This window comes from Paramormyrops kingsleyae, chromosome 5 (assembly GCF_048594095.1).
Source record: "Paramormyrops kingsleyae isolate MSU_618 chromosome 5, PKINGS_0.4, whole genome shotgun sequence".
NCBI classification, from domain to species: Eukaryota; Metazoa; Chordata; class Actinopteri; order Osteoglossiformes; family Mormyridae; genus Paramormyrops; species Paramormyrops kingsleyae.
The window spans coordinates 27713887-27857099 of record NC_132801.1 but is presented as its reverse complement, the minus strand read 5'-3'; the positions used below and the strand labels follow the sequence as shown (position 1 = coordinate 27857099).

Sequence of the window (143213 nt, the reverse complement as noted above, 5' to 3'; positions counted from 1 at the left end):
GCTCACTAGTCATGCCACCACCTGATCTGGCCTGAAGCTGTGCCAAGTAGGAGCATAAATCGTTGGCCCCAAGGCAATTTGATTCAATTACAATTATTGAGGGAGCGTTTTGATGCATTGTAAATCTTTAATTTCTATCAATTCGATTAATGGATTATTTGAGTATTTGATTATTGCGATAGCCTAGATTTAAATCTTTTTTAACCTCAATGAAAAAAAAAATGACAAATTATCATGGGAACTTTAATTTTACTCTATTAATGGAATACAAAGAAAGCAGAATCTCTGAACATTAATTTTTATCATCATCATTAAATGGGGGGAGCACGGCAGTGTACAATTGCCAAAAGCCTAACTACTGAACTGTGCAGAAAAAAATCAAACACATTACAGGAAGTGCTACCCGATTTGGGGAGGGGGGGGTAATAAAATTATTTTTGACAAGTGGGCTGGTGTGTGGCTCAGTGGCCTAAGCCTTTGCTCCCCTTATCGGAAGGTCACTGGTTTGAGCCCAGGCCCAGCCCAACAGTTGTGTGCCCATGATGCCCCTCCCACTCCGTGGGTGCCCCTGCAGGTTGTTGCCCTTTGCTGCCAAGCTTACTCTCACCTACATATGTGTCATCGGGAGCAAGATGGAGTCGGTGAAAAGAGACTTTCTCCAGAGGGCTCAATGAAGTGTCGTTATGTTATACAAATGCATCACTTATCCTGTGGAAATATAAAAGATCGATCTGAGGGTCAGATTTAATAATAAATTACAAACTTCGTTAGGGCCAGTACTAGGGACCTCTTCTAAGCTTTGAATGAGCTGAGGAAATCCCACCACCTCAACTACAAAAAATGGCTGATTGTCCAGTGCAGTCATCTTCATCGTTTTAGTAATTGTGTCTTAAGCTGTGGTGCTGATAACTTTATTAATTGTGTCTGTGGTGCTGATAACTTTGAGTTTGATATCATTTAAATACCAACTGGTAGCATTGGACACATTGTCAGCATCTTGTTTTTAATGAATATTGGCTGATAGCAATAGGTTAACCAAGGTGTTGTGGATCTTCAAGGCTAAAATTACTTTTTACTTACTGTAGCTAGCTAGTTATCTACATCAGGGTCTTGACCATTGCTCCTATAGCTCACAAAATGAGCAAGTTTTTTGCACTATAAAACACAGGCATTTCCCAAAGGTATCAATCATCAAAGAGAGTTCCTGAAAAATGTGCAAAAATCATCAGGTAGCTCTTCCTTTATGACTATTAATAACCTTCCCCTGCCATACTACGTTTCGAAAGTTTGCTGCCAGTGCTGCTACTTTGGACGTCTGCTTGCAACATGTGAGCCTCCAACCTGGAAATAGGACCATCTTTATTTTTCCCCCAGAAATTGATCTTGATGTTACAGATTCATGATTACATTATATATAATCGATTCATGACGATGCATCGATGTATCTTTACACCCCTAGCGCCAAGTGATTCTTGTGTGTGATCTTGTCATCTCATTTCCGTTCATTTAGTGCTGTGAATTTATTTTTCCATTAAAATAAATGGTGATCTCGTCTTGTGAGCTTCTTTCCATGAATTCATAAGTAGGGGGGTTACCTGTGCTGAGATGAAAACATTCGGTCATCCTCAAGAGCTGAAAAAATGCTGGAGTGTAAAATCAATCAAAAAATATAATGAAATACTTAGATCGGCAATTTTTTTATAGGAAAAAGCATTTGCACAATATTGGTGAAGGTCCACCTGTTAATTAACTGTCAGCGAACTGAGCAAAGGATAAGGTGACCATCAAAAGTAGTTCCTCCTCTATGCCACATGTGCTATGATTAATCTCCCCCTGAATCTGCAGTCCAGAGCAACAATCACAAATGATACTGCAGCTAAAAGCTAGTAATCTCTACATTTGTGAGAAAAACAGGTGAGAGGAGGTAACATTTAGCATAAAAATCACAGCCAGTTATTGCCTGCACTTTCTATCACGGTCTAAAGTCAATGGTGTATCATTTCACTGTTATTTAAAGGGCGTGTCATCAGGATAGTAACATGTGCCTACAATGGTGTGTGCACAGCGCACAGATGCTGCATGCTAAATGCACGAAGATGCACGGCAGCTAACAAATGTGCAAAATATTAAAAATAAAAATATTAAAATTTGAAAGATCGGTAACACTTTGACATACAAATCATGAACAGATATGGTTGCTACTTGAGATAAAAGATGCATCACTGTTCATTAATGATGAACAAACAAGAGATCAGTATTTCACTTGTGTTATTCATTACTTGTTCTTTCAATAGTTACTTCAGTAGTTCAGTAAGATTAACAGATATGGTAACAAATATAGTAACTGCTTGGGACAAAAGATGTGTCATGATTCATTAATGATAAAAAAAAACATGAGATCACATGTGTTATTCATGATTTGTTCCTTAGTAGTTCCTTCAGTAGTTCCTTTAGTAGTTCCTTCAGTAGTTCTTCAGTAGTTTACAAAGGTTTGTAGAAATAGATATAGTAGCTGCTTGAGACAACACATGCATCACGATTCATTAATGATGCATTAACATGAGATTAGTATGTAACATTTAGTTTGTGTTAAATTTATACATAAGTAATAGCAGGCCTATAATATTATATGTGTGCCATCAAGTAAAGTGTTAACGAAAGATTATTTAAAGAAATATATGTCATAATGGTTAGTCATAACATTCATCAGAATTAGCTAATTAAAGTAATGACAAATGAAATTGGCTAATTATTACAGTGTCACCTTTGTATCTGTGGTTTCAGTTATCTGCAGTTTACTGCAAACTGAAAAAAAGTTTAAGGGCATTTTCAAACCTACAGTTTGATTTCTCAGGTCCCAATCAGTTCATGAGTTTGTAAACTTGTATCATTTTTCCCTTGATTTGGTTTGCTTCACACAGAGAAAAATCCAAGTGAAGCAACAATGCACCACTACAAACCACATCGGTCAGTTTGAGGTCTGATCGCGTATTATTATTATTATTATTATTATTATTATTATTCTATAATTCTACAGCTTGGAGAGCGTTGGTGGAATCCTGCCATTGCTGTAGGTGATTTGTTCATGCGCTTTCACTTCGCACCTGACTTCATCCGTTTCCTCTGCAAAGAAGCATTCTTTTCTACTACATGACAAATCCGCCATTATAATAGCAACCCGCCAGAGTGCAAGTGCCCCTGGTTCTTAAAGGGAATGGGAGGTGACACCCACAGCATGTTACGCCTCAAACACACCCATGACTAATTAGGAGACTACATAAAACCCGTTTGGACCATGCGCCTAGAGCAGTGACTAATTTTCTGGTGTTAAACTAGCAAAAGTGGGTTGGCCACATCCTAACACCCTAAAAGAATTTGCACCGTTCACTCCAGGCCATGCACTTCAAAATCATTAAAATATCAATCTTCTGATTGATATTTATTTTATTCTCCCTCCATCAGTGATCCAGCTAAAATATTCACACATTTCTGAAATGCTTGACTTGCAACCCATTTATGTATGATACAACAATCACTTATTCACCTCGAAACACAGTCCAAATACATTCCCCAATGTCAGAATTCAACAATTAACCTGGAAGTAAAGTAATTATATGCAGACCCTCTAGAACAGTTTCAAAAGGGTAATATAAAATGATTTATACCAGGGCTCCCCAGTTACAGTCCTGGAGGACTAGAATCCAGCACCATTTGCAGATTTCCCTGCTCAAACACATCTTAATCAGCTAATTACCAGGTAAACAGCTAATTATCAGGTTTAGTAAGTGTGTCTTAGCAGGGAAATCTGCAAACTGTGTTGCAAACTGGCCCTCCAGGACTGGAATTGGGGAATCCTGATTTATAGCATGAATCCGTATCATATTGCAGTGGCTCTGCAGAAGTACTGGCTTAAGAGTGCAGTCATCCTATAGGGAAAGTATTTTATTTATATGTTTTAAAGTAAAAAAAAAAAAATCACTAAATTCAAATATGTCGGTACATGATGTGCGGTATGGTGATTTTCCAAACTGCTATGATGTTTTATATAAACATGATGTCTTGTGAATGCTTTCATCTTAATAAAGCACCATGATAAGGAGCACACCTCCATTGTTTTCCGCTGTTGTGGTGGGCAAAAGCTGTCATGTAGGATAAAGGATAGTGCTGACAGATTAATGAAGACACCTTCTACAGCTAACAATTTCTAAAGGGGGCATTGTATGTAGTTCGGGCAAGATACCACATTGGAAGGCAAGGAGTTCAAAGCTATTTCTCTACTGAGAGTCATAGACCTGTGGCAATTGTAATTTCCATTTATAAATGTTTCATTTATAGATATATGTAGATGGCACATTGTGTCACAGTGAGTGAGACACAGGTGACACAGTGTCCTCACACCTCCAGCGCTGGTGATATGATTCTTTTGATTTTTGATTTTTTTACAGCTAAGGGCAGCAATTCTCATACTGTTGCCTCGTAATGTCAGGATACTGAGTAGATAACTGCCCCCTGCAGAGAGTGCAAGACCTCCCCAAAATGCTCAAGTTTTCCTGGATACTCCAGTGTTCTGCCAGAACTTCAATTGTTGCTCATATTAACGATTTACTGAGAATTGCCCTTGAGTAACTTGAATAACTCCCATCCAGGATGTATCCTATCCTATTATGCTGAAAAAAGCCCCGAATCAGTCAGAGCGTAAGTGGATCAGTATTTACTGACATTAGGAACACAATTAGTTCCTGCACTGGATAATGTTAAATAAATTTGTGAGAATGTGTATGGTTATGCTTGAATGGGAGAGGAACAATCAACGCAGCAAAGGGGAGTAAGTGGACCTGGATTTTGAGGAGGTGGGGGGCTGAGCTTGAATGACAGAATGAAAAGATAAAATGGGGAACACAAAACAAAGCCCCAAGGACACTGAGGAAGAGGGGAAAAAAAGAGGAGAAGCAGAAAGGAGAACACAAGCCACAGCAGGAAGTAATGGGACTGACCCACTTCCCTTACATCTGGGCTAACAGGGGCAGAATAACAGAAGCGAGACCAGAGGGATCATACGGGGGACATAGTCACACAAACCCGTATTGACAGCTCAGTCACCTACCGAACTGCCCTCAGAAGAGGTATTAAGGACAGACTATGTCCCCCTCTAACTTGAGGACAATTCAGGAATGAAACATGTTCAGATTGTAGTGTGTGGTTTGTGCATTGGAACTTAGTCATTACATGAGTACTTAGTCCAAACAGGGGGCAAAGTGCTTCCCCATGCAGTAATACTGGAGTGTGAGGATTTAATCATTTATTATTTACTATCAGAAAATTTCTTCTTGATTGTACTGCAGTTCGTCGGTAACCTGCAAACTTACTTCTAATATACAGCCTGGGAGGTAGCTCCCCTGCGATCTGCTGGGACAGGACCACCCCATCCCCCTATGTGAAAAGGTGAGACTTGAGTAGCAGACCTGTCTCAGCTAGAAATAAAATGGACTGAATTGGGAATCTCAATTCCCTCTACCCTGTCACACATGGGTGTGTGCTGTGAAAGACCACCAACTAATGCTGAAAATGGGGCAGCCAGTATCAACTGCAAAGAATACCATCAAAATAAACCATACAGGCAACCCAGGTAGAACATTCAAAGGCAGAACATTCGTAAAGGAAATGAAGCACCATGCAGCCAAAATGGGAGTAAGCAAAACCAACACAAACCAAATGGAACAGAGCTTGCAGATTTTTCCTTAGGCTCAGGAGATAAAGGAATCTGCAAGTATGGTTTTAGTTAAATCTAGTTTTCAATCTAGAATAAGACTTGCTTTTCATATGACATCGATAATGTGCATAGGGAACAAATTTCAATGTTAACTAACTTTCCTATTTTCAGCACAGAAGCTAATGGACCCACCAGGCTTTGTTACTTGCATGATGTGGTTCCTCACATCACCATATTCTGTAACTCCTTGAATATGTCTGTGTCTTACATTGCATCTAATTTCTCCAAAATTACCTGCGGGCAGTGCTCTGGGAGTAAACATAGTTCAAATCTAACAATAACTTTCACTGGGGTTTCTATGCTGTGTGAGATCAGTGTGTCCTGGAAAAGGGAAAACAGATCCGAGAATAACTGTTGCATGGATTTTACCAGGGGTAGTATAGCTAGTTCTGTCTTACAGAGTGATTTCAGATGGTTCCTGTGTTTTATGTTTGAGGATGCCACTCCTTATTAGAATGATGTAATACAAAAAAATGCATCCACAACATTAGTGGACTTTTCCTCAGTGTCATGGCCTGCTCGTCCGCTCCTTCCGTGTGCCACACCCCCTCGTTAACCTCGTGTGAAATCCCATTGTCATCAGCTGTTTCTTGTTATTTCCAATTAGTCTTGTGTATTTAAGTCCGCGTTCTAGTCTGTTTCCCCAGTCCAGTCACTGACGTTGTGTACCGTATTATAGCTGGTCTTGCCTTGTTCTCCGCTCCGAAATTCCCCTGCCCGCCCATCGGTCACGACACTCGGGGTACAAAATATGTTGTTTCATCCCCTTTGCTATATGATTTTTTCTTACTTTTGACCCAAAGCAAATACTGTCTAGAAGCTATCATCGTCAAATTGAACGTTTTCCATTTTGGGGGTTTGGTGGTCCTTCACATTGGTGTGAATGGCTATCCATCATTCCGTAAAGCATTTTTAGGATGCATTACACACATTTGATTCCTTAGTCTGTCTGAATGGATCTGATAGGGAAAAAATTGACATCAGTGTTTGTGGTCACTTGACTCAATCCTGAGATGGACTAGCGATGCTCCAATGGTGACATTAACAAATCAGCTCAGAAACAAAAATCTTAACGAATGTATTCTTTTAATTTTAACACACACTGAGACAAAAAAAAATACTTTTTTATTTTTTTCCTTTGAATAAAAGTTTACGCTAAGCCAGATAGCTATGTAAGAGAAAGGAATTTCTCCACTCAGCAAAATGTGGTTAACAATGAGACAATTATCATTAACTGTTTGTCAGTTGTTTTGTTTAAATGAGGTGGAAGTTTAAAGACAGATACTTAAGACGTGTGCAAGTATCATATGCAAAGTATAGTATGATAATACATAATTGTAAATATCTCAAAAAGTAAAAAAGATAGAACAGTAATTTCTGCATCACAAATGCAGCACTAAAGCAACAGATAGGTTTATTAGTCCATGCTGTGTTGTAAGGGGTGCATGACATCATCGTCTGGAAAAATAATTGCTACTTCTTAAAAATAAAAGCAGCACAAATCCTATTTTTTGTGGCACAAAACAGCACAAAAGTAGTACTAACCAAACAAAATAGATTTTTTATTTGGGTTGGTTGTAGGGGGGCAGCTTCACTACGGAGCCCCGGAAGGGACACAGAGGAAGAAAAAAAACATGCACTTTTGCCAGATCTCAGTTTCCCAGAACTTTTACTGAGATCCCGCAAAACCTTTTAAGAGATCTCGCAATACTTATCCAGTACCATTAATAACTGCACTGTGTCCCTTTAAAGTAGAGAAGATTTATTTATGGACTCATAAGTATAAACCTGTGATACAGACGTGTCCTGTAAAGTGTACTTTAAGCACCACTATGGAGGACAACTCATACTGTGTCAATGTTGCCACTTACATTGATGTAGCTAAAAACTGCGGTACAATAAGCTGCGGTATGCGTTGGACTAAAATCCGCTAATAATTAGGTCACAAGTCACAAATGTTGCGTGATTCACAAACAGACAGGAAGTGATCCATAAATCTGCAAAACATGTTTCACAGTTTTTGTGGATATGATCTTACGCAACACAAATTTAAAAAATACATATTGTGGATAATGAAATATTTGTGGATCATTGTATGTATTTGTGGGTTGTCTTTCATGGGCTACAAACAATACAGTAGGCCTACAATAAAAACTTACATAAAAGCAATGCCTGTGGTACACAGAGAATTTGGATGGATGAATGTTAATAAGATTTGCTTAATAAGAGTCCTTTGTGGATGTTTTGTGCTGAATTGTGCTGGAATTGAAGTTCATCCAGAGGCCATAAAAGAATATGCACATATTTCTTACAATGTTGATACAACTGGAGCTGCCTTTTATTGACAAGACGGACAAAAAAAGATGTAAGCATCAACAATTTTCAACCTGTACCTTTTATTATTATCTTTTTAAAATGTATTTATTTATTATTTTATTTATTTTTTAAGTATATTTTCTATTTTTTTATTACGTTTTTTTAAACTTGAATGTCATTTAAACTAGCTATAGCTACCATCTCAAAAACAAGCTAGTCTGTTGGTATTGGAGCCCAGACCAGTAGTTATACAGATGGTTATACAGTGGTTTCACTTGCCAGCCTCAGATATTACTCAACCATCCAGTATTAACTAAATGTCTGCTTGTCAAATCAAGGTAAGGACTCACATTTGAGTGTGAGACTGATACCTTTTTCCTACAATCCAGTTTTTTTCAAGTAGCTCTAGGAGAGGCTTACAAACAGAATTAATCAGATGAATAATAAACAGGCAGCTCTGTAGTAACTGGGTCATCTGCCTAGCTAGTTACTCATGAAGTTTCTTCCCAAAAATAAGTCTCACACTTTTAGACTGGTTTGCTTATGTCTACTAAGCAGGGCAGAAACTATTCTGCAATTAAAAAGTCAAATCAACAACCTGCACTTGCATCATTTCCAGCAACTGAATACCATGGAGTACCTAAGAAAATCCATCCATCCATCCATCCATCCAGGGGGTCAAAAATCTATCCCATGCAGCAGAGGACATAGGACTGAGTACAGCCTGCACGGGATGCCAGTCTGTCACAGGATACATACGCATACTCACATACACATCATCCTCTATGAGCAATTTGAAGACGCCAGTCAGTCCAAATGCATGTCTTTGGACAGTAGGAGGAAACTAGAGCCTGCAGAGGAAATCCACAGGACATGGGGAGAACATGCATCCACTGGAAAAAATAACTGCTTTTGTGACAATGAAATACACAGAATGTCCCATTTGTTAGCAAATTTTACTGGAATTAAAATATAAAGGGTTTACTTGTATCTGATTTCCTCCAATTATATAACCTGAATGGGTGCATGAAAAGTCACATTATGTCATACCACCTACAGAGTGATAGATTTTTTGTGTGAATCAGTGAGATTCACTGAAGTGCGTGGGACTCCCCAGCACACTGGCAGAAAGCACAGTATTATGCATACAATACGTAAACACGGTAACGCTGGCACAATTCACCATATTAGTCTGCAAATAAAGTAACCTGACCAGCCCCTTACAATGGAGCCAGGCTTTCAGTCTAATAAATGCTCATTAATTTCCTAAAATTCATTATAATAGGGTTTGGATCTTATGGTGGTATTCATCTCAGTTTAAAAGACACTGATGGTACCGACATAAAAATACATTAGGCTTAAAGATAGAATTTGAGTAATGTATGCTAGAGATTACACAACAGCTAGGGAGGATGTGTATCAAAAAGTAAAAGTGTTGCTTCAGTATTTCAAGAGTCTTCTCGAAATATGATCTGTCCAACTTAAGCACCATTGTGAGTAGTAGGTGCATTTCTGCATAGTAGGAAATTATTATTTTAAGTGGATCCAAAGTGCTTTGTCAAGACTGATGTTTCCAAGTCTTCTGTTCTACAATCAGTTCCATATATGAACAAATAACATTGCAGCAAGAAAATATTTTAATGTACAATGTCACTCTAAACTGAACTAAGTCAATTTCCAAATTTTTTAAATTTATTTTTATTTTACATCCTTAAATGACAGTGATAGGAACACAGTACTCTACAGTATATCACAGTCTATATTTTTGTGTAGTTTTAAATTTTAGTAAAAGAGAATCACTTTTACCCAAAGACAAATTATGACTTGAAAGGTCCATATTAAAAAATCAAATGACAAAGACCCACATTTGAAATAGGTTCCCACATCACAACAAAAGGAATCAGATTCTGTTTTTAATTCCAAAGTTTTATGAAAACATCGTCATTTCAGTTAACATTTTGTTCGCTGTTTATGCTGATATACACATGAGACGTTTAGAAGTAAGATTATTTTAAACTTAAGTGAAAAGGCTGAATTTTTATGCATTTACTAAGCACACTATAAAAATTCTTTCTTACTTCGACAGATGTTTTGTCTCAGCCGAATACACATGATTTATCAGGAAAAAGGCTCCTCACTTCCCAAAGTGTGAGTTAGAACTGTAATCTCCAGTGCAATCTCCACAGATCCACCACAGTGCTGCAATGCTGAATTGTGCATGTGTTGAGCTGAAGTCCTGCAGATAGCCATCCCATGTCCTCTGCTCAGTATCCGGACGCCAGGTTTCATCAGTAGACTGCAGAGATTTTCCATTTTGGAGAAGATTGTGGGCTTGGGAAACTGGAATGTACTCAGAATTACATGAATAGAAATACTCCATACAATGTCAGGATCATGAAAGTTTAAAAGATCCGGTGTCTTCAAATGCACCGCATTTATGGAAGCAGCTGCTTGGATCTAGTTTTGGTTCCTTTGTATCGTCTGAGATCAAAGTTGGGGGCTTTTGACAGTATTCGCAGAGTACTATCTTGAAAGTAGCTTCTGGGATATTCCCAAATAGGATGTAAAAGTGCTGGACGGAAGCACTTGTATTTTATTTTAAGTCTAATTAAAGTATTTGTAGACTTGTTGTATTTGGATTTTCCCTTTTAGAAGCAAAAATACTTTTTGACAAAAACAAAAAGTCTTGATAAAAGTTCTGAAATGATAGCAAATTATTTTCAAATCTTTTTTTAAATAAAACCTATTATACTTGTCATATGTTTGAGCTACACTTTTAAGGGAGCCATTTACATTATGAGATAAAATACCATCTTTGATCATTATATGGAAAATATTTGTAATCATTTTCTTCTTTCACTTGTGCAATTCAGTTAAATTTAATATTTAAATTACCTTTTTAATTTCATTGCAGTTGCATGAGAAATCACATGGCCAGGTATTCTCAATGGACAACCTAAACTATGGGCTGGACTTTGGGCTGGATCATAATTATTGTGCTGCTGGTCTTTAAACTTCTAGCCAATATTTGGACTTAAGGAAGCTATTCCAAACTGTGTTCCCAGAACTATACTTTTTGTATATTTTTTTGGATAAGAGAAGAGTTCCACCTTATATTTTTGGGCTATATTATTTTCCGGGACAGAAGGCTATGTTTGCCCCATCATACTCAACCTTTTATTACTGGCAAGTAAACAGTGGTCACATGATTTAGTGCCTCATTGGACATACTGATTTTTCTCCAGGCTGTTTTCTTCCAAATATTTTTGAAGAATCAGGAGGAAATTGAAAGGTATCTGAAATGTCCATCAAAGTTATCAAGGAAGCAGTTGCATAGAACACATTGGGAAAAGTTTTTTAATGCATACGGTCATTTTGGTGATTCAACAAATGGTAACACTTTACGTGAACTGTACCTTCATGGTAACACTTTCCATTGTCTGCACCTTCATATTGCCTTTATAATGCTTCTGTAGAACATTCAGTCCACCTTCATAATGCATTCATAGAACATTCATAAGCAGCATGTAAAAATACCTTAACATAGTAACATAACAGCTTTAATATTAATTAATAACAAACACTCAATGGTTATAACAAACATTATAATCATATGTTTGTTATTAAAGTGATAAGCAAAAACACCTATTTTTTCATTTGTTGCTCTTGCATGATTCTCCTTGTGTTTTAAAATATTCATTCTTAACACACTTATGTTGGTAACAGAATTAATAATCTTCATCGTGAAAAATATTAAAAACAAATGTCACAGCTGAGCGTTTCAGTAATAGGTTTCAGGCCTTGTGTCTGCTCTCTCCGTTATGTGAGAAACCTCTTCCCTGATGGAGTCCTCTCAAGGTTTGCTTGAGACATGCTCTACAATACAAATAGCCACTTTTCTAAGTGGAAGCACATCTCTGCCACCTAGAGAGCAAGAAGCAGCTGCTGGCCAAATCATTTATATAAAAGCTGGTACAAAATGTTGTCTTTTTGCTTTCAAAGTCAATTTTGCTTGTAGAACTTTAGAAAAGAGGTTTTGAGGTAGGAGGTATAGTGAGAATATGTTTTCATGCAGCTATTAAAAAATATGTGAACTCCTGCTGTAATGATTTCTTAAAAAGAGAGTGGTTGCATTCAGGTGTTCAAATTATTTCATGTTTGCATTTCAACTGCCATGCAGTATAAAAAGCCACACTTTGTGTTACCTGCTTTCCACACAATTCTGTTCAAGTGCAGTATACCTTGATCAAAGGAGATTTTACAGAGCCTCTGGAGAAGAGTTGTTGAAGCTAAAAATAGAGTGAAGGGTTACAAAAGGATTTCTAAAGACGTGGGCCTCCATCAGACCACAGTCAAGTAAATAGTCTACAAAAGAAAGCAATTCAGCACAGTTGCTACTCTTCCTAGTACTGGATGTCCTTCAGAGATCAGTGAAAGGGCATGCTGTATAATCTTCAAACAATTGACAAAGAACTATAGAGAGCTAAGGATCTGTAGGAATCTCTTGCACTTCATAACACCTGTATTCATGAGTCCACCATGAGAAAATTACTGAACAAGAGTGGTGTACATGGGTGATTAGCACAGAGGAACCTACTCTTGTCCACAAAACATTGTAACTCATTTGACGTTACTAAAGACCACAAAGTTCCACAGCACTACTAGGACAACATTCTCGACTTTTTGGTCAATGCTGTTATGTCAATGATGTTCAGAGAAAACCAAACTCTGCATAGAAACACCAAAACCCCATTTCACCTGTGGAGGGAGTGTAATGTGGCATGGGCACACTTAGCTGCCTCGGGGCTGGAACGCTTAAGTTGTATCAGGAATTTCTATGGTAGAAAGTCAGGATGTCTGTCTGTGATGTCAATCTCAAAAGAAGTTGGATCATGCTTCATGACAATGATTCAAAACATCACAGTAAACCAACAACAGAATAGCAAAGTTCATTATTTTTGAATGACCAAGTTAGTCCTGACCTCAATCCCACTAAATGCTGTGGGGTGATCTGAAGCAGGCCATTTAGGCCATTGGGAAAACATCCCAAAAATTTACAAGAACTGAAACCATTTTTTTACAGTGGAATGGTCCAGAATACCTCCTAGTCATTGTCTAAGAGTTACAGAAAACACAGCTACATAAAGCTTTTGGTTAAGTTTTGCTAATAAGAGGTTCCACTAGTTACTAAAAATAGGGCTTCACATGCTTTTTTAAGCCATGACCTTGATCATTTATACAATTTGTTTAATAAATATTCATCCACCCATCTTCCAACCACTTATCCCCAGGGAGCCTGAATCGTAACCCCAATCATAAACCTAACCCTAACCCTATCCTAGTCAGCACAAGGCTGGGCTACAACCTGGATGTGATGCAAGTTTATTAAAGATATTGCAGGGTGAAATGTTTTGTGCCTTGTTTCTTAATGTTACTTTTTTATTTATTTAGAAGAATATTAGGTAAATTCCACATCTTATGTAATGCCCAACGTAGAACTCAAATAAACCTGTGCCTAATTTCATCCACCCATCTTCCATAAACATTTATTTGGTACAGGGTCATGGTGCTTCTAAAGCATAACCAAGGAAGCACAGGGCACAGAGCAGAGGACATCCTGGCCGGGGTGCCAGTCCATCCTAAGCCACAAACTCACATTAAGGGCAATTTAGAGATGCTGATATTCACCTGCTGTTGGACTACAGGAGGAAACCAATGCAAACGAAAAAACTCCATACACACAGAACTGGGGGGGTGGAAATTGCCTTACAGGATGGGCAATCATCCTCTAGTCTTTGGGCTGCAGGCTGGAAACTCACACAACATAAGGGGAAACATGCAATTTGAGACACACAGAATGGAGGCTGAATTTGAACCCTGGACTCTGGAGGTATGAGGCGACAGTGCTGCCCACTGATGTACTGTAATAAAACTTTATGATATCAGTTTTGTGAAGAAACTCAAAAAACATGGATAGTTTTGAAAATGCTAAAGGACCAGAGGTACATGTAACTATAGAAACCATTGTAGACACAATTTAATTATAATTTTAATTTTACAAGGGACTTTGTGAAGAGCTTTGCTCTCATCTTCTCTGCAAGGGCAATAATAAAATGATTTCAGATGGTGATTATGCAGTCATTTCAAAAGATTCTGAATCATGACATTCAAACAGAAACTTTAAGCATCTTCTTTTGCTAAATCACGCCATACTTTGTCATAGCTTAATCAGTCCCTCATAAACATAAATGTGTAATTAAAACCCAGAGTGGTGTTATCACTATCTGTGAAAAATACTCCTTTAATTGTGCGTGCTGTTGAAAACCAAAGTCTTTAATATCCTTAAAAGACTGAAAAAACTTAAATGTCCAAATTATAACGGAACAAAAGATATGGGCGGTGGGACATGTGCGGCGATCTAGGAATGTGTGTTACTACAGGCGTTATCTATCACCTCAAGCCCTGCCATCCTCCTCTCTCCAGAGTAGGCAGTCTAACGTTAATTCCCTTAACAATTATTTCCTCTAAATCAGGAAACGAGAAGCAGTCTTTTTTTTTCAATAGGTAGACAGAGAGTCGTGCCTGAATAGGGATAGCAAATTAGCATTTTCTCTCTGCCTCCACAGCGCTGCACAGATGCAAGAGGCCAGGCTGTTATGTTATGTTTTTTTTGTGACTGTAATGTCTTATAAATGGAATAAAACAGGACCTTTAAGAAGAAGCTAACCTGCATGGCCCTGTTTCCCAGGGGTGGGGGGACGGGGGGGGGGGGGGGGTGGTGTTGGGATATATAACAGTGGAATTCAGTCACATGTGAAACAACCATTTTCTGATTTCACCCACAGTTAATATCTATTGGGATAAACATAGCTTTATAAAACTAGCCATGTATTTCCATTGAAGCATATGTAGAAGGAATAAAGTGGGTTACGCTCTTTGAAAATGTGGCCGACGAGCGAAGGACACAGCTAAGAATGTTTTTTTGTTAACCTGACTATTACTGGACCTCTGATGCAGTAAGTCTTCAGAATAACCAATTACTGCATGCACCTACGCTAAATAAAAAAACAGTTTTTAAAATGTTAACACTGGGATAAACTTGTGTTGATGTGTGCAAGGCAAGAGGCTGGCTGTGGGTGGAGAAAAGCAGTAGTTTTGCCATGTAAAAGATGTAACTTAGAGAATCTGTGAATCCTGCACAGCCTACAGAATATAATTTGTGATGACCTACATAAAATCAGATGGCCTTATTCCTCCTTTACTGTGTAAGACTGGGAGAATTGGGGAAGGAGGAAGAATCCAGGTGTGGAGTTTGATATGCATATCATCAAACACAATCCACAACACAATCCGGAACTAAATGGAACATAAAACAGCGATCCAGGGTCAAATCCTGGAAGAAGCAATAACTGAATCAAGGTGACTAGTACCTGGGGTGCGATCCATAAATTATTCTAGCAAGGGTCAAACAAGAAATGACTCAGACTCAAACTCAGAAATACTGTGACAAGACAAGCAGGATGTATATACTGAGGTAATTAACAACAAAAAAGACACACGTGAGAAACTGAATAATCCTGAGCAAATTAAGAGAAACAAGGAAAAGGTGTGTAATGGACTGTAACTATGGGGATCAGTATTCAGGCGAGGTGGACCTCTGCTGGTGGAGAGGGGAATCCCTGGGGGCATTATGAAGCTTTCTGCTACCTTAGATTACTAAGGTGGGACTTTAGCTGTTTCATACAAAGTCTTTCCCAGCAGTGTGAGTGAGGAACTGTGCTTGTCATGTTTTTGCACAATGGATGGCAGAGTTCAGCAAGGTTTAAACAAATACAGGATGTTACTCAAAAAGCAAAGAACCCAAAATGAGGAGAAGCCCATTAATAGAAATAAAAACCAAGATAAAAAACAAAACACTAAAACACTAGAACCTTTACCTTCTGTACACAACTCATCAATCCTACCACTCTTCCCACCAGAATTCACCACAGTGACCCAAATCCCAAAGAAGTCAGTTGCTTGTACTGGAGTCAGTTTTCTTAAATGAATGGCTTAAGGACATAGTGATCAATTGCCTCAAGAGATGCAGAAGATCACACTGACTGACCCTATGTTCCCACTATGCTACCAAAAGTATCCCATTCTACCTGCTCACATCCCCTTTAATGTCGGCTCCTCTAGGGCCACAAACAATACCTGAAGTGGCAGAAGGAAATGTAGCTATTACACAGCTTTCTGGGTAAAAATTAGGAGGCACATTTGACCCTGCCTCTGTATTCTCCCCAAGAAGTAAAGCAGGTAGCCATGATGGTCATGGTAGCCATGATGGTCATGCCCCTCTCCCGAAGACTTTGTAGGTGCCAACAATAGCGTAAGAACAACCTAAAAGCACACATCTTTGTCAACAGAGGTGTTGGTACAGCAATCGTGGGGACAGGCGGTGACAACATCAAGATAGCTCTGGATGTAAAGCAGTCACCATGCAACCAGGAGAAAGTAACATGACATGATAGTGACTTTGAGTGCAGGAATTGGTTGGAAGAATGTCAAGATAGCCTTTTTAGGAGCAGAGATTAGTGGAAAAACCAACAAGGCCCCCTTGTGCATGAGTAATATCATAGGGCTCAGTCCTGGAGTACATACCAGTGTCCAGAATGATGACCCCTAGAGAGCTGCCGTCATCCAGGCAGCAGGCAGGTTCTGGAAATCGGTATGAGCAGGTTCAGCTGCTGCCTGGACGGCCAAAGAGCAACAATCTGGCAGCTCAGCACCTGGCAGTCCACTGAGGAACAAGCTGGCAGCCATGATATTGTATCGGTTTCTGCCTCCAGGAGCCAAACTGGTGACAACAAATACATCTGGCAACAAAAACACTTGACATGGAAGTTGGCAACAGGAATTGTAGTAGCTAGGATTTCCTCCATTTTCAGACTTTGCCTGGGGAGAAGTTCTTGGATTCTTTTCTATTTTTAGCATTGCCGTTGGTTCTTTCGTCTAGTTTGGCTTTTGAGGCCATGTAGTTCCTTTATCAGGGATCACCTTCTATCACATCTACCCAGATGGCTTTGCAGCAGGTCCACCAGCCTCACCTCCTTTGTAACAAATGAAAAAAGAAAATCAAATAACATGAGGGACAGTGCAATCTTGAGTATTTGGGTGCCACAAAATAATCTGTTTAGCCTTTTAAATTCTAGTCTCTATGACTGTATTCTTGGCCTAGGTCAGTATAAATTTGAAAAACTCCAAGTGTACATTAGAAATAGTATTTTCAGTGATCAAAAACAGATTGAGTCCATACTTTTTAATGTCTTTTAGTGTCTTAGTTGTCTCTGTAAGATGTAACTGGTGTTTATTGTAGAAAGGCTTCTTCCTGCACCTATTTATGTGTCAAGAACAATATGGAGGCTCTAAATAGGCAACTAAATATATCAAGGTTAATACGGAAGAGATTAGCATCTCAAAGAAACTCAGAATTTCTAGTGGAAGGAAATCTCTTATTTAAAGCATTGTAAATACTCTTAAAAAATAATATTTTTTCTATTTAAAGAACAACATGAAATGTGTAATGAAGACCTTCTAATAAATATCTTAGACTCAGTATTTTAGCTTGTGTGTTTCTGAGCTGGGCTATATTTATGGAGATATTTTCAGAATCAGTTACAGAGACTGCCCTAATGTAGTTTATGGAAATAAGACAGAACTGATCTGAGTTTTGTTAAGTAGCCTTTGTTGAAGATGGTATTTTTCTGTTTCATTGAATCCCTTGGGCCCTTCTAACCAATGATAATTTTAGATGATTTTGGTGTATTGACTTGCGTATAGATCAAGACAACCTAACCAGATTACTTTAATATGATGGACCCAGAGCTATGCGGGAGAGACACACTTTCATAACAAATTCAACTTTGTTGATTTCAAACCATGTTAAACATATCTCAGAGTCGCATCTCTAGCCTGCATTGTAAATAAGTAGGCGTATTTATTTCAGAATTGGATTCAGATATATTTGAAGAAATGTGTGGCTCTTCTTCCCTGCTGTGCAGTTAAACAGTGTTATGAAATGTTGACTTCTTGATCTATGAGCTGATTATTAAATAATCTAGTATAAAACACCCCAAACACCGTTCACTTTCTTAATTAACATCAAAAACCGTTTTCAACTGTTTTTTTTTTTTTGCCCAGAGACAGAAGGGCTGTCCTTAATAATCCGTGCTGACTGGTCCCCGGTGCACGGGTCATGTTCGAGCCGCAGGCCACGACTGGAGCAGCAAAGCGTGAAATGAGCGATGGCACGGAGAGCTCTGGCAAGTTGTTCGTTTTTGTGGCAGTGGCATCTGGACACGAGCTGCATCCGTGTCCTGTCCATGCTTAGCGATAACATGAACCTGCTTGGCATCTTCAGGCCAAACCTCCCTTTCTGGCACCATTTGGACATTTTTACATTTCTGTACAACATTGTGTTCCAGAACTTGCTCTTTAAGTGCACTCACGTGAAATATCTGCATAGTATTATAATTGTTATTATGGATGCTTGCTCACTATTATCGATATTATTAAAATTGCTATTAGGGATCCAAGCAGGGTTAGATTTTTTTATTATTATTATTGTTCTTGAGCTGTAACATAGTGGTCCTGGATTAGGACTGGTGTGATGTTTTGATATGGTTGCATGGTTTTACGTATGTTATAAATGAATTCATGAATAGATAAATAGATAGACAGACAGAGAGAAAGTCCAAAGAATAACAGTTAATGCCTATTAAAGGTTATGGATCAGTAGCAGGGAAGAATGGGGTGGAGGGGTAAGACTGTGTTTGCACCTCAAAGACCATGAGATCATGGAGCTTAGATGTTTCACTCTTTGTAACCGATCGGGCATGTGTGTATATATAGACACAGAATATAAAGCACAGCTAAGTCCCTATTCCTGCTTGTGCCGTTAGTTATGATAAATATCAGTTGCCCTGTACACTCTACACAAGACGATCCCATGCAGACCTCCACTGTGTTATCAAGGTATTGAAGCTACATTGCTGTTGGTGTCACTGGAAGGTCACCCTCATTTTAAACTTATGTCTAGTTGCACTATATTCTCTTGGTGAAAAAAAAATCATGTTCGGTCTTGATTAATTCACTTGTAGCGACTTTTTTTTGCTTCTACATTCTAATTTGGCATTACCATTACCATTGCTTAATGGGAATTGAGTTCATTTAGTGAGCGTGCATGCCCTATAAAAATGTGGGTTGTGAGGTTTAATGTGCATGAAGTGCTAAACGACAGTTTGCCAGCTCTATGCGGGATCCGGAAATCCTGCCTAGAGAAAGGCAGTTTGGCTGAATACTGCAGCGTATTTCAACGCTAGATGAGATGCTGAGCTTTAGAGGCTGAGACGCCCTTGCTGTTCTTGTTAAATTTCAAGTTCTTCTCACGCCTCGCTTCTCTGGCGCGGGATCGTTCCATTTGCCCACAAGGTGGCCAGATGCTTTGCCATGCTTCCTGACCAGGAGGAAGGGCAGACGCTTGCAGCCGAGTCAACACCAGACACATCGCCAGCATTTCTGCGAGAAAATCTGATTAACTGGTTTCTGTCATGATGACTTAAAACACAGCCAGGGGCATTTTAAGGAAACACACGGTCAGAAATTTAGAGACACCCAACTGCATGTCTGTGGATCGAGGGAGGAGACTGGAGGACCCAGAAGAAACCATGTCACACAGGCGGAAGCATGCAAACACACACACAGAGCAGCGGAGGATTTTGAACCCCTTACCCTAAAGGGATGTCGTAACAGTGCTACCCACTGAGTCACGATGCCACCTCCAGTCTGTGAAAATAATACTGTAATACTAAATTAATAAAGGTTGAACCACATTAATGCATAAGAAAAATTATTATGCCTTTACTGGTTTGAACCTTTAGGAGAGATACTGGGTGTATATGCATCTTTTCCCAGTAAAGGAGCATGGGTGCCTATCATTCTCTTATATGAAAGTGACGCCATAAGATGCAGAAACAGTGACACAATGTTTATTGCTCTAAATCTGAGAAAATGCATGTAAACACAGCAGCTTTTGGAGTATTTTTTTAACTTGTAGCATTGATATAAAATCATATATGTATAATCTAAAATAAAAAAAACAGTCTCCTTTCTTAAGCATGCTAAGTTGATGTTGAACAGGGTATGATGCTGAAACGTTTGCAGCTTGTTTTTCAATAAACACCATTTGAGGTTAACTGCATTAGCAGCTATAGCACTGATACTGACAACATTTCATGCCCAAAAAGCTAACTTACATAAATGACTAAGTGATACTAAAAATAATGTTCACAGCTGCACAACATTAACCACAAGGTGAACAAGAAGAGAATGTGTGCTTTTTAATTACCTGTTACTAATGTTTTTAATTACTGTGTTTGTAATGTTTAATTTTTTCTTACTATTTAATGTGTGTTCTGTACACTCACCTACAGTATACAGCATACACTTCCCCACTACATAAAATACTGTATACCATCAGTGTAACGGTATGGGGAAATAAGGGCTTTAAATCAGATTCATATCATGTTTCAAGCAGGAAGCATTTTATACAGATCTGGTTGCTCCCTCCTTAAGCAAAATAAATATAAAAGTGACTCATTCATACGCTGATAATAACTCACTCTCGAAGCATCAACTTAAAAAAAAAAACTTAGTTCCATTTGCCCATTTCACTGTTACTATGGAAACGGCAATAGAAATGTCATAGGGATGACTAAGATTCTTTGACTTATGAATGGTATGATGAATACATCTGTTAATGATTACCTCAAAGGGGAACCATTCAGGAATACCAGGGTTTGGTGAGACAATTTCCCTTGAAGGGTATTTATTGTTTACATTATTGCAAGCTATTCTGTCTAGTCTGGTTGGCGAAATGGAATTATTCTGCTGGCCTACATTTATTTGCCTTCAGTTTGTATAAGTATAAGCAGGGTATCCGATAAGACAAACTGATGATGCATAACACAATTCAATTTTCTTTACGCTCTCTGTAACATGATATTGAGGAATCTCTAGTTATGCAGTCATACATGTTTACTAATACAGTTGGGTCAATGCAGAACATCAAACCTAAACCAACGAACCCGTTTCCTTCGGAAGATGGAGTTCTAATGACACCTGCTGGTCAGATTCTCTACTGCGCAGTGGAAAGTACTGCTTAGAAAAACTGAAAGTACCTTATTTACGCTTGTTAATTTAAGTTCCAGCTTCACTGGCGATTATTGCTGAGCAACACCAAAACTGTTGCTATGGTGATACCATCATTAAGAAAACCTGAAAAGCAATACGATTCGACTGTGTCTATAATCTGCAATAGTTCAAGCCTATAATTCTGCAATATGTCAAATTAATATAATTATCAGGGCTATTCTGATATAACAGAAAATGGTAATTAGTCTCTGTGTATATAGACACTATATAAAGAACATATAAGCGCGGTTAAGTCTCCATTCCTGCTAGAGTTGTCATATATCCCCCAGCCAAATTAGCATATGACTCACCAATGCGTGGGTTCGCTAAAACATTCAGCACGTCTGCAACACCGCGATGTATTTATCAGGCGCGCTATTGAAGCTTATTGATTTTCGATCTGTTTGTTTTAGGGCTGTTTCGATTAATTATCTAACTTTACCAGTATAAATATGTATCAATAAATACCGGTAAACAATGTTTAAAAATGCTGAAAAGGTCGGTATGGCTGCTTTTCTGTTGCTGGCACATAAAATAGAACATGATAAATGAACGCTAGAGCTGTTTGAAGTTGCCTTTCTAAATTTATTGCCGTGATACCTGAAAATAAGCAAGCTGTTTTACTAGCTTTAAGCTAGTGGTCTGGTCTTCATGAAGCAGTCGACTATAGATCTGAGAACATACTCACTGTCAAACAATAAGCACATGCCTCTCCACTGGATCAACAGAGCACACAGTAAACTGATAATTCATTTTGGTCGTCACACCAGAAAAACATAACATATGCATCTCTAATGTCATTGATCCAGTACATCATGGTCACAGGTAGCACAGGGCAAAAGGCAGGGGACGCCCTATATAGGATGCTAGTCCATCAATATACACACAGGATTACACACTATGGGCATGACACTACCCACCTAACTACGATTTTTCTTATTTATTAAATTTTTTTTGGTGAGTGGGTGGAAGACCGAGGACACGGAAAAGACCCACACAGATACACGGAGACTATTCAAACTCCGCATGCACCAAGCTGGGGGTGATTATCTCTGGAGGCGTGAAACCACCATGATTCCATGTTTAACTACAAGATTGCTGCAAACAAAATAAATTTTAAAAGCTCCGTGAAGAGGGACAGAAGACAACACCATCCTTCCATCTTTTAGGGGGGGTCCTGGAGCGTAACACAAACAGCATTGGACATTTGGCAGGGGGACACCTTGGACAGTTTGACAGCCCATTGCAGGGCACACGCAGAACACACAATGGACAATTTAGTGAGGAAAACCAGGCACAGGGAGAACATGCAAATTCCACACCCCAAAGCACGGGCAGAACTCACACCCCCGAATCTAGGGGAATGAGCTGAGCCACCGCGCCATGCTAGTAGCAAAGACCTCTGTAAAATATGAAGAAAATTATTTGTCAATGGAGATGCAATTCAATTAATTGACTCCAAAGAACACTGGATACCAGGTCAAGTGACATGATACTGGGCTACAGGCTAAAATAATTATAAATAAATTTGATATATTGAAATTTGTAAGTCTTATTACACGCAAGCTATTAACGTAAATGAAATTAATCCTTAACATCTTTTCTAGCAGTTGACAGTTTGATTTCCACTGATAAACATTATTGGGATTTATTTAGAATTTATGGAGTATAAGTTCACATTGACTGCATTAGCAAATAAAACAATTCCCACAGATACATACTCTTTAAAAAACTTACAGAACATTTTTACACGTTGTATATTTTAACAAGACCATTTTCTTTGAAAATCCACCTCATTGATTTAAAATAAGCAGGCAGGATGGTGAAAAATATGCAAAGATGTAGGCATAACAGTATTTCAGTTTCTAAGGGAAAAAATGTCACATTCGGGGATGTACACAAACAGGGGGTGTGCACAATCAGGGGATGTACACAATCAGGGGATGTACACAATCAGGCGATGTACACATACAACAATGCAAATGAGCTAGCAAATAAAACTGATGACGGCACTTCTAGCATTTCCGATAATTAGGGTTTTTCATCTGCAAAAAGGGATGAACTCTGCCATATATCAAGAGCTCATGCTTTTAATAGTTTTGGATGCTTAAGAATTTTTGTAGAAAGATCAATAGCAGAACTAGTACACAAGTCTGAAAGATGAACACAGTGTAGTTAAAAACATCTCTTTAATGCAATAATCATTACTGTACAATACCTATTTAATAGTTTGCGCTTTTTTAAAACAATATGTATCACAACATACAAGCACCTAAATGCATATGCACATTAGATAATATTGAACTACTAAATGCAAGATTTCTCTGATTTTGGATAAGGGGGAACAGTTGATTACATGACTTTAGTATGCTAAAAACAAAAGGAATCCAGTACATTAGCATCTGCAGTGTGCAACATATTTGCTGCATCATTCTGATAGCTCCGCTCTGACTAAACTAAGACAGCAGCTGCTTTTAAGATGAAATTTACTCGATACTGTTACATTACTGGAATTTTACAGGCCTCACAGATGCAATTAAGTTATGGGAAAAGAAGTTAGAAGGCTGTGTATTTAACAAAATCATCATAATCATAGACTGACTGCTAAATGAGTGCAAATTGTGATTGGCAAAAGTTAAAGCAAAAAATAATAATAATAATATTGCATTTAAATTGTTTCATTAAATGAGATACTGGTAAGGTCACTTCAGCCTTCATCCTGGAAATGTTAAACCAAGACAGTCTCACGAAGTGCTAATAGACATCCACTGAGTTTAAAACAAAGCCATTAATCAGCAATATTTGCTTGCTGTGTTAGTCTGAGTTATGGCAGTCAGTAGTGAATTCACTTATCTAAATGTGGCTGTTTGATGGCCCTCTTTTAACAAAGGAAGAAAAGACGTGTCGGGGATTAAGTGGCTTTTTATTTTAAGCAACACAGTTACGGGAGAATTTGTTCAGATCATTCGATTGCGTTTATGGGTGGGGGAGTCTGCAATAACGTCACTGCACTGGGCAGAGGTCCGCTTCCTGGTGCCCCCGCTGTCTAAGTGGAGGGCCATTTCCTCCGCTATGAAAGTGTTTAAGTCCACGTCGTGAAGTCCATTTCTTCTGCGGCTGGTACTGGAGCTGCTGCTGACGTGAGTGGGGGACCCCGGGGCACCAGAACGCACACTAATACTTGCCATTGCACCACTCAGACCTAAAAGATTTGGGGGGGGGGGGGCATTAGTCTTGCAGCCAACATACAGGAACCAAATTTAGCATTAAGTTTACAATTACATGTGATCAAAGATCTAATTTTGGAATGCACTGATCCTATTTATTCCTGTATTCCTAACATGACAGAAATTGTTAGTATAGGCCTCATAACCAGTGTGATAAAGATGGTCTGCCCTGAAGTGCATCAGATCACAATATAAGATTTCCATGCAAGATTTATGTGGTGACCTTGTATGATTCACAGAATAATTGGAGTTATGTTGCAATATAAAACTTCTATAAGTATTTTGGCAGAGACAATTATGTATAAGGATGTAACTGAAAAAAGTACATTAGCACTCGCATAATCCCTGTGTTAGATCAGTATCACTGTCAATTAAATTAATCTGGCTCTAATCAAAGTACTATAGAATGGAATTTGCACTTTGACAGAGAAAGTGGATGAATGGATTGACAAAAAAATACAAATTGGAAAAAATGGCTCAAATATCTTCCAAAATGCATAAATGACTTGTTTCATTCAGTTTTCTTTGATATTACATGGTAAAATATATTACAAATATTTAACATTTCCAGAGGTGACCGGTTGGAAGATTAATGGATGGATATTTAAGGTTTAATATTTTTTAATAAAGCTGTAATTGTTTTACTGTTATATGAACATCAAGCTGAAAGTACAATACATGTAACTACCTTGCAGTAAATATTGAATACGCTGCTCACTGGTAAACCTTTCCAGCTAACAAGATGGTGAGTCAATTCATTTTCACCCCGTAAATTGCACTGTTACTGCAATACATAGCCATGTAATGCGAGTACATGTACTGTCTGAAGTCTTCCAGCAAATAAGTCTCAAGAAAATGAACGTTAGCTATTGGTTCTACAACAATATTTCAGAAAGTAAGGGTAGCATACAGCTGACATTTTACTAGTGTGCTCTACCAGAATTACCACCATAAGGATCTGAGTTTTTAATTTGTGTGAGGCACACAGATATCTTCACAGAGCCATGGGACAGCTAATTAACCCAAATTAATACAGTATTACCACTCGCTGTCACACTTAAAATGCAGTGATAGGTACACATGATTTTTCCCAAAGAATGTGTGTAAATTCAAAAAAAGACCAAAATGTTCTAGTGTGAGTTGATATTCACTGAATCTTTGAATTTTATAGACAATGAAGCATTAAAACTTAAATTAAAATTTTACCTTCTTAGCCCCTGTTTTTAAAGCACACCTTTTTTGTACATGATTAATGCTCTACTAATTTTAATAATGCTAGCTAATGCTAAAAATGATCTGGTGGTGTTCAGATCTGCACTCCACCCCTCCCCGAGACAAACAGGAATATTCAATAATTTAATTTTACTTTTTTAATTGGGCGTGGGGGGGGGGGGGAGGCTAAATAATTAGCTTTGGGTTTACCCAACCACCAAGCCAAAGAGCAGAGACTAACTTCCACCTAATATTAATGTCAATAAAAATATATTTATTACTTGCCATACACCATCGGAAACCAAATGTAATTAATAATAAATAATATCTGGCAAAACGTAACGGCAGAAGCTTAAGATTTACCATGCAAGGCAATGGCTTCTCTGAAGGGCTGCAAGTCAGCCTCTACAGAAGAGCTACTTTCTGTGGATGCCGGTCGATTTGGTGGCACAATGTTCAGCTTCGGTGCCGTCCTAGAAGTCCTCGACGGAGGTGCTTTGCCACACAGGAAACCGATCAAGTCCTCCCTGCGAATTGTCCTCCGTCGCTTCTTAACCCATGCTAAAACATCCTTATTGCGCCGCTGGTATCCAATCTGGATTCCTAGATCGTAGCTCCTCTCATGTGCATCCATGCTTTCTGCAGAGAGGAGAACCAGGGAAAAAAACAAAACAAAAAAAAACACATATCAGCAAGTGCAGTGCATTTCAGAAATGCCCCGGAGACAGAAGTAAGATCATTAGATGAATTTAAGACTGACTTAAGAATGGAGGTCCAAAATTATTCCAAAGTCAGGAAAAGCATTCTAATCTTTGGCCTACAAGCATTTTGGATGACACTTAATATACTACAGTAGCCAGTGAGAGTGCAGTGGTAAAAGTATTACTACTTTGCAGAGTTTTTCATCAAATGGAAGTTGAACAGCTTTCTTTCAGCTCTGTACATAAAGGGTGCCATGGAATGTTAGCATTATTATTATTGTTGCTGCTGTGCTTCTTTCATTTGATGTGCAAGGCAATCAGAAATGCAATATTCAGTTAATAAGAGAATTTGGGTTCCCATTGGTAACCCAAACTGGGTCAGCTGCTTAAAATACTGTGGTAAACAATCAAACCCAAAGTGGGCCAATATTAATCTGCTGCCATTGCCATCAGAGACGCAGTCAACAGAGGCACATCAGAAGCAATTCCCAAGGATGCCTGCGTTTTTTAAAAAGTTGCACAGCCGGAAACATATTGTCTAAATGGAGAATTTTTTGGGGATAGTAGTGAATGCATTCAGGAGTTCTGAAAGTGGTAAGAGGGGGTTTGTTTGAGGCCATTGTTCCCAACTGAGGCACAATCAATTGCTGAGAGTAACGGGGGGAACCAGGGGCACTGCACATTGCATACTAAATAAAGGAGCACTCAACTTTAGTGTTGCCTTTAACCCAGAATTCACAAGAACCTGGGAACTATCAAATATGCAAACAAATCAGACAAAGACCGTGTGAATATTTTTTCCATATTAGGATATGTACAGTCTTACACGAGACATAAGATGGTAAAGAAAGATAGAAAACACACACCTAAACAACAATTTGCAACATCCAACAACATTCAAGTGTACTTCCATTACTAACCAATGGCATTAAGGCAGAGTAATATTATCTGGTCTACGCTAACTGGCTAGTTATTTAAGAAACAGGCACAGATAAAAAAAAAAAAAAGACAACTCAAGATGGCAGATAAATGCACACTTAAATAAGCAGACACACGCTGGAAATATGGTAACTGCAAATATCGGTATGTACCCAAATTGAAAAGCACAAGAGCAGAGGTTAAAGAGGATAAAGCTTGCTGCTTTCTGAGCCTATACCAGTTTCTTTTTCCAAATAATATGAAAAAAAAACAAACTCTAAACATTACTGCTGTTTCAGTGTAAAAAGACATGAGCACCTATTTACCCCAAACAGGTTGGGATCTAAATTGCAATATTAAAGAGAAAACAATTATAACCTACTCTTTAAACAAGATAATGGTCAGCCTTTTTTTTTTTTTTTTAAACAAATACGATAGTAAGCATTGTTCCATTTTCAGCTACAATAGCAATTCACCACACATAGAAATCCACAGTTAAGTATTAAAAGGATTTAGTTTTGCCAGGAAGAAATGGCTGAGAGAGACTGGGTGGCCAGGATGCACGGGGGAGGGGGTGTATGGAGTCTCCCACAGGTGGTGTGATAAGAAAAATACTATTAAACCAAGAAAGCAAACACTGTAAAATAAAAAAAGTCAGAATCTAGAGTGTGGCTTCCTTGTTTGGATCAGGGACTTCGGTGGGCTAATTAAGTGCCCCGGTTTAGCAACCTTTCATCATACTCTGCTCTCTGATCCCATCAGTGTCTGATACGCTATGATAACACTTCTCAGGAAGTCAAGTCTTTTTCTCATACTGAGCCCCTGCTTCATGGGGTATTCCATCTGTTTTACAGCCACTTATCCTGGACTGGGTCCCGGGAGTGCCTGAAGTCTCTCCCAGGCAGTGTAGGATACTCTGGATGGGACTGCAGGACACATACACACTCGCTATTTAGAGATGCCAATTAGCCTGACTGCATGTCACTGGGCTGCGGGAGGAAATCGGAGCACCCGCAGGAAACCCACACAATACAGGGGGAATAAGCAAAGGCTATAGAGGATGTGGGATTCAAACCCCCTACCAGCTGAGGCAACAGCACTACCACCGGTTTATGTAATCTGAGGGTTATAAATGGAGAAGGATCCTGATGCTTGATAAAGCCTCAGAATGCCAAGTATGAAGCACTCTGTCACTATTATACACAGAAGTCCCGATACGTTACTTTGCCCGCAATATTTCGACAAGGGTATATTTTCTGCAAATAATGATCTCTAGTGTTGCACTCAAACACACTACATCAAACCCAAAAGTGCTGCATCAAACCCAAGATATACTAGCTATGAAGTACATGCATGCATGATGGAAGATTTTCAGAGTTGCAGAAAGACAGACCTTTGTAGAGGTTGGTAACAGCTGTGGCGGCACTCTGGAAAGGTGTCCACAGAGAGAGACCCTGCTGCTGACACACCGGGTCTGAAAAAGGGAAAGACGGGGGGAGGACAACAGGCGTTATGTCAGAGATCACCATCAATTACATAAAGAGCCGTCTCACGCTCTCAGGCCACTTCCTGCAACATTTACATTAAAACTGAAAACAGTGATTACACTGTCAACAGTGATTACACCACTTACTTACTGCATTACACACTGCATCATCGAGAACACTTATAACAACCCCCCCCCCCTCCTCAAAAAAGAAACAAAAACCAACTGCTACCCATTTCAGATTCAGCCAGCCAAATATCTGCGCCATTTTGTTTAGCCGGCTTTACCATAAACTATACAGCATAAACATAATAACCGAAGCGTGATACTGTAAATGAAGCAGCCTTTTTTGCACACACATAACTAGATAATCCAAAGTACATGCAAGATATCGGTAGATCGCATGCAATTAATTTCACCGTTCTGATTTCCAAGGTTTAAAATGCAGTCACTGCAACAATAGGTAAAACGCCTTAATCACATATATGAAGTTCTATGATCCGAACGAGCCAGTAAGAAAAGCAGCGAGGTGTAGTCTATGCTGTTCAGTAAAAAGTACTGATCTGAACGATATTTTTAAATTTAAACTAAGGAACTCCTCCTAGGACTTCAGACTTCGCCATCTTGTTCCTTTCCCCTTGCACAACTAGGTATACCGTGCTAGACACCGGCTGCGAAGTTATTTGCTTAGACAGCACACAGTAATGCTCTTTACAAAACTTATGTTTACAGGCGTCTTGGTACTGTTATCCGTGAATGTACGTCCCTCTAGTCTTAACTGCGGGAAGCCATTCTTATATGCACATTAACCAATAAGTCTGCACGTCAGTGTGAGGAGTGTCGGTTAGTATCGGCTCTTATTCCGGGCTATGCGTTTACCCGGACCTTTGTAGAGCTGTGCGACCGCGGTGGCGGAGTTCTGGAAGAGATGCCATAGTTTCTGGTTGCTCTGATCAGCCTCCTCCTCGATCGGCTCCTCCTGCCCGGCCTCGGCCAAACACTGCCGCTCCCAATTCGAGAACCAATGTTCAGGGCCATGCTCCTGGATCTCCGCTTCCCCTTCCTCCTTCTTGTCCTCCATTACACTGGTTTAGCTTTTTTTTATTACCTACCAACGTTACTAGCTAAATAACTGTTCTGTAGATACTATTACACATTAAAAAACAACTTTGAGGACGAAAAGAATAATCACCGATGCATGATCTGCTGCAACTCCGATTTCTCAGTCACCGAACTTTTCCGGCAAATTCCAAAAAACAGTCTAACCCACAAGAGCCCTGAGAGCATATTGAAACGCTCCGCCTTTTCAGACAAGCACAATTGCGATTGGTCAGAGAATTATTCTAGGGCGTGTCAGTACTGTATCCGAGTTGTTTCATTGGATAGATGAGACGTATGTCATCACGTCACAAAAGGCCCTCCCTACAAATAACTGTGAAGTCAGCGCAGTGCCGCACAGGGCCTTTTGAAAAACACGTGACAGCTGTGATCTGATGACGTTGGCACCAAAGACACGCCACATGAAGATCGAAAACAAACCAGTCACGTGTACGACATTATCAACACGCTAGTTCGACCTAAAGAGTTTTCAAAACAAAAGACAGTGACGCAAATAATTGTAGAATTCGCCTTTAACATTAGGAGCACATATTTTCTCCATCTACAGCTGAAGTGTGTGCATGCAAAACAAAATAAATTCCCAACATTCGTATAAAACTATAAACCGTTTATTGCCGTAAACGACATTGCTATCCGACACTGAAACTTAACACGTTAAAGCACATGAAATAGCGTGTTAAATATATCTTTTTCTAACTTTACCATTTCCATGTTCAACCTTATCCGATTATTGTCAGCGTCGGACATTTTAAAGCTTTGTCAGCACATGATGTGTTTAAAATTGAAGCTTCAGTTATAACTTAAGCCTAGATCATGATGTTCATTTATGTCATTGGGGATCGAAGGTATAAATAACTCCTATTCTAATATTTAACCATACCTGTCAAGTTTTGGATTTGAAAATAAGGGAAATTTTCCGGCACCCACCGCGAGCCATCCCACCACCCTAACCAGCAAGCTCCAGTATCCCTTACATTTTCAGACAGGTGTACAAGAAATCTAAAATAACCACTTGTCATTTACATTTTATTTTCATTACACATTTTCTTTTAATTTATCATGTTCACTCATGAGGCTCTCTGGCATTCACTAATGACTTATTATACAGATTTGTTGCAGACTTTGTATCCTTGAAGTCGTCACAGAAGGTGAAAGTTACGTTTTTCCGCACACAGCATTGCCATTTTAACCTCCGCATTTATGACTTGGTTAATGTTGTAAATGACTTGCAGACTACTGCAGGTGGCAGTTCTCACGAGGCTACTGGCAGTTCATTTTGGAGAGGCAGAGGAATTTTTTAAAATGATATTATAATACGGGAGATTTACGGGAAAATACTAATACGGGAGGACGGCGGGAAAGAGGGGTAAAATATGGTAGTTTCCCGGCCAAAACGGGAGACTTGACATTTAACAGTATTTAACAGTTAAAATCAGAGTGCGTTACTTGGACATCACCTGAGGTACTTGATGCATTATATAGCCACAAGACAATGTATTATGTAGACCTTGATGATTACGTTTAAATCGTGTAGAGAGAAAAACGCCTTATATCCATTACTTTTAGCCTAGCATAGCTTTAGAAACGTCTCACTTAAAATGTATCGCATGCACCTACTGTACGCAACACAGGGATTAATGCAAGTGCTTTTACGGTAGGTAAGAGTAAATTACAGGTTGTTTAATTGCCGTCGCAGTAAAACACGGGCCTGGGGCTTATTTTCATACACTCTTGCAGGAGAGGAAACGTTGGTACCAAAAGTAAGTGCCAGACTTCTAAAAATTTGCGTATATCGCGATATGTGTCATACGTATCATAAAAACATTCGCACCATTCCCATGGGCTGATGGGATATGCTTGGCGGAATAATAAAGACGTTAGTTTAAAGTGCTGCTTGTGGATGAAGTTTTGTGCTAGACACTGTGAGTGACAGCAACACGAAACATTACATGTAGATTTAAAAAACGTATTATGATAAATTTGGCTAAGCAAACCCGATTTTCGTTCCATGAAAAAATGCAAGGTCCTTAAGTGAAACCTTTGACCAGTTTGTGACGGAACTAAAGCTCTTAGTAAAAGACTGAATAGCGACGTGATGGTCAGGGACACAGTCATTTTTGCAACAAACTCACCAAAAGCCCGTAAGCCACGTCTCTGACTTGACTTTGGAAAACGCGACATCGTTTGCTCACATGAGGTCTCACAGCAGCAGTTAAAAATGATGGTGAGCAGCGGGGGTTGTACAGCTGGCCAGGCCATCCATACTGTGAATAAACGCTGCGCCGGTGTTTTGAAAAATTTTCCTACCTAAAATATTTTCCTACGCGTAGCGGAAATTTATAACCATATCTGATATTTTGTCCTACCAGCATAAATATATGCTCTCTTTGGTGTTTAGGGTGGTAGGATATTATTATAGACATAAACACTCCATAAATATCTGCTCCCCTCTATGTGTAGGGTGGTAGGAGATTATTATACTGTAGATGTAAACATTCCATAAATATCTGCTCCTCTCCATGTTTAGGGTGGTAGGACATTATTATAGACATAAACACTCCATAAATGTCTGCTCCCCTCCATGTTTAGGGAGGTAGGACATTATTATAGACATAAACATAAATATCTGCTCCCTCTATGTTAGGGGTGGTAGGACATTATTATAGACATAAACACTCCATAAATATCTGCTCCCCTCCATGTTTAGGGTGGTAGGACATTAATATACATATAGTTATCGTTCATATTGTCATAGTTAAATAATATTCAAATGTCCATGTTCTTCCCTTTAGTGAATGTATCTCTGAGCATCCTAACCCATCCTTACTCATTAGACCTGCAGGTCCATTTCATATCTATAACATTTGGGAATGTGAATATTTCATATAAGATGACCACTGTGTAGAGCAGGGGTCTCAAACTCCAGTTCTGGAGGGCCGGAGCCCTACACAGTTTTTGGTTCACCCTCATTTAACACACCTGATTCAACTCCTTGTGCTAATTACCACACAGCTCTTGAGCTGAATCATTTGTGATGGAAGGGGGAAAGAACTAAGCTACACAGGGCTCCGGCCCTCCAGGACTGGAGTTTGAGACCCCTGGTGTGGAGTATAGAATACACTGCATATATATATATACACTGCTCAAAAAAATTAAAGGAACACTTTGAAAACACATCAGATATCAATGGGAAAAAAATCATGCTGGATACTGATATGGACTAGGTAATGTGTTAGGAATGAAAGGATGCTACATTGTTTGATGGAAATGAAAATTATCAACCTACAAAGGGCTGAATTCAAAGACACCCCAAAAATCAAAGTGAAAAAATGATGCGGCAGGCTAGTCCATTTTGCCGAAATTTCATTGCAGCAACTCAAAATCGTACTCAGTAGTTTGTATGGCCCCCATGTGCTTGTATGCATGCCTGACAATGTCGGGGCATCCTCCTAATGAGACGCCAGATGGTGTCCTGGGCAATCTCCTCCCAGTTCTGGACCAGGGCATCACTGAGCTCCTGGACGGTCTAAGGTGCAACCTGTCGCCGTCGGATGGACTGAAACATAATGTCCCAGAGGTGTTCTGTTGGATTTAGGTCAGGCGAGCATGGGGGCCAGTCAATGCTATTAGTTCCTTCATCCTCCAGGATCTGCCTGCATACTCTCGCCACATGAGGCCGGTCATTGTCGTGCACCAGGAGGAACCCAGGACCCACTGCACCAGCGTAGGGTCTGACAATGGGTCCATGGATTTCATCCCGGCAAATGCCAATCGAGGTCCACAGTGTCGGGCAGTGAGCACAGGGTTCACTAGAGGACGTCGGGCCCTCAAGCCACCCTCATGAAGTCTGTTTCTGATCGTTTGATCAGAGACATTCGCACCAGTAACCCATGATTCTTCAGAAAACTGGTATTTTCAGAAATGGTAACAGAAAGGATAATATATTCATGCATATTCCAATACAATGTGTCTTTGGATAAAATGGTCACTGGTCAGTGGTACAAGGAGGTGCTATCACGTACAGCGAATGCGAGGCTGTGACTGAAGCTTTACCCTTTATTTCCGCTGAGAGACGTGCCGCGTGACTCATTTCCCCGCGCGTACAAGTTATCTTAGGTCAGCGTTTACGGTTTGACTTCTGAGATTTAGATCGAGCTCTAGGTAATTTTTTTTTTCGAACTGGTTGGTTCGACTTTTAAGAAATTCGAGTTCTAATGAGTTCGAGAACTGAGGTACCACTGTGTGTGTGTATATATATATATATAAATATATATATATATATAAATAAATTATCCTTAAAAAAGAAGAGCAATAAATGCATCACACAGGTTTTACTAATTAAATTAATTATTTAATTAACTGGAATAATGTTTTTTTTGTCCGATCACAATGTGCCCACCTGCTTCATTAGTTACACAGCACCTGAAAACAGAGGAAATTTAATAATGTTACACAAAGCCGTACATACTTGTAATAGAGAAAATATAAAACACTTATAACCCATGATTCTTCAGAAAACTGGTATTTTCAGAAATGGTAACAGAAAGGATAATATATTCATGCATGTTCCAATACAATGTGTCTTTGGATAAAATGTAGTCTTTGCATAAAGAGAAGATTTTTTTTATCATTTACCTCCACCAGTAGTGAACAAGCTATGTCCATCCTATGTCCACTTCCTGCTTCTAGTAAATTCCATTTTTATTGATTGATACATTTTGTTTTCATTACGTTTCACATATAATATATCTATAGCCAGGGTCCAAGTGCAGTATTAGATTGTTAATGCAAACATTATGATCAGATCATTAGAAATACTGTTCACTTTTTTGTGAGTAAAAAAATCATTTATTTTTATTAACAGATAATAAGAATGCAATTTTACGTAACATGTTTCAGAATGAAAGATGAACAGTTATCACGATATCATGTATCACAGAGACATAAATCGTTTTGCAAACTATGGATACTGCAAACCCTGAGTTAATTTCGCACACAGCCAAGTTTTAAAGCAGCATGATGTTATGGTCCAGTCTAGGGTTGGAGCCTAACAGCGTGGGAGGGAAGGAGGGATTGGGAAGGACAAGACAACCAGGGGCTAGGAGAAGGGAACACGGGACACAAAGGGAGTCTTTTTATAGTTTTTTTTCTAGTTTTTCACAGACACTTTACAAAGCACCAAGTGTAACAGACTTCAGAAGTGACAGGGGCCAAAGAAACAAACAAAACAGATCTACCAAATGCAACCCCAATCTAAGATAATCCTAAGTGAAAACAAAAGGGTGGAAACGAAACAACAATACCTATGCCTAACTCCCTAACCAAACAAACAGTAATTCCCACGTTTACGAATAAACAAAAAGGCAATCACTCCTTACACACACCTAGTGATAGACAAACAAGCAAACACACAGCCAAAGCAAAGGTATCCGAGGGAATAGCAAAGAGGCAAAGTTGAAGTACAGGCAATAGATCCAAAACCAAGCAAGCAGTCAAAACCAGGGTGAAGGTACAAAAAGGGATGAGGTGAGAATCGAAAACCAGGAACAAAACAGTCATACACGAGAGCAATCACACAAAGGGAAGGGAGAGCGAGCTAACAGGCGAGAAGTGAGCAGCCGAAGTGACGAAGCAGCTGCCTCTTCTGCTGGCGAACTGGAAACTGCTCCGAAGGCGAGGGAGGCGGGGCCGGGTCCAGGAGGCAGAGTTGAAAGAGTGTCCGACGAAGGCGAGTGGGCAGGATGTCCGTAGACTTGCAGGACATCCTCCCGAAACTTACGGCACGTAACACTTACGTCACGTACCCAAAACTTACGGCACGTAACAATGAAAATCACGCGGTTGCTTTGCAGTCTTAGGCAAGAATGTATTCAAATTGCACTCTGACACATGCATATGGTAAGTCAAAAATGTATGATACTCAAACACACACACATATATATATATATTACTAAAAATGCAATAAAACTAACCTTGTTTCTTCGAAAAGCAGAGAACATGCAGTCGTTCACTCGAAAGCAGCAGATATTTCTGGGCGTGTGTTAAGTAGTGAACGAGCATGCGCAGTTAACTCGGGTAGGACATTTTCATGGGTAGGAAGGAATTTCAGAACACCGGGAAAATAGCAGGCCACTGAAAAATGCTAACAATGTTGCTAAGCAGCGCATGAAATGTGGGTCCTGTGAGAGAGTACACGGCAGTACAGAAGAATGCCCAGCACGTGGATGGCTATGCAACAAAATGCATGAAGTCAAATCACTGTTCCAAGGTGTGCAGTACCCAAATGCAACACCCGGTAAAACACAGAGAGCGAAAGGTACACTCTGTCGTGACTGAGCAGACAGAGGACAAAGGCCCCCCTGTCCTAGGCTTCAGAGCATGCCTAGACCTGAACATGGTCAAGTTGGTCCATGTTGTCAATGTGCAGCCAACAAAACCTGAGAGCATTTTGGACAAGTTCGCTGACGTGTTTAAAGGAATCGGGCTGTTCCCTTTTGAGTGCAATTTTTGCCTTAAACCCTCGGCAGTACCAGTGACATACCCACCCAGGCGCACTTCACAAGCACTCCGCAGCCGACTCAAAGATGAACTCGACAAGATGGAAAGGTCAGCTATCATCTGCAAGGTCTCCGAGCTAACAGACTGGATAAATGCACTAGTGATTGTAGAAAAGCCCAGGACAGGTAAGCATAGAATATGCCTCGACCCACACGATCTTAATAGGGACATCCAGCGTCCACCCTATCCGCTCTCAGTATTAGAAGACATCACAGCAAAATTAACAGGAGCGCAGTACTTCAGTGTACTGGATGCAAGGTCTGGATACTGGTTGAATAAATTGAGCCATGAGTCATCGATGTTAACAACCTTTAACACTGTCTTTGGGAGGTACTGTTTCCTTATGTTCCCATTTGGGGTAATATCAGGCCAAGATGAATTTCAGAGGCGCATTGAGAAAACATATGAAAGGCTCCAGGGTGTTTCTGCCATTGTTGACGACATTCTGGTGTATGGCCGCAGTAGGGAGGAGCACGATGCCAACCTGCAAGCATCAGAGAAAGAGGCATTAAGCTTAACCCGGAGAAATGCACCATCTGTGTGCAGGAATTGTGCTACTTCGGGCACAATCTGACAAAAGATGGCCTCAAACCCGACCCAAGAAAAGCAATGGTGATCAAGGAATTGGAGCCACCCCTCAGCAAGGCACAGCTCAAGACCTTCCTTGGGATGGTCACAAACCTTTCCAGATTTGCACTCAGGCTTACTGATGTGACTTCCCCACTTCGTCAGCTGCTGAAAGACAATACTGAGTTTGCGTGGGACCCCAACCATGACACTGCCTTCTAGCAGGTTAAAGACCTCATCACACAGGAGCCAGGTTGTATCCTCACCTACTTTGACCCTGCCAAGGAAGTGACACTCCAAGTTGATGCCTCCAAGAATGGCCTAGGAGCTGTGATACTGCGAGAGGAAAGACCAGTAGCATACGCCTCAAAAGCCCTAAACGAGACAGCAAAAATTAAACTTAAATTGAGAAAGAGCTCTATACAGTGCTCTTCAAATGCAAATGCTTCTATCAATATATTTATGGGTGACCCGTAACCATCAAATCGGACCACAAACCGCTAGAATCAATCCTGCAGAAACCCTTGGCAGCAGCTCCCCCCATCTACAGCATACAGTATGATACTGCAACTCCAAAGATATGACATCATTGTCAAGTATAGGCCCGGGAAGGACATCCCAGTCGTTGATACATTGTCCAGGAAATCAGTTGTATGCTGTGATTCACTTGGGTCAACTATTATCCTTGGCAGACAGAATATTGCTTACATCTATTAAAATGTATGTTATGCATTTCCCATTTCACAGACTAATATATATTGTATTAAAAAATTGCATTTATAGGTAACGTTAACTATTCTGAGGAGCTATCACCTGTTGTGCAACATTACTGGCTGTGGAATGACCAATCAAATGACAAATTAAAATGCAAAAAAAGACATTTCTGACATTTCTGAAATGTCAACAAACATACCCTCTGTAAGGTCTTTCTTCTATGCTATTGAGATGGAGCTCATATTGGCTCAGATAAAGATAAACAAGGGACAGCCAGCCAGAGGACATCCCCCAGATGGCTGCATCATGTACCTTGTTTTTTGGGGGTGTCCTTAGGATGTCCATAAGATGACACTGTTACTATGAAAAATAAATAAATTCTTCAAAAACAATTTATTATGGCAGCTTGCAGGAATGGCATTTAAATATATATGTTATATTTTAAATATTTAATTGTCCAGAACATAGGATATCTGTCACGTCCTAGTGGGTTAGGAGGCACAAAGAAACCCTAAAGGCATCCTCAGAGATGGGGAACCTGGACCCAGGGGCTTTGCTAGAGATTTTGGGCCCCATGAAAGCATATCATATTAGGCCCCCCAGTCCAAACCAATCCAGTTATTTTCCTAATTTTTTAGGGCCCCTGTCACTCAGGGGCCCTTGGAATCGTCCTAGCTTTCCTCCCCCTTACGGCGTCCCTGCCTGGACCTACCAGGAATTTGGAGCAACGGGTAAACAATGACAGATATGGGGAGCACAGGAAGGCAGGGCACATACTGTATATACACCAAGGACTAAAGACTGACTACAGACAGGTGCAAGACATTACCACAATAGGCTAGGGATAACCAGATACAGGTAAGTGTAATCATCATCATCATCAGTCATGGAGGGCTACAGGAGGGACAGTTGTGAATGATTATGGATATGGGATGTCCAGCAGGGGAGACCTCTGCTGGCCATACAGGAACAGGACAGGCAGGGGCGATTCTACGGACACTGGGGGCCCAAGGCAAAAAACTCCATGGAGCCCTCCAATGCACCTTCCCCTGACATGGTAACATTTATGGCTATTATTTTAGCAGGAAGTCAAAATTAATAATATCAACAAAGAGAATATAATGTACTATGTAATCGGCCCAGCTCAGGGGCCCCAGGTAATTCCCTGCCTGGCCTGTCCTGTCCCTACGCCTCCGAGGACAGGACTGAGGGAGACAGGACATAAAAATATCCTTCAGCTTTGACGTTTTTTGTAAAGAAAAAAAACTGTGTAAACTATGTGTTATATATGATTTTTATTGTAAAAAGAATTGCAATTTACTTTACATTTTTTATTTTGCATTTATTAAAATGCATAAAAATACAAAAATATAAATCTTGCTTTCTGAAACAGGTTCCAGGTGTCATTCTGAATCTTTCCCCAAGGTGGCAATAGTGATTGCAGTGGAAAGACTTTGGGTTGAGTGCTTTTAAAGTAAAATTTATATTTATCCCTTTGGCAAAGGATCATTGGCCTTAGTTCATAATTATGCTGGTTATTTGTACAAGTGTGATGTTCATTTCAAATGTAGCTGGAAAATCTATGCATATATCTGATTATATCAAAATATAAGTAGATGGATTTGCAGTCTGAAGTTTGCTGAGCCATATCACTAGTACTCTTGAACAGGGATTTATGGAATCCATAATGGGCTGGAAAATATTTCTTTAAACAGTTTTCTTCGTTAAACTTTAGCTTCCCCTTGCTAATATGTTTTAACAATAGGGTGATCATACGTTCTCTTTTTTTGGAACTTAAAAAGGAGTGAAATGTCAAAATCTCGATTTGTTTTATGCTAACATATGCTTTCTATGGCCAGAATACTTTCTGTGTGCACATTTTCGTTGTTTTGACACCTCTCTTTGCATACTGCCCCCATTGGCAAAGCAAAATACAGATGCTCCTCTACTTACGAACTTTCAACTTACGAACTTTCAGACGTACGAATGAAGTGGACTGTAAGTCCAAATTGTGTTAGTTGGGCTCCTGTTTCCTGTCCACTACATAATTTTTTTTCTGCGCACCAATTCCACCTAGTACAACTTCTGGCCGTTACTCCCTCAGCAGTAGCATGCGTACTCCCAGCATCCTAGTTCTTTATACTTGTGTATACCCTTAAAATTATGTTGAATAACAACTTACGAACATTTCAAGTTACAAACGGCCGTTCGGAACATAACTTGTTCATAAGTGGAGGAGCATCTGTATGGTCACACTATTAAACAATTGAGAGATAACACAAAATTGATTAATAATAATATTTTCCTACCCTTTCCCATTTTGAGCTCCATAAGGATTCAGGTTCAATTATTGAGTTAAAAATATATTCATACCCTTGACTCTGTGGAGAGTATGTTTGTCCTGAGTCATGCACATTTCCTCCCATAGCCAACATACATGCATTCAGGCTGGTTGGCATCTCTGATTAGTGTATGATTGTATATAGATGTGTTCCCTGCAATGGACTGACATCCCAGGCGTGTCTTTTCCTTATGTCCTATGCTGCCTGGATCAGCTCCATCCCATCCACCTCATTCCCAACCCAACTGAATAACCCATTAGAAGACAGATATATTTTGTTAGATGCATTTCTGTGATGTCCATTAGCTGTATTTTATTTTTCTTGTGCTACAGTAGGTCCAGTTAATCTGTCTATATTCCACTCACACATAGGATTCTATGTCACAATATTATTAGGCCAAATTCCTATCTCTACCCAGATCTGTTTTCTGAGTCTGATTCCTGCCATGAAATATTCTGCTGTACGGTGACTGCATTTCAGTACTCCACCCATTTTCTATTCATGTTTGATCATGTCGCTGTCTTTTCTGAAAGTATTTGTTATGAATCAGTTAACTGGTTTCAGCTTGGTGTCTGCTAGCATTCCTCATGTTTTTGTCCTTAACGGTATGCTTGTGCATATTTGTGGTGAAGCACATTTCACTTTGTTGGCCCAAGGCATCTGAGTGACATGAGTCTCCAGCAGAAACATGACAGCAACTAAGACTATATTCCCTATCCTATTTGTACTTACATTTTTAAAATATTAAGTGAATATTGTGACCACAACTCTATAGGGTTATTATCCTATATAGCATTGTTTCCCAAACTTGTCAAAGCAATATTAGGCATGAAATACCCCTTGCTGTTTTTGTTTGTTTATGAGTCCTAAGCTTCACTAAAATTACATTTGCAAATTTAGTCACCTAGTCTCTAAAGAAAATTCTTAATGCATTAAGAGAACAGTCAGCTTGGATTGCATGATCCATGGAAGAAATGCAGTGACAACAGATTCAAAAATGTGATACAAGTTTCAAAAGAATAATATGAGAAAAAAACAGACTGGGAAACCTGGAGCTGAAGATTTTACTTTAATTTTTTTAAAGTTTCCTTTTTTCTTAGTTACTGTCATTTAATTACCTTGGAGGCAACTGACTGAGAAAAATACAGTTACAACAAAAAACTTACAAGATTAGAAGAAGAATAATTATTCCTTGCTTTTTATCTAAATATCACATTTCTTAAAATATTAGCAAGTAGATTGTTGGATATGCACATAGTGATCACATGTATAAATATAAAAATAAAACTGCAAGTCTTGTTCTTGGATAGACTACTTGGCATAGTAAAGGTAGCGATAATATTGTGTAGCTTAAAAGGCAAAAAAAAGCCAGTGGACCAAGCCATTTTACAAGTAAGTGCATGATTTCTTGAACAAATGCATTTAAACAAACAAGTAATAAATACAGGGGACTTTCAAAAGGGCAGCAAGTGATAATGGTCACCAAAGGCTATCTTTGCACATCTAAAGAGCTGGTTTAGCAGCAAGACTTTTTGTTAACATGAAGAATCTGGTGACATGTTGGACAGCCGTGATACACATCTTTGAAGTATTTGACAAAAAAGGGGATCAAGCAGCAGCCAATCACCAATCTGGAATTCAGATTGAAAAGAAAGGTTTTTGTCCATATCAGGAGAGAGAGAAGTCTTCTGTTTAGTTGAATAAAGGATTAAAGATACCATCCTTACCCACACAGGATGAAGAGCAAGCACATAAGCCACGCAAAGGTACCAGTTTTGTAGCTGACGTCAGTTGTGACCTGCTGCTGACAGTAAGGGCAAGTAGTTCGTCCTGGTGAACGTCCCAGTTCAGTTTCATAGCTGACAAACTTTTGTAAAGTTGAAGAATTTGACTTGGCTAAAACACAGAGAAGGTTACCTCAGCTGGTTATCATTGTCCAGGTACACAATGATCACAGCATTTAACTTTGGGAATTCTGTATCAATAATAATAACCATACATGGAACTTCCAATATTAAGTTTAAGTTACTTAAGGTTGGTTTGTTATGCTTCTATCAAGAATTATTACTTGATTGGGGTTAAGAGCAAGTGAAAGTAGTTACATTGTACATGATAGTTCAATAAAGCAGTGACTTACCAGCCGTGGGGAAATGGGTTTTGTAAACAGATTGTGCTCTAGTTGTTGGGGGCGGTTTGAAAGGTGTATGCAGGTTGTACATCCTCACTTCATCTGCACTTATGTCCACTTGAAATACAAAAAAAGGTGAGGACCACACCCTAAAACTGGAATAGCTGACAGAGATTTCAAAACATCTCTCAATGTAGGGACAACACGTTAAAGGCCATTAAGAAAACAAACACTAGTTTGGTCTTGACCCACATAAATCTACAGATGAGACCTTTCGATGGATAAGTGCTTATCTATTTAATTTGATGGAACACAAAGCAAGAGACGATGATCAGAAAATAAATTCACACACACGTATAATGCTCTACCTGGTATAGTATACGGTGGAGGAAAGTCAGTTTCATCCCCAGTTTCTGAAAAGTCACTCATCTTCTAAAGAAAAAGAAAATGGATGATTTAACTGAATATAATTTTTAAACAAATGCTGATTTCAAAGCATATTTTCTTCATGAATCTGCTGCTCACTTCCAGGTCAAAGTTGCATATTTGCATGAAAAAAGATAAGGAATTAGATAGACTTCAGACAAGTTAAACAAGTTCTGACTATAAACACATTACCATCACTAGTACTTAAATATAGAACACGAGTTTTAAGGAAGGAAAACACTTTCAATAAATTCAGAGTGTACATTTACAGTATGGCCTTATTGCAAATATTCAGTAATATAAAATATAATGTATACACTTAATTTGTGAGAACCCATGCCTTCTCCCTCCATACCCATTCTCTTTATTTCCCATTTATATACCACACAAAAGAGAAGGTATGTGACCAGGTGAATATCAATAATTGGTAATTGACTCTTTGACTGTTGACATACATTCTTGATTAATCTGCTTCCACCATTCTAATATGCTTTTAAATAAAAGGTAAGAAATATTTCACTACTAATTACGGTACAAATACAGCTTACATGTACTCAATACTAAATATAAATGAAAGAGATCACAGTGGTTTGTCTCCGGTTTCTGTGGCGCTGAACCTGTAGCTCTGAAATATATGTTAAATAATGAATAGCATGCAGTCTTTTTGTAAATTTGTCTGTTATTTTTAGAAATATTACTTTTTTCAGTGAATGGACAGCCTTGTCAGATCCTGTGTCCCATTTGACCTTTTCACACACTTTGGTACATTTTAGTGATGCAACAACATTTAATAGCTTGCAAAGTGGCTGAGATTACTCACAGCTGCCCCCTTCTGCCTGGAAGCAGAACTGCATGTGAGGGCCACCTGTGAAAAGGATACCAGACAGCTAAGTGCCTCAGCTATTAGTCATCATTGTATCTGAAAGATTGCAATGCAACTGGTAGTCTCCCTAACACATATTTTAGATACTTACATAAAAAGAACTATAGTGCTGTAGTAATGCAAGGCATCAGTACTGTATTTCACACCAAAACTGCCATTTCTGAGATCACCATATTCATTGTTTCATAAGTGCACATTGAATGGGAATCTCATTTGAGAGGGCTGTCTGTCTGTGATAAATTTGATAACTTTGTATACATAAAATCAAACATTTCAATTTCATTCTCTCTCTCTCTTTCTCACACTCTCTCTCTCACACACACACACACACACACACAAATGATTGTACCTTTTGAGATATATGTACACTCATTTTCTAAGACCACTTGTCCTATTCAGGGTTGTGGGAGGATATACTGTATAACCGTCTGTGTCCTTATGCTACCTACTGCTAGAAGAGACAATACTAAAATATTATTTAAAAAAACAGCCAAAGCCTTCAGGTAATGATGCCCTACTAAGTCTAAGTTAATAACACATGTTTCAGGCTTGAAACTATTATTTATTTAAATTTGGAAACAATTGTTAATGATAATCCAATTAATGTAGCTATTTTAGATATTATAATGTATGCTTAGAAGATTATGAAACATAAAATAAATACTTAAAATGACAATATTCATAGCAACATCACTAAAATATATATAGAATGGCTAAATACTGGCTAGAAATGTAACTTAGCCAAAGTCTGTTTGTTTTAATAATCACAGGCTCTTACCAAAACTCAGTTAAAAAAGTTCTTACCTTGCCTGTCTGAAGTCACAATTCCACGGCATGTCAGTGCTCAGTGAACCACTGATATCATTCATTTTAGAACTCCGCCCCTTCACCCAAGTTCATCTGAATATCCGGTGGACATTTTTTGATTGTCAGATAATATTGCTTGAGACAACTAATACACCAGGGGCGGGGAACCTGTTCCATGGAGGGCTGGTGTGGGTGTGGGTTTTTGGGATGGCCTCTCAATCAGTCAATAACAGAGGGTTCCCAGGACTGGAGTTGAGAACCACTGCTTTATTATTGGCTGATTGAGAGGTCATCTCAAAAACCCGCACCGGCTCTCCGTGGATCAGGTTCCCTACCCCTGCAATACACCAAAATACACTAACAGGGCCAGAAGAGTTTTGGATAAGCCTTAATACAAATTTCAATTAGCAATCATGAAAATGTAATTCTATACGATGATGATTTGCATCCTTTTTCAGCACGGAGTGTTTATACCTCAGCTAACATCTCAGTGTGTCTCCATCCATTTTCTATGTACAGTGTCATCATCTGGTGATAGATTTGCTAATAAAAATGATTTATTTGAAAGATTCGTGTCATCAACCATTACGATTTCCTTTATGTTACACTAATGCACATTAAATTCAGCTTCTACAAATACAAAATTTCCATTTAGAATTCAAACTGTAACACTGAGTCTCAGCTATATGTCTTGAGATTTGACCCTCATGTCAGTCAGCATTACATTGATCCAAACCTGCCCACTTAACAGTAAATGTGAGGTACACCTCAGATGCCTCACTTCACACATTTTACATGAACATATTTTAAATAAAGTTCAGTTGCACTCATTCATACAAGATCATTTTATTCTTACCCAGCTTAGTCAATTGCAAAGCAAAGTCAATTAGCACTTGGTTAAAATAATTAACATTGAAATTGGCAAACATAATAATAGAAAGTTATATGTGCCTTTGAGTCAATTAATTTCAAAGACATTTAAGTCAATCATCCTTAAGGGGCAAAGACAGTGAAAGAAAATACTGTATGAAACTAATTTAAACCAAATTAATTATTTTTAAATTAGCGCATTTGAACGTTTCATTGTTACCGCAGTCTACAGTTATTATCATATGGGTATTACTAACATGTTTTGCACTTGTGGTTATTATGACACAAAGCAGGAAACAGGAAGCGAAGACTAGGGAGGAGATGATGGTATCAAGGGAGCTGAATTCTATCACACATCACTAAACTTATCTCTCTGTCGAAAAAAATGCATAGAATCTGTGGTGGAGCCGCCAAGCTGCATTTTTAGCAGGTCAACCTTTCATTCTGACACTTTCTGACACTTCAGTATGGGTTTTGAAGTCTTCAGGTCAGTTTTAAAAGATTGCACTCTTTTAGCATATTCAAGCTAAAGTTCCACTTTTACAGTTTCTTTTAGTTTTTGTTCTTCAATAAATTTGTCCCAATCTGTTTCTTCCTGCAAGAAAAAAAAGATTTGAAGATATTAGTACATGTAGCTTAAAAAGGTTATGGGCAAAAGGCAGGGAACAACCCAGGATATGTACACACACACACACACACACAAAGGTTTGTGATTATATCTTTGTGGAGACTCTCCATTTATTTCTAAGAGGAAAACACTAACCCCAACATGACGACCTTAACCCCTACCCAGTCCTATCCATAACCATAAGTAATCAAATAAAATACGAGACTTGTGGCATTTTTAGTTTTTTGATTGCATTCACAGATCTTTGTGCGGACCTGAAAAATGGTACCCACAACATCAAAATAACAGGTTTTTATTACATTGTGAGGAACATTGTCACAATGTAATGCAAACCTTATCTACACACACACAAGATTATTCACCTACCCTTGCCTTTACATCTTTGGCTAATTCTACTTGTCCCTCCACAAATGTAATAAATTCTTCCAAGGTCCTCTCTCCGGAATAGGGAATCACCTGTGCAATGTGTGACAGAAAATTAATATATTACTCTTTCGAAAATTCTTTTAATTTTAAATAAATCATTTGTAGCACCATATTATCCATTAATAAACAATAGGCACATCTCTATGGACTGTACCAACCTTCTCTGAATGGACAGCAGGGAAAAATTTGAAGGAAGGGTTACGCTCCAGGAAGATGATGTTGATGTCATTGGCTGTGGTATCTATTCTGGCGACGACCAGACTCTCATGATTCTCATACACCTTCCCAAGCTTTTCCCACAGAGGAAAAAAAGCTTGGCATTCTTTACACCAAGGAGTATCTGTACACATGCAGTGTATATGGACAAAAGAATAATGACAGAGATATCTCAATGTTAACATACAGACATTACCTTTTGAACTATTCTGTTCAATACTATACTAACATGCACTACTTTGTAGACCTGAAATCCTGTATGGGGTAGTAATTGGATGCAGGGCTGGAGAAGGGGTCTCACAGCCGGCTGGGGGTCCCCCTAGGTAACATTTGTCGACATGGGGAGGAGGTCTCTATAAATTGTTGTGAATTTTGTATGACTGTCTCTCGATATAATTTTGCTGGCTGGGGGGAGGGGAGGCCCAGGGGCAGATGCCTTCTGATGCCCAGCCTCTTCCAGTACTGGTTGGATGGATGAATATCTTTATAGAATTCGGGGGCAAATGTGTCATTATAATAATAATAACAGAAATAGGTGCAATAATATATCTTCTAGATTATGCAGTTCTATAATATACATGAAACCATAATTAGAATGGAGAAACAATAATCATATTAATCGGTCATACATACAAAACATTATGAACACATTCTTCTTCTCGTTGAAGGCAACCTTCTCAAAGTTCATGCCCACAAGTTCCTTAACAGGCTTCTTGTCCCAGTTTTTAGGAATTGGTTCACTTTGTAACTTGGCCTAAAGGTAATACAAGAAAAACGTTAAGAATTCCGAAAACAAATTCAACCAATTAAAGCAAAGGCTTGAGAAAAACCATAAAATACCTTTGCTTTCCCAGCCAAGTAGTGCAGGCAGTGGGCTCGTACATTTTCTGTAGTTATGTCCCCTGATTGCATTTGGTACTGTACGCTGTCCGTCATGTTCACTATTCTGACCATGGGGGTTTCTACGGCACGGACTCGGAAATACTCCAGCATGCGTCCGTTCCTGTGCTCGTTTGTATTCATCAACACGAATAAGACCTGGAAAAGTGGAGTATTTCACCTGGACAACTTAAAATCTCTATGTATCTATATAGATACATAGTGTGTGAAAACAGACATTGCTATTGATTACTTTTATTATTGCTATTATTACTTTTTAGAATTTTTTCGTTTTAATTTCACATGGTTTCCATTTTCACAGCTGCATATTTAATAATAATGCAATTTAAACCAGCAATCAATCAAACAAACAAATACCTTGCCCTTGAATTCAGCTGCAGTTCTTTCAAAAGCCATATAGATTTCTTCATAGTGTTCTTCACTTTTGTTTGCAAAAAGTATGGCATGGTTGTTGATCACGGAGTTCAGTATTCTTGCGGATGTCTTGCATTGACACCATCAAAAAGGGAATATAAAACCATATTCATATGTGAACAAAGTCTTGAAAAGTCATGCTTTGGTTTCTGTGATGGTTTGCGTGACATACATACCGTCCCATTAAATTCAGTCACTAGATCCATTTCATGCATTCTAATGAATTGCACAAGATCCTCCTTGGATGTGTGGCTGGAAATTTCATACTCTTCTGATTTTTTAGACTGGAGTAGAAACAAGGGTTTATTAAAAATAATATTAAATTATGAAAGTATTCAATCTAACACTAAAATTATACCAAATGTAAATATGTAAGACAAATCAGGGGGAGCCAGGAATATCCCCCCAGGAGGAATTTTCAGAAATTCCACATGACAACTAAACTACAAGAAAGTATTAACCGAAAGAACCACAGAATTATGTTCAGTATCATCCAATTACATGTAAAATCCATGCATGAATTGTACTGAAGCCCGAGAACCAATTCTTAAACACTATGACATACAAAACAAGAATAATATTTGCAATTTATTTTTACTACAACCAAAAAAAAAGTGCTTCGGGACACAGGACAGCTGCTTGAACTTACCTTTTTAAACAGTACAATTGTTTCCTTAACAATTTCATACTTAGCAAATATGTTTTTACTTTTGGTCACTCCAAAAGGCAGATCTGGGATATCAGTAGCAGCGTCATAAAACACCTCCACTGTCCCTTTATCAAGTTCCTGTCGTGATAAACAAGTCATACAGATGTAAACGGGTGTAAATGAGTTTGAAGCCATTTCTTGGTATGTAATGCAGCTTTAAGTAGAAAATGTACCTTGAAAAACCCGATTACCACCAGGTCATCGCCCAGAAGGAAAGTCTCTGCTTGCGTGGTGTTTTTGATCACCTCAGCACTGTGGCCTGTCCTCCTCTTTAGCCATGTAATAATATGATCAGCACTTCTTAAAACTGAGATGGGGGCAGGAGATGACAGGGTACTGCATTACAGCTGCCCATGTGACAATGGGAACTTTTGCGATGGTGAAGTGTGACGTTTTCCATTCATTTACCTGGGCAGATAATTGGATTTTGTTTGTCACCTGAGACATAAAATCTCAGGAATGGAGAGGCTGTCACGTTAAGCTCTTTGGCAAGCTCTTTCTCCTGCGAGACATCAACACTTCCTAAGCGTATTTTTGATGCCTCTGTCTTGAGTTGAGCTGCAGCCTTGGTGAACTCCATCATGAGGCGATGAAAATCTGGAGTGAGTGGAGCTTCTGAAAGGTACACAGGCATATTTCAGTAATGTACCTTACAGAATCTTCTTAATGACCACATTATAGGCCATGATACGTTTAGATATAGAAAGGGCCAGCAAACAGAAATTCCGTAATTTGCAATCTGTCCAGCAAGCTCAGCCCTATGACAACACATTGACATGCAGAAACACAAGTCATCATGTTTGTGAGGCATTTCAGTATAATTTTAAGAAAGCAGCAATTATCTGGCCAATCAGATAAGGATGTATCTAATTACCTTGGGCATATATTGCTGCCACCAATTAATCACTTCATAGCTGAATGTATGTGATATCAACACAGGTATCATTGATCCAGAATTTCCAGGCCCAGAATTTGCTGCTTGGGATCAATAAGGTATATATTTCTGTTGTATTTAAAATAATCAGTCTGTCCATCATTTTACACTTGAAATGTTGGGTTTCATTTGCCTTTTAGAACTGATGTATTTGCATTAAAAACAGTAACAGTTTTTGCACACCAAGGTTTTTACCACTCTTCCATTTGTTTCATAAACTGCAGATTTTTTATTCTTGTTATGCATTGGAAAGTTGAGTGTACAACTGTAACTGAAAATCCATCCATCCATCCATTTACTTCCACTTATCCGAGGTCGGGTCGCGGGGGCTGCAGTCTCAGCAGGGAAACCCAGACTTCCCTCTCCCCGGCCACTTCCTCCAGCTCCTCTGGGGGGATCCCGAGGCGTTCCCAGGCCAGCCGAGAGACATAGTCCCTCCAGTGTGTCCTGGGTCTTCCCTGGGGCCTCCTCCCAGTGGGACATGCCCGGAACACCTCACCAGGGAGGCGTCCAGGAGGCATCCTAAGCAGATGCCCGAGCCACCTCATCTGGCTCCTCTCAATGCGGAGGAGCAGTGGCTCTACTCTGAGTCTCTCCCGAATGACCGAGCTCCTCACCCTATCTCTAAGGGAGAGCCCAGCCACCCTGCAGAGGAAACCCATTTTGGCCGCTTGCACTCGCGATCTCGTTCTTTCGGTCACTACCCATAACTCATGACCATAGGTGAGGGTAGGAACGTAGATTGACCGGTAAATCGAGAGCTTTGCCTTTTGGCTCAGCTCCTTCTTCACCACGACAGACCGATGCAGCGCCCGCATCACTGCTGACGCCGCACCGATCCGCCTGTCGATCTCCCGCTCCATCCTTCCCTCACTCGTGAACAAGACCCCGAGATACTTAAACTCCTCCACTTGGGGAAGGACCTCCTCCCCGACCTGGAGAGAGCTCTCCACCCTTTTCCGGCTGAGGACCATGGTCTCGGATTTGGAGGTGCTGATTTTCATTCCAGCCGCTTCACACTCGGCTGCGAACTGTTCCAGTGAGAGCCGAAGGTCACGGTCTGATGAGGCTAACAGAACCACATCATCTGCAAAAAGCAGAGACCTAATCCTGAGGTCACCAATCCGGACACCCTCAACGCCCTGGCTGCACCTAGAAATTCTGTCCATAAAGGTTATGAACAGAATCGGTGATAAAGGGCAGCTCTGGCGGAGTCCAACCCTCACCGGGAATGAGTCCGACTTACTGCCGGCAATGCGGACCAAGCTCTGACACCGGTCGTACAGGGACCGAACAGCCCTTATAAGGCAGTCCGGCAGTCCGTACTCCCGGAGCACTCCACACAGGACTCCCCGAGAGACGCGGTCGAATGCCTTCTCCAAGTCCACAAAGCACATATAGACTGGTTGAGCAAACTCCCACGCACCCTCCAGGACCCTGCCGAGAGTATAGAGCTGGTCCACTATTCCACGGCCAGGACGAAAACCACACTGCTCCTCCTAAATCCGAGGTTCAGCTATCCGACGGACCCTCCTCTCCAGCACCCCCGAATAGACCTTACCAGGGAGGCTGAGGAGTGTGATCCCCCTATAGTTGGAACACACCCTCCGGTCTCCCTTCTTAAAGATGGGGACCACCACCCCGGTCTGCCAATCCAGAGGCACCGCCCCCGATGTCCACGCAATGTCGCAGATGCATGACAACCAAGACAGCCCCGCAACATCCAGAGCCTTGAGGAACTCCAGGCGGATCTCATCCACCCCCGGGGTCCGGCCACCAAGGAGCTTTTTAACCACCTCAGCAACTTCTGCCCCAGAGATAGGTAAGTCCACCCCCAAGTCCCCAGACTCTGCTTCCTCATTGGAAGGCGTGTCGGTGGGATTGAGGAGGTCTTCGAAGTATTCCTTCCACCAATCCACAATGTCCCGAGCTGAGGTCAGCAGCGCACCATCCCCACCATAAACAGTGTTGATGCTGCACCGCTTTCCCGCCCTGAAACGCCGGATGGTGGACCAGAATCTCCTCGTAGCCGTCCGGAAGTCATTCTCCATGGCCTCGCCAAACTCCTCCCATACCTGAGTTTTTGCCGCAGTGACCGCCGAAGCCGCGTTCCACTTAGCCTGCCGGTACTCATCAGCTGCTTCCGGAGTCCCACAGGCCAAAAAGGCCCGATAGGACTCCTTCTTCAGCTTGACGGCATCCCTCACCACCGGTGTCCACCAGCGGGTTCGGGGATTGCCGCCGCGACAAGCACCGACCACCTCACGGCCACAGCTCCGGTCAGCCGCCTCCACAATGGAGGCGCGGAACATGGCCCATTCGGACTCTATGTCCACCGCCTCCCCCGGAACATGGGAGAAGTTCTGCCGGAGGTAGGAGTTGAAACTCCCTCTGACAGGGGATTCCGCCAGACATTCCCAACAGACCCTCACTATACGCTTGGGCCTGCCAGGCCTGGCCGGCTTCCTCCCCCACCAGCGGAGCCAACCCACCACCAGGTAGTGATTAGTTGACAGCTCCGCCCCTCTCTTCACCCGAGTGTCCAAGACATGCGGCCGCAAGTCTGATGACACGACTACAAAGTCGATCATCGAACTGCGGCCTAGGGTGTCCTGGTGCCAAGTGCACATATGAACACCCTTATGCCTGAACATGGTGTTCATTATGGACAATCCGTGACGAGCACAGAAGTCCAACAACAGAAGACTACTCGGGTTCAAATCGGGGGGGGGCGTTCCTCCCAATCACGCCACTCCAGGTCTCACTGTCATTGAAGTCCCCCAGCAGAACAAGAGAGTCCCCGGGGGGAGCGCTCTCCAACACCTCTTCCAAGGACTCCAAAAAGGGTGGGTATTCTGAACTGCCGTTTGGCGCAAAAGCGCAAACAACAGTCAGGACCCGTCCCCCCACCCGAAGGCGAAGGGAGGCTACCCTCTCGTCTACTGCGGTAAACCCCAATGTACAGGCGCCCAGCCAGGGAGCAATAAGTATGCCCACCCCAGCTCGGCGCCTCTCCCCGTGAGCAACTCCAGAGTGGAAGAGGGTCCAACCCCCTTCGAGGAGACTGGTTCCAGAGCCCAAGCCGTGCGTCGAGGCGAGCCCAACTATATGTAGTCGGAACCTCGCAGCCTCGCGCACCAGCTCAGGCTCCTTCCCCACCAAAGAGGTGACATTCCATGTCCCTAGAGCTAGCTTCTGCAGCCGAGGATCGGACCACCAACGTCCCCGCCTTTGGCCACTGCCCAGCTCACAACGCACCCGACCCCTATGGCCCCTCCTACAGGTGGTGAGCCCATTGGAGGGTAACTGAAAATATTAGTCAAATAAAACAAGTTTTCTTTATAACATGGAAAGAGTATGTAACAGTTCATGACTGACATCCTATTGACTGGTTGTGTGGTGATGTACTGGTTGTCCTTGTAATGCACTAGTTAAGTGTTTCATTTCATGAAACAGAGCAGAATTTGATGTCCCTTGTAGAAAGAATGCCTTAAAATTTCTCTGTTGTTATAATTGTTATAGGAGGTTACTTTCATGAATTAAACATATGACATTTTCTTGCTAATAAAGGTACCCAAATGGTGAACATGCTGTAAATTTATTTATTATCCAAGAATATTGAGTGTATTTTTAGTAAATCTTAAGTCAGTAACATGCAAATATAGAAAATCTCATTGTGTGCAAAAACTTTTGACTGGTAGTGTATACCAACTGTGCTCATGTATCTGTTTCTAGATTTTCATTCATTAGAATAAATATTAACATAGTAGCATGCTAGCATTTATCTATGTTCTTCTGCCTGAGCTTATCAAATGTAAAATATAAATGGCCATACCTCCATTAATCATTTACTGAGTGTGCATTTTTAGTTTTTTTTATAGATATACATGTATAATGAAGCCATTTTATTGATCATACAATCACAAAAATTACGTCTGAAGACGTCTCTAAATTTTTTCTCATCCCCGGACTTTGTGCAAGTTCAAGAAACAATAACATTTACACAATGCATATGAAAAAGATAAGACTTAAGGATGTCCCATGTACTCACGGAAACTGACGAGCAATTGCTTATACTGTTTGAGTGCCTGGTCAAAGTTGCCTTTCTTCAGAATGAGAACGCCCTTTTCCTCATTTATGGGGCTTTTAGCAGTTCTTTTGGGTTTGGCATCTTCTGTCTGATTTTCAGAAGTGACACAGACTGCAGCCACAATGAGCAGGCAGGCATGTAGTGCCTTCATTGCAAGGGAAGATCAGGAAGGGAAAAGACCGAAGTTCTGAGTGGTGATCATTATAACGAGATGAAAGAACGTGTTCCTCTGTGATTGTTCAGTTACCACGTGGGAACGCCGAGGTTATAACTGATAACGGTGTGTACTTTGGTAATGGACTTGTTTTATCACTTAGGTGTTTGAACTGAACAAGGTGACTGTAGGTGACTTTAAGATTTTTAAAACATGTTCAGGGAGAACATTAACCAAGGTTTTTATATAGAGCAGAGCATTGTGTATGTGTGTGTGGCGGGGGGTTGTTATTGTCTTGCAAATAGCATAGAGCACAGACTTAAATATATTTTATTGGGATTTTATATGATAGACCAGCACAAAGTAGCACATAATTGTGAAGTGGAAAGAAAATGATACATCGTTCTCAAAATGTTTGACAAATTAAAAGCCTGAAAAGTGTGCCATGCATTTGTATTCAGTGCCCCTGAGTCAATACTTAGTAGAACCACCTTTCACTGCAATTACAGCTGCATGCAAGTCTTTTGGGGTATGTCTCTACCCGCTTTCCACATCTAGAGACTGCAATTTTTCCCTACTATTCTTTGGAAAATAGCTGAAGCTCAGGAAGATTGGTCAGGGAGCGTCTGTGAATGGCAATTTTTGCCACAGATTCTCAATGGGATTTAGGACTGGACTTTGACTGGACCATTCCAACACATGAATATGCTTTGATCGAAACAATTCCGTTGTAGCTCTGGCTGTATGTTTAGGGTCATTGTCCTGCTGGAAGGTGAACCTCCGCCCCAGTCTCAAGTCTTTTGCAGCCTCTAACAGGTTTTCTTCCCGGATTGCCATGTATTTAGCTCCATTCATCTTCCCATCAACTCTGACCAGCTTCCCTGTCCCTGCTGAAGAAAAGCCCAGTTCTTCAGCTATTTAGAAAACCTTAATTCGTCTGTCTGACAAAATTAAATCCTCAACTTTCTTGCATATTTCTGTGGAAGTTGCTTCCACAGGCCATCCAGAGTCAGGGTCATCTTCAATGGACTCTCTACCCCACTTAAGATGCTTGTACCAAAATTTTTCTTTGTAGGATGATGGGGCAGACTCACCATGAACTGCAGTTATGAGTTCATGGATCTCCTTTGGTTTTTTCCCTTCTTTTGTGAGAAATTTTATCACTGAACATTGCTCCAAATATAGCATTTTCTTACTTGATTTGCATGTCCGAACATTGTTTCAACACGCTTGCTACTTTCTTTCATACTCAGGTAGGTAAATTATTAAGCACCCCTCGTATGTTCTGCACCTGTCCATCTTCGTTAGTTCCAGTCATCAGTGTATTTTATTGGTTGTCTTTGTTTTGTTATTTAGTCAGTCATTGTATAAGGTGCCTGTGATAATGTTGCTCTGTTTGGTTTCCCTAGTCCTGCTCCATAGTTGTGTTGAATTATGGTTTCTTTAGTTTGTTAATCTGTGTTTTTTCCTGTTTTTGTTTTGACCCCTCTTGGTCTGTTTGTTTTGACATATTTTCCCCAGTGTGTTTAGTTATATTAAAGTTGCCCTGTGTATCATGACCTTAAGTCCTTGGCAAAAATGGAACTTTCAGTCTTGCCTGATTACCATAAAATTGTAAAAATACAATATGGTTGCGACAACTAAACGATCATGTTGATAATCATCAATAATAAAAATAGGTGGCAATCAGGCTACGTTCACACTGCCAACCACATCGTTAAATTCCCATTTTTTGCTCAGATCGGATTTGTCTCTCTTGATGGTTCACAGTCAGTGACCTGTATCTGACTGTAATGTGAATGCATCGGTCCTCCGAAACGTCACGCATGCGCAAATTGATACGTTTTTGCACGGGTAAAAAGCTGGTTGTAAAATTGGCACGTTGTGCGGCCATGACCGCTGCGCTGATTCAAGTCTTTTGCCTCTTTAAACTTTGATTTCAGGTTCTTTATTTTTCTTTGGCATTGTAGCCACGTTCGTGTCCGTGCTGTGCCATGTCTTTGGCAATTATTTCAAATACTACTCTATTACAATAGGTTCATTCCAGTTTAGCTTGAACAGATTCATTTCCCCAAATATCAATTAAATCCCCACCTTCTCCATCCTTCCACTGACTGTTATCGCAGCTCTCCTCCATTTTTACCTTCCTGCGCTGCTGGTGCAGGCTGATGTCAGCGCATGCGTATAAGCAAAAAGCCACATGAATTCCGATCTGAGCGTCACATTCAGGTCACATGGCCGCGAATCGGATACGTATCCGATTTAGTACCACATATGAAAGTGGCACAAATCCGATTTGAAAAGATCAGATTTGCGTGTCCACACAGCCCTGAAAAGATCAGATCTGTGTCACATTAAGGCAAAAAATCCGATTTGAGTCACTTCCGCATGGCAGTGTGAACGTAGCCTGAGTTTTATCATTGATTGCTTGCACTTCTTGCCTGTTTGATGTGTAAATTGCATATAATGACATATCCACTTAGCAGCAGGGCTGTGGAGTCGGAGTCGGAGACAATTTTGGGTACCTGGAGTCGGAGTCGGCAAAAAGTTAACCGACTCCGACCGACTCCTACTAAATTTAAATGGGAATTAAAAAAGTAAGTTGAAATGTCCCAATTCACAAACAGTCATAATGAACTACTTCTCTGCTGTAAGAATAAAGCCCAATGCATGCAGTGCATAATGTTACCACAAAACGAACATGTCAAGTAACCATGAAGCATGCTTTTCATTGACTGTATGCGTCACTATATGGGATGTAATGCACAGGTAAGGTGCGGCACCGCTTTCCATTGTGTCGTGTTCCACTGTTACAGGGAACTGTGAACCTAGCCTAAACCCCCCCATACATTTACAGATGCACTGCTGATTTTTCAGCCGTTCAATGAGTCATCACGCGTCAAACGCCTGAAAAATCATCTGGTGTGTTCTCAGCTCCGTCGGCTCCCCTTCGCTATGCGCTACCCTTTAAACCTTGTTTTCATTGTGTTTGTCTTTAATCTGGCATTATAGTAGAGTGTTGGCTTCCTAGCCAGTAGTTCTGTGGTGAAATGACATGTATGTTGCCTTCCTTTCCTTCAATAGATGTAGAAAATACATTAGCATAGTATATACATACAGAGGAGTCGGAGTCGGGGAGTCGGAGTCGGAAGATTTAGAAACAGGAGTCGGAGTCGGAGCATTTATCTACCGACTCCACAGCCCTGCTTAGCAGTGTTAACATTTGTGTGTCAGTACTGGTGTTCTCAGAAAACATGCTTATAGTTGCCTACAGGAATATGTTACCAAGTGGTTCTTTGCTTACGCTGATCACAATCTATGGTTCATCTTGGTTTATTCTTCCACGCCCATAAATCTATGCTAACTTGGTGTGGAAACTTCAGCTGGTGGTAATATCATAAAAAAATAATTTTCATCGCACCTGTCATGATCTGTCGCGTCTCCTAATCAGACCAGCAGAGGTCTACTAATTCTCCCCAGCTATATTTCATTGTTGATGTTCTCCTGATTGTTCTCCACCTTAATGTTTTAACCTTGTACACCTCTCTCTCATCAATAATAACTGTGTATAAATGTACCAGTTTTCATGTTGTTCCCCAGCTTGATCATTGTCATCATATGTAAGGTGTGCTGTATTCCCCAGATAAAGTTCTCCTCTATTCCAAAGCTGCTGCATCAGGGTCATATCTTGCCTGACCCAACACACGCAACAGAGTAACTGAGCTCTGTAAGTGACCCAGCAGCTTTTCCCATAAGCTGCTCAGACTTTACTTGTCCATCTGCTCCTTGGTGCCCGCACCTGGGTTCTTCTGAGGATTTTCATTGCTCCCTCACTCACCAATCCACTGAGCAACAGCGACTTGCATGAGGTGGAGGATACCTGGGACTCCCCCTGCCTGGAGTTACACTTAATCTGGTTCGGTAGCAGAAAGCCTGGGTCTTGTGGATCCGGAAAACTTCAAAGACCTACTGCCCGAACTGCTACTTCCAGAGTTTGACCCTTCCACTCCTTTAGAGAGGACCTCTACCAGGGTTCAGAGAAAGAGCTGGAGGAGAAGGGCAAGATGCCAGCACCAGGTAGTGTCTAACTTGCCTGTCGGCTTTCTGTGGCCAGTGCCTGCCGCTCCTCCCATCACCTCTCTGCTGCTTGCTACCGATCAGATAGATAGATGCCTGAAACTCCTCAACTGGCTCCTTTTGATGGCAAGGAGCAGCGGCTCTACTTTTAGCCCCTCTCGAATGTCTAAGCTTCTCACCCTATTTCTAAGACTGAGTCCAGACACCCTGTGTAGGAAACTCATTTCCCCTGCTTGTATCTGCTATCGCATTCTTTTGGTCAGCACCCAAAGCTCAACTGGTAATCGAAAGCTCGGGGATCATCCTGACTTCCTCCGTGACTCCTCCACCACCACCCCGGCATGGCAGATCCCGGCCAGGCCCCCACCTCTCGGTCTCTAGGAAAGGGAGGGGACATCCGCCATGCCCCCTGGCTAGCCTTCAGTCCCCCTGGCTACGGCTCGGTGGTCACCTGCGAGTCCTCCGGCTTCGGCTCGGTGGTCGCCTGCAGTCCCCCTGGCTTTGGCTCGGGGATCGCCTTCGGTTCCGCCTGCGGCACCTCGTCGGCTGGCTGCAGTCCCGCCTCCGACGCCTCGTTGGTTGCCTGCGGGTCCCCCTTCTCTGACTCATCAGTCGCCTATGCCTTAGCTGGCGGCAGCTGTGTCTTTGCCTGCTGCGGTTGCTGTTCCCTCTTCCCCTCTGCCAGTGTCCCCTTCATCTTTCTCCTCGCCCCCTTCAACGTTCCCTCCTGCTCCTCCCTTCCGCTCACTGGGGGTCCCTTCAGCTCAGGCCTCGCGGTCGCCTGCTGCCCCTGTGGCTTCCACCCCTCACCTGCTGGGGTACCCTCCAGCTCCCCGTTTACCCCCACCCTGTATTTCCTGGCCCTCTACCTTTGTGCCCCCTGTGTTTGCTCCCCGTCCCTCTGTGCCTTTGTTTCCTTCTGGTCCCTTTGTGCCTACTGTGGGTTTGTCCCCTGGTGTGGTCCCCTGGTCCCGCTTTTCATATTTTGGTGCCCCTGTGTGTGTCTGCATTCCCTGTCGTGTGTCGGCTGTTGTCTGAGTTGGTCTCCTTGTGTCTGTTTTGTGTGTCTGTGCTGTTCCCCGTATTTCGTTGATGTGTTTTGCTTTTGTTTCCCCAGGTTTCGTCGTGCCCCAGGTCTCGTTTCTCGCTCCCCTTAGGCACGCCCATAGTTCGCGCCTTTGGGGGGGGGGGGGGAGCAGTTCTGTCATGCCCTGTTCGTCCGATCGTCCTGTGTGCCATGCCCCCTCATCTACCCCGTGTGGATTCCCCATGTTCACCACCTGTTTCCTGTTGCTGTCATTAGTTCAATGTATTTAGTCCGCGTTTCAGTTTGTTTCCCCAGTCCGGTTATTAACCTTACGTGTGTTTTGGAGTGTGTTACCCCATGAATAAATCCCTTTTGTTAAGTATCACCGGCTTCCTTCGCCTGCTTCTCTGTGCCGATTGTGACAGGCAGCATATGGACTGATAGGGCTGCTATATTTTATGAATTTGAATGATGATTTAAGTGACCAAACTGAAAAAGGCCACGCAAGTGAATCTGAACTGGACTGACACCAAGATTCAGTCACCATACATACATACATACATAACCAGATTCTACGTTTTCACTTTTGTCATTTTTAATTCCATCTCCTCTTCCATCCTCATTTCAGTCATCTCTGACTGTGTTCATGGACTCTCCATCAAGGCTGAAGTGCATAATTTCTTGACCTGGGACCAAATTCTGTCAATGGGGCCCCAAAATGAGGATGACAGTCTCTCCTGCCCATTCCCCACCCTGCCCCCACCTCTTCCAGGCTGGGCCCAGGACAACTTTCCTGGGTCCCCCCCAGATGCTAGTCCTATTCTCCATCACCATCTTCAGTTGCATCGTTATTCCCTCCTCCACACGTGCCTTCAGCCCTGCTCCAATTTCATTCCAAATTCTTCTCACCCTTATACATCTAGTCTCAGTTCTACCTACAGCCCCCTTGGCCCAGCTGGCTACATGAAAATGTACAAGTGTATGCAGTACTCCAGTCACTACATGTACAACTGATACGCCTTGTCCCTGGTGGTTGACACTGGCTGCATTACAACTGTAAACATTAGAATAAGAGTACATGACTGCAACTCAAAGCTATAACAATAAGCAGGGCAAATAGGGAACTGCGCAGTTCTGCATCTGCATAGCGACAATGAAGATGTCCCTGCGACTAAAAGGCACAGACCATTAGAAAATGAGCCCCCTTTTCCAGATAATATCCTAAATCAGCTCAGCACTACTCCCGGGGTCTTGGAACTAGCTGTGAAGATGTCAACAGCCACATCTTCACAGATCTAACTGAAAACATTATAAATAGTTAGATCCTGTAGATAGATCCTGTATATATGAACTAAAGTTGGCCAGTGGCCATTATTTAAAAATGTAGAAAGAATAGCTTCCTTCCCTCACTCCAGAAGTTCACAGCTAGGCTGTTTTTACATGTGTACCTAAAGTTTCTAGGAAAATAAATACTCTATCTCAAGAAGATTTAAAGTTCATTTATTGGTCACGATTGTTATTTTAATGGAATTTTTCAATTCATATATGGTTTTCAATTACACTTTGTAGTGGATTAATCATGATTACTAAATACATTTTAATTGTGGAACACTGGATTAATTATAGTTACTTATTGCATTATAATTGTAGAATAGTGAGTTTCTTTAGACCAACACCAGTGTAGTGATCATATAAATGTGTGGAGTCTCCAATAGGACAGGCAGTTTAAAGCCGTTTGTGAACATGGAGGCTGGTGTGGCATTTTGGGCAGCTGTGATGAGCATCCTGACAGATGTCCATACAGAATGGGATCAGACAGCATCCAAACACGAAGCTGACAATTAAAAGATAGAAACAAACTTGACTGGAACACTCCTAGCAAGCAGACATATCTCAATAAAATGTTTGATATTTTTATTATTTACCCTGTATGCCTATATATCTGATTTCAGTGTTTTAAAAGTTTCAGTTATGCATTCATTGTTGCATGTGAATATCCAATCCTCATTCTTTCTCACCAAATATCACAGTCTGGTTTGTTAGACAATCAGAAACCAAGAAACCAAAACAAATGCAAATTAACCTGCTAATAATGTTTTACGTTTTGTTGATCTGAGGGTTAATCACACTATAGAAGTTCCAAATTCCAAGCAAAAAATGCAGATTTGTATAACTTACCCAAATAAGATGAGCGTTAAACATACCACCCATGTAAGAGCCCCAGGCTTATAAATCACATTAGTTGTGACTCTCTCCCTACAATTGGTGCAGGTTGTTAAGCAAGGTTCTGCACCCAGATTCCCACTGGATATGATAGGTTGCTGATCTGTGAAGGAAACAATAAATTTAAATAAAACATCGAATAATATCACCTGAAAAAATATATTTTTAAATAATATTAGGCAACTTACTGACAACGTATTGAGGCTGTTGGAATTGAGCCTGTTGAACTTGAACCTGTTGGAACTGAGGCTGCTGAACTTGAACTGGTTGGAACTGAGGCTGTTGGAATTGAACCTGGTTCATTTGAGGTTGAGGGAAGGCTTGAACCTGCGGCATATACCGAGGCTCGGAGAGGCTTTCAGATTTAGGCTTAGATTCTGGTTGACTCGGAACACAGGTTACATTTACAGAGATGTTTCCTGCGTTCTGTTGTGAAGCCACATGAGCATCTTTGGAAACAGCTGTACCAAGAAAAAGAGCATAAAAGGAATGAGAAGCTTAATATTTCCTGCATCCAATCAGGGCGGTGCGAGCATGGAGTCCCAGGAAGCACAGGGCCAGTGGTGGGCAGGATTCTGCTAATCCGCTAATTACCAAAGCTAACTTTTTCAATAGCAGATTAGAATTTCCTCTACTTTTGAAAACCGCTATTGGACCAGTTAGCTTCTGTTAAATTTAGTTTTGCTAACATTAAATTAGCTAATATTTTAACAGTCAAAAATGCTTGTAAATCCTAAAAGCATACATATTTGTTCCTGTCTGTTGTGAGCATGTCTGTAACACTCTCTCTAACATGCTGTTGGCTGACTAGGTATAAACTAGTGCTGCCAAACTATTCAAATTTTTAATCAGATTAATCACATGGTTGCTGTGAATTAATTTAGATTAATCACAATTAAATATCATTAACTTTTAATCTATATTAATCGCATTCCATTTTGCATGAGCAAACAGACTCAAGAGAAATATATATGCACTTAACATGTTTATTGAACATTTTGAACACGAGTCGGATGCATTCCATCTGCCACAGAAGTTCAATACCATGGACCCATATCAAATGGAAATGGAACACAGCAAAACTGCCTGAAATGGGTTGACAGAGACATTTCAGGGATTTTGAGTCATTGTGTGCTGCAGATGGGTTAATTGTGTTAAAAAATTTTTTAGCAGACTAATCATGATGATGGATTAATCCGCGTTAACCCGTTAATTTTGACAGCCCAAGTATAAACCAAAAATGTGTTTGGTAGTCGCAGTAGCAGCTGTCCCTCTGCAGTTTAGTTGACTTATGATGTTACAGTCATAAAGTCTGATTAATACTTCTGTGTCGAATAACCGTGTACCCTATGTCGTAGCCTGATGTGCACCTTCCCAAAAATGTAACTACACATTGCGGTGATGCAGACTGCAACACCTGTGATTGGACTGTTTTATACAGTTACCTCATGTTAAAATGTGTGCACCTGATACAACTTGGGATGAACTTAGGATGCATTGTTTCTAACATCTTTGCATTGGTAAAATCCAATTTATTAATATATAATTACAGTATTATGACTATATAACATATAAACAAAACACTTACTGATTTGCAGTACTACAGGAACTTATACATTAAGTAAAAATAGCACTTTTTATTTCATTTTTTGGCTGTCTGCTGACAACCAAATAAAATCAAGCTACTGTATGTGTACCATATTGAATTTTTTAGCATCCTATTAATTAGCATTGCATTTCAATCATATTGCATTAAATCACATTGTGTCAAATCGCACTGCTTCACAATTAGGGTGAACCACTGCACATGTATAAATGCTCGCAACAGTGTAGGCCATTCATAGGCTATATCGTAAGTTCTGTATAGGCTCGCAGCAATTGTTTAAATCAGCCTTAACAGTATCAGCGGCAGTGTATGTTATTGTAAGCAGATTTTCATCAGTTTACTGAGTCTAAAAGTTTACTGTAGATAAATGGTATGTAGATTGTTAACTGTAAGGTAATGTTTAATTTCATTTGTTCATTTAGTTATTTGTGTATACCTTGATCTTGATTTGATCCTGGCATGCTGTACTTTTTTGGAAAACTCTATGTCACTAGTGACACCTACTGGTGAATAGAGTGTTGGCAAAAATGGGGCTTCTGAGAAATGCAGCACAACCTTGAAAGTCGAAACTCATAACTCAACTTGGAAGTTGAATGGGTCTGTCGATTTTTTTTCGACTTGTACCTCAACCAAAATCTTGTAACTCGACTGTTCCTGTGAAAACTGGTTTGGGTTGAGGCCCGTTCAACTCTACCAATTCGTACCTTGAACGTGTTGGTCCGAATAAAATTTATTTAAATGATTATTTATGGAGAAATTTGACTTGGACCTTGAAGAAATCGCAACTGGACCAGCCTACTGGAACGAATTAAGTTTGTTTTCCAGGGTACTGCGCGTTGCTATCGGCAGAGAAAATTTAAACTGATTCAGAAAAAATTTTGGTCCTACAGATCTTTCAAACCACTGCTTCACATAAAGTTCTAGTGGTCAAATAGTGCTCCATGTGCACTGTCTTGGAGAAACATGCAAAAAGAGAATGCATGTACTATAAGTAAAGGCATGTCCAACAACCACTGATTTAATGCCACTGGGTTATTTAATTGTCTCATGTCATAAGCCTACAGTGACATTGACAACATAATTTTTTATTGTTCTTATAATTTTATACTTTTATAAAAATGATGGTGTGTCAAATATTTTTAAGAAAAACAATCTGTTCCACTATGCTCTGATGTTTATGTAAATAAGTGCTGTCTAGTGGTGGCCAAATGAAGCTTCATGAACCATTTCCTGTATTTTCTGGCACCAGGGGATGGTGATCAAAGTAAACCAAGAGCACCAACTAGTGGTGTCAGAAAATATAGCAAATGGTTCATGAAGCTTTATCTGGCCACCACTAGTGCTATCCAGTTATTAAGGCATAAGACTTAAAGGGCTTTACCATCTGCACAGAAATAAGATGACAAGAAGACAAAATTCCTCATGACTTTTCAGGATTGCCCTACTCACTCATGATCCTTCATACCTAAGCCTGGCCAAACTGGTAACATTCAATGTGAAAAACATGAAATATGCAGAAATCCACCCACAGGTGCTGTCCTGCCCGCCTCGAGCAGAACATCCATCCAGCCATGCCAAGTCAGTCCCTGTTCCATCTAATCTGAATACTATGCAAACCTGTAGCTCATTAAACTGGTTAATTAAACTGTGGTCTGTGAGTAAGCTCCCTACCTGCCTTTGCGTCACTGTAAATATTTTCAGAGCATTATTTCCAGATTTCCAGATTAGATTACATAGGAATTTAATCAGCTTTGTGAACATTTTGTTTTCATAGTTTAAATGCTTTAGTTTCTTTTTAACTTAAATGCCTTTTTTTCCTTTTTGTTAAATTTTACCTTTTCTCATGCCACATTTTCTCCCGGATTTGTAAAAACAGCCTAGCTGTGAACTTCTGGAGTGAGGGAAGGAAGCTATCCTTTCTGCATTTTTAAATAATGGCCACAGGCCAACTTTAGTTCATATATACAGGATCTATCTACAGGATCTAACTATTTATAATGTTTTCAGTTAGATCTGTGAAGATGTGGCTGTTGACATCTTCACAGCTAGTTCCAAGACCCCGGGAGTAGTGCTGAGCTGATTTAGGATATTATCTGGAAACGGGGGCTTATTTTCTAATGGTCTGTGCCTTTTAGTCGCAGGGACATCTTCATTGTCGCTATGCATTTTGTTTTTGGTTTTTTCCGAATGTGCTTGTATGTTTTTTTTTGGTAATAGTATTTGGCTGATACTGCCCACCAGAACAGCCACAGAAGAAAAATACAAACTATCTTCATTTGAATTTCAGTGCAGCCTCTTGACGTACCTGCTGCTGTGACGACTAACTCATGAGGATTTGTACAGTATCGGGAATGTTCACTTAGTCAGAGAGTCATAATGAAGACAGGGAAAGCTCATTAAACTGGTTAATTAAACTGTAGTCTGTGAGTAACCTCCCCACCTGTTTTTGTGTTACTGTAAATGGTTACATAGCATTATTTCCTGCTCCAGATTAGATAAGGAAGTTAACTGAACAATTTGTTTTCACAGTCTAAATTCTATTGTTTCTGTCCTTTCTGTTTAACTTAAATGCCTCTTTTATATTTTTGTAAAATTTCACTCTTTGTCATGCCACCTTTTCTTCCAGATTTGTATTATTCAATTTCCTTTGGCTTTGGTGTTTTCCCCAATGTGTATGCATGCTCTTTTTTTTGGTAATAGTATTTGGTTGATACTGCCTACCAGAACAAAATACAAACTATCTTTATTTGAATTTCAGTGCAGCCTCTTGACGTACCTGCTGCTGTGACGACTAACTCATGAGGATTTGTACAGTATCGGGAATGTTCACTTAGTCAGAGAGTCATAATGAAGACAGGGAAACGGCATAAAGCGTAACACAGCGCACCTGATTGCATGGCAGCTGGCTTTTCGTAAGGTGGTGGTGGTGGGAATGTGTTGGCAGGAATATCCATCTTCAGAGCTAAAAGTAAGAAGTTTTATTTAGAAAGGTCAAAAGGGAAGAACTTCAGCTGAGACATCATATTATTCAGTATAATCTTCATCACTCATAGGAGTATCTGGAATCTCATCATCCACGTTAAAATGAAAAAGCATTGTAGTAAGCAATAATAATTGATGATAAAAGATTATGGGAGACCTTTCCTAGCTTGAGTGATCTCCAAGCAGCATACATACAGGTTTTAGTACTGCGTACTCAATAGGCAAAATTACTAAAACAACCAAAAGTGACTATTTGCAGAAATATGTATCTAAAAACAGGAAAGAACATGACAGTCATAAATAATACCAAACTTAGTCATAACTAAGTCTAAGTAGATTTTGAGGTTTCCGGTAAAAATACAGTCAATAAGTGGAAAAAGAAATTCTAAAAATAAATGTATAGAGTAGATCATAACATGTTGATGTTTTAACAAAGTCAGATGCATTTCAGTTTAACAGTTCAGTTGTTTTATAATGTATAAAATGCTACTTTTTAGAATTTAAGTGCTAAATTTGAAATGTTCTGGCTACAGTAATGGCACAACTCTTACCTGGTAAGGAGGAGTGATAGACATGGAGTGACAAATGGAGAGACTGTTCTCCATTTGTCTGTAGAAATCTGAAGAAATCCAGCTAAACCACATAATAGAGATAATAACCTGATGATAATTTTACTTCCTTGTAGTTACAGTAAACAGGATTTGGCTAGATTTTCTTCAGCTGTCCAATTTTCCTGCAATTTCAGGTGAGCTGGATTAGCCTGGAGTACAGAACATGACATATAAAAAAACAAGTGTTTCTGAAACAGCAGTTAACATGTTTAGCAAGCATGTGCAGGTGGGGGTGGGGGGGGGGGTGGCTGGGGATGGCTTGGTTCCTCTATCGCGGGGGAGAGGGTGCAATCATGTGGCTGTATACACAACTCATCATGTGGCTGTAACCGACAACTGTACACATCATTAATGTCATGGTGGTCATGACATTCACGACTTACATCTCTGTGGCAAATAAATGAAGTTAGCTATGTGTAGTTGCTTGTGCAAGTATAAGAAGGCAACTGAATTGTTTCTGTAGTGTTGTCCCACAGACATATGTTGCACTAACCTAAAACAGTCAAAATAAATCACGCACTTGTTTGCTTGGGTAGTAGAAGGTAAGGAGCACGCGCTGATACAGCATATTGCCACAATCACCACACAACAAACCACCTCAGGGATGAGAACCCAAGTGCAGCCAGGCAATGCCTCAGCACCACACTAGTTCAAATGGCTAGAGTGTAAATCCTACCACCAACCTCCAAGTTTTCCTTGAAAGTTTTCCTATTTGCAGGGCTGGACATAGATTAACATCATACTCAGGACAAAGCAGCTGCATTATAATACTTTATAAATGCATTGCAACGCATTAGAAGGTATATATAATGCATTATGCTGACTGCTTTAAATGTTACCAAAATTTTCATTTTCATATACACACATATCGTCAAGTGTTTTTAGCCGTAAAGTACCTGTACATCCTCTCTTTTAACGTTCGGTTAAATCTCTCTACGACGGAAGCTTTAAGTTCACTACCCGTGGTGAAATGGGTGATTTTATGACTTTTTAAAAGTTTCTGAAAAGTCCGATTTAAAAACTCGTCACCGGCATCCGTCTTTAACTTTAAAACAGAATCAAAGGCCTCCGTTACAGCCACCCCCATCTTGTTTCTTAACGTACGCACGTAGGCCTTTTTGGAAAAAACATCAATCACCGTAAGGAGATTCTTTAACCCGTCGTTGTACGTCGCCAGCCCTTGCATGTTGCATAAATCGGCCTGCCACTGATACATGGCTCTCGGTACAAACACTCTGTTCCTGGGGAAATTCTTTTTAACCGGTTTATGTAAAGTATAACTGTCCTGCGTAGACAGCCACTCTCTGATATCATCGGTAGCCATTTTTTTCCCCATATCTTCCTCCACGGCTCTCTGCAGTCCGGAGGCACGCCCATATGACCCCGGGTGGCTTGGGTCATAGTATGTACTGTACGGCTCAAGACACGAGCTGTAGTCTTGGCAACAGACATGCTTTTCACACAATGAGTGGGGGGATAAGAGCAAAGATGCTGTGTTTTATCTTCGTGACCTTTGACCTGACCTGTCATTTTGACGAATTTGACCCTTTGATCTTTATGACCTTTGACCCGACCTGTCATTTTGACAAATTTGACCCCTTTGATCTTTGTGACCTTTGACCCGACCTGTCAGTTTGACGAAAGCGGCATGCCTTCTCTCTCTCTTCCATCCATCCATCCATCCATCCATTTTCTGCCACTAATCTTGGGTTGGGTCATGGGGGCAGCAGGGATAAGTTAAACCATTAAACAAATATTAAGGTGTGTGCCATTCTCATGAGCTTCAGAGGTAAAATGAACAATCTACACAATGAAATTGTAGAATTTCAGAATGTCTAAAAATTTATTTACAAAATTGTAGAAATCTGATATGTTACAGTAATGAGTTTGTGAGGATGACCCATATTTACTCCTCTCCTACATTTGGGGATTCAATTTATAAACATTATATAAACATTAATGTTTATACTTTGTAGTATTAGGTGTGATTAATTGCAATTAATTACAGAAAACTGATTGATTAGTTAATTTTTTACATGAATATAGCAGAATTGTTAGATCTAAAGCATTATCATATTAGAATGAGCTCGCTAAAAATATTTACCCGTGCACCTTAAATTTCTAGGACATTTAATACTCTAAATATCTCCATGAAGAAAACAGAAAATTCATTTGTTGTTCATGATTGGTATTAAAACAGAATTTCTTTTTCAGTTCATATATGATTTTCAGTTACACATTACACTGGATTAATTATGGTTTCTAATATAATTGTAGAATAGTGAGTTTCTCTAGATCAACACCATATGGTGATCATATAAACGCGTGGAGTATCTACAGTAATAGGACAGGCGGTTTAAAGCCGTTTGTGAACATGGAGGCTGGCGTGGCACTGTGGGCAGCTGTGATAAGCATCTTGGAAGGAGTCCATACAGAATGGGATCAGGCAGCATCCAAACACCAAGCTGACAAATAAAAGGTACAAACAAATTTGACTGCAACACTCATAGCAAGCAGACATATCACAATAAAATGTAATGTATATGATGTAAAGTTTCAGTGCTTTAAAAGTTTCAGCTATGTTTGCATTGTTGCATGTGAATGTGATATCCTAATATTCTTTTGCACCATATTTCAGTCAAAGTCTGGTTTGTTAGACAATCAGATATAACCAAGAAACCAAAACAAATACAAAATGACCTGTTAATAATGTTGAAAGCTTTGTTGTTCTGAGGTTTACCCTTGTGAAAAAATAGTGTACTAAAGTGTATTAACAGTGTGCTTTGATCACTAGAAGTGTAATAAAAATGCATTCCCTTTACGCATAATTTTTAAAATACACTGAAATCATACTTCTGTGTATTTTGCGTTTAAACACAAATAAGTACACAAGTACACAATGACTGTAATCAAATACACTTTAGTATATTTTTTAAAATTGTATTTTGGACCAATATACTTTAAGTGTACAATGGAGTACTTTCAGAAAGTATATTTTACATTTAAATGCACCCTACAATAAAAATACACTTTTGATAAGTATACTTATGTACACTTTAAAATGTTTAAGTGTATTTTAGCCTAACATATTTTATAATATTATTTAGAATTCTATCTTAAAATACTTTAACATGCCTAATTTTAAACACTAAACAGTTAGTTTTAGTGCTACCAAAAAGACTGACCATTGAAATTTTGATTATGCTTTTTATTTTATTACATGCAAATGGTGTCATGACCTGCTCGTCTGATCCTCGTGTGTGCCAAGCCCCCTCATTACCTATGCGTACTACCCCGATTGTGATCACCTGTTTCCTGTTATTTCGGTATGTGTATATTTGTGTATTTAGTCCGCATTTGAGTCCGTTTTCCCCAGATCCATCATTGATGTTCGTCGCCGTCTGCCCTGTCTTTCCCTAATAAAACCCTGTTTCCTGCATCCTCGCCTACCTGCCTCGTCCTTCCCCACTTCCTGCCTGTTCGCCGACCAGCGATCATAACAGAATGACGGATCTCCGAGAAGACACACCGCAGCAGACCGAGACCCAGCGCATCAGTCTGCTGCAAGAGGTGATATACTGGCTCAACCAGCCCGAGGTCCGGGAGGACCCCGTGGCAGTGGAGTTAGCCAGCTGGAGCAGGACTGTCCTTTAAAGACTGTCACTGCCCGGGAATTCGCACCTCATAACCGAGGTGCACAAAATTCTCCAGTGGCCAGTGCAGCGAATAACGGAGAGGAGAACTTCGCTGGTCACACTGCACCCCATGGAGGTTGCAGACCCGCTGTCCGTCCTTACACAGACGACGCAACCTACGTCTCTAGCTTCCGGCCGGAGGAAGAAAAGGAAGTGAAGGGAGAAGTGACCAGTGGAGGAGCCAACTGTCTTCCTGGGATCCGCCTCTCTGTTACCCACTACTCTCCTGGCCTGTGATTAGGGGGAATACCGGATCCCCCGGGACATCACCGCCGCGTCTCCCGTGAAGGTAGTAGAGGCCCGCCTAGCCACCGCAGAGCAGCCACCATTGGCGGCTTACCCCTATAGGGAGGCACGCCTAGCTTTTAAAGGGGCCAGGGTAGTGTGGGACGCTATCCCGCAGGTCCAGAGATCTCTTAAAGGGGCAACGTCTGCTCTGCCTGTATGTGCTGTTCTGCCTGCCCAGGTTGTGCTGGATGGGCCTGATCGGCTAGTCCCGGCCCTTGGAGGCCCCTGCCATGCCGCTGCCCGTTCTGTCTTCGCCCGCAGCCCACCTGCCTGCTGCTGCGTCGCCCGCAGCTTGTCTGCCTGACCTGCCTGTGCTTGACCTGCCTGTCCCGGTGGTTGCCGTGCCGCCCAGCGAGGCTCTGGTGGTTCCTGCGGCTGCCGCTACGCCCGAGCTCCCTGCTGCGGCTGCCGCTACAGCCGAGGTCATGGCGCCACCTGTCCTTGCTATACCCAAAGACTCGACGCCTGTTCTGCCTGTCCCGTCGACGCCTGTTCTGCCTGCGGCTGCTTCGCCCTGCGTAACTCCTGTTGCAGCGGCCTCATCGCCATCCTCGGAGGCCCCTGCTATGTCACCGCCCAGCATGGTCCCAGTCCCGGCGGCTGCAATACCGCCTTCCAAGGAGCCTGCCGCTCCGTCTGAGGCTACAGGGGCTCCAGTCCCAGCCACTGTGACGCCACCCTCCGAGGTTCCTGCTGCGACGCTGCCCGAGGTTGCTGCGCCTCCTCTGCTGCCACCCAAGGCCCCGGCAACACCCATGTTCTGCTCGAGGCCCTGGATCCAGAGACACCAGTGCCAGTGCCAGCAGCTGTGGCAAGACCCCCTGGGGTTCCAGCCCGGCCTGACCCTGAGGAACCTCACTTGCTCTTGCCTGTTTTGCCTGTTCTGCCCGTGCTTGTTTTGCCTGACCCGGTTAATGACCCAGCTCCGGCGCAGCGCCCCCTGCTGGTCCTGAGCCGGCAGTTCCTGCAGCGCCGCTCGAGGTGCCTGCTGCGGTTGCTGCTATGCTGCCCGAGGCCCCTGCTGGTCCCGAGTCGGCGGTTACTGCTGCGCCGCCCGAGGTCCCTGCTGCGCCTGCTGCACCGCCCAAGCTCACTGTTTCATCTACTAATGCAAGCTGACGTCTTTATAAGTTGAAATACTTACCATTGTCCTTCTGAGGCCGGTACAGTCAACGTTAGTTACGTTAACTAGCAAGATAAGCTAAGTTTTCTATTTAAATCAGGCTTATTTGGTGAGGTAAAATCGATCATGGTCATTTTCCAAGGAGATGAACTCCCTATGTTTTCATTCTCATTTTATCATGAATAAATTTTGCCTTTCTGAAATTATGGTGGTTTGTTATTAGGCCAATGTTAATGCATAAGAAGGTCTAACGTTATGCTCTGAAAAAACATTACTATAAGTGAAACCTATAGGGGCAATGTAAAAAAAAAAACTACCTAGCAAATAATAAGCCCTATTATTTGAATTTTAGTGGTATTGATTCTGCATTCCACAATTTCATATTTATGGATATTTTTAGAAGCTTCATCTGATAGCCCAGATACTGTTTTGTTAAACATAGATTGGATTTTATTCACAGACACATTAGGAGAAAAAGGAAAGATGGAGACATCAGACACTTTTTTTGATGGTAAAAGAAGAGTAAGTAGGAAATATTAGTGTTAAGAGCTAGAGAACATTACACCAAAAGTATAAGTGCAGTTTTGCAAACTGTTACTGTAATGTGTATGATGTGATGGTCAGCAGAAGGCAGGAGAGACACAGGAGCAGGCAGCAGGAAGATGGCAGGATGAGGACAGTGAGCAGGCAGCAGGGAGATGGCAGGATGAGGACAGTGTGCAGGCAGCAGGGAGATGGCAGGATGAGGACAGTGTGCAGGCAGCAGGGAGATGGCAGGATGAGGACAGTGTGCAGGCAGCAGGGAGATGGCAGGATGAGGACAGTGTGCAGGCAGCAGGGAGATGGCAGGATGAGGACAGTGAGCAGGCAGCAGGGAGATGGCAGGATGAGGACAGTGTGCAGGGAGATGGCAGGATGAGGACAGTGTGCAGGCAGCAGGGAGATGGCAGGATGAGGACAGTGTGCAGGCAGCAGGGAGATGGCAGGATCAGGACAGTGTGCAGGCAGCAGGAAGATGGCAGGATTAGGACAGTGTGCAGGCAGCAGGGAGATGGCAGGATCAGGACAGTGTACAGGCAGCAGGAAGATGGCAGGATGAGGACAGTGAGCAGGCAGCAGGAAGATGGCAGGATGAGGACAGTGAGCAGGCAGCAGGAAGATGGCAGGATGAGGACAGTGTGCAGGCAGCAGGGAGATGGCAGGATGAGGACAGTGTGCAGGCAGCAGGGAGATGGCAGGATGAGGACAGTGTGCAGGCAGCAGGGAGATGGCAGGATGAGGACAGTGAGCAGGCAGCAGGGAGATGGCAGGATGAGGACAGTGTGCAGGGAGATGGCAGGATGAGGACAGTGTGCAGGCAGCAGGGAGATGGCAGGATGAGGACAGTGTGCAGGCAGCAGGGAGATGGCAGGATGAGGACAGTGTGCAGGCAGCAGGGAGATGGCAGGATGAGGACAGTGTGCAGGCAGCAGGGAGATGGCAGGATGAGGACAGTGAGCAGGCAGCAGGAAGATGGCAGGATGAGGACAGTGAGCAGGCAGCAGGAAGATGGCAGGATGAGGACAGTGTGCAGGCAGCAGGGAGATGGCAGGATGAGGACAGTGAGCAGGCAGCAGGGAGATGGCAGGATGAGGACAGTGTGCAGGCAGCAGGAAGATGGCAGGATGAGGACAGTGTGCAGGCAGCAGGGAGATGGCAGGATGAGGACAGTGAGCAGGCAGCAGGGAGATGGCAGGATGAGGACAGTGTGCAGGCAGCAGGGAGATGGCAGGATGAGGACAGTGTGCAGGCAGCAGGGAGATGGCAGGATGAGGACAGTGAGCAGGCAGCAGGGAGATGGCAGGATGAGGACAGTGTGCAGGGAGATGGCAGGATGAGGACAGTGTGCAGGGAGATGGCAGGATGAGGACAGCGTGCAGGCAGCAGGGAGATGGCAGGATGAGGACAGTGTGCAGGCAGCAGGGAGATGGCAGGATGAGGACAGTGTGCAGGCAGCAGGGAGATGGCAGGATGAGGACAGTGTGCAGGCAGCAGGGAGATGGCAGGATGAGGACAGTGTGCAGGCAGCAGGGAGATGGCAGGATGAGGACAGTGTGCAGGCAGCAGGGAGATGGCAGGATGAGGACAGTGTGCAGGCAGCAGGGAGATGGCAGGATGAGGACAGTGAGCAGGCAGCAGGAAGATGGCAGGATGAGGACAGTGAGCAGGCAGCAGGGAGATGGCAGGATGAGGACAGTGTGCAGGCAGCAGGGAGATGGCAGGATGAGGACAGTGTGCAGGCAGCAGGGAGATGGCAGGATGAGGACAGTGTGCAGGCAGCAGGGAGATGGCAGGATGAGGACAGTGTGCAGGCAGCAGGGAGATGGCAGGATGAGGACAGTGTGCAGGCAGCAGGGAGATGGCAGGATGAGGACAGTGTGCAGGCAGCAGGGAGATGGCAGGATGAGGACAGTGTGCAGGCAGCAGGGAGATGGCAGGATGAGGACAGTGTGCAGGCAGCAGGGAGATGGCAGGATGAGGACAGTGTGCAGGCAGCAGGGAGATGGCAGGATGAGGACAGTGTGCAGGCAGCAGGGAGATGGCAGGATGAGGACAGTGTGCAGGCAGCAGGGAGATGGCAGGATGAGGACAGTGTGCAGGCAGCAGGGAGATGGCAGGATGAGGACAGTGTGCAGGCAGCAGGGAGATGGCAGGATGAGGACAGTGTGCAGGCAGCAGGGAGATGGCAGGATGAGGACAGTGTGCAGGCAGCAGGAAGATGGCAGGATGAGGACAGTGTGCAGGCAGCAGGGAGATGGCAGGATGAGGACAGTGTGCAGGCAGCAGGGAGATGGCAGGATGAGGACAGTGTGCAGGCAGCAGGGAGATGGCAGGATGAGGACAGTGTGCAGGCAGCAGGGAGATGGCAGGATGAGGACAGTGTGCAGGCAGCAGGGAGATGGCAGGATGAGGACAGTGTGCAGGCAGCAGGGAGATGGCAGGATGAGGACAGTGTGCAGGCAGCAGGGAGATGGCAGGATGAGGACAGTGAGCAGGCAGCAGGAAGATGGCAGGATGAGGACAGTGAGCAGGCAGCAGGAAGATGGCAGGATGAGGACAGTGTGCAGGCAGCAGGGAGATGGCAGGATGAGGACAGTGTGCAGGCAGCAGGGAGATGGCAGGATGAGGACAGTGTGCAGGCAGCAGGGAGATGGCAGGATGAGGACAGTGTGCAGGCAGCAGGGAGATGGCAGGATGAGGACAGTGTGCAGGCAGCAGGGAGATGGCAGGATGAGGACAGTGTGCAGGCAGCAGGGAGATGGCAGGATGAGGACAGTGTGCAGGCAGCAGGGAGATGGCAGGATGAGGACAGTGTGCAGGCAGCAGGGAGATGGCAGGATGAGGACAGTGTGCAGGCAGCAGGGAGATGGCAGGATGAGGACAGTGTGCAGGCAGCAGGGAGATGGCAGGATGAGGACAGTGTGCAGGCAGCAGGAAGATGGCAGGATGAGGACAGTGTGCAGGCAGCAGGGAGATGGCAGGATGAGGACAGTGTGCAGGCAGCAGGGAGATGGCAGGATGAGGACAGTGTGCAGGCAGCAGGGAGATGGCAGGATGAGGACAGTGTGCAGGCAGCAGGAAGATGGCAGGATGAGGACAGTGTGCAGGCAGCAGGGAGATGGCAGGATGAGGACAGTGTGCAGGCAGCAGGGAGATGGCAGGATGAGGACAGTGTGCAGGAAGCAGGGAGATGGCAGGATGAGGACAGTGTGCAGGCAGCAGGAAGATGGCAGGATCAGGACAGTGTGCAGGAAGCAGGGAGATGGCAGGATGAGGACAGTGTGCAGGCAGCAGGAAGATGGCAGGATGAGGACAGTGTGCAGGCAGCAGGGAGATGGCAGGATGAGGACAGTGTGCAGGCAGCAGGGAGATGGCAGGATGAGGACAGTGTGCAGGCAGCAGGGAGATGGCAGGATGAGGACAGTGAGCAGGCAGCAGGAAGATGGCAGGATGAGGACAGTGAGCAGGCAGCAGGAAGATGGCAGGATGAGGACAGTGTGCAGGCAGCAGGGAGATGGCAGGATGAGGACAGTGTGCAGGCAGCAGGAAGATGGCAGGATGAGGACAGTGTGCAGGCAGCAGGAAGATGGCAGGATGAGGACAGTGTGCAGGCAGCAGGGAGATGGCAGGATGAGGACAGTGAGCAGGCAGCAGGGAGATGGCAGGATGAGGACAGTGAGCAGGCAGCAGGGAGATGGCAGGATGAGGACAGTGTGCAGGCAGCAGGGAGATGGCAGGATGAGGACAGTGAGCAGGCAGCAGGGAGATGGCAGGATGAGGACAGTGTGCAGGCAGCAGGGAGATGGCAGGATGAGGACAGTGAGCAGGCAGCAGGGAGATGGCAGGATGAGGACAGTGTGCAGGCAGCAGGAAGATGGCAGGATGAGGACAGTGTGCAGGGAGATGGCAGGATGAGGACAGTGTGCAGGCAGCAGGGAGATGGCAGGATGAGGACAGTGTGCAGGCAGCAGGGAGATGGCAGGATGAGGACAGTGTGCAGGCAGCAGGGAGATGGCAGGATGAGGACAGTGTGCAGGCAGCAGGAAGATGGCAGGATGAGGACAGTGTGCAGGCAGCAGGGAGATGGCAGGATGAGGACAGTGAGCAGGCAGCAGGGAGATGGCAGGATGAGGACAGTGTGCAGGCAGCAGGAAGATGGCAGGATGAGGACAGTGTGCAGGGAGATGGCAGGATGAGGACAGTGTGCAGGCAGCAGGGAGATGGCAGGATGAGGACAGTGTGCAGGCAGCAGGGAGATGGCAGGATGAGGACAGTGTGCAGGCAGCAGGGAGATGGCAGGATGAGGACAGTGTGCAGGCAGCAGGGAGATGGCAGGATGAGGACAGTGTGCAGGCAGCAGGGAGATGGCAGGATGAGGACAGTGTGCAGGCAGCAGGGAGATGGCAGGATGAGGACAGTGTGCAGGCAGCAGGGAGATGGCAGGATGAGGACAGTGTGCAGGCAGCAGGGAGATGGCAGGATGAGGACAGTGTGCAGGCAGCAGGGAGATGGCAGGATGAGGACAGTGTGCAGGCAGCAGGGAGATGGCAGGATGAGGACAGTGTGCAGGCAGCAGGGAGATGGCAGGATGAGGACAGTGTGCAGGCAGCAGGGAGATGGCAGGATGAGGACAGTGTGCAGGCAGCAGGAAGATGGCAGGATGAGGACAGTGTGCAGGCAGCAGGGAGATGGCAGGATGAGGACAGTGTGCAGGCAGCAGGGAGATGGCAGGATGAGGACAGTGTGCAGGACCAAGAGATGAGTTAGAAATAGGGCTCTACTTTAAGATCTACTGTATCATCAAGACAGATATTAGCCTAATAGGCAAATATTTATTTCTGAAGGCTGTTGGAGCTGGGGGGACTGAGAGGGCAGGAATAACACCAGACTGCTGGACCAGACCAGGCTGTTGGTAAATGTATAGGCTTATGGTCATAGAAGTGTTATGAAGGCAGTACCCCCCAATTATGGAGGGGTAATTCACACTCTGGTTGTGGTGTGTCATCACTGATTACCTAATTGTAATATATTTCTAGAATATTCAAATTTAGTCAATAGCATTACTAAGTGGTTAAAAAGTGCTCAAAAGTAATGCACTTAAGATGTATTTTATTACAAATTGAAAATTTAAGTTGCATTAAGATAACTTTAATTATACATAAGTATACTTGAAGCACATTATTTTAGCAATGTAATATTTTTGTACTTATTACAATTTAACATATTTAAGTGAAAATGTGGTTCAACTAACTGAAATAAGGCAGCACTAAAGTACACATAATTGTGTGTATTGTATGTTTTTTTTCATTGTTATTAATTCTACTAAAATACAAATTGATATGTCCAAAAAAAGCTCACAGAAGTAGCACTTAATGTACTTTATGCTTAATTAATTATTTCTTAAGTGCTATTTAAATGTATTTAAATTGCAATAAGACATTCCAAAATAATACACTCAATAGACTTTGCGGAAAGTATATTTTTTGTGCTGTGTATTTTTTAAATATATACTTTAGTACATTTTTTTTCACAAGGGTAATCACACTATAGAAGTTCCATATACCAAGCTTTGATTCAAGCAAAAAATGCAAACTTGTATAACTTACCCAAATAGGATGAAGACTAAGCATATCACCCACGCAAAGGTCCCAGCCTTATAAACCACATTAGTTGTGACTCTCTCCCTACAATTGGTGCAGGTTGTTATGGCAGGTTCTGGACCCAGATTCCCACTGCATATGACAGGTTGCTGATCTGTAAAGGAAACAATAAATTTAAAAAATTCATTGAATAATATCACCTGAAAAAAATGTATTTTTAAATAATATTAAGCAACTTACTGACAACGTATTGAGGCTGTTGGAACTGAGCCTGTTGGACTTGAACCGGTTGGAACTGAGGCTGTTGGACTTGAACCGGTTGGAACTGAGGCTGTTGGACTTGAACCGGTTGGAACTGAGGCTGTTGGAATTGAACCGGTTGGAACTGAGGCTGTTGGACTTGAATCGGTTGGAACTGAGGCTGCTGGAATGGAACCTGCGCCATATACTGAGGCTCGGAGAGGCTTTCAGATTTAGGCTTAGATTCTTGTTGACTCGGAACACAGGTTACATTTACAGAGATGTTTCCTGCGTTCTGTTGTGAAGCCACATGAGCATCTTTGGAAACAGCTGTACCAAGAAAAAGAGCAGCATAAAAGGAATGAGAAGCTTAATATTTCCTGCATCCAATCATTTATCCAACAGGGCGGTGCGAGCATGGAGTCCCAGGAAGCACAGGGCCAGTGGTGGGCAGGATTCTGCTAATCCGCTAATTAGCAAAGCTAACTTTTTCATTTGCTGATTAGCATTTCCTCTACTTTTGAAAACCGTTACTGGAGCAATTAGCTTCTGCCAAATTTAGTTCCATTAACGGTAAATCAGCTAATATTTTAATAGTCAAAAACGAAATCCTAAAATGATACATATTTATTCCTGGCTCTTGCTGTCATGACCTGCTCGTTCGATCCTCGTGTGTGCCACGCCCACCTCGTTACCTCATGTTAATTCCCGATTGTCATCACCTGTTGCCTATTGTTTTCTGCCTATCCTGTGTATTTAGTCCACGTCTGAGTCAGTATTCCCCAGTCCGGTCATTGACGTTGTGTGCAGTTCTGCTTGTTTTTGTCCTGTCCACTCGAAATAAACCGTTTGCCTGAATCCCCGGCTCGGCTCGCTTGCTACAACACTTGCGAGCATGTCTGCAACACTCTCTCTAGCATGCTGTTGGCTGACTAGGTGTAAATACAAAATGTGCTTGGTTGACACAGTATACTGTAGTAGCCGTGCTTCTGCAGTTCAGTTGACTTATGATGTTATAGTCATAAAGCCTGATTTATACTTCTGTGTCGAATCGACACCATAGGTACGGCATAACCGTGTACCCTATGTCGTAGCCTGATGTGCAGCTTCCCAAAAATGTAACTACACATTACTGCGATGCAGGCTGCAATACCTGTGACTGGTATGTTTGAATTCGCTATGGTGCACTGGCATAAAAGTTTTATATGATTACCCTGATTATGAAGTGTGCACCACATACAGCTTAGAATGAACTCAGAATGCATCGCTTCTAACATCTTGCCATTTGTAAAATCCAATTTGTCAATATATAATTATAATATTATAATTTTTTAATATGTAAACTAAATGCTCACTATTTGCAGTACTAGAGGGGCAAATATATAAAGTAAAAATGGAACATTAATTTCTTGTTTGCTGTCTGCTCAGAACCAAATAAAATCAAATGACATGTATCATATTGAATTGCATGGCATCCTATTTTTTGCATTGGAACTTATTGCATTGAATCATATTGTATCAAATCACACTGTATCAAATCACACCACAATCGCAATAGGGGTAAACCAGTGCATAAGTATAAATGCTCACAACAGCAAAGGCCACTTGCATAGGCTACATCGTAAGTTCTGTATAGGCTCGCCACAGTAGTTTAAATCAGCCTTAACAGTATCAGCGGCAGTGTAAGTTATTGTAGGCATATTTTTGGCAGTTTACTGAGTCTAAAAGTTTACAGTAAATAATCTGTATGTGGATTGTTGAATGTAAAATAATGTTTATTTTCATCTGTTCATTAAATTATTTGTGTAAACCTTGATCATCATTTGATCTTGGCATGCTGTACTTTTTTGGAAAGCTCTATGTCTAAGCCACAAATCAAAATTTCAGCTCTCTAACCAAACTGAAATGAAATGTATATAATAAAACTTATTGGTCAGTGGTTTATCAGTTTAGTGTTATGAAATTTACCTGTGTTTGCAATGGGTGTGGCATAAGTAGGCAATTCTCCTAACTAATATGGGTATCTACATAAACTATATAGACAAAAGTACAGACGCTCCTCTACTTATGAATGAGATATGTTCCGAACGGCTGTTCGTAACTTGAAATGTTCGTAAGTCGTTATTCAACATAATTTTAAGGGTATGCGCAAATACAAAGAACTAGGATGCTGGGAGTCCGCACGCTACGCTGCTGCGCGGCGGGAGTAGCGGCCAGAAGTCGTACTAGGCGGAATTGGTGCGCAGTAAAAAAAATTGTTGCAGACAGGACACGGGAGCCCAAGGAACACTATTTGGACTTATAGTCCTCTTCGTTCGTATGTCTCAAGGTTCGTAACTTGAAAGTTTGTAAGTAGAGGAGCGTCTGTATTGGGACACCTGGCCATTATACTTACAGGAACCTTTATGTCATCCCATTCTAAATCCATAATCATCATTATGAAATTGGTCCCCCCTTTGTAGCTATAACAGCTGCCACTGTTCCACAAGATTGTGGAGTGTGTCTGTGGGAATTTTTGCCATTCATCCAGAAGAGTATTTGTGAGGTCAGGCACATCTCTTGACGTGAAGGCCTGACTTGTAATCTTTATTCTAGTGTATCCCAAAGGTGTTCAATTGGGTTGAGGTCAGGACTGTGTGGGCCAGGCAAGTTTTTCCACACCAAACTCATCTAACTTTAGTGATGACACAATAAAGCTTTGTGAAGCACCGATGCTTTCCAGTCAAATGATTCATTCCTCAAAGCCTCATTCATCACAGTGTTCACTAGTGACACCTACTGGTGAATGTAGTGATGGCAAAAATGGAGCTTCAGAGAAAGAAAGAAAATTGAAACAACCAAGTTGGTAACAATTTTGGTCCTATAAAGTTCTCAAATAATTGCTTCACTAAATCTCCTAGTGGCCAAATAGTGCTCAATGCGCAGTGTCTTGGAGAAACATGCAAAATCAGAGTGCATGTGCTATTAGTAAAGGCATATTCAATAAACACTGGACCTGTTGTCTAATTGTCTTGTGTCATAAGCCTACAGTGACATTGGATATTTTACATAATTTTTTGTTGTTATCATTTTATACTTTTCTAAAATGGTGGTTTGTCAAATATTTTTAATAAAGATAATCTGTTCAACTAAGCTCTGACTTTTGCATAAATAAGAGCTGTCCAGTTATTAAGGCATAAGACTGAAGGACTTCACCATCTACAGAGAAATAACATGACAAGAAGACAAAATTCCTCATGACTTTTCAGGATTGCCCTACTCACTCATGATCCTTCATACCTAAGCCTGGCCAAACTGGTAACATTCAATGTGAAAAACATGAAATATGCAGAAATCCACCCGCAGGTGCTGTCCTGCCCGCCTCGAGCAGAACATCCATCCAGCCATGCCCAGTCAGTCCCTGTTCCATCTAATCTGAATTCTAGGCAAACCTGTAGCTCATTAAACTGGTTAATTAAACTGTAGTCTGTGAGTAACCTCCCCACCTGTTTTTGTGTTACTGTAAATGGTTACATAGCATTATTTCCTGCTCCAGATTAGATAAGGAAGTTAACTGAACAATTTGTTTTCACAGTCTAAATTCTATTGTTTCTGTCCTTTCTGTTTAACTTAAATGCCTCTTTTATATTTTTGTAAAATTTCACTCTTTGTCATGCCACCTTTTCTTCCAGATTTGTATTATTCAATTTCCTTTGGCTTTGGTGTTTTCCCCAATGTGTATGCATGCTCTTTTTTTTGGTAATAGTATTTGGTTGATACTGCCTACCAGAACAAAATACAAACTATCTTTATTTGAATTTCAGTGCAGCCTCTTGACGTACCTGCTGCTGTGACGACTAACTCATGAGGATTTGTACAGTATCGGGAATGTTCACTTAGTCAGAGAGTCATAATGAAGACAGGGAAACAGCAGAAAGCATAACACAGCGTACCTGATTGCATGCCTGCTGGCTTTTCGTAAGGTGGTGGTGGTGGGAATGTATTGGCAGGAATATCCATCTTCAGAGCTAAAAGTAAGAAGTTTTATTTAGAAAGGTCAAAAGGGAAGAACTTCAGCTGAGACATCATATTATTCAGTATAATCTTCATCACTCATAGGAGTATCTGGAATCTCATCATCCACGTTAAAATGAAAAAGCATTGTAGTAAGCAATAATAATTGATGATAAAAGATTATGGGAGACCTTTCCTAGCTTGAGTGATCTCCAAAGTTTTAGTCCTGCGTACTCAATAGGCAAGTTACTAAAACAACCAAAAGTGACTATTTGCAGAAATATGTATCAAAAAACAGGGTAGAGTAGAAGTCTACGTTACAGTCATAAATAATACCAAACTTAGTCATAACTAAGTCTATGTAGATTTTGAAGTTCCTGGTAAAAATACATTCAATAATTGAAAAACAAAATTCTAAAAATAAATGTATAGATCATAACATGTTAATGTATTAACAAAGTCAGATGCATTTCAGTTTAACAGTTCAGTTGTTTTATAATAATGCTACTTTTTAGAATGTAAGTGCTAAATTTGAAATGTTATAGCTATAGTAATGACACAACTCTTACCTGTTAAGGAGGAGTGACAGACACAGAGTGATAAATTGAGAGACTGTTCACAAAACCCTGTTCTTGTCCATGCAAAAATCCAGCTGAACCACATTATATAGATAACAACCTGATGATAATTTTGCTTTCTTGTATCAACAGTAAACAGGATTTGCCCAGATTTTCTTCAGCTGTCTATTTCTTTTGCAATTTCAGGTATGCAGCATCAGCCTGGAAGGCAGAACATCACCTATTAAAAAATATATAGATCTGAATGGTTCTGAAACAGCAGTTAGCATGTTGGTGGTTTGGCACCTCTGCCCCTTTCTCCTGAACAGTGATGACACTAACGATTTTATTTAGGTAAGGTGATTTCGCCAGCTGGGGGTCCTCTCAGGGGAAGTGGGGGTGGGGTGTTCAGAAACATCATTTAATTATGCGGCAATGAAGTACAAAAGCACTAACCATGATAAGCTACTGTATGTAGGATTATAAAATATTAAATAAATGCCAGATTTGTTTCACTTTTTCTGTAGCATAACTCATGATGAATTGTACCTTTCAGATACCTCATCACATGCTTAGCTGTCAACCAGTGTTGTTCATTTGGTTCAGACATATACTGAGACAACTTACTCACCACCCAGCTTAGGTCAGGCCAAGTACATGTCATTACGTAAATCAGACTTCGTACGACCTCACGGTAAGTTTTGGCATCTACAGGGTCTGCACCACTTTCCAGTACCTTCATTATGTACTTTTTCTGACTCATTTTTACACTCCCATTATCCTGTTCAAAATTAATTCCAAGGAAATGTCTGTTTTTCGAGATCCTTCATCTTAAACTTTACAGCAAGTGTCTTCTTTATATCATTCAATAAATCATCATTGCTAGCAGCAATAAGTAAATCATCAACCCAAATTACAAGTATTGCTCTCTCATTCCCAATTTCTTTTGTATAGACACAATGGTCTGCAGGGTTTTGTGCAAAACCATTTTCAGTTAAGCAATCACTAAGCATTCTGTTCCAGTTTCTACCGGATTGTTTGAGACCATAAAGTGACTTGTTTAGTTTACAGACTAACTTTTCACCCATGTCAGATTTTACCTCAAATCCCTCTGGTTGTTCCACATATACATCACAATCAATAGGAGCATGCAAATATGCCGTCTTAACATCCATCTGGTGTAAATTAAGATCATATTGTGCTGCTAATTGCATCAGAACACGTATTGAGGTAAGACTGGCAGTTTGTGGCACATCACACATCCTATAACAATAGTCAATGCTAATTGATGCCTGATCATTAGACCTTGCATCAGTAACATACTCAGAGAGGTACTGTGGAGCCCTCCTATCCCTTTTGGGGTAGCGAGACTCAATTCCCTCAATCTGAGCTGTATCAGTCATATCCCTGCTATCAAAAGTACCCGGGGATGTACCTTCCCTTCCTTCTGCTTAGTTACAGTTACCGTCGGTCTAGATGACACATATATTTTCTCAAGAAAATTCTCATCAATCATCAATGGGTCTGTCTGAGTTTCCTTCTCACTTACATTCCTGGTGACAAACCTCACCAGTCTGTGTTTCAGAATTTTCTTTGTGTCAGGGTAGTAGACTAGATATGCAGGGCTGTTTTTGTCATAACCTACGAAAATTCCCTTATCGCATCTTGTGTCTAACTTCTTATCATGCTTGTATGCGTAACATACAGACCCAAATACTCTCATCCTAGACAAGTTGGGTTTCTTGCCTGTAAGCATGTAGTAGGGCGTTTGCCTTGTTCTGTTATTAAAGCATCTATTGCGTATCACTGCAGCTGTCATTATAGCATACGTCCACAACTCTTTTGGTAGATTACACTCAATTAACATGCATCTCGCCATGTCAAATAGTGTGCGCCAAATCCTCTCTGCTGTGCCATTTTGATGTGGCGAATACGGTGCAGAGAACTCATGTCTAATGCTATTCTTACTAAACAAAGACTGAAATTCCTGTGCCGTAAACTCAGTGCCATTATCAGACCTAATGCACTTCACATTACCATAAGGGGTTACATCGGCTAGAAATCTTTCTGCAGCTTTTGCTGTGTCACTCTTAGCTTTCAGGAAATATACAAACACTGTACCTGAATAGTCATCTGTAAAAGCAAGAGCATACTTAAATCCATCTTTTGCTATAGGGTCTATAGGACCGGCCAAATCAGTATGAATGAGCTCAAGTGCTGCTTTCGCACGAGCATCTGCTTCCCTGTTTCTGCTTTGCACAAATTTACCTTGAGTGCATACCTCACAACTCAGTTTAGACTTGTCAAATTTACCCTTAATCTGCATTCCCTCTACAACATCCTGCAACCTTGAAACATCATCATAATTGCAGTGACCTAGTATTTCGTACCAAGTTTGAATATCATAACAACTATTACAAAAATCACTGGTGTCATTACTTTCACTAACAGTGTCCAAGTAATACAGTCTATTATATTCTTTTATCTCAAACTTTGTACCACTTTCATGGATAAGTTCATCATGTCCCTGCTCGAACTTGATTGAAGCTCCGCTGGTTGTCGCTGCTTTTACCGAAAAGATGTCTTGTGGATATGTCGGGATGAACATGAACAGCGCGTCTCCCAGTGTAGCCTTCACTCGCTCTCCCTCGCGGTTCATCAGGTTCACCTCCGCGTCGCCTCTTTTGAGCGCAACACCGTTTGCCCTGGTGCCATCGGCCAATTCAATAAAGTGTTTCTCTGGCCGGAAAGTGTGATCAAACTTCTTGAACTTTCCGATGTCTGTTATAATGTGCGACGTTGCTCCGGTATCAACCATCAGGCCTCTGTGTTTCAGTACGCTTGGTTGGAGATGGCTGGCCATGAACGTATATACACTCACCTAAAGGATTATTAGGAACACCATACTAATATGGTGTTTGACCCCCTTTCGCCTTCAGAACTGCCTTAATTCTACGTGGCATTGATTCAACAAGGTGCTGAAAGCATTCTTTAGAAATCTTGGCCCATATTGATAGGATAGCATCTTGCAGTTGATGGAGATTTGTTGGATGCACATCCAGGGCACGAAGCTCCCGTTCCACCACATCCCAAAGATGCTCTATTGGGTTGAGATCTGGTGACTGTGGGGGGCATTTTAGTACAGTGAACTCATTGTCATGTTCAAGAAACCAATTTGAAATGATTCGAACTTTGTGACATGGTGCATTATCCTGCTGGAAGTAGCCATCAGAGGATGGGTACATGGTGGTCATAAAGGGATGGACATGGTCAGAAACAATGCTCAGGTAGGCCATGGCATTTAAACGATGGCCAATTGGCACTAAGGGGCCTAAAGTGTGCCAAGAAAACATCCCCCACACCATTACACCACCACCACCAGCCTGCACAGTGGTAACAAGGCATGATGGATCCATGTTCTCATTCTGTTTATGCCAAATTCTGACTCTACCATTTAAATGTCTCAACAGAAATCGAGACTCATCAGACCAGGCAACATTTTTCCAGTCTTCAACTGTCCAATTTTGGTGAGCTCGTGCAAATTGTAGCCTCTTTTTCCTATTTGTAGTGGAGATGAGTGGTACCCGGTGGGGTCTTCTGCTGTTGTAGCCCATCCGCCTCAAGGTTGTGCATGTTGTGGCTTCACAAATGCTTTGCTGCATACCTCGGTTGTAACGAGTGGTTATTTCAGTCAAAGTTGCTCTTCTATCAGCTTGAATCAGTCGGCCCATTCTCCTCTGACCTCTTGCATCAACAAGGCATTTTCGCCCACAGGACTGCCGCATACTGGATGTTTTTCCCTTTGCACACCATTCTTTGTAAACCCTAGAAATGGTTGTGCGTGAAAATCCCAATAATTGAGCAGATTGTGAAATACTCAGACCAGCCCGTCTGGCACCAACAACCATGCCACGCTCAAAATTGCTTAAATCACCTTTCTTTCCCATTCTGACATTCAGTTTGGAGTTCAGGAGATTGTCTTGACCAGGACCACACCCCTAAATCCATTGAAGCAACTGCCAAGTGATTGGTTGATTAGATAATTGCATTAATGAGAAATTGAACAGGTGTTCCTAATAATCCTTTAGGTGAGTGTATGTGCTCGCATTCAGCCTCATCAGCCACTTGTTTCACAATGTCCTTTCTCTTACGCCTGCAAAGTGCACCTGTGTGTGTCGAGCTTTTGCAGTGCCCGCACCATTGCTTTCTCTGTCGTTTGCTTGGACATGCCCTGGGCTTGTGTCCCTTCACTCCGCAGTTGTAACAGACAAAGTCGGGGCCTGTAGCGATCCCTCTCCCTCGAAAAGTAGCATTTGCTTTCATCACGTTATCATCCGAGCTGGCGCGATATTTCTCAGTGTCCTCAAAACTTCTCAGTTTTGTTTTAAATTCCGCGAATGTCAAATTCTCGTCGCCTTGTGTAACGTGGATAACGAATGGCTTAAACGACTCCAGCAAACCTTTCAGAATCATCGCAATCAAAAGTCCATCACTCGGTTTTTCTAAAGGCATTTCTAAGTGCTGTAATTGCCGTTTCAGCTCTAATAATATAATCCGTAATACTTTCATCAGTACTTTTCTGTAGAGAAGTTAACTCCGTGTACAGGCTAATCACTCTAGGTTTCCCTTTACCCGCGTAATAGTCTCTTAATATCTGAAGAGCTTTTCTTCCGTTATCCGTTGCATCTCTCATAACTAATGAGAGGCTTTTATCATCCAAGAACTGAATCATTTCTGCATATACCTCTTCATTTTTCTTTCTGTCGTTTTCATAATCGCCGTCCTCATCGTCTGAGGTGGGCTCACTCAGGATGGTATCCTTCAGCCCCAGCAAGCGCAGATGGCCTAAAAACTTTATCTCCCAAAGTTCATAATTTTTCTCATCTCCGTCAAAGCACAACCTACAGTATGCCACCTACTTCCTACATCTCGTGCCCTGGGCCCATAACCTGTTGGCGTAGCCATTTACTTTAGGCGTATGTAGGGATAGATCATTTATCACTTTATACGGAGGAAAAACACATTTCATACATTGGTTCTCCGTAAACCGGAAAAGGGGAGACTTCTTTATTGGTACAGGTGCATTTATACAAAAAGGTACGTTGTACGCATGAGATCACATACATTAACAATACTAAATATGAAATCTAAATATTAAATCCACGTAATACATCTAAATCCTAAAGGCATTTATATATAATGATAAAAAGGTTATAGCAATAATGAACTAAAAAAAATGGTGATAAAAGGTAAAAAAAAAAACACCAAACAATGTCAGGAAGATAAAATTTTATATAACATATGGTATGTTAACATATGGTAATTTTTGTATATAAAATAAATGGCCGACAGATTGCGGTTGTAAGTTATTTTTTGTTTTATAATGTCTTTCTGATTAAGACAAGTATTTTCAACTACCAGGTGTTTCTGTTTGGTGTTTTTTGCATGAATACTCCGGGGATCGATATTAAAGGGTTGAAAATACTTCACGGCAAAAAATATTGTAGACACTTCCATTTAAATGCATAGGAGCACTTTGGTTCTTGGACGGATTATCAAAATCTCTTTTTTTGTAACCCTTTTATTTATTTTTTATTTACCTTTATTTAACCAGGCAAGACAGATTAAGAACGGGTTTCTTATTTGCAACTGTGGCCTGACAAAAGGCAGAGCCTTTTGAAAGAAAATAAGAAAATTAAAAGAAACAGTAAATAAGTTACACATTTACAAATATGACATAAACAATAAATAAACAAGGAGCAGCAATAAATAAAAGCAGCTAGTCTAATGTAAATAACAACAGCACACGTTGTTAAAGTGAGTTGAGATCCGGGATTGGAATGCAGACTTTGGAATGAGAATGTTCAGTTTATCGTTTTCTGCAGATCATTCCAGTCTCTAGCAGCAGCATTCCGGAAAGACAACAGACCAAATGCAGAAGTAGCCTTAGGGACTGTCAGCAGAATTAGATTAGCAGAACGAGTGTTATACCCTGTGGAAGTACCCTATTACTGTAATTTTCACCCAGCAATTGGTTTACAACAAATACAGAAACTTTTTTGAAACCTTATTGTGATTTGATTACATTGATTACATTACATTGATTGATTGATTGATTACACTACATTGATTTGATTACATTGTTATCAAAAACTTTGTTTTACATCTTTGTTAATTAATTTCTTTTAAGAGTGTCCTACAGCAAAAATATTATCACCCGATGAAATAGCTTCAATGTAGTTGGGTACTTTTTCACTGTAGCTTGTAGTGCTGCTAACTACTATATTAAAACAGTAGCATGGCTGTAGCTTAGTTACTTTTAATCATAAGTAGCTTGTAAGCTACCATTTAAAAGTAGCTTCCCCAACACTGCTAAATTCCATCATCTGCAGCTCCTATCACAAGTGTAGGGAGACCCTAGGTTTGAATTCAGAAAGGGGGGGGGGGCTATGGTCCTTTTTTGCCTCAGGGCCCAGTATACAGTTGTTTCGCCACTGAAGTAATAGCGAACACTGCCTTTGGGGTTTTACTTCTTTCAGACAGTGAAACAAACGTGAAGTAAAACATTGACACTATAGGCACTATAGGACCCACCCTCATATTAAAAACATTTTTCTTGTCATAAAACTTTTATGACAAGAAAATATTAGAAATACTTAATGTTTCCAATATTTTGTCGCTTGTAGTGACACATTTTTTAGCCACAAAGGCTGAAACTATTGGTTTTGAAAAAGACATGTCAGGTCTGTCTTTAGTGCATTGACAGAAAGACTTTGAGAACCACTGGGCTAACACAAGGTAAAAGACAAGAAGAAACGAAACCACAAAAAGGATTTTCCAGTTAAGAACACCAACCGGTTTTTTTTTTGCCCCCAGCACTTGCATTGTTCAGGAATTGTACAAACATGAAACTTTTTGCTATAAGAAGCTAACGAAACCAGCCCGCCTGCATTTCTTTCACGCAATAACTATAGTCTTACTGCCATTTTTGCAAAACTCTTTTACAGAATGTAGTGGATATTTACAGCCTCTTGCAGACTATTCCTTCTGATAGGATGATTTTGAACTCTCTATCAGTACTGATGGAGGAAAGAGAGGAGCAGCATCCAGCGTTAAATAGGGATCAATAACGTCACAGCCCTTTTCCACTATACGAGCATTTCAAAGAGAATTATGTGAATTATGCACATACAATCGGCTAGTTCTTCAGGTGCTCATATTTTGGACATGGTACAGTTTAATGGTGTTATTTCTTTGTATGAAAAGGATGTGTTTTTAATTTCCTAAAATTATCAGACATCATTTCTACAGAGGAGGCATGGTGGATCAGTGGCCCAGTGGTTAGTGCTGTTGTCTCTCACCTTTGGTGCCAGGGTTCCGTGTGTGGAGTTTGCATGCTCTCTCTGCGTCATCATGGGCTTTCCTCCAGGTACTCTGGTTTTCCCCATACAGTCCAAGTACAGTACCTGCTGAGGCTCATTGGAGTTACTAAATTGCCCATAGGTGTGGGTGTGCCCTGTAAGGGGTTGATGCCCAATCCTGAGTATTCCTTGCCTTGTAATTGTGTCCAGGATGGGCTCTGTGATCCCGAATAGGACAAGTGGTTACAGAAGATGGATGCACTATTTTTCATACAGATCAACAGTTTGAATGACTCAGGTCACATGTCAGCGGGTGAGTCAGACATTAGCTTTAGTGGTCAGTGTTGTGGTTGCCAATGCAGGTGATGTTGTGTCAGTGCAGTTGTCCATTCTGTTCTATCAACCGTGTCCATCAACGTTATGTAGTAACCAAAACACCCCATTTTTACTCGCTTATGCATCCCAGTCTCCCTACACCCATGCTTGGATGTGCTGTGACATATTCACGTAAAATTTTATTAAAAGTTCAATACGAGAGAAGCTTAATTTTAAGGATCTGAGTTGGCACCATGTGGTGTGATGAGTGTTAGAAGGCTCAGGAATGGGTCGTGGCTTAAGGAAGCAGTGGGGTTTGTTCTCTCACATGAGTTTCGACATGGACCATGAATGTCAGTGGAGTTACCGTACATTTACTTGTAACGTCAGTAAGTGATTGTCATGCCTTTTTGACTGTATGTCTGGTGTGTACAACTTGAATGTTGAGCTGAATATTTGAGTATTTCACAAACTAGCTGCTTTCTTTGTGGAGGAATCCTTGTAGAAAACAGGAAATGGCAGTTCTGTTTACTAAACTGCAGCCCTCTGAGACACCAATGGCACACTAGGACTGCATTCCGTAATGTGAACCTGATTTTACTTTGAGTCGGTAGTATAAAATATTCAGGTGTTTCCCTCTTGAAGTTTCACGTAACGCAGCATATCACATTAATCAGCTTCCTTTGAGAGCTTGCCCAGCAGTCCTAAGATCTCAGCATTAACTACTGAGCAACTGATCCACTGACCAGCGTTGAGTGATTTAGGCAACTCCTGTGCATTTTTGCTGCACGGATGATAGGTGTGATTCAGACACATGGTTTAGGTAGCCATGTTTTAGGCAGCTATGTTTTAGGCAGCCATGTTTTTTTACCGTTTTATTTGTCAAACAAGTTTCGCATTTCACTTGTGTTTACTATTACATGGATGTCTTTTACTGTTCATTTCTCCAGAGCAATTGGAAGGTCACTTTATACTTTTAAATCATTTTTTGTGGAAAATGGAATTATGATTTTTATCTTTGGTTATACTACCTAAGTTAATAAAAAGTGTTTCTTTCTAATTAATACTTAAAAAAATATTTATAGTCCTTTTGTAACATATTCCAGTGTTGTATTTAAGTACATCCTCTATTAAGCCAAATTAAGACCTCAGGTGGACTGATGAAAGTGGTCTACACTTTGGACCTCAAGGATTGGGGGTCTGGAGTATATGAAGGAAAAATGGAATGTTCCTGTGGCACCGTTGCAGTGTTTGCACACTTGCCATCAGTGAACAGAGTCCACTGTATTTTCTGTAAATATTATTTTTTATGCATGCATGATTCTTTCAAAAATTATTGATTACATATGCTTAGGGTGGCCTGGAACTTCACAACTGCTACAGTGTTCCACTCTAACAAGCATAACATTGTAACTCTATTTTCGTATAAATTTATGTATTTTCTATTCATATATTTGAACATTGAAGTTCTGTATCATTTGAGAAATATTTACAATTTTTACATGGAAAATGAATGGCATATTTTGTTTTTCAGTACGAAACTTTAATATTGAACATCATTTTCTTTCCCATTTTCAGCAAATATATCTGCATTTCAGATTTAAAGAGAAAAAGCTCTTCAGGTTAAAATCACAATTCATCCTTAGTTGTCTCATTATCTTGTTTGAGATCTACCACCGTTGACTCCTCAGATACCTAAAGTAAAGTTAATTAATTAATTTTGCTTAAATATAAACATTTCAGTGTATCAATAACAAACATAGTCAAACAAACTTTACTTTATGAGTCATCTTAATGTTTTTCTAACTTTAAAATGTATATCATTTTATATAACGCAAGATACCCACATATTAGAAACGTATATAATAACAGTTTACAATTAGGGGTCGATATTCACAACCATTAAATGTTTTTATTTATTAAATTTACCTTTTCTTCATCTTCTACATCTTCTTCATCTATTTCTTCATCCGACTCTTCGGGGAGCTGTCCTCCATGCTCCAAGAATCTTGAAAATGTTTCTAAATCTCTATTTCCATTATAATCAACAATCTGTAAAAAGGGTTTCAACAACAATCAACAGCTTTGTATGAATTGCTACAAATAGGAACTTGTCATGCTGCTGTAGTAGAATGATTTGTATGATTGCTTATCAGCCATAATACATACTTTTCTCTCTGATCCAGCCGGAAAGTACTTGATTGTAGGAAATCCAGAGACATCAAAAGAATCCACTTCATTAGCAGTGGAGTCCATCTTAGCAATTATTATGCTCTCATGGTCTTTATATTTCTCACCCAGTTTTTGCCAGATTGGTTCCAGTTCTTTACAGTGTCCACACCAAGGAGCATCTTTCACAGGACAGGGGAAAAAATTATATATACACACACATACACACACACACACATACACACACACATATACTACATAACTAGTTGCATTTTGCTAACCTACACAGCATAGTGATGTCTCTATTTACACACGACAGAGCTGAGCTTACAGAATTCAATGAAGACATTCTTGGTTTCATCAAAGGCCACTCTTTCAAAGTTTTTGCCTACTACTACTTTGACAGGATTTTTATCCCAGTCCTCAGGAATCTCCTGGCTCATCATGTGAGGCTTGAAAAAAAACACAATTATATGAATTAATTATGATATGGAACTTCATACAATTATTCATAATATTATTCTTGCATTTCCATACAGATGTTATACATGACATTTGACCAATCAATAAAAAGGGGGGTTAGCAATTGTGGGTTAGCAGCTGGTTGTCTCCAGCAGATCTGCCAATGTTCATGGCTGGAGAACTTGCCAAAATCCATCAGTTACCTTAACTGTTCCATCCAGCACACCCTGACAGAAAGCATGAAGGTGCTCTGCTGTAAGGCCCTTTCCATCCAGTGCATACTTCTTCAATGTGTCTGTGTTAATGAGTCGAAATGTGGGGGCGTCATCCTCTGTCAAGCCAAAGTACTTCAACACATGCGAGAAGCCTGCATTCACATCGATTACAACGAACAGAATCTGAAAAAAGGAAAAAAAAGATGTTTTGGTGCCCCCTGCTACAAATGTAAGAATTCCATAAATTACATGAGTTGTCAATAATTGCTGTTTACCTTCCCTTTGAAATCCAGTGCCCCCCCCCGAAATGTGTTCAGGATCTGAACATGTGACTCCTCAGTTGAATTCATGAACAGCAGGATGTGGTTATGTATCTTTGAGCCAAAGATCTTGTCTGCATTCTGAAGATAGGAGAGTATTTTGAATTGCATATTTTTTATTAAGTAAAATGAAAACATCCCCATTAATGTACATACCTCCTCACTAAACTCAATGACAAGTTCCAAACTGTTGTTCATGATGAAAGTAGTCAACTCATTTTTCTCCAGCTTTTTTGAAATCTCAAACTCTACGCGTCCTTCATCAAACTGAAATATAGAGGGATGTTAGCATTGCAAGTCACTAACCAGTGATGTATTAACGCTTTGCACATGAGATCTGCTTCTGTACCTGCTTAAAAAGCACAACAGCTGTGTTTGCCACGCTGTATTTCTTGAAAACCTCAGGAAGTGTCGTTATTCCAAATGTCACATCTGTTATTTCCATTGCAGTTTCATAAAAGACCTTGACATCATCATTACTGAGATGCTGTGGACATAATACATAATTAGTAAAGGAGCAAAATTGGCCTTAATTGTAATATATTTATATAATATATACTTAGAAACCAAAAATCTAAGATTGTCAGGATCCATCCATGTCTTGTCCCATTTTGTCTGTCATTTCCCTGCTTGGCCAATGAGTGTCGCTGGTCATTCCCGTTCTTTTCCCTGTGTTCCCATAGGTTTACCCCTCATAGTGATATAGTCCTCACAGTTCCCCTTGTTCCCGGGGCCACTGCATGGCTGAATGGGCTGAGCATGTGGCTGCGAATGCATCCCAAACTGACGTGAGTATTTGTTGGACATTTTGAGTATTTGTGCCCCAGGACTTGTTTTTGTAAACCACGTTCGTGTTCCTTGTGTTTCTGGACTTGTCTATTGTTGCCTTTAGTGTCTTTGTTTCTGGTTAACTCTAGCTGTGCCCAGTTTGTATTTATGTCCTGCTTGTCCTGTATATGTCTCTACTGCATTCTTAGTATCTCCTGGTGTTCGAATCCCTAGTGCGTATTATGATTGTTCATGACCCTCACCTGTCCCTTGCTTAGATCTCGTCCTCGGTGTATATTAGTGCCTCCCCATGCCCTGTTCCTCTGTCTGCTATTGTATATGTTTGACTGTCCTTGCCTGTGTTCTCAGTTTCAACCACAGAGTACAGTAGTCTGGACAGAATTTACGCATAGACAATAAATAGAAGAGGCTACAGTATTTCGTGTTTTACTTGGGCAAAGTCAAGTAGAAAGAAATCAATACTATGGGAAAAGTATTGGTGAAGTTATGCAATTTTTGCCTGTAAATGAACTTTCATTTTGGGGACATCATGATGTGAGACAGAAAAATGTGGACGATTTATCAGTTCTTTTTTTTTCAATACACCTTATGTAAGGATTCTAACCTTGCAGACACTGTTAAAATCATTCAACAAAATGCAAAGCACATGTCCAGAGACATACAGAATGAAATTATTGACACATTAGCAAATTTGTTAAACCAAATTATAGCCATGGAAAAAATTAAGAGAGCACAGGACAATTTCTTGTTTCTCTCATTTCTCTATTTATGGGTGTGTGTGAATATGATTGTAGGGTTCTGCATGTGCCAGCATGCTCTGCAAGTAATTGTAAATAGCCCCTTTTATGTATTTGTTATTGTAAATACTCATGTTGTATTTCCCTATTGTTGCGTGTGTGTTTTGCGTGAACCCTGTACGATCCTCACGTGTCTCCAGTGTTGTACAAATTACCCACCGTATGTGTACCAGTGTCCTGCATCTTACCTCCCTGTTTTCCCTACTATGTTTGGATTTGACGCTTGTTGAGTGCCTGTTATAGTCCTGTTAAGGACTGCAATTAAAGAGCGTGTTCTTCCCAGCCAGCAAGTATCCTTCTCCTTCACTGCTCCTGCAATGAGTTGGTCTGCCCGGCCCTATATATTGCAGACTGTAGTTTGATTCTTTCCTGTTTCTCATTAATGAAGGGCTTCTTCCTTGCTTTATGGGACCTCAGTCCTGGTTCTAGGAGCCTGATACAAACTGTCCTAGCAGTGCACTTCACACCTGCACTTAATGTTCCCCATTCCTTTTGATGATCACTTGATGTCATCCTATGATTCATGAGAAACTGTCGGATAAGTTGACGGTCATCTCTGGCATTAGAAAGTTGCTTCCGCCCTTTATCTGGCTGGTTTCTGGTCATTCCCAGTATCTCCTTCTTCACCTTATTCTTGTGTACTGCTGTCTTAGAAATTTTGAACCTGGAAGCAACCTGCTGCTCAGCAAAACCAGGATTGAACCGGGATTCAAAAATGCAGATTTGTTTAAAAATATAGACTCATGTAGGTTTTGCATTAAGTGTGATGGAACAAGAGAGAGAACAGGTACAATGTGGAAATTCTTTTTGCTATTATTATATGTAACTGGTGTTTCCATGGCATCACGAGGGAGTTCCTTCACAGCACTGTCCAGAATTTTCACTTCTTTTCATTGCTCAGTGCTACATAGCTGAAATACTAATTTAGAATGTAATAGTAATATTTTATTAAGCTCCATAGGGAGATTCTTTTATATGCTTTGCCCCATGTTGTTCACTATAGGGGTAAGAGCAAGCTTGGGGGGGGGTCATAGTGAAGGGGTAGTCACCTTGGAATGCCCAGGGAACTAATGATTAAGGGCCTTGGTCATGGGCCTATAGGAATGTGAGGCTGGACTCAAACCAACAACCTTCTGATCACAGACACAGAGGTTCAGCCCGCTGAGCCACACACTGTGCCCCAGTTTAGTCATTTTAGCTAATGAGAAAGCAATAACTTTAGCCTTGGACATGGATAAATTCGTTGTTGCATTTGCCAAAGGAAACAGGAGACTGATGATTTTCCCCACTTTGCACTGGAAATAGCAAACATGTCTATAGTTGTAATATGTGTGAATTACTTTTTTAATGTTTGTTTGATTTCGATTCCATGTGCAATTTGGAAATTATATATATATTTTATATGTCACTACTTTACTTGTGAAACAGACGCAAGCTAGTTAGCTAGCAGCCAGATGCCCTGTGGTACTGAAAATATATTGTTTCACGAAAATTATCCAGGGAATGATTCTGTTGAAGAAGCTGAATGAAAACCGTTCAAAGAACTGAGTTTTTGTGTAATTGGTTTGTGTTACCAGGCACATGCAATTTTTAACAGACACATTTGTTGTGTCTTCTAAAATTATTTTGAGAATTATTCTGTTCAAGAAGCTTATTTTAAAAAACAGTTAAAATGTTCTATAACAACTCTGTTTCTATATAACTGATTTATTTTGTTAATAGACATGTTTTATTTCCACTGATAAAACAAAAATGAATAAAGTGTAGTATTCATGTCTGGTGTTTTATTACATATCTTTGATAACCTTGTGTCACCTCCTAGCCTTTGACTGATTGACTGTTAGGTGTACATAGTCAATATTACTTGAGAAAAATAAGACCAACTCAAACTTTCAAATGCCCTAATTGGCCGTATATTCTAGAACGGCCCCTGATCTTCTGTGATTGAATTGAAGTTTTATCATATACATATGATAAATATACATAGACAGGCAACAAAAATGTGACAAAGGAATGAATGAAATTTAGTTCTTAATGAATGCGGCAGTCCTAATTTGAGAGGTTTTATGTTGTGTAGTTCTTCTAAAGACGTAAACCGGGATTCTTGTTCGGATGTACTTACTGTGAAAAAGCCAATGACGACCACACTGTGTGCATCAATGAGCTCCTGAGCATCCTGTTCTGTCCCTAGAAAGGTAGCCGCAGGGCCGGCTCGCCTCTTCAACCACTGAACGATACCTTTGGCATTCCTTTTCCCTGGAATGATATAAAAATAAGTATTGCATGTCAAATGTGGAACTGAGAAGTAAAATCATTCTCAATGAACAACTGAATGTGGAGATGCCCTGTAGTAAAAGCAGTACCTGTGAAAGCCTATGCAGTGCCTTAGGTCGGCTTCGAACCCGGCACAACCCCCTTCCAAGACAGTGCAATTGACTTGCTATGTCAGCACCCCCTCAGAAGGTGGTGCTTTAGGCAGTTGCCTTTGTCGCCTGGGTTGATCGGCACAGTTTAAAGGTGCCTACATTGTTACACTTCATTACTACTAATGTACATTAACAAGAATGTATTACATACTTTACTTTGCAAAGTAATGTGACTGATATATCATTCTACATAAGGCGATTTTCAGTACACGACACACATTGGATCCTTGCATGCAATATTTTAAATGATACATTTATGATTATGATTGTATTTCTCAGTATAGTATTGAAAATGGGAGTTGGCCACCTCGATGTAATATAGTTAGTTAATATGTCTAAAACTCTCTGCTTAACAATCATCATAGCACTGATGAGGAACCCACAATTTGGTTAAAAAGTGTAGAAAATGTCATTGACCAAAAGGGAATACCAGTAAAGTCCGTGGCATTTTCCCGTTTTCCATCTTCGAAGAGTTTCAGTATGGGGAAACTGTCGACTCCAAACTCCGCGGCCAGCTCCTTCTCCTCCGTGGCATCCACCTTGGCCAGTCGAATCTCGCTTGTCTCATTCTTCAGGATTCCAGCTGCTTGGGAATATTCCGGCTCCAAAGCACGGCAGTGACTGCACCACGGGGCGTCTTAAGGAATCAGAAAAGTGAAGCTTCAGCAAAAGCAAAATCACCACAGCGCTAAAAGCCAAGCTGTTGGGCACCAAAGCTTGTAATCTAAATGTAGCCAGGTAAAAAAAATCACCTAATGTATTAAATAATACACTATGCTATTAGTTCTGGATAAAATTCTCTGCTATGCAAAACATGTTTATCAATATTAATTATATAACTGTGTTTATATGAAACTAATAATAAGAAATATGGCGCCTAGGATGCCATAACACAAAAGAGCTTGTGAAAAAAGAAGAAATACCTCTGGTGGCATTCCATGACATTAGTTATTTACACTAGTTTTAATATATCACTATTTTTCTTATGAAACAGATGCCGGTTAGTTTGTTAGCAGCCAGATACCTTGTGATACTGAAATGTTTTTAATATAAATGAATCAACAGACTTTGCTTTATGCTGCTCTGGGGGAGGAGTGTTCAGTAGAATCTCACATAGGGCACCAGAACAGCCAGGGTCAGCCCTGGTTCCCAGAGTCTATAACTCTTACAGTAGCTTCAGCGAGGCCAGAACGTCCCCCCCCCAATACTTTATTGCCCCTGTGGTAAAATTGTCTTTACGTCTCCATCAACTTGCTCTTTGCTGTTTGCTGTTTACAATGGGCAGCTACCCAGGGAGCTGGGGGTTACAGGCCTTGCTCAAGGACCCACAGACATGCTGAGGCTGGGTTTGAACTAGCACCCTTATGATTACAGGCACACAGGGTTAGCCCACTGAGCCACACACTGCCTTTGAGTCTTTGAAGTTTGAGTCTGCCGCAGTGACATTGCTTTTTCAAATACAGATGGCGTTGCTCATGAGAACATTTGCATCTGTTCTCCTTTCGAAGGTCACTTACATTGTATACCAGATAAAATAGTCAGATTCCACCTGTTTTAAGCGTGCACTTTAAAATGTATTTTTAAATATCATTACTAATATTATGTATAAGCAAATAAAATTATAACTGTAAAGTTCAGTTTGGGTATTGTAGTGCATGTTGTAATAAAAGGTATAAAATATTAACTTGTTTCATACTGCTATATAATAAATCAGCAAATACAAAACCTTTTACAGACAAAGATATGCAAATTTGCTCTGTTAAATCTTTGAAATATCATGACTTTATACTTACAGAATTCAACAAGGAGATATTTGTTTTCACTGAGTGCTCTTGCAAAATTATTTACATGAAGGACCATCACATCCTTGTCCTCCAGAATGTCATGCGTCTTTTCTTTGTTCTCTTCCTCTGTGTGTTTTGGTGAGTCTTCCTCTGTGCCGTGTGCCTCGTCAGCGTTGGTGCTGGCTGTTGAGCTCAAAGCCAGGCAGAGGAGAAGCCACTGCGACTTCATGGTGCCAGATGTAAAGCCGAGTGACACGCTGATGAGGAGGTGGTCACATTGTTTGTGACCAGTCACTCAGCTCTCCGCGTGTTCAGTTTCTACTGGTTTCCACAGGCTTTATCTTCTTTAATCATTTTCTATACTATGTCCAGTTCTCTTATATAATTACTAAAGAACTTATGTCTCACTCTGCAAAAATATATTACTACATGTATGCATCTTCAGATATTTTAATATAGTTTTAATACATTTACTTTAAATATAGTGTACTTTGTGTCCCCGTGCTGGATAGAACATGGGAAGGTTGATAGACAGATTGTTTTTTTTTTTTTTAGAGCAATAATATAGTTACAGAATAAATGTTTGTGACTTTGGTTATCGTGTTTTTCTTTATTTTTTCATCTGTAGTAGGGGTATATTATAAATCATTGTTACTACTCAAGTAGCATGTTACACTTCTTGTAATATGAAGATATTCAATATGGTGTACTGAGTAATAGTCTTACTATTATTTTTATTATTATTATTATTATTATTAATTGCTTAGAGAACATATTATTTCCACTGATCAGTTTTAGAAAAAAAATCTTCTCAAATTAATGCAAATTGAAAGTAGGTGGGTAACTTTTATAGTCGAAGCAGAAGAACTAAAATTAAATTCTGTTTACGTGACTTATGTTACGTGGTATTGTACCAGCAACAATGATCTCTCTGTAGGTAAGACATGAGTCGAAACTAGTACATATATTTGTACCTTGTCGTCCATAATCCCAGTTATAGACAAAAAGCTTATTTCTCGCGAGTTTGACTATGAATAGGGCATTTTGTAACTTGACGATAAAGAAAAGCAAGTTATACTAAGCAATGTAGAATTTTATTGTTCTGGAATATAGTTGATGGGGAAATACAACTGTTTATCAGAACCATGTCAGATGGAAATAATGCAATGGAGGTTTAATAAGGGCTCCTCACTACAAATAGAGGATAGGAGAAAAGAACAGAGGTTACAAATTAGATTGAAGAAGGACGGTTACCTGTCTCACTCAAGTAGAAATCGTCAAAAGAGACCAGTCATCCCAGAGTGGCAAATTACATATTCCAGCAGATTTTTTTAATCCATAAATGTTGTGTGATTCATTAGCACACACGTGCTTATTAAAACAATATAGCGAGTAGCTTCACGGTAAAAACTTTCCTAAATCCAACAGGTGGGAGTAGAGAGTCGTAATCGTTTTAGTTTAAACATTTTACGGTTTTTACACAATATTTGGATTTTCTTGGACGTTTTTGCTGTTTGTCCTTTTATATGCTTTATAAGCTTATAGCTGGTATGCCATTGTTAATTATTACACTAAATTTCATTTTAGACTAAGTACTGTACGTTGATTATATACACTATGGACAAAAGTATTGGGACACACCTCTTTAATCGTTGGATTTGGACCCAAATCAAGCACCTAGCCATGCAGTCTGGTTTACAAACATTTGTGAAAGAATGGGTCATTCAGAAGAGCTCAGTGAGGTCAAAGCACTGGATGCCACCTTTGCAAGCTAAATATTCCATATTTATCTGTAAGTGGTATAATTGCAAAGTAAAAGCATTTAGGAAGAACAGAAACTCCACAACACATAAAGTAACAGAGCGAGTTCCCTGAGTGCTGAGGTACATTGTGTGTAAAAGGTGCCAGTGCTCTGTTGACTCAGGAACTGCAGAGTTCCAAACTTCCTCTGGCATTATCCCAAGCACAAAAACTGTACACTGGGAGCTTCATGGAATGGGCTTCCATGACCGAGCAGCTGCATGCAAGCCTTGCATAACCAAGCAAAATGCCAAGTGTTGGATGGAGTAGTGTAAAGCACACCGCAACTGCACTCTGGAGCAGTGGAGATGTGCTCTGTGGAGTGATGAATCACGCTTCTCTGTCTGGCTGTCTGATGGATGAGTTTGGGTTTGGCAGATGCCAGGAGAACATTACCTGTCTGACTAGAAATTGTTCCAACTGTAAAGTTTGGTGGAAGCTGTTTTTCAGGAATTGAGCTAGGCCCCTTAGTTCCAGTGAAGGTTTCAGCCTACCAAGACAATTTGGACAATTCTATGCTTCCAACTTTGGGGGAAGGGTTTGGGGAAGACCCTTTTCTGTTCCAGCACGACTGTGCCCATAGTGCAAAAGACATGGTTGGGTAAGTTTGGTGTGGAAGTGCTTGACTGGCCTGCACAGAGCCCTGATCTCAACCCCATTGAACACCTTTGGGGTGAACTAGAATGGAGATTGCAAACTAGGCCTTCACATCCAATATCAGTGCCTGGCCTCACAAATATTCTTCAGGATAAATGGGCAAAAATTCCCACAATCACTCCAAAATCTTGTGGAAAACCTTTCCAGACAAGTGGCAGCTGTTAGGATCAACTCCATATTGATGTCCCAATACTTTTGTCCATATAGTGCAGTTAGATGTCCTGTCCTTTAAAACAAAGCTTTGTAAATAGTAACAGTGGATCTTTCATCCCTAGTTTAAACAACACAGAAAAATGTGTTCGTACAAACAGCAGGTCATTGATACAATTGACAAAACACAGGCTGCTATTTGCAGAAATTGCTGAGCTGCCCAGTTTCTGTGGTGTTTAACATGGAAAGGGGTGTTAACACTCCAGTATATCCTGTATATGACAAATTAGAAGCTCTTCTGAGAGGCTCTCCTGATCCACTCACTGGACCAGGAGTAACATGAGACACACCCCCTTAATGTCAGGGCTGAAACTAACAGCATGTGTTTTTTTTTTGTTTCACTTACTCTGTAACAGAGGAATGCTTTTCATTAAATAGTATTTTAAAGTTTTCAGTCTAGTTCTTCTGACTTCTCTGGGCAGCATGTCCACCTTATGACAAGAGTGTTAGATACAGCATAAAGAAAGGATTTTCAGTTTTCAAGAGAAGGAACATCATGTTCATCATGTTCTTCATAAGTGTTCCAACACCTCAATGCTTTTTGTCCTACCTGATGAACTTTTATGAAAACAAAAGTGACTCAGATTCATTATAAAGGAAAATATTTTATGTTATGTACCCAATATGTAATATTAGCGTGCCATGTTGAGATTAAAGCTGATAGCATAACTGTGCTCAAGACATTCATGAAAAAGAAGACAGAATTTCCATTTCCATTAACATGCTATGGGGATGCATCCTGTGTGTACATTATCAATATCTGTGTTTGCCTTATTCTGTCAGGCCCAACGTAAATAGCCGGTTATAAAATCAAGTGATGTCAGAGGACCTCTCTCTCCCTTCCTCAAAATGGGAGGATACGCCCAATTTCAGGCTTTTAAATGGGAAGCACTGGCATAATGCCCCCATCCTGCCTCGGTGCTCAGTCAACAGACTCGTGTTTGTTCAGCTAATCATGAATTATCATCCTCTTTCCTATGTAGTCTTTCGTCTCCTCAGTGGAGTTTGGCTTGGTTGTTTACCTGTTCCTTGTGGGGACCCTCTCTCCATCTTCTCAGTCGAAAGTTTATTTTATTGTCTCTTTAAATAAACACATTTTCTTCCTGTTTCTGTCCAGGTGGTTCCCCTACCTTGTGCCCTATGCTTATCGAGACCCACCCTTTGACGAGTGGTTATGGAAGGAGAGTTAAGGATGGATGGACAGAATGCATTTTATCTTGTGTTGCTATGGTTTTGTTGCAGAACTTCAAAGAGAAGTGCTTTTAATTAACAACAGCGACTGAAAATAATTTTTGCTTTATTTTAGAAAGTAACAGCAAAAAACCCATACATAAATAAGAAGAAGGCATTTTTCCTACACATTTTCATACCACAGTCATTAATCTGAAATGTAAAATCAAAAGAATACAGACCATATGTGTTGTATTATATTTGGTTAAAGCTGTTCTTCTGCAGCAGCATACATGGGGAATATGGTGGCTTTATAGTTTGTAGTATAAAAATTCAATTTTTAAAAATTTGTTAAAAATTAATTCATGAGTCAGAAAAAATCAATAATTGTCCTTTTTCTGTAACACAGATATATTTTCATCATCTTTATGTTCCATTCTTGCACTTGACGTGTGTCAACATTTAAGTGGATTTCCTTGAAGATCAAGAAGGTGGGAGTCAGCTGTACTAACCCCCGACTCTCTTCTGGCTCTGACATGCTGAGCACTGACCCTGCCTCACAGCTCCTGGCTGCACTCTGTGGTCCAGTTGGCCAAGAGATCACTGAAGTCTGGTGTGCAGGAGCTACTAAGCATACAAGGGGGGTGACTGGGATTGGGTTCTCTCCAGAAACTGGGTGGTAAGCGCCGCTTGCACATGGGTAAAATCTGCCCCGTGCTGTTATCAGCTCTTTGCTCCCAGCCCTGGTCACACAGCTGTCCGGGATCCACGTACCTCCGAAGGCCGTAGTCAAAAAGCTCAGCCAGCGGCCCCAGATGCTGAATGTTCTCCTGGCTGCACAGTGCTTCCAGGACTTGCCCTTTACTCTCTACAGGCATGGACGTGCTGTGGGACCCTATATTATCTTCCCGCTGTACCTCATGGACTGCAGAATCTCCCAGGCCACTCTGGGCTATCTTAACAAGGTCTGCATAGTAACGCTCACGACCACATTTTCCCAGGAATGCTCGCTCCTCATAAATGTCACAGGAGTCTGGATCATCTCCTCGATTCTTCCGTCCAAAGTAGCGCTGGATGTCACAGTTAATGAGTTCGGCAAAGTGAAGCAGACGATAGGTGGTTTCGGTGGGGCTGGGGGCAGAGCCGAGGTCCTGCCACTCTGCCTCATTCCCCTTTGTCTGGCAAAATAATTCCCCACCCTCTTCTAGATCCTCAACTTCTACTTCTTGCCCATCCATGTCATCTTCCTCTTCATCCTCAGTAAAATTTTCCTGAAAATTTATGGGGTAGTAGAAGGGATGTTGGAAGACTGTAGCCTGCTGGAAGTCAGTCAGGTTTCTTATAACCCCTGCAGCCATTTTAAACCCCACTTATCCTGTAAAAAAAAAAAAAAAAGAAGCAAATTTATATGGGTGAAAATCAATCCCATAAAATGGATAGTATGGGTTAGCATCATATTTCTGAATGTGATTTAGACAATAAGTAAAGACACCTATGTGGGGATGAAAGATTAAATGTTATGGTTATATCCAGTTTTAGAGGACCCACTTTTTATGGGAAAATCATAATCTGCAACACCTAGCATCTAGCACCTAATGATATACAAAATATTTATCACTGAAATATTTATTTGTGCAAAAACTTTTAAAAGTGACTGAAAATGCTGTATAAATCTGACTTAGGCAGGAAAAAATATCTCAAATTATGGCATATAACACTAATTTAAAATTTTAAAACTTTTTTTTAATACAGTTGAATTAAGAGAGAGGTAATACATGTAAATCAATATGTTTGACGTAGCACTTCTAATCTCTAATCAGTTATAGGTGGCTCACTATAATGGGAAGTTCTGCCTGCCGTAATTTTAATATACTGTAATAAAGAATAATATATTTACACATTTGTGCTAAATTCTGATTTTTTTTTCAGAATGCTTGTTCTCTTATAATACAATGTACACACCACCGTTTATGTTAAGTACTGCCTTTAAATAATTAAAATATGTAGCAGTACATAACATTGGATATTAATTACACATGCAAAGACTTTTTCATATAATCATATTAGATATATAATATGGTCATATATGATTTGTAGAATATATATCTTATTACTTACTATTAAATGAGCGTTCCTTCTTTCTTACAAAAGTGTTATTAAAACAGGGCTCCCTCTTCCAAGCTGTGTGCCTTCTTTCCAGGTCCTGCATTTATAGTAAAACATGGGGCTGCCTCTCTTTCAAATATTTAAAGGCAGTATTGTCACAGTACACTAGGCAAATAGAGCATTGGTTTGTTTTAGCACCCAGCAACCAGGGAGTAGTGAAGAAACAGAATAAGGGGTGGAAGAACCGCCAGCACCTTAATGGCCTCCTTGCCGGGGAATTGTTGAGTGTTGTTTCACTACAGCCCTCTATTAAAACTGGAGCCACAGATGCCCAGGAGACTTGTGATGAAGGGTACGTTATCACTGCTCCACAGATCTGTGTGTCTAGTGAAGGATGGGCTAAATAGGCATGAAATTGAATTACACGCTATTTTGACTTTTGGAGTAGGCTCCCTTTTAAAAGAACATAAGGCTTATCTTGGAGTTTCTGCACGGAGAGCGTCTGTGAACAGTGCTGAATTCTATAGCCTTTAATACTATGTTTCCAGAAGTTGCCAAATCAAAATCCTAAAAAAGACTCTCCTCAGAGCAAAGTGGTCAGATGCACTTGTCGGTCTTATAAAAACCAAGCAACAAAAATGAAATTGTTGGTACATTATGCAGAAAATGTATTTATTTCATATGTGTTGTGTGGTGACAGGAGGTATTCAGAAAGGGTATCATATAAAGGGTAATTTTATGCGTGTCATTTAATGTATTTTTGTAAGGTAGAATGAACTTTATATAATTAGGTAGCATAGTGTACGTGGTTCCATAAGTATAAAGAGCAATCAGTAGCCTTAAAGCCACTGATGACAGCAATGATCCTGTGTAATTTAAATGACCATCATTAGCAAAAACTGAAATGTAAGGATATGTCCAATTACAATGGGGTGATTATTAGCCAATGCTGGAGTAACAGGGTGTCTAATGACCCCATGCAGTGGACACAGCATATGCCCTGACATATGTTCTGCTGGATTGGCTCTTCTGCATTAATTATAATAAAAGCGGCGCAGTGTCCGTCAGCGTGCCTTATCAGCGCATCCTCGTTTGGCTTGGGCTGCCCAGCTCCGCTGTACCCCCCCCCCCCCCGCCACCTCCACGTGCAGGCGGTGCCTCTGCTGAATATCGCTCAAACCTGGGGCAAACACTCCAATATTGATTTGGCCACATGAAAATCAATATCTGCAATATGTCAGCCCTTGAGTGCTGAGACAATAAATTACATGCACCATTAGCCACACAAGCACACGCGCACACAAGAAACTGTGCAGGTAAACTGATCTCCGGCTTTTCACTTGTAAACAGACATCATGTAAACTGTACCCATTTAACTTGGCTGATATGCATTACCAAAAGGCAGCAGGGCAACATTCAACATATTCCAGTCAGAAAAAGAAACACTGAAAGAACTTGTCAGACATTATGCAAACTCCTGTACTACGGACTGCAAATGTGCAAAACTTGTCAAATGTCATTTTAAAAACTATTTCAAAAAGCATATACAGTATCTGTATTTTATGAGAAATTTGACAGCTCTCTCTCTATTTAAATATATATATATATGTATTATAATATGTAATATATAAAAAAGTATATATATATGGACACAGATGACAGATAATGTTATGATTATGGTTTCATTCTTAGATATCGTAGCCTGTAACAGGTTTCTCTATGCAAATTATGTGTGCACATTACTATAACTATATATCATTTTTAAATTCCTGGCAGGCTTATTATATAATTTAACATAAATTAACATTAAAGGTAAATTCATAAATTAGTTATTATTTATCAAATTATTATTATTAATAATAATTATTATTATATGTTTTGCATATTATCTGTATACCTCTGCCTGCCAGATCTGAATGATTTTCATCAACAGAATGCTGCTTATGTACTGTATAGATCACACATACCTATTTCTGCTAGTGAGATTTATTTGAATTATGCATTTTAACACTTTGCATGCATGTTTTATTAAATACATATGGCTTCATATATTTCAGATTTCTGTTGCAGTGATAATGCCAGTACATTTATCAACATGTACAGAGTACATATGAACCGATACCTATATGAGGTTTAGCTGTAAAAAAAAAAAAAATTTTACTGATATAGATGAATTGAGTACACTTCACTATTTATATACAAAGTATAAGTATCATTATATAATGGGTTTGTAAATTACAATAATGTCAATACAGGTACTCATCTGCCCCATTTACTTTAAAAGGGGATTGACAAACTAACAGAAAAACCTAATAATACATTAATATCAAGGAACTGATAAGTACTGTAGTGGGGCTACCCTTTGCCTTCATAACAGCTACAGTCCTTTTTGGAATTGGAAGTCCAGAACTGTGTGCATTGGGAAATTCCTCAGAAGAACTGCCTCTATTTTTAAGGTGTTTATGTAACCATTCTTGAATTTGTTTAGGTGTGTGTATTACTACATTTTCATCCTGGTATATGGGAACACATGAGGAAACAGTGCTAAGACTTAGGGATGCCACTAGAGATTTTGGGTCTCATGAAAGCATATCATATTGGACCCCAAACTCAGATAAATCCAATTATGATCCAAAACTTTTAGGGCCTGGGACTGTTAATGAGCTCCACTACACGGAAGGCAGCATCTTTTCGGGATGGTGTATTTACACAGCTTCATTTGTAGGCTTTGGATAGGGAACTGAGATTTGTTGGGTGTTTTAATATTAGTCTGTATGCTGCATAATTGGTGTGACATCATGAAGTCACATGGTTAGGGAACATAGATTAATGTACATGTATATGTCATTTTTAATTCTGAAAAAATTGTACAAGAAGAATAGTTCAAAAACAAGCCTTGTGGAACATAAAGCACAGTAGTCTGTCTGCTACACAGTTGGTTTGACATCACCAGGTCCCATAGATGGGAAGCATAATAGATGAATGTACTTTATCTGTATATGTCATTTTTAATTCTGGGAAAAAAATTTGTACAAGAGGAATAAAGCTTTACCGCGGTTCCAGAGTTAAGGTTTAAACCCGAAAGCACTTTCGTGTATACCTCCTTGGTATCCTCGCTTGATGATGTATGTATATGTATGTATGTATGTATGTATATATATGTTAATGCGGATCTATACTGAAATATTCTATGTGCGAACTTCACGTTCAATATCCCAGCTGTCTTGCTTTTAGTCAGTAGCGGTGAATGGACATGGTGCAATTATTAATAAAAAAAAATGCGTATAAATGCACATAATATGAAATTAAGTTACATGGTATGCAGCGTCCCCCATAGTTTAGTGCTTAAAGTACACTTAACAGGACATGTCTGAATGACTTAGGTTCATATTTATTAGTCCATAAATAAAATCCATCTTTTATTAATAGTAAAGAATATGTATTGCGAGATCTCCCCAATTCGTTGACACATACTCCTGATTGGCATTCCGTCTAATAACCAATGCTCACTTTTGTAGCTGCATTAGTAATTAAAATTCAATTACTTCAGTATTAAAATCCTCTTCTTTCTGTTTTTCTGTTAATTTGTTCACACTGTGTGCACTTTTTAGTTGCACAAGGTCTATAAATAAATAAGTTGATATATAATGTGTCAGCCAGCATCATGAAGGACTTTCCAGAAGCTGTGAAACTCATAACCACTGCCATACGCCAAAATTTTCTTATGTGCATAACATATTACAGTACACTCTTTTCATGTGTAATAACAATGAATGTTTATACTCATATCATTTACATGTACACTATTGTACTTTTTAACAGTTACCCGTAGTTTTAATTGCACTATTTAGGGTGTTTTATATGTTTTTATTGGAGTGAATGTCTGTTTTTAGATTATGTCACTGTTTCAGGGGACCTCGGGCGTAATGAATTTGCGGTGGATAGACTTCTCCAGCTGTTCGTTCCCGGACCCACGCGTGCCAAGGCTCTAGTAAGCTGGCGCGCTGGGGGCGTGGTGTGACTGACGGGCGCGCGGCCGATTGTTCGGTGGTCTGCGCCGGTCCTCGGCGCGTCGCCGTGCGCGGAGTCCGCGGCGTGCCGCGCACGCGGGGGAGACGCGCAGTACGCGCTCCTGGACTGACGCGCTAGGGACTAGGAAACCGCCATAACAAACGGGAGCCGAAGGTCGGTGAGAATAACGAAATGTGAAACGGGGACGAAAAGGCCGCGTTCGGAGGGTTGCCAGCGGCCGTCCGAGGAGGAAAATGGACACGATCGCTGCACTGTGTGTCGTTTTACCCATGTTAATATGCCACTGTTGTGGAGACGGTAAGTTAAAGGTGGAATCAGATAGCCACCCATCCGACCGGCCAAGCGAATAGCTAACGAGTTATCTCAACCTGGTAAACGCCTTAATCCCTACTAAAAACACGCGTTAGACAGTTTGTTACAAGAAAACTGCCTGGTAATCCGTATTAAAACCCATCCCGCCACTTGCCGGCCAGTTGTCGGACTGAAACGACGCTGTTCGCTACCTTCGTTTAATGGCAGGCTGAGATTTCCTTTGTAGTTTTGCAGCCAGTAACTCCTTTATCGCTTGCCAGCTATTTTATTTATTTTCAATCATATTTGATGACAGGTTGATATGGGTTAGCTAGTTAAGACTTTTCAGTCCAGTTATAATAAGTGAATGTTTAACCAGCACAAGACGCAGGTGTATATAAAGATGTCGTTTTAAAGTAACATCGTGGGTAATAGTAATTACGTATCCAGAATAAAGCCATCGCTATACCTGTTGAGGTATTACGCCTGAAATCGCTCTGGCGGCCCTGTAAGGTCCAGTTCCCTTTTTCTGATCCAGGTCTGACCTATGTCTCCGGGTTTTACTCTAAAACGCCCCAGAAGCTCTCCAAGTACAGCTGGTACGGCAGCGTCAGGCTTTACCACTTCACGGTGCCCGAAGACACCGTGATCGTCCGCTGGCTCTTAACTGTGAGCAAGGCAGCGGGTTATAATTGTGGAAACCATAACATTTCAATGTGAGTGCCTAAACTGATGTTGATTTATACTTATCTGAGTCATAACGCACAGAATTGCCTGTGGAAATGTCTTAATATTCCAATGTTCTCCCTCCTATAGACACTTCAGGTCAGGGGCCCCTCCTGTAATAAATCCAATAGATACTGAATTCCCCAATGAAACGGTCTATTCGCCTGCACACAACCTCACCCTGTCCATACAAAGTGGGCAGAACACCACTATCTTCAATGTGACTAATCCAGTGTCTGGGGACTGGTTCGTGGCTGCACATCTTCCAGAAGACGATGGCAAAATAGAGCATAAGGTAGCTCGTCAGATATCCGCGACGTGTGGCACATTCTCAGTGCAAACCTGGACACTGGTGGCTGAATGTCATTTTAATTCCTGCAGGGTTTCTCGTCCACATGCTCCTACTACTTTCAGCCTCAGATGTTTGTGAGGAGGGTGGTCGACATGCCCATCCTTGAGTCCAGTATGCGTCTTCGTCAGACAGTGTCTTCCCCCGAAAGACCCGCTGCTCTTAAGTAGGGATCTTAAAAGAAGAAACATTTTATTCTTTTTATTTATTTGTATATATCAGTAATCTTGAGAGTTGGGTGTGTGCACATGAAACAGCTGTATTAGTGATACTGTCTTTATTATTTTTCCCTAGGATTTATGTACCAGGTTATACATCAGACCTTTCCCTGTACATATCCGATTGCACTACAGACGGCATCCAGGATGCCAACTGCCCGCTAATGCTCACTCTGGGTTCCACTTCTTTGCAACGCCCCTCGGTGAGATTAGTGAATTGCACTGGCAAGGTGTCCTGCTTCACCACCCTTTCAACACCGCCCTGGGACACGTGGATCCGCATCTCCATAGAGAGTATTTACATCAACCTGACCTCAACCTTCTCTATCTCAGCCAATCTCACAGGTTAGTAAGAACTGTATTTTGCCCCCAAAAATATCTAAAGTCCCGAAAACTGCTCCAGTGTTGCCAGATAAATGGCTGAGCTTCCGCTCTGGCCCCACGCTTCGTTCTTATCTGTGTATGCAGAGGCAGAAAAAATTAAGAGATGATGGCGCAATTTTTTGTTTCACTCATTTCTCAATTTATGGGTGTGTGTCTGTGAAGATTACAATTTTTTTACCAACTGCAGCCTGGTTTTTCTCTGTTCCTCATTTATGAAGGGCTTCCTTCTTGCTGTGTGGGTCTTCCGTCTTGCTTCTAGGAGCGTGATACCAACTGTCCTAGCAGTGCACTATACATCTGCACTTAATGTTTCCCATTCCTTTGAAGGTCACTTGATGTCATCCTCCAATTAATGAGAAACTCACATAAGTTAATGGTCATTTTTGGCATTAGAAAGTCACTTCTGCCCTTTAGCTAGCGGGTTTTTGGTCATTCCCAGTATCTCCTGCTTCACTTTATTCTTGTGTACTGCTGTCTTTGGAATTTTGAACCCGGAAGCAGCCTGCTTCGCAGTGTAGCCTTCTGCCAGCAGAACCAGGATTAAACAAGGATTTAAAAATGCAGATTTGTTTAAAAATATAGAGCGGTCTCTTAATTTTTTTTGCAGCTGTTTTTGTGAATCTCATAGGAGAGCAAGATGGAATATGTGAAAACTTAAGTACCTGTATTCATACTTGTACAAATAAGTGTGATGTATCAATTCAGTTGTAGATGTAATGCCTTGCAGTATTATATAGGTCTTATTTCTGTTCTGGCATACTGTGCACTGTTGCTTTTTAAAATCACTGTATTTGATATTTGTATAATTAGATATGTGTTATAGGCATTATCATATCATTGCCCCCCCCCCCCCCTCCCAACAGCTGGATGTAAACCTAAAAGTCTGGGCATCATGGGAGACTTCCTCACCAAGCTGAGTGTTAATAGCAGTAATTTACTCGGAGGAAACACCTCACTGTTGGTGAGGAACATCAGCTTGCCAGGAAACAACTCCGTCAACCCAGACCCCTTTGGAAGCACCTGTGTGCGTAACCAGCCCATATTCAAGGAGGAGCTAGATGTGGCCTCGGTGCGCTTCTCCGTCATTGGTGGGCCCAATATCACCGTCTCCACCCAGGCTCCAACAGTCTTCCTCCTAGACCTTAACTCCTTCACCAACAGTGGCGGCACCCTCAACCTTGATCTCAGGCTCAATCAGGTCCGCTCTTATCCTTCTGTGACTGACTGTCTCTATTTAACGCTGGCATGTATTGAGAGTGTTGCTACTGTAAGGTCCTTAACAGTCATGCGTGAATCCGATCTGGAATAGAACCAATATTTTAACTTTGTATAGTTTTGGTTTTGTTCCAGAATGTTAAGTATATCTCTGATGGTTTGTAAATGTATCATTATGACCCCTATAAGTCAAAGTTTAAGTGCAACCTTTAAATGCAACAGTGCTCTTGCTAACGTAATGGATAGCATATCTCCCCCCACGTTACCACTTTGCATCAATCCATTAATGATGTATGACATTTTTCGTATATGCCCATATCACAACATAATTTTGTGTGTTGCACAACATGATTTTTCTGTGTTGCTCTCTTGATTCATCATTCATTTTTGTACGCTGTCTCCAATCCAGACAACTTCAATCAATGGGAATGTCCGTGTAATGGCTTGCCTTACACCTAGGTCACCTCTGTTGGCACTGAACACTACTCAATCCTGTGCAACAGGTAAAGTGATTATTGGTCCGTTAGCTTCCGTTCACGCTACATGATTTTAGGCCTGATATTCTGATCACAAACAGTTTTTGTAGATTGCCGACAAAACCCCCACAGAATGTAGGCAATGTTCGATTGGCACTGGCAAATCGCGACTTGATTGCTATGTTTGAACTGTTCAAAGACGCGACCCAACGGATTAAGTGATATGTCGCAGACGTTCGTCAGATATCAAGCATGTTAATTATCTGCACCTGTCATTGACTCCAGATCCTGTAGGTCTGAAAAGGTGTGGCTGGCAATGAGTGTGTGTGTATATATGTATATTTATGTATGTATGTATGTGTGTATATGTGTATATATATGTCTATGTACACTCACCTAAAGGATTATTAGGAACACCTGTTCAATTTCTCATTAATTCAATTATCTAATCAACCAATCACATGGCAGTTGCTTCAATGCATTTAGGAGTGTGGTCCTGGTCAAGACAATCTCCTGAACTCCAAACTGAATGTCAGAATGGGAAAGAAAGGTGATTTAAGCAATTTTGAGCGTGGCATGGTTGTTGGTGCCAGACGGGCTGGTCTGAGTATTTCACAGTCTGCTCAGTTACTGGGATTTTCACGCACAACCATTTCTAGGGTTTACAAAGAATGGTATGCAAAGGGAAAAAGCATCCAGTATGCGGCAGTCCTGTGGGCGAAAATGCCTTGTTGATGCTAGAGGTCAGAGGAGAATGGGCCGACTGATTCAAGCTGATAGAAGAGCAACTTTGACTGAAATAGCCACTCGTTACAACCGAGGTATGCAGCAAAGCATTTGTGAAGCCACAACACGCACAACCTTGAGGTGGATGGGCTACAACAGCAGAAGACCCCACCGGGTACCACTCATCTCCACTACAAATAGGAAAAAGAGGCTACAATTTGCACGAGCTCACCAAAATTGGACAGTTGAAGACTGGAAAAATGTTGCCTGGTCTGATGAGTCTCGATTTCTGTTGAGACATTCAAATGGTAGAGTCAGAATTTGGCGTAAACAGAATGAGAACATGGATCCATCATGCCTTGTTACCACTGTGCAGGCTGGTGGTGGTGGTGGTGTAATGGTGTGGGGGATGTTTTCTTGGCACACTTTAGGCCCCTTAGTGCCAATTGGCCATCGTTTAAATGCCACGGCCTACCTGAGCATTGTTTCTGACCATGTCCATCCCTTTATGACCACCATGTACCCATCCTCTGATGGCTACTTCCAGCAGGATAATGCACCATGTCACAAAGCTCGAATCATTTCAAATTGGTTTCTTGAACATGACAATGAGTTCACTGTACTACAATGGCCCCCACAGTCACCAGATCTCAACCCAATAGAGCATCTTTGGGATGTGGTGGAACGGGAGCTTCATGCCCTGGATGTGCATCCCACAAATCTCCATCAACTGCAAGATGCTATCCTATCAATATGAGCCAACATTTCTAAAGAATGCTTTCAGCACCTTGTTGAATCAATGCCACATAGAATTAGGGCAGTTCTGAAGGTGAAAGGGGGTCAAATACCGTATTAGTATGGTGTTCCTAATAATCCTTTAGGTGAGTGTAGTTTCTTCAAGATGCTATCCTATCAATATGGGCCAACATTTCTAAAGAATGCTTTCAGCACCTTGTTGAATCAATGCCACGTAGAATTAAGGCAGTTCTGATGTGTTCTGTATGTGTGTGTGTGTGTATAATATATATATATATATTATATATATATATATATATATATATATATAATAAAATGCGTGAGAGAGAGAGAGTGATTTCCTGACAAAATGCAAAATGATCAGTTATGGAGTTTGTAATCCATGACAACTTATGATTGTAATCAGACTCCTGATTATAAGACTTGCAGTGTAGTGTGAACAGTATAGCGATCCGATGACTTTAAAAGTTTTATAGTGTGAGCAAGGCATTAGATAAAAAGATAAAAATCAGATGCAGGGATGAACTGTATCCGGTCTTCAAAGGCTTTATAGAAATGCTGACACCTTTGAGACTGTTTGGCTGTTTGCTCTGACCTCTCCTGAGGTCTGTCCCCTTGTCTGCATTTACAGCCTTCTCTCCGGGTTATCTGCTTTATGTGAATGTGACGTCACCCAAGACTCTGCTGAGGATCCCCTTTCCTGAGGCTGCCGTGTGGTACCTCACACTCCAAATGCTCTGCCCTGGAAATTTTAGGTAAGACCTGCAACTGGAAAAGAGCCGCAGCCGGTCGTTGGCCGAATTCAGGTCAGCACGCTTCCAAGACGACAAACAGATGGTCATTAATGCTTCTGTCCCTCCGCCAGCGAGTGTGGCAATGCCACGAGCACGGTGATGGTGTCGACGTACCTGAGCGCGTGTATCGACGACTGCGGGACCTACGGCGAGTGCAGGCTGCTGCGCTCTTACAGCTACCTCTACGCTTCCTGCGTCTGTAAAGCCGGTAGGGGCCGTAGATGTTCAAAACCCCCACCTGCCTCCGGGGGGAAAAAGCCCAGCTTTCCACCAAACCCCTACAAGCTCAAATTCGTCCTTGGTCTGGGTGTTAGTGAAGCGTCAGGCAGCAGACGTGCTGACTGTGCCCTCTGCCCCTCTCGTTTAGGTTGGCGTGGCTGGGGCTGCACAGACGACCGCACCGCGCAGACCTACGCACACCAGTTGACCGCCGCTCTGCTGCTCACCCTCAGCAACCTGCTGTTTGTTCCCCCCATCGTAGTGGCTGTGTACCGCTGCTACATTGTGGAAGCCTCCGTGTATCTCTTTACCATGTTCTTCTCCACGGTAGACATCTTTCTTGATCTCCTGCGCACTTCATAGTCTTCATTCGACTGATGACTTAATATCTCTGACGCACTTCTGTGCGTGCTCCTCTTGTGTGTTTCAGTTTTACCACGCATGTGACCAGCCAGGCATGACTGTGCTATGCATCATGGATTACGACACACTGCAGTACTGTGACTTCCTGGGCTCGGTCTCCTCCATCTGGGTCACCATCCTTTGCATGTCTAGGATCAAGGACACATATAAATATGTAAGGTTTAATTTTGCCGAGCTTTCTAGCTATATGGCATGCTGCTGCTATTGTTGCGGTGTTGTTTTTTGCATATCAGATATTTTTATGCACTATTTCTAAATGTACAGCTACTTGGTACACAGCTTGCTACATGTCTTATAAATGTGAGAGAGCACAATGACTAAAGCCAGGTCACGTTTTCCTGTAGACGCTCTTCATGCTGGGCACCTTGCTCATTGCCATGTCGATGCAGCTGGATCGCAGGGGTCTGTGGAACATGCTCGGCCCCATTCTTTGTGCTCTGCTGGCGATGGTATCTGCCTGGGTAAGTTGCTGGAAAAAACTCATGCATATTTCATTCTGTTGAATGAAAGCATTTGTACCATCGAATTCCCTGGGGGCAAATTGTCGCATTCCTTGCATTCACAAAGTTTTTGCACTTTAGATTGCAGTCTAAGTTTTTAAATGTTTTAAACGGGCATTACTGCAAATTTGAGTTTGTCCAAATCTTTTTCTTACACTGAGAGAGGAATCTATTAGTTGCCTACGCATTAATGCAGAACAGTTTGGAAGATTCTTGGCTGTCCAACAATTAGCATATTCACCGGCTTATCTCAGAGCTATTTTAGGGTGTAACTAGTTAAGCCTGTTTGAGTCCTTCACAGAACTTTCTCAAACAGCTGCCAGGAAAATGTGTAACCTAGACGTGGTTGACATAATCAAGATGTTTTAGCTAAAGTGGTTTCACGTTTAACAAATTCGGGCACGCTTTACTTTTAGTAAGAGAGGTCTATTCTTTATATTCACTCGTAGATAACTAGCACCTGAGCGCAGTTTTCAGTAAATGTAAATAGCGGTTTTCAGAAAAAGATTAATTGATTTTTGGAATAAGTATGTTTTGTTTAATCATTCTTATTGTGTTTATTACCACCTCATTTGATTCAAACCCAGATCTACCGAGGAGTGAAGCGCAGGCAGTGCTACCCGACCACCTGGAAGCGCTGGGTTTTCTATTTGCTCCCTGGCATAGCCACTGCCATCGTCGGCCTGTCCGTATACATCTTCACGGAGACGGATGAGAACTACTACTACACACACAGCATCTGGCACGTCATGGTGGCCAGCAGTGTGGTGTTCCTCTTGCCGCCCCGCGAACGCCACGAGGAGCCGTGGGGCTGGTCGCAGAAGTTCTGTGGCTACCAGATCTGCAAGAGTGAGAGGGAGGAGCTCTACACGGTCACATGATGGGTGCTGTCCACCACCTCACCCAACACTTGTGAGTCCCTGTAAATATCCTAAGGCCTAGTGTCCACCAGGACTGAGGGTTCAATTTCTTATGCATCTATGCTTTTACAGGATATTCTTCAGAAAATGTTGTGGTTTGAAGTGCATTTTGCACCAATTAACTATTACTAGTCTATTTCTAGTTAGACTCAGATGTTATGTTGAACCAGTTATGTTTCTGGAATTACAACTTGTTTTGGAAGTGTTTAAACATAAGATGTCTAAACAGAAAAATCTTAAAATATGTAAGAATTTAGCTATGAGAGACAATCTCCAAAAATAGTTATACTATGCAAAGGGACAGTACTTTCTCCAGGGATGTGCAATATGTTTCCGCTAAAATACATCACTAAAGGCACTTATTTCCATACATTTAAAATGTCATTACACTTGGAAATGCTGTAAAGTTATGTCTTGAAAATGTATATTTTTATGAGAACACACTGGTCTGAAAGGATATTTACAAGGAAACTACATTTAAAAAGTGTAGAATCTCTGTATATTACAAACATGTCAGGCTTAGATTTAAATGAATTTAATATTTCTGCTGAAATATTTGTAATCAAAATTTAAAAATGCTTCTCTTAAAGGGATTGGGTATAGACTTGAATATCTTTTTTATGTGTTTGGTACTACTGTAGTCTGTTTATGCAAAGAATTCATACTCATACTCCGCTGGAATACATTTTACTCTGTTATATGTTGATATAAGAACATAAGAACATAAGAATATAAGACAGTGGTGAGATTATAGTTTAAAAGAGTTTGAGTTTTTAAAAATGTGGGTTTTGATATTGATTTGCAGAACATTGGTGATTAAAGGATAATTTGACAAAATTATAATCCTTTCATGTTATGGAACACCTTCTGCTGAAATCACAATTAATATAGTAGAGGGTTTAGTGACTAATATTGTATATTAGAGAAATGGCAGTTAAAACATTCACTTCTGTTTTGTAGCCTTTTTACATTACAGCCAGAATTTCCAGAGGATTTACTGAAAAAATGACAAATCTGAGTAGTCATTAGCAGCTTTTTGAATATCAATGGGGAGGAAAGATTCTTAAATGTGTAATTCCATGCATTTTTGAAAACCTGTACAAGCAATAACAAGACAAAGTTCAGGGTGCTTGGGTTGTGTATCTGAGAGAGTTTATTCTTTTGTCTGGTTAACTGTTTAGATTGTGATTTTAAAAATTGATTTGTCTTTTTTTTTTTCCTTCAACATATGTTTCAACATATGTACAGTAAATGAAGACAATGTGCAGTTTTCCAGGTATATTTTACACTTGACACTAATACCAGTTTGACACAAATGTTTATTTATGCAGGTAGGAAGTCCAAAGATTCCAAAAAACACGTTGGCTACTTAAAGCTCAAACAAGGGCAAAGAGGTGATTTCATCGTCTAGTTTTTCCACTCTTGTTAATTCATCTTCATTGCGGATAGTTGTTGATTGCAGCTCAGGACTTTGCTGGTTATCCATGCGGAAATTCAGTCAAAAGTCAGACGTTTTGTTTACCCTGGACTTGGCATGTGTTTATATTTCAGCTTTACGCGGAACCTGCTTATGGTTGTTGAAGTATGTAATGTCACGGTAAGAGAGACAATGGCTGTACTGTTGTTATTGACAGTTAAAGTGGACTGGCTGCACTTTATATTTTATTACAGGGTTTTCCCCAAAGCAACTCTTACTCTGCTGGTTTATTTTTTGCCAAAACCTGCTGATGTATATAGAGAAGTGAACTGTGTCTCTGAGACAACTGAACGCGTGGCCACTTTCAGCTTACTACTGAATTGTCTTGTGAACTCCTGTGTTTAATGTTGAATGTTCTTGTAATCTACATGTAGATATACATTAAATATTTTCTGCATTTTAAGATTTGTTTCCATATTTTGTTAAACTAATAATTGTGCTTCATTTTGGATTTGTTTCGTTAAATAGTTTTAGGCAATAAGTTACTTCCTGCAAGCTTACAACATGAACTATAACCAAATGTATCAGGAATTGCTCTGACATGACTGTCAAATCTACAAAGACTCTATTTCTGTTGATAGAGAGTTTGATAGAGCTCTAAATGTAAAGTGTTATATTGAAATCTTTTCACACTAAAGCTCTCACATAGGTATCTGTACTTTTTTTCCCCAGATATCACAATGGGTTCATACTCTAATAGAGCCACTGACCAGGTTCATCAGAATGACATGCAAATCAATTTGGAAGCAGCAGAGTGCTTTTTTGGTGCTTTGCCAGGGATGCACTTTAAAGCAATGGGGCATTGTGCATCGACCATTTGAGAACCATTAGTTTGTACAAACACCGTTTGCCATTCAAATGGCCAGTCAAGCTTTAGCATAAAGGAAAGTGTAATACAGAAAGTAACATGCCGTAGCAGTGGAATGAAAAAGACATTGATATTTATAAGGGGGGCTTCGAGATGCAAGCACAGGTACCAACAATGCTAGATTGACAATGGCTTAAGACAAACCTTGCCAAAAAAAAAAAGATGAGTTCTCCCTGAAAGCTTTTTAAAATCTGAATCCACAGAAAAGACAAAATGATTACGGATGCCAAAACCTAAAGTCCATTTACTTCACTCATTATTTTTATCATTACAAAAATAACGCATGCAAAAATATACAGCAATATACTAATCCCATAGCAGGAAAGCAAAATGTCATGCCTTTCCGTAGTACTTAATGTACTTTTCTGCAAAGACAGATATCACGTTTCTTTATTGCTAGGTAACTGGGTTTCAGAAGGTCTTTCTTCATAGCTGTAAAGATGAGGTCTCTCCCAATGAGGCAAAGTCGGAGAACAAGTGCCTTCATTCACTGGCCGCCCACTGTTAATGTTACTAAACAGCCTAATGTTTTCCCTCTGAGCTCTAGCAGCCCAGAATCTTTTATACTTTTGCTGCTCAGTGCTGGTTTTGTGTCCCTCTGGATTCTCCTAGTGTTCTTTGGTTCCCACTTCACAGAACTGCAGGAACCCAAAGTTCCTGCTCTATGCTCCCATTCTGAGGTCACATAGATCTGTCCTTCCTGTGACTTATTCCCCTGAACACAATGCATTGAATGTCTTGTGAAAGTACCACACTTTGCAAATAATTTTGTTTCTGAACATTATTTACTACTTTGTTATACTAGTTAATTTTTTTTTAGATTTTGCCTAAAACCTAAAAAAAAGCCTCCCAGTTTTTACAGGTCTAGCTGTGCGTTTTTTGTCAGTAGGTTTAATTATGATGATGGAGATGATTATTATTAAGACTGATTAGCCACACTACAGTATGATTTATCTGAGCAATTACATACAACTTGTTTTGAGAGAAATGAAAATGAAGAAAGCAAAAGATCTCAAAAAGGCTTCCTCCTTGTGACCGACCAGGGAAAGTGATTAGAAGCAGTGTTGTAACCAGAGAATTGACTTGAAATTAAAAACAAGATGTGAAAAACACTCATGTACAATAACCATGCCTTTAATTTCTTAAAGGCCAAGCCTATGACCATTGTTACATTGTGGTTAGGATTGCCACTTTCAATCTAAAGAAGTAGGAATGCTACGTTACAGATTAAATTGTAAATCTGCCTGTTTATGCAAACCAAATAAAGCAACAAAAACGCTGATTTTATATGAGCGTGAAGCTTGAATTTCTGGTGCCATTTGAACACCCTGTTATACCCTTGGCAACAATCCAGCTCAGAAAATGGATAAATGGAAGGTTCACTTGAGAGTAAGTATGTGACAATTCTGCAAGGTAATATGATTGTCAGGTGGGAAATGATCTACTGATAGTGAAGGATATGTATTGGGTTACATACACTTAAAGAGCTAACATAAAGGTAAATTTTTTTAAAGTGTCCATCTCATTAAAATTATAATTGTACCATATAGCTGAGCTTCCCTCTTGGATAAAACCTTTTTCCAAACGTAGACCAGGGATCACCAACCTTTTTGAAACTGAGAGCTACTTCTCGGGTACTGAGCCATACAAAGGGCTACCAGTTTGAAACGCCCTCCTAAACTTATCTAAACTTCATGTATAATAAACGTGTTTTGAATGCTTTCTTTTTAGATTTGTGATTGTCAAATCTATATAAATGCAAACGTGCTTAAAGCACATTTAGCAATAGGATAAAATTTCATTTTAGACGCTGCTAACTGGTGAGTTGTGCTATTTTTAGAACAGGTCCTTTGGGCATCCTTGTGCCCGCGGCACCATGTTGGTGAACCCTGATGCAGACGTTCCTTCCGCCCCCCAGCGGGGAGAAAGTGCATCGCAGTTTGCTGTGTTCCTTTGCTGCGTTCCAAGTGTTTGAGCTACACGGTACTGTACTTGCTGTCTACTGCCTGGTACGATTGTCAAAAAAAGTACATAGGTGTCTTGTGTCTCCCTTAAGCTCAGCAATAAAGCAATTCATCAGACCGCAGGTAAATAATAATCTTCGGATGTAATGAGTACGTAACAGGACGAATTGTATATTTTACTGTGAAGAATTTAATACGGCCATTAATATACGAAATATTAATTTAAAGATAATCAATAAAATACCCTGTATGTCCACGTGAATGTGTCAATATAGTTATGGTGGGTATTTTGTCTATAAAAATTTTTTGGCTGTTGAATATTAAGTTCATTATGTAGTTGGGGCAGTAATGAATGTTAATATGGGAAGATGTTAATACCTGAGTGACTATCCTCATCACCCTGTCATTTTCTATTACTGAACCCTTAAGATAGTACGTGATTTGCAGCTAACCAATGTAGCTTGTTTGCTATTAAATATAAACCCATAATAAAATATTCTTAAACACATCCTTTGCACATTGGTAATGTTATGTTGGGTTTATAACCTGTTTGTCTTACTCAGCAAAGTACATTTGGGAGATGACATCAACAAAATTGCACTTGAAAAGTACACAGACACACACATATTCTTTCTTGCTGTCACCCTTAACCCCTACCCAGCCACTTTTACTTTTTTGACTGCATTCACAGATTTTTATAAAATTGAGGTTATCCAAATGGGGACCTGAAGAAGTGTCCCCAAAAGTTTCAGGTTTTACCATGCTTTGGGTACATTTTGGTCCCCAAATGTGATCTATGCAAACACAAACACACACACACACACTCAGCATTTAAGCATTATTCTGCCCAGAATTCAATCAGATGTCCTACTGCATATCATAGTAAAATGGCATATTGCAGTAACTTTATTACTCTCAAAAGTGAATTTGAAAAGTAGCTAGGATCTGAGTAAGCAGAATATACAGCTGTGGCAACCCACTACAGATTACAGCAGTACATCCGTCCTTGGAAAACCTAGATTTTCACAACTCGTCAGATAAAGAGAAATCAAAATGAAACGGCCATTTTTATTGTGTGTATGTGCGACTGGGCAGCTTCTGGAATGTCCTTCAAAAGAAGATTCTTCTTTTTTCAATTCCAAATCTAACCACACCCATTTCCTTGGATCTTCAAGGCTTCATTTAAAGAAGAGTTCTTCACAGATCTTCTTGGTGTCCTTGGGACACGTTACTTCATGTCCAATGGTCCTGGGGTCTGTATAGATCTCATAGTCATTACCACCCTTAAGAAGAAAAAACAAGGGACAATATGTGAGACCTGTAACATGTTAGACCTATTGCATGTGGGTCAGTGACTCTCATGCAGGACTCACTGGTTTGGTTTTGTCTCCGAAGAAGTGAATGGTCTCATAGGAATCATTCTCTAAAATTCCCAGACAGTAACGTTTATCCCATCCTTCAGGAAAAACATCAAAGCTGATCTGGCCACCTGCATTACAACAAACAGTGAATATTAAAAAGACACTCTACAGATTCCCTTGAAGTCACAATGAATAATACATTATCCTTCTATCTAAAGCATATGAATTGTATCACATGTACTGTTCTTTAATATTCTTCATATGCTTTCTCTTCATGCGTTGAGTGTTCCTTTGTAAGTGTTAGGCGTTAAGATATTTCGGTAGTACATATTGGGAAGCCTGCAGGGGCACAAATTCCTGTCACATGTCCGGCACTTGCCATAATAAAGCTAATTATAATGCTTGCACTGATAAATATAAGATATTTATCATTAAATCAATTGATCACAAATAAATAAAAAACATACCTATTGAAAACATAAGTCCTTTGCCTGCAAATTCTTTCCGTAAAACTGCTACAAACTTCTCTCTGATGTGCTCTCTCTGTAGAAGGAGTGTAAAGCTTTATTTGGATTGACCTGCTGTATTTGCATACACAAAATAAAAGCAATAGAAATCTAAGTGACAGTATTATTACAGAAGCAAATGACGAAGGATGAAAAAAGTTCTGTTTACGAAGCATTATGTTCTCACAATGTTACACAAATTTACAGTGTTCGCAGTGCAACAGTATGTAACACAGACTAAGATGGTAAAGAAAATACAAGCATGGTTTTACCCAGATCTAGAGGAAAAACAATGACTTACTTTGTCAAGTTCAAAGAACTCAACTCGCTCTTCTTGGCTACAGCTTCTGCCCACCGGAGAGATGTTCAACATGCCATTACGGAATTCGATAAAAGTTCCTCTGTAAGGTTTCAAAGAATCACATTCATTACCAGAGTCAGGGTTTTAAAACACAACAAGAATGTCCAATGGAAAGAACATCCATTATGAATGACCTGAGTAATAAAAATAAAAACCAGTTCTGGCCAGCCAATAACAACGACAAAATAAGGTCATTTGCTAATGGTAGAAGCTGGACTTTAGAACTTCTTTGCAGTATCATTTTACCTCTTTTTAGGAAGTTTAATTTTTGCTAGGTAATCCAGACAAAAATTGATGAAGTCCTGCAAGAGCTCCTCACCCAAGTATGCTTGAATACTCTGAAAACAAGTTAACCATTAAATGTTATTTTAAAGCATGGCAGTAGTATTTACTGTAGTATGTTCTACTGTAGTATGCCCTAAGCTATCCCTTACCTGTACAGACAGCAATGTCCCATTCTTGTAGGCAACCAACCCATTTTCAGCAAACACATAATCAAACTTATCCAACACTAAACAAAAAGAAGCAACAGCAATGAATTATCCAATTGAACTATGAATGGAATGTCACATGTTGTAGTTCTACAATAAATATATGCAACAAAATCTGAGGTACACTGAGGAACACAGCTTTCATAAAAAACAGTTAGTGTCTGATGCACACTGAGCAGTCAGGGAGGAGCAGTACAGCTTATGGAACCTGTCGTTTACTGCCTGCAGAGAATGTAACTGGATGTTTTTTAATAAGGTTTTAGTCAGTGACTAACGGACTAGTGAATAATGAACTACAGTTCCACAACATTGTAAGAACAGAGCAAACCAGTGCAGTAAGGACACACCTCTCATTAACCGAGCCATATTGACTTTTGGGCATCTCAGGCAATCAACGCATTGCTATGAATCATCATAAAACATATAAAGGACCTGTAGTCTCCAGGAAGGAATCTCCAGTCGGGCTGGTTCATCTTCTTACCATCATTTCCTAGTTGCTCTTTAATCTTGCTGAAGTCGGATCCTCCAACAACTCCAACTCTTACTTTCTTTCGTAGGTTGGCCAAAAACTCCTCCATGTCAGGGGTTGCTCTCTAAGAAAATGAAGAGAGCACTTGGTTAACTGATTTTTTTTTCTAACTTGAAATGAGTATAAATGGTGTTTTTATCTATTCATATCAGAAATAGACAGGTAATACAGATGAAGCTGGCTGTATGTTTTACATATACTGTGGTTGGGAAGCAGGTTCAGTTGGTGCTTAGTTGGTGATCTGTATATGATGCCAGTTTACATTTAGTTATATAACTTTACATAAAACATTTATAAATACCAATCCACCTGCAACAGGACGTCCTTTAAGTGAGACACTACAGTGCTGCTGACTAAGGTACAATGTCACCGCATGCACAATACATTCAACATTCATTACATATAGATGACTTGAACCGGACGATAACAACATCGAATGACGGCAGCATTGTCAAGCTAAGTTGTCTACATGTTCTCACTTTGACATTTAACCTTTAATTATATAGATCTTCATCTAAAAGGCATACGATTACATGCTCCCGCGCCACAGTAATTCTTAAGTCACTGCTTAAAATGTCACGAATGTACATCGATCACGAAGGCAACATAGGATCCGCTTCCTAGTTGGCACAGCTAAAATAAACTCGTTTTACAGCCCTTTAGTGTACTCTGGGAATACCATGGGAGAGTATAAGTACTTTAACTCACTTGTCGAGCTGCGGTAAGAGTCCCATCGACATCAAATAAGCAAAGTGTTGATGTATCCACGCTTGGCTGTGCCATTTTAATTATCAGCAGATGCAGCCAGTTAACAGTATTCTTCTTTATTATATGACAAAGTTATAAAAGATACAATGAATGAGGAAAAACATGCAGAGGTGGGGCTCCTTCGTACACGTCAGTGTGTTAAACCTCTTCCTTGTCCACCCTTGCTTGACTACCTGGGAGTTGTAGTAAAACTGCTCTTTGAGTGTACGGCGCGGAAATCCTGAAAAAAGGCTTCATAACTATCATTTAAATTTTCCACTAAGCCAGTAAATTCTATTGATTATTTATGCACATACTGAATGCTATTTGTTATTCAGTGCTAGCCCACCGGGTTTTATTTTTTTCTAACAGGAACCAAACAATAATCTTAAGTTTCCTCCGGATGCCTTAAAGTGAGACACTCTCCCTCTTCTACTGGGCACGCAGTTGTTCCTAAAATTATGGTGAGTTTTGTTTTTTTTAGCGTAAGATATAGCAATTAAAAGAAATATATTTATTCAACGATATAAATATGTATTGTGATGCAGTGTTTTATTTTTTTCCTTCATTAAAGTATTAACGGTGGAAATGAATAGGCAGATTTATTACCTGGAGAGCCCCTCCAGACCTTGGATTAATTTAGTTGTATCTCCACTTATTGGTAGGTAGTTGTGTCAGAAACAGCAGGATTAATTGTATTTTGTCGCAGACGTTTAAAACGTTCTTATACCTCCCTATTGAAATAATGGTTGCTGTATATTGTTTAAACGGGGAAAATGTCGTATTTTAATAACATCCTGTTTTGTGTTCTTTACAGCAAAGGCTAAGACATTTTTCATGTGTATTCATCCCTTTGACATTTCGTTGTCGGGAATACTCTGTGACGGTGCCTTTGAGATGTCTTCTTCGTGGGATTCACCCTGTTCTACTTGAAAACAGCCTGATCTCCACAAGGCAGAAAGTCGGACTACAACAGTGCTGTCATTTATGTACAACACTGCATAAAAGAGGTCAACTGAAACCTGAGGACCTGACATCACGCCAGTTTACCCTCATCTATGTTTTTCCAGCCATCCGATTCCTGCGAGCAGTATCAAGACTCAAGCTGCTTCAGACCGGAATCACTTTTGTCATCCTCCCTCCTGTGTATTACCTCTACTTTCAGGGACAAGTCACATATACCCTCATAAGCTACAGTACTGGAATTGCAGTGTTTGCTGCTGTCATGCTGTATTCCCTGAGCCACTATCTCAGGAGATTTGTGGGTATGATGTATTTGGATGACACCAAAAGCACTCTTAAGGTATCTCACCTCACTTTCTGGGGTAAAAGGAAAGATATTTATGTACCTGTGACTGACATCATGACTCTTGGGGACACGGGTGACACCAGACATGAAACTTTACTGCGCTTAAAGCAATATAGCTGTCCTAGAACTTTGTATTTCTCCACTCAGTTTGGTCGTGTGGTGGACAAAGAGGGATTTAAACAGGTCTTTGGCAGTTTCTCATAAGGCACAACTCAGACTTTTGATGGCCAGGCTGTTATTTACTCTTACAGCAAGTCTTTCAAATGATAAGTACATATTTTTGCTGAGAGTAAATAGTGTTAGCAAAATTGAAAAATCTTTACATGGTGTCAAAATAAGTTTATGTAGCTGAAACAATAAAATGTAACTGCAAGTCAGCAGTTTCCATAACTAACCAGCCAAATGGACATTTGCCCCTGTTTTTTAACACATTAAAATACTAACTAAATCGTGTATATGTCAGAAATACCGTGATCCTAGCTTTGAAAATGTATGTTTTACATAAGTGATGTAACTTTAGATATCTGATATTGTACCTGTTTTCAGTAGTCTGTGAAACTTAGTGCATTTATTTTTTAATGTACATAAAGAAAAAAGCTGATCTGGCCATTTGAAAAGTATCAATACGTATATGAATCGGTGCCCTTTCTGGTGTGAATTATACTTGAGTCCGACTTCTAGCTCCTCTGCTGGAAATCTGCCAGCGTGTCATTAAAGATGTTGAGGAAGAGATGTACGTGGTGCTCCTTGAATACCAGAGCGGGGCAGAACCTGATCAATCGGTTTCCGCAGCCCCCCAAGACAAAACCTGTGAGACCATAAACATCCACATTCAATAACCACATTGAGTAGTCATTTTAATTAAACAGTGAAATAAATCATGCTTCCATTTAATGAGCAAACGGAGCATCCGTGATGGGCATTTCAGGTCCAGAATCCACAAATGCAGACCAAGATTTTGTTCATACCAACCAGTTGAGTACTTTGTGACTATATGACTTTATGTTCAACTGATTGGTAGAAACAAAATCTTGGTCTGGATTTGTAGCTTCTGGACCTGAAATGCCCAAACCTGTAGAGCATACATTAAAATAGTACCTGTACTATAAACATTGTTACTTAGTTCTACAATTCAAATGTACTTTATAATACATTTGTCTTTATTAATAAATGATTCATTTTTATCCAGAAAGTTTAGCATAAGACCTCGAACATTGCAGATGTCTGCAGTCCTTACCCCTGTTCCTAGCTTTGAGAATGAGGCTGTTTCGTGTGGCCTCATCTTTGACATCAATGGCACAGAAGGTCACCTGACCCCTGGCGGCACTAAGGGTGTGAGGGTAACGGCGTGATGGGAAATACAGCAGACAACTTGTACATGATAAAAGTAAAAACTAACAAGACTGACTGACATGTGCCTCCATACAGTTGTACCCCAAATGCAGTTTCAGTTTCTCTAAATATCTTGCACATAGGCCTAGTGCTGAATGTAATCATTTTAACCTCTTCTAGGCATCGGGCTTCTTCTTGCGCACTTTCTCTGACAAACTCTTCCAGGGGGTACTGCAGTTTGGGGAGAGGCGCGATCGGCCAATCAAAGGAAGGGGCATCCAGCCTCTGGATAGCCTTCGTGTGCGTCGTGGACAGACAGCCTGTGGACACATTCATGCAGTGTTATCATGCACTGTACATGTGCGTATGTTCTATTCATATGCACACATGTACGATGGTGAGACCACTTCTACCACGAAGAAAGTGATGCAATAGCTTTTTGGAGACAAACCACTTATTTATTTGTATGTTTATTTTTTAATCAATAATTATCAATGTTATGTGGACTGCCCCAAAATAAACATAAAATGTCCTCACACAAAGTGAATAATGAAAAATGTGCTTGTCTGGGACTGCTGGCAGATTGCCAAGGGTGACATGAAAAAAATCCATCCATCCATCCATCCATCCATCCATCATCTTCTGCTTGTCCGGGGTTCGGGTCGCAGGGGTAGCAGCTTCAGGAGAGATACCCAGACCTCCCTCTCCCCAGCTACCTCTGCAAGCTCCTCAGGGAGGACGCCGAGGCGTTCCCAGGCCAGCCGAGAGATATAATCCCTCCAGCGAGTCCTGGGTCTGCCCCGGGGCCTCCTCCCTGTAGGACATGCACGGAAAACCTCTCCGGGTAGCCGCCCAGGAAGCATCCGCACCAGATGTCCAAACCACCTCAACTGGCTCCTTTCGACGTGGAGAAGCAGCGGTTCTACTCTGAGGCCCTCCCGGATATCCGAACTTCTCACCCTATCCCTAAGGGAGAGCCCAGCCACCCTGCGGAGAAACCTCATTTCGGCCGCCTGTATTCGCGATCTCATTCTTTCGGTCATTACCCATAGCTCATGACCATAGGTGAGGGTAGGAATGAAGATGGACCAATAGATGGAGAGCTTTGTTTTTTTGGCTCAGTTCTTTCTTAGCCACGACGAACCGGTTAAGCGCCTGCAAAACTGTAGACGCCGCTCCGATTCGTCATGAAAAAAATGTCCATAGCGTGTTACACCAGTTCTCCCATGAAACCCACCCATGAAAGACAGCCTAGAGGCTGGGGAAGAAATCATTTGTAGAGATAAAATGACAGGAGAGAAGGTCCACAGCCAGAAAAAGTGTCTTCTGAGATGGTGGGGATTTGGGTGCAGTAGGAGATAGATTGGTGTTCTTCTTTATCAGCCTTTACAAACTTCTTGCAGTGGGAGAAGCAAAGATTTTACAGTTGGTTATAACAGTATGAGTAGTCCTGAATGTGGTGTGCAGAGCCATTAGGGACGACTCGAAGAGTGTCCTTTACAGATCTCTTGGTGTAATCTCACAGACCAGGTGGTAATCAGGGGGCTGCATCAGTCTGATTTACCTGATTGATCACACTTGAGTTCAACTCTTCTGGCGTTGGCTCGTTGTTTCCCCTTTGTTTTTTCTGGAGATGGCAAAACGATGTTTAAAATAGGAATGTACAGCCATATACTGTATGAGCAAATATGTAGAGTGAGGGCTGATAAGGAACATAGTAGTAAATGTTACAGGGCCTCTCAGTGGCGCAGTATGTAAATGACATGCACTAGAGATTTTCTTACAATAGAGAATTTAAATGCATTCATGCCTGCTCATCCAGTAACCAAACTGTTATGCATTTACCTAGAGACTGCCGTTAAAAAAAAAGTAAACTAGTGTCTTCAAAAAACATTGTATTTCTAATGCTATAGCACCCATATTTTCTTAGTATATTGCCAATAGTCAATTGCATTTACAGTAGTTTGATATATAATATTTTCAAAACGACTAAGGGCATCATATGCAATTAAAGAATGTTTTGGTGTAATTTTAAATGACTTCCAGTGTTTTGATAGCAATTCTATTTACTGAAATTTCCACAAAGGACAGGCTCACAGATTGGGGCATAAGGGGAGATATGGAACTTACTCACTATGATGACTTCAAGATTTAAAAGTAAAATTTTGTTCATTTATTCTGTTTAAAATACATACATTTCCTCTTAATAATTACTGTGTAACTCTGTCCAGTGCGTATGGTATGAGATGTTATTGTGCACTTACCTGGTACCAAATGAATATGGCTTTGTAGGCATTTTCATTGGAGCAGGAGCCACAGGACATGGTCTGAACTCGACTCATCCCTTTTGGGGCAACCTAAGGAAAGTAAGCTGTGGTTACAGATGGGTCACCCTGCTGAACGTGCTTGCTTAAACATTACAGAATTAAAGATGGGACTCAGATAGCTGCTTATATAAATATACAATATATATTTATAGTGGTGTATTCACTTGAAAGCTGTATATCCAATTATAAATCTATATGCACTGAAACCCAGAAACTGACGGCATTCCTATTTATTTAAACTGCAATCTGGTACATTTAGTAAGGCTTATAAAATGAATGATAAAGTTATCAGAACATAATGTGATTTATATTCCCTAATTATACATTCAAATTTACTTATTAACTTGTGATGTAATGACACCAACACCTGCAGTCAATTGTCTACCGATAATGGCAGCACAGCAGCCTGAATGGGGACAGATAAGCTTCGACAGAGACGGCACTGCAATTCCTGTATTCCCATGTTTCTGTGAAGTGTTCTTACTGAAAGCAGGCCCTCAGTCAGCTTATCTGGAAGGTACTGAGGAGGTAGCACCCCAAGAGCTGGCCGGTTTACAAAGGCACCCTTAGAAAGAGCAGAGCAGAGAAACAAACAGCAATCACTGGACTACAGTGACCGTGTTTTAGCATCGTTATAGCATGAATAAAATGAATACATTATAGTGCTGTCAAACGATTAAAATTTTAAATCAGATTAATCACAGGGTTGCTGTGGATTAATTTCGATTAAATATCATTTATTTTTAATCTATATTAATCGCATCTCATTTTGCATGAGCAAACAGACTCAAGAAAAAAGGGAATAACTTAACATGTTTATTGAACATCCTGAACATGAGTCGGATGCATTCCATCTGCCACAGAAGTGCAATACCATGGACCCATATCAAAAAGCAAGATTTTTTGCTTAGCTGGACAACGGATTTAAGGTACCTCAGTTTAAATGGTCTTTATCTTAGTTCACTTTAGCCCAAACTACCGTAAATCCGACAAATAATCCGACTCATCATGAAATCCAATTCTAGCCCGGTTAATTGCCATTGTTAGCAATATCACTTGATAACACATTACGCGCGGTGCTTTACATATAAAACTCCGTAGCAACACGTCCACATATAAGTTGGACGGTATAGTGTGTGTGTGGTGGTTCCATAAATAAATAATGTGGGAAATAAAAAAAAAAATGTTAGTAAATTATATCAGAGAAACATTGAACTTGGGACAAGTGAAATGTGTTTTTCTTTAAAAAAAATGCAAAGTATATAGTGTTTTATCTGTGACGACTAATATTCCCTGCTCAGCCTGGGGTGATACACTGATTACTCGATTGGTTTCCCCTTGGGAGCTGGTCACCTGTTTGTGGAGGGGGGGGCGCTGCTCAGAAATATAGACTCTGATCGTGAAGCAGCAGCTCCGTGTCTTGCGTTTTCTTAGCTATTTACATCTCCCCTCATCAGGTGGTGAGGGTACTACATGTGCGACTGATTTAATGAGCCACAAATGAGAAGTAGCGCTTAAACAGTATAAAACTACAACTTTTCCATCTGTTGATAAAGTGCCCAGCCATCTTAGATTCTGAACTCGGGATCTTCTGTGCTGCTCCAAGATATTTCTCGGATCTCCGAGAAACAGGAGTGCACATGTTGTCACTTCTGGCTTCAAAACTCGGAATCCGACTCGGAATACGAGCTCCAATTAAGGGCAAATGGAACGCACCAAAACTGCCCGAAATGGGTTGACAGAGACATTTCAGGGATTTTGAGTCATTCTGTGCTGCAGATGGGTTAATTGCATTAAAAATTTAGTTTTATATTGATTGTTAAAGCTTTTTCATTAGTTAGGTATGTACATAAGTTTAAATATGGAATCATTTGGGTGTCTGGAATGGATTAAATTCATTTACATTATTTCTTATGGGGAACTCGACCAAATTGCAACTCGACCAGCCTTCTGGAACGAATTCAGTTCGTGTTCCATGGTACCACTGTATTATCAAGCAGGACACAGGATGTAGATGGTGGAATCACTGGAAATATCATGCAAAACGCTGCACCTGCCCACCCTGCCTTTCTGTCAAAACTGGACTCAAAACTAAGAATTTTCCAAAGAATAAGGACAGAATAACAGCCAATATGGATGGTAAATTACAAACATGCTGTATTTTGTAGTGTAAAACATTAAGATGTCCTGAGAATTATTCTGCTTATTTTAAAATAGTCACATGTCTTGTCACCCATTTCACATTTTAACTAGCCAGATTATGGGGGTTTGTCAGTACTAACAGTAGTGCTGGATGATTGTATCCTAAAAAAAAGGAAAGTTAAAGAAAATACAAAAGGGATTTTAGAGAAAGTACCTGAAAATTCAGTCTAAATACAAATGAAAGAGCATTGAAATGGCAACACTGATTCTGAATGATTACAGTCAGAGCAGCATCACATTGACTCTCACCGATGGGGATTGAGGTGATCTGCATGTACACATCCAGCATCCGTTTTCCATCCACATCCACCAGGTAATTACCCTGACTCTCTTCATAATCACAAAAGAAGTTCACCGTTGTGACATTCTGCTTGTGGTACAATGGAGGCATAGGTGGCACAAGGGGGTAGAAGGAACACTTCATCAGACACCGTGAATGTCAAGGTCTTCCTCATTCAAATGTATCTTTTATGACTAATAATAGTTAAGTTTATGTGTATATAGCACTGTTCCAAGTGCAAGGCCGCAATTATAATACATATTGGGGGGACACGTCCCTGCCAATATTCAGATGTGCTCACAGTGTCCCCCCCAATATATAGTGGCACCCTTCCGTGATTTCTGATCCCAAAAGAGTCAAATGCAGTAAGACTGATTTTTGAAAATGTGTATTGATTACACATATTTTTACATTAGATTTAATTTCTGTTTTTCTGACACATCAAGTTCATATTTATTAAGACTGATTCAAAACTGTGTCAACCTGTAATGCATTGTAGTTCACCTGAATCTGTCCCAGTTGCCTTGTTAGCTGCTGGAATTATAAAGAAGAGTAACAAATGATTAGCAATATATAATGCAATGAAGCCAATAATAAGATTTTATTATATCGAGGTTGAAATACTTCCCCTCAATATGTATTCAAAGCATACACAAACTGCATCACTGAAAACTGTATCACTGCAAAACAAGTAAAATCACTTCATCTATTCCCAATAAATGTAAGGAAGTTTAATACTTTGTATGACATATATTGTCTCAATATCCGTATTAACAAGCCATTACCCTAGACTTGGGGCCAGGCACCTCTGTCCTCATTGATACACCATTGTATTCAAATTCTCTAACACTCTTTGTTGCCACTCTGCTGATAAGCCGATATCCTGGCAGAAAAACAACATACCCAAAACAGGTTACACAAACATAGTTATGTATTTAATATATTAAATTATTTTGAGTGTGTTTATGTTCCATGCAATACACTAGCTTCTTTTCTAACTTTTGCCTTATGCTGCCTGGAATAGACTTTATATTATTAAATAGCGTGTTACACAGAACCTGTAATGTGATTCAAGTGATTTTTATGCCATTTAAAAAATTTAGCGTGGAAAACCATGTCACAGAGGTCGCAGGGCTTAAATAAGAGGCAGTATATGCATTCACTCATCAGCTCTGATTGCACTGCGGGGATCCCGCTCATGTTCTCTCAGTGTCCCTCTCCTCAGCCTTGCTCAAGTCAGATCGTTTGTAATGCTCAATATCACCCATGATTAACTGGTACATTATTCAGGCTGATTCTGATAACCATGTGTCCACCTCCATGATGGACTCTGGGGCTGCCTAAATATCACCCTGGCTCACCGCCTCAACCTGCCCCTGCTACAGTAGGAACCTCCCCTGCACATTCACACTCTAGTTGGTTCCAATGGAGGCTGGGGTCTCATCATGCACTGCACTGCTTCAATTCTCCTGTAGCTTGGCCTGTTTATTCAAGGGAAGATTCAGCTATCCCTGACTAAATTCCCCTGTTATCCCACTCTTCTGGGATATCCATGACTGTGCAAACACGACCCTGCAGATCACCTGGCATATAGGGGAGATAGTCGAGAGTCATGAAACCATAAAAACAGTTTACATTCCCACAAAATACAGCGACTTTCAAGAGCAGTATCTCAAGGAAGCATCACAACCAGGAAACACCTGGCCATTTACCACCGGTTACATCCGGTTTCTTCTTTGTCAATAAGATCGATGGGGGACTATGTCCCTGCATTGATTACTGAGCCCTCAGTGAAGTAACCACCAAATTCTGGTTCCCCCTGCCAAGGGCGTAACTTTGGCTGGAACATTGGGGGGGTTGAGGTCTCCACCCATTACGGGGGAAGCATGATTATTGGGGGGGTTGTATTAGCTGGTTTTGATTTATTGGGGGGGCTACAACCCGCCTATCCCCCCCATAATTTACACCCATGCCCCTTGCCACTGACCCCTGCAGCACTGGAGCAGGTCCAGTCAGCCCAGTATTTTCCAAGTTGGGCTTGTGGAGTACAGTATGTATAATCTGATCTGAATTTGGGAGGCCAATGAGTGGAAGATGGCATTCATCAAAACAAATGGTCATTATGAATATCTGGTTATGCCTTTAAGGCTTGATAATGCCCCCTTAGTCTTCCAGTCATTTATGAATACCATATTCCAAGACCAGATTGACTGATCTCCAATCATCTATGTTGACAATTTTCTCATTAATTCAAAGACACTTAAAAGAAGATTTTTAACTACTTTGTATTGATTTTGCAGTGGTCACAATTTACTGCTTTTACTTATTTTATTGTTTTCACCCGTTTTATCTGAAAAGAATTGTATTTACATTGAAGAAGAAGTTTTTTGAAAAAGATAGATGTCTCCCCTGTCTTCTCGCCCCACTGAATGTACCAGCTGGGCCATGCTCAGCCAGAAGATTACAGAGCTGGAAAGAAGAACAACTGAACTCTACAAAATACAAGAGGATTAAAAACTTATTGACACTCTGTTTGTCGCTTCCCATAATGTTCCTTTGCACCCGGCTGGCAGTCAGATCCAGGGACATGAAACGCTCTGCGGAACAGCTGTTGCACATAATAAGTCCCATGCCAACAACTACGTGGACTCTATTCCTTGGTCTGGCCCGAAGACAAATGGAAATCCTCTCGAGACTGAAACAACAATGGACCTGGCTATATGCTACTGGGTCAACCATGGAGCAAGACCAAAGACCAGCTCCAGTCCTGCATCGCCACACCCTGAGCTCTGGATGGATACTGTCCAGAGCAAAAGAAGAGCCAGAAGCAAAAAACACAGGACCACTCATGTCTAACCAAATGTTCGGTTGGAGAACAGGTACATTGTTCTGGACGAGCTGCCTGTCAATGAGCTCAGTCTTAATTCTATAGCTAACATTAGCGCTGCCAGCTCAGATGCTAACCAGAGACCCATGCAGCAGTGGCATGTGATACTGTACAGCTGAGCCCGTGAGTGTCTCTCTGTGGCACGCATGGATAAACAACAGACCAAAGGCTACTAAAGCTAATCATCAAAAAGGACAGGAACAGAACATTGAACAGAACCGCACAATCGACAAAGAAGCTAATCAAGTCAGAGAAGACATCAAACCAAAGACTCTGCTAGTAGGTGACGACATACAGTAATAAGAGATGTTAAAACCAAGTTTTTGAAAACTAGGCCATGCTGACATCTAGGACAGACTGGGTCCTTACCCAACCACCCCTCTTACCTCATGTCTCTCTCCTCACACTGGGTATGGACCCACTGCTGTCGGCATTACAGACCATGCTGACATCTAGGACAGACTGGGTCCTTACCCAACCACCCCTCTTACCTCATGTCTCTCTCCTCACACTGGGTATGGACCCACTGCTGTCGGCATTACAGACCATGCTGACATCTAGGAAAGACTGGGTCCTTACCCAACCACCCCTCTTACCTCATGTCTCTCTCCTCACACTGGGTATGGACCCACTGCTGTCGGCATTACTGGCCATGCTGACACCCTGTTTTGACTCATTTGAAGGTGAACAAAGTCTACTCAAAGTGCAGCTATGCTGTCTAATTTGACTCCAGTTATGCACCAGCCATAGACTGAGTCAGACACTGCATTTAATACATTAAACTTAGCTTTATTGAATATCAGGTCCTTGGCTGGCAAATCACTATTAATTAATTATTGTATTATCAAGAAAAAGCATGATTTTATGTTTTTAACTGAAACGTGGTTAAATGAACATAATGCAGCAGTCCTTATTGAATCAGCTTCTCCAAACTTCCTTTTTGTCAGTGAGGATAGAGTACTTAACCCCGTGTGGAATCCCCGTGTGATCAGCTGTTTATGGTTGTTGTCCTTAGTTCTCTGTATTTCGTCCGCGTTTCAGTTTATTTCCCCAGTCCGGTCATTGTATTGTCCGTCTGCGTTTTGCCTGCCTTACCTGTAATTAAACCCCGTATTCCCCGATACCATGACGTCTACGCCTTTGTCTCCCTTTCGTCCCTGCTTGGTACAGCAATATTATAATTAAATGTATTAATGGTTTATTATTAATATTAAAATTATTAATAAGAAATCTTTATTTTAAAATGTATTTTATTAGATAATAATAATTACTGTTACTGTCTGTCATTGTCAATGTATTTTTACTATCTAAATATACAGTATGTATTCAGCTAGTATAAACATGCACGATGCTATCACAGCGAATGCGAGACTGAGACTGAAGCGTTACCCTTTGTTTCCGCTGAGAGAGGTGCCGCGTGACTCATTTCCCCGTGTGTACAAGTTATCTTAGGTTGGTGTTCACCATTCGACTTCTGAGATTCAAATCGAGTTCTAGGTAATTTTATTTTTGAACTGGTTGGTTCGACTTTTAAGAAATTCGAGTTCTAATGAGTTCGAGAACCGAGGTACCACTGTAATTGTTTTTGACCCAGAAAAGAAAGATGGAAAGTCATTGCTCACCTGGAATCCATGCAATTAAACCCTACAAATCAAACCAGAAATCTTGGTGTAGTTCTGGACTCAGACTGTAAGGCAACTACTGTACAAAATCAGCCTACTACCACTTTAAAAACATAGCAAGAATTAAAGGATTTCTGTCTAAACAAGATATAGAAAAGCTTGTTCAGGCTTTTATTTTTAGCAGACTAGACTGTTGTAACGGTGTCTTCACAGGTCTTAGCAACAAATCAATCAGACAGCTGCAGCTCATCCAGAAAACTGCTGCCAGTGTCCTTACTAATACCAAGAAAGTAGAGCATATCACGCCGGTCCTTAACTGACAGCACTGGCTTCCTGTCCATTATTGGATTGATTTTAAAATATTATTACTTGTGTACAAAGCACTAAATGGTCTCAGGCCTAAATACATTTCTGATTTACTTGAACATTATGAAGCATCCAGACCCCTGATGTCATCTGGGAAAGGTTTACTCAGTGCTCCCAGAATCAAGACCAAACACGGTGAAGCATCAGTATCTATGCGCCCCTCCTGTGGAACAAGCTTCTTGAAGACCTGAGGATTTGGTTGTTTGGGTTTAGGTTTTTTAAAAATATAATAATAATAATAATATTAATTATTATTATTATTATTATTTTGTCTTTTAAATGTGATTTAAATGTCTTTTATTTAAATGTGTTGTTCTGCCTTTGTTAAGCACCTTGAATGGCCTTGCATTTATAAATAAACTTGCCTTGCCTTTGGTAATTGCGAGCTGCTAGCAATAAAATTGGCTCGGGAGCCACTGGCTCAAGGGGGCCAAACATCCCTTACAGGTAAACACGGATCACAAAAACCAGGAATATATTCAAAACACCAAATGTCTTAACCCTAAGCTACATTCCTGGTCCATTTTAGATTCACAGTAGTCTACCTAATGGGAGAAAAACGCACACACATGAGATGGGATCTGACTGAAGAGATCGACCAGGCATTGCAGATTGATCCACGCCCAAGATCCATTCCACCCAACAAACAATAGGTACCTGCCTCAATTCAACCTCAGCTCATCCAATGTGTCTATACTTCCTTAGCTTAGGATATCGGAGCATTAAGAAGACCACAGACCTAGCGGGAGGCAGATAATGGTAGCTGGAGGACAACATCTACAATTATGTCATCTACTGCCCCATTTGTACCCAATCGAAGATCTTACATGCCTTACCCATTGGTTTGCTTTAACCTCTTACAGTACTGCTGTACCCTTGGTTGCACTTAGCACTAGACTTTTTTTTGGGGGGGGGTTGCTGCCCAGAAGAGCAGTCCTGGGTGCTGGTGGCTGACATACCAGATCCTTCTCTATCTCTGGCTTTCACTGTCTATAACCAGACAGTCTGGCACCTTGGCCTCATGGCCATCCTCTGAGTCACCGGTCCTAGGTATCTGGAGTCACCCACAGGGAAGGGGGCTACTGTAGGGCTCAACCTGGACATGCTGCCTGTATCTCAACCATGGCCCTTTTGCCGTTCCTCAGAGTACTGACAGCTACACCTCATTCCCATGATTATCTAGCCCTAACCAGTCTAACAAGTTTACTGTGTGGAATTGTCTCATGTGCAATTTTTAAACATTCCAGTCTCTTTCTGAGCCGACTACAGTTTAATTAATAGGCTCAGTGTATGTACGTACCTACCTACCTACCTACCTACGTTGCCTAGAAATTAATCATTGTCCTGTTACTGTCATACATATGAGGTGATTGAAGTGTGGATTAATTCTGATCGTGTGTGGACTAATCATCCTGAGATTCAAATATGTCGTCCATGATTCACCTGTAATATAATTGTATTAAGGGTAAAAAACTGCATAGCATGGTTTTTCCCCCCTTTTTTCTTTCTGGTCACTTGTATAACTTGTTTTTCACAAATGACTGGTTTCAGAGGATCCTTATCTTATGTGAAAGAATCCTTGTTTTGGAATGCTTACTGTATCCAGGGACGCTTACCAGGTGTCCCTGGGTTTCGGAGGGTGTCACCCAGTATGTTCTGCACACCATTGGTCGGTATATGAGAGACCTGCCTTGTCCTCTCTTTTGAAGGGTCTTCGGAAGAGAAGAGAAAGCTCTGCTCATTCCTATTGTGATTGAAGCTGAGCCTAGCGGCAGGAAGAGGGGAAAGCATTGCCCAAGGATACCTGTCTAACTATCTTTGATTGAAACCGCACCTAGTGGTCAGTGTGTGTAGGACGCTCACCCCATCCTCTGGAAGAGGGGAAAGCATTGCCCAAGGATACCTGTCTAACTATCTTTGATTGAAACCGCACCTAGTGGTCAGTGTGTGTAGGACGCTCACCCCATCCTCAGGAAGAGGGGAAAGCATTGCCTAAGGATACTTATAATAAAGCGTTTTTAGAAGCGAACCCAAGTGTGCCTGTTTGCTCCTTCGAAAGCCCTATATCCCCATCACATCATCTTAAAACACCTATCTACCTAACTTACCTACCTACCTACCTACCAACCAACCTTCCTTCCTTCCCCGGTGACAGACAAGCAAACATAAAATGCAGGTATGATCTCCAGAAGGCGATCAACAGTACAAAACAGCAGTATACTTGCAAAATGAGCCACAACTCGACAACACACAGAATCCATGTTGGATATGGCAGGCAGTCCAAATGCATATGGAGTACAAGCCCCAGACGCATGAAGCCATAAATATCTGCATATGTATTTGTATGAGCTGAATGCCTTTTACACCATCATGTAATCAGAGGTGGAGATTTTAGGTCCAGAGAGTACAAATCCAGACCAACATTTTGTTTCATCCAACCAGTTGAGTACTCTGTGACTGTGACTCTTTACATTCAACTGGTTGGTTTGTACTCTCTGGACCTGAAGTCTCCACCTCTGCTATGAACGCAGCAGCAGAAATCCTCTTAAAGGGCTCCTGCACTGCACAACGCCTGCTGGATGGTCTCTGGGAGTGAAATGACTCAACACTCACAAAGTGAGTGACTCAACACTCACAAGAATGACCCTGGCAGAGTTTCTGCATGTTTTAAAAACCTGTTGCATCCAATAAGCAGTTGTCTTCACTGATATTTTTAATCTCTCTCTCAGAGATGGGTTAAAAACATTAAGAGCATCATACCAGACTAGACCAGACCATTCTAGACCCACTTCAGTTTGCCTACTGCTACAACAAATCCAGTGAAGATGACATCTCCATTGCTTTCCACACTACTCTATCTCACCAGGAAAATAAAGTGCTATACCAGACTGCTGTGTCTGGAATACAGCTCAGCCTTCAACAGCGTCAGTCCATCCCAGCAAGTTGCGAAGCTTCTTAAATTTGGGGCTCAGCTCCTCGCTGTGTAAGTGGATCCTGGATTTCCTCACCAGCAGACCCCAGCATATGCACATTGGTGAAAAAATGTCATCCTCCACCACCATCAACACCAGCACCCTGCAAGGCAATGTACTGAGCTCCCTGCTATACTCCCTCTTCAATCACGATTGTGTAGCCAAGCACAACTCCATCCTGCAGTTTGCTGATAACACTACCATCATTAGGCTGACCAGTAATGATGACAAGTCGGCCTACAGGGAGGAGATCACACTGCTGGCAAAGTGAGGCCAGAACAACAGCCTCACCCTCAACATCAGCAAAGTGAAGGAGTTGATCCTGGACTTCCACAGGTGAGTGATAGTCCTCAGCTATATCCACTCCAATACTATGTAGCAGATCAGCAGCTTCAAGTTCTTCAGGGTCACCCTCGCAGAGGATCTTAAGTGATTTCAACATGCTGCAGCAGTGGTCAAGAAGGTTTATCAGCAAGGAAGGTAGGAACATCCACAACATCCGTGACCAAGGTGTGCTATGGAGTCCATCCTCACAGCGTGCATCACATACTGGTACTCTGCTCAGTATCGCAAAGCCCTGCAGAGGGTGGTGAAAACTGCACAGAGGATCACTGGCACACAGTTCCTGTCAATCTTTAACATCTTCACCACAAGCTGCTCAGGAAAGCGAACTGCACCATGAGATATTCCCGCCACCCTGCACTGCCACTGCTCACCTTTGTCCCCACTGGCAAATCAGCTGCAGTCGATGCAGACAGACACCTCTTGCTTCAGGGACAGTTTCTTCTCCACTGCCATGACTTCTGACATGTCAGTGACACTGCACCTGTCACTGTTCCAGGGTTGCCGACTCTGGTTGGCTGGATGGTGTGTAATTTTCAATTCAAGACAAATCTGCACATGCATTTACATGTAGGTAACCATTTTATTACCTTGTAAAGAGTCTGTATGGTTTGAAAACTATCCCAAGACTTTTGATGTAGCACATTAGATTTGCCATAAGATTTCGTGCGTGAGAGTCTGGGTGTGCACTATATTTGCACTATTATCTTCTGCTATGCCTGTATATTGTACAGGCCATATTTATTCTTCCAGATACATCCATATCTATATTTATATTTACACATTTATATTTCCGTTTATTTTACTGGAATGTTATCCTATGTTTCTACTGTCTTGTTGTCTGTGTCTGCCTGCAGGAAACATGCAAGTAAGCATGTCATTGTACTCAGTACTTGTATTAGTACAAATGACAATAAACCTTTTGAATCCTTTGAATCCTTTTTCGGCCTTGTTGCTTTTAAAATGTGGGCTCTGCCATCTTATGGTGAACTGGAGAATTGCAGTGTCACTGAAATTCACAATAAAAATCACGAAAAAACCCATAAATACACGCATTGTCAAAATGCAAGACAAAGTCACTTTTTATATGAATCATACCAGTAAATCCAATTATTAAAAAATTTCCAAAGATCTAGCTTTATACCATTTATTTGTATAGTATTGCAAGGAAATACAGTACAATTCAAAATAAATAAATTGCCAAGCATAAGTATTTACAGTGGTTATAAAAATTACCAGTGATAGTTCTAAAATTTTTAAATATATTTTAGGATTTTCATAACACTTAAAATTTGACTTAAACTGTTATTTGAAAACATATTTCAAGGCCAAAATGACAATCCTCTGATGGTACTGGCTGTGTTAACAGAAGTTCCTCTTCCACACAATAGATGGGCTTTCCTTCACCTCGATACCCTGAAGTCAGGAATTCTATCCCCTAAGGAGGAGCAGAGGCTGCGGATCGGAGACCTGTGTCTTTTTGACAGAAATAGATGATGTGCAGGTGATTCCTCCCCCATCACTTAGGCCATCTCGTGGGCCACCTCTCATGCCCCCCACCCCCCAGGCCTAATCACAGCTGCCAGTGTGCGGCGCTAAGGGGTCACATGGCAGCCCTGCCGGGATAATGCATGAAGTCATCATTATGGCTGTCAAAGGGTCCTGCTCCCTGCTCTGCCTATGGAGCTGATGGGATGTTACTCAGTGCAGTGCACGTCACTGCAGATTGGCGAGTTTGCTTTCTCTGTGCTACTGAACTTCACAGCTATTTGGGTGATGATGGTCGTCACGATTATGAACTACAGAGGGTTAGGGTACCCGCATGTTCCTCTATTGTCACCCGTAAAGGGGGCACTATTCCCCTCTGGTGACAATGACAGTTATAACTGCTATATAACTTTGAGGTGCAGTTGCTTTGCTGTCATGCACATTGAGAATACTGGCCTGCTTGTGGTTCATAGTCTCCTCTATATTTCTGCAGCTTTTACCTTCCCATTCATAACTGAAGAAACATAAAGACATCTGGCTCACCCACCCATTGAGTTAGACATTCAGAGTTTGTAATGCATTAAACAGTTTAGTTCACCCTTCATCTATTTATGCGTATGCATATAATTTAAATGGTGCACATGCCCTGCAATGGTTTGGTGCCCCATCCTGGGCTGTTTCCTATGTTTCCTCCCCTACAACCCTGCACAGGACAAGCAGGTATGGCAAATGAGTGACTGAATGAATTATTTATTTTTATTTATGTTTCTTGTGTGGAGAAAGAGGACAGCAATATTGAGGTTCCTGCTGATTTAACAATGTGCTAACCATAATTTTTAGAAAAACAAAGTTCCTTGAATGA

General features: G+C 40.9%; 10 protein-coding genes across 12 annotated transcripts; 2 read left to right on the top strand and 8 right to left on the bottom strand.

The window, feature by feature from the left end:
- Positions 1–23489: 23489 nt before the first annotated feature.
- LOC111845570 (HUWE1-associated protein modifying stress responses-like) lies at positions 23490–30163 on the bottom strand. Its single transcript, XM_023815082.2, has 4 exons — positions 29749–30163; positions 28771–28851; positions 26122–26397; positions 23490–24521 (listed from the first exon to the last, which is right to left on the bottom strand). Exons 1-4 carry the CDS (start codon positions 29942–29944, stop codon positions 24277–24279), a joined length of 798 nt encoding a protein of 265 aa, XP_023670850.1. The 5' UTR covers positions 29945–30163; the 3' UTR covers positions 23490–24276.
- Positions 30164–41217: 11054 nt separating this feature from the next.
- Positions 41218–44466, bottom strand: LOC111845563 (lipopolysaccharide-induced tumor necrosis factor-alpha factor homolog). Of its 3 annotated transcripts, none has more exons than XM_023815069.2 (6): positions 44405–44466; positions 43538–43582; positions 42660–42723; positions 42301–42408; positions 41891–42059; positions 41218–41794 (listed from the first exon to the last, which is right to left on the bottom strand). In XM_023815069.2, the coding sequence occupies exons 3-6, from the start codon at positions 42718–42720 to the stop codon at positions 41680–41682; spliced, it is 453 nt and encodes a 150-aa protein (XP_023670837.1). In that variant the 5' UTR covers positions 42721–42723; positions 43538–43582; positions 44405–44466; the 3' UTR covers positions 41218–41679. The 3 variants fall into 3 exon arrangements, with proteins under 3 accessions (XP_023670837.1, XP_023670839.1, XP_023670838.1); XM_023815071.2 differs by having other exon boundaries at positions 42660–42720; positions 44405–44461; XM_023815070.2 differs by having other exon boundaries at positions 43416–43582; positions 44405–44449.
- Positions 44467–44781: 315 nt separating this feature from the next.
- Positions 44782–53802, bottom strand: LOC111845562 (protein disulfide-isomerase). The gene is made up of 11 exons (XM_023815067.2): positions 53556–53802; positions 48979–49185; positions 48744–48877; positions 48511–48648; positions 48038–48145; positions 47805–47930; positions 47388–47585; positions 47181–47301; positions 46490–46671; positions 46272–46361; positions 44782–45872 (listed from the first exon to the last, which is right to left on the bottom strand). The coding sequence occupies exons 1-11, from the start codon at positions 53743–53745 to the stop codon at positions 45804–45806; spliced, it is 1563 nt and encodes a 520-aa protein (XP_023670835.1). The 5' UTR covers positions 53746–53802; the 3' UTR covers positions 44782–45803.
- Positions 53803–68090: 14288 nt separating this feature from the next.
- Positions 68091–82395, bottom strand: LOC111839909 (uncharacterized). Its single transcript, XM_072712831.1, has 5 exons — positions 82323–82395; positions 81693–81767; positions 77761–78090; positions 77527–77674; positions 68091–68739 (listed from the first exon to the last, which is right to left on the bottom strand). Exons 2-5 carry the CDS (start codon positions 81757–81759, stop codon positions 68631–68633), a joined length of 654 nt encoding a protein of 217 aa, XP_072568932.1. The 5' UTR covers positions 81760–81767; positions 82323–82395; the 3' UTR covers positions 68091–68630.
- Positions 82396–91553: 9158 nt separating this feature from the next.
- pdia2 (protein disulfide isomerase family A, member 2) lies at positions 91554–99179 on the bottom strand. Its single transcript, XM_023804233.2, has 11 exons — positions 98958–99179; positions 97595–97801; positions 96861–96994; positions 93502–93639; positions 93309–93419; positions 93108–93233; positions 92821–93015; positions 92487–92607; positions 92156–92337; positions 91916–92038; positions 91554–91681 (listed from the first exon to the last, which is right to left on the bottom strand). Exons 1-11 carry the CDS (start codon positions 99175–99177, stop codon positions 91616–91618), a joined length of 1623 nt encoding a protein of 540 aa, XP_023660001.2. The 5' UTR covers positions 99178–99179; the 3' UTR covers positions 91554–91615.
- A 4103-nt stretch (positions 99180–103282) lies between these two features.
- Positions 103283–109752, bottom strand: LOC140590965 (protein PERCC1). The gene is made up of 3 exons (XM_072712806.1): positions 109684–109752; positions 104904–104988; positions 103283–104160 (listed from the first exon to the last, which is right to left on the bottom strand). Exon 3 carries the CDS (start codon positions 104141–104143, stop codon positions 103343–103345), a length of 801 nt encoding a protein of 266 aa, XP_072568907.1. The 5' UTR covers positions 104144–104160; positions 104904–104988; positions 109684–109752; the 3' UTR covers positions 103283–103342.
- On the top strand, positions 108964–118800 carry pgap6 (post-glycosylphosphatidylinositol attachment to proteins 6). Its single transcript, XM_072712523.1, has 13 exons — positions 108964–109220; positions 109753–109930; positions 110031–110235; positions 110322–110455; positions 110584–110852; positions 111755–112089; positions 112516–112609; positions 114696–114819; positions 114930–115066; positions 115226–115404; positions 115508–115654; positions 115845–115961; positions 116588–118800. Exons 1-13 carry the CDS (start codon positions 109157–109159, stop codon positions 116879–116881), a joined length of 2277 nt encoding a protein of 758 aa, XP_072568624.1. The 5' UTR covers positions 108964–109156; the 3' UTR covers positions 116882–118800.
- A 3306-nt stretch (positions 118801–122106) lies between these two features.
- On the bottom strand, positions 122107–125410 carry pmm2 (phosphomannomutase 2). The gene is made up of 8 exons (XM_023804234.2): positions 125186–125410; positions 124430–124541; positions 123892–123968; positions 123704–123795; positions 123398–123497; positions 123058–123133; positions 122603–122718; positions 122107–122512 (listed from the first exon to the last, which is right to left on the bottom strand). The coding sequence occupies exons 1-8, from the start codon at positions 125258–125260 to the stop codon at positions 122408–122410; spliced, it is 753 nt and encodes a 250-aa protein (XP_023660002.1). The 5' UTR covers positions 125261–125410; the 3' UTR covers positions 122107–122407.
- A 65-nt stretch (positions 125411–125475) lies between these two features.
- Positions 125476–127265, top strand: tmem186 (transmembrane protein 186). Its single transcript, XM_023804236.2, has 2 exons — positions 125476–125688; positions 126042–127265. The coding sequence occupies exons 1-2, from the start codon at positions 125686–125688 to the stop codon at positions 126735–126737; spliced, it is 699 nt and encodes a 232-aa protein (XP_023660004.1). The 5' UTR covers positions 125476–125685; the 3' UTR covers positions 126738–127265.
- Positions 127266–127949: 684 nt separating this feature from the next.
- On the bottom strand, positions 127950–139455 carry LOC111839907 (4-aminobutyrate aminotransferase, mitochondrial-like). The gene is made up of 9 exons (XM_023804235.2): positions 139166–139455; positions 133460–133557; positions 133179–133208; positions 132644–132761; positions 132447–132496; positions 130677–130757; positions 130130–130222; positions 129430–129492; positions 127950–128185 (listed from the first exon to the last, which is right to left on the bottom strand). The coding sequence occupies exons 1-9, from the start codon at positions 139338–139340 to the stop codon at positions 128042–128044; spliced, it is 852 nt and encodes a 283-aa protein (XP_023660003.2). The 5' UTR covers positions 139341–139455; the 3' UTR covers positions 127950–128041.
- Between the last annotated feature and the right edge of the window lie 3758 nt (positions 139456–143213).

Coding starts and splice junctions, on each gene's coding strand:
- LOC111845570 (XM_023815082.2), bottom strand. CDS start 29,944: ATGGAGGACAAGAAGGAGGAAGGGGAAGCGGAGATCCAGGAGCATGGC. Junction 26,398..28,770: donor TGTTACCAACCTCTACAAAG/GTCTGTCTTTCT, acceptor TCCTCTCTGCAG/AAAGCATGGATGCACATGAG. Junction 24,522..26,121: donor AGAAGCCATTGCCTTGCATG/GTAAATCTTAAG, acceptor CAAATCTTTTAG/GTCTGAGTGGTGCAATGGCA.
- LOC111845563 (XM_023815069.2), bottom strand. CDS start 42,720: ATGAGTGACTTTTCAGAAACTGGGGATGAAACTGACTTTCCTCCACCG. Junction 42,409..42,659: donor TCCACCGTATACTATACCAG/GTAGAGCATTAT, acceptor TTGTATTTCAAG/TGGACATAAGTGCAGATGAA. Junction 42,060..42,300: donor AACCCATTTCCCCACGGCTG/GTAAGTCACTGC, acceptor TCTGTGTTTTAG/CCAAGTCAAATTCTTCAACT.
- LOC111845562 (XM_023815067.2), bottom strand. CDS start 53,745: ATGAAGGCACTACATGCCTGCCTGCTCATTGTGGCTGCAGTCTGTGTC. Junction 49,186..53,555: donor GCAATTGCTCGTCAGTTTCC/GTGAGTACATGG, acceptor TGTACCTTTCAG/AAGCTCCACTCACTCCAGAT. Junction 48,878..48,978: donor AAATCCAATTATCTGCCCAG/GTAAATGAATGG, acceptor CCCCCATCTCAG/TTTTAAGAAGTGCTGATCAT.
- LOC111839909 (XM_072712831.1), bottom strand. CDS start 81,759: ATGGATATTCCTGCCAATACATTCCCACCACCACCACCTTACGAAAAG. Junction 78,091..81,692: donor GCCAGCAGGCATGCAATCAG/GTACGCTGTGTT, acceptor TTCTTGGTACAG/CTGTTTCCAAAGATGCTCAT. Junction 68,740..77,526: donor TTAGTCTTCATCCTATTTGG/GTAAGTTATACA, acceptor TTTATTTGTCAG/CTTGGTGTTTGGATGCTGCC.
- pdia2 (XM_023804233.2), bottom strand. CDS start 99,177: ATGAAGTCGCAGTGGCTTCTCCTCTGCCTGGCTTTGAGCTCAACAGCC. Junction 96,995..97,594: donor AAATGCCACGGACTTTACTG/GTATTCCCTTTT, acceptor ATATCATTCCAG/GGAAAAGGAATGCCAAAGGT. Junction 93,234..93,308: donor TCATTGAGTTTAGTGAGGAG/GTATGTACATTA, acceptor TCCTATCTTCAG/AATGCAGACAAGATCTTTGG.
- LOC140590965 (XM_072712806.1), bottom strand. CDS start 104,143: ATGGCTGCAGGGGTTATAAGAAACCTGACTGACTTCCAGCAGGCTACA.
- pgap6 (XM_072712523.1), top strand. CDS start 109,157: ATGGACACGATCGCTGCACTGTGTGTCGTTTTACCCATGTTAATATGC. Junction 112,090..112,515: donor TTGATCTCAGGCTCAATCAG/GTCCGCTCTTAT, acceptor TCTCCAATCCAG/ACAACTTCAATCAATGGGAA. Junction 115,405..115,507: donor TTACCATGTTCTTCTCCACG/GTAGACATCTTT, acceptor TGTGTGTTTCAG/TTTTACCACGCATGTGACCA.
- pmm2 (XM_023804234.2), bottom strand. CDS start 125,260: ATGGCACAGCCAAGCGTGGATACATCAACACTTTGCTTATTTGATGTC. Junction 123,796..123,891: donor GGACATTGCTGTCTGTACAG/GTAAGGGATAGC, acceptor ACTTGTTTTCAG/AGTATTCAAGCATACTTGGG. Junction 122,719..123,057: donor AGGACTTATGTTTTCAATAG/GTATGTTTTTTA, acceptor GTTGTAATGCAG/GTGGCCAGATCAGCTTTGAT.
- LOC111839907 (XM_023804235.2), bottom strand. CDS start 139,340: ATGCTTTCCCCTCTTCCTGCCGCTAGGCTCAGCTTCAATCACAATAGG. Junction 133,558..139,165: donor CCGAAACCCAGGGACACCTG/GTAAGCGTCCCT, acceptor TTTTTCTGCCAG/GATATCGGCTTATCAGCAGA. Junction 130,223..130,676: donor TGACTGAGGGCCTGCTTTCA/GTAAGAACACTT, acceptor TACTTTCCTTAG/GTTGCCCCAAAAGGGATGAG.